We start from the raw sequence: 122,450 nt of genomic DNA on the forward strand, positions 1-122,450 counted from the left end.
TTCTATTCCTGAAGTTCTCTTGGATTGTACTAATTACTTCAGTAATTAGTGTCTGATTAATTCCTGAAGTGTCTCTTGGATTGTACTAATTACTTCAGTAATTCACCAATAAATCCACGCTTTTGATTTTTAAGCTAGTTTGAGTTGGGCTTTGATTCTTCATACCAGAATAATAAAAGTCCTAACTAATGTTCATTTATTCAATAAATTTTTATTTATTTAATATTTAACATATAAATTATTTCTATCTTAACCCATTGTATCTCTTAAAAACACAAGTTTCATAAGCTTTTAACTCATTTCATCTACAGAACATATCTTTCAAGTGTCAAAAAATGCCTTCTAATCTGAGATGTGATTTTAATTTTGTGTTCCCCATATGTTTAATTATTTAAGAACCTTGCTCATATCCTCCAAAGCCTTAGTCTATTTAGTTCAGTTCAGTTCACATATTTTTGATCTACTTTGTACCAGACAATGATGTGGTGATGTAAACTCAAAGATGAAAGAAGATATCTCACAATCTAGTGGAAGAAAAATATTTATAAATGAATAATTAAGATGTATGTGCTAAGAAGTAACACAGAGGTGCAGTCAAGGTATTAACAAGGGAATTTTTAACATCCTGGCTAGCAAAAGACACCTATTTTTTCCCCAACACTCATCCAATTTTTCTAGAAATTTCTCCTGTATCTTCCCTATCTTTACCATAGTATCCCTTTTCTTCACCCAAGAGAGATGAATGTCATGTGATCTATTCTGCCTCTGCTCTGGCTACAAAGACTAGGAAATTAATGCAAGCTGTGCAAATTAGAGTGCTTTGATATCTAGCCCCCAAAATTAACCCAAAGATTCTCACCTCCTGTTATTCATTATGTAGTCCCTTCATACACTGAATGGGTCTGCCCTATGTAACTACCAGTATATTAAGAAAAAAACAGAGTATGATTTTAATGTCTAAGTCATACAAGATGCTATAGTTTCCACCTTGTTCCTTTGGGTAATTCACTCTGGGGAAAGTCAGATGCCACATCATGAGAGTCCTCAAGCAAGCATATGGAAGTATCCACATGGCATGGAACTGAGGCCTCTTGGCAATAACCCTCATAAACTTACCAGCATTGTGAGTGTGTACAGTTGGAAATGGATCCTGCAGCCTAGTTAATCCTTTAGATGACTGCAGCTCCAGCTGACATCTGAACTACAACTTCATTTGAGAGCCCCCAACTTCAAGACAGAACCATCCAGCTAAGCTGTTCCTAAGTTTATTTTGCACAAAAACTGTGTGATATAACAAATGTTTATTGTTTTTTAAAGCTGCTAAGTTTGGGCATAACTTATTGCACAGGAACAGGTAATTAATACCATAGCCCTTTGGCACTAATTTTTTTCAGGAATGGGCAGCTAACCCAAGTTAGGGCAATGAGTAATTTCCCCCAAATTTTCTGATGGACTATCACAGAGAATATAAAGATAGTTTCTCTGATAGTTAAATATATAACTTGTAAAACTTAAATGCTTCCAGTGACCATGTTTCCGCCAGGTGGAGAAAGCCAGTTTAAAGTGAAAGAGAATAAAGTTGACACAGAGAAACAGAATGGCAGAGAGAAAGCCATGAGGGTGTTGGGGTCCTTAGTTTTAACTATTCCTGAGACTGCTGGATCTTGCTTTTTCTTTGGGTATTTGACCCTTATTCAGAGTCCTCCATCCAGATGCCATTGCCTAAAGACCTTTGTATGTCCTAATCATCTCATGTTTTTCTCTTGGCCCAATCCTTCACTTTAGTTGCTGTGCAAATGTCATCTCACTGGCCAGGGCAGTGGTTCACACCTGTAATCCCAGCACTTTCAGAGGCTAAGGCAAGAAGATCACTTGACTCCTAGAAGTCTAGGCTGTAATGAGCTATGACCACGCCACTGCACTTCAGCCTGGGTAACAGAGACTCTGTCTCAAAAAAAAAGAAAGTCATATCACCAATGAGATCTGACCACCCCGTCCAAAATAGATTATCCAATGTGTGGTAGCTTTGTAATGTGTCAACTTGGCTAGGTGAAACACTTCCTAGAATTCATTTTCTGGTATGCTTCTAGTTAGAGAGGGTCACAAGGAAGGTTATTGAGAAATTTGGAAGGTGGTAGGGAAACAGTGGCCATTTTGTAGCTCATACCTACATTGTTGCTGATCTGCTGACTCACTTCATTGGTGTGAAGCTGTAGCTAGGCCTGCAGTTGCTCTAACTTCCCCTGGATTTTCCCTCAGTTCCTCCCACTCTCACCAGGTCGCTGTGCTGAGGAGCCCTCACTTCTATAGGATATCCTCATCACAAAGGCTAGAGGCAATAAGAATGAACATGGGGCTGGGCACAGTGGCTCATGCCTGTAATCTCAGCACTTTGGGAGGCTGAGGCAGGCAGATCACCTCGGGAGTTCGAGACCAGCCTGACCAACATGGAGAAACCCTGTCTCTACTAAAAATACAAAATTAGCTGGGTATGGTGGTGCGTGCCTCTAATCCTAGCTACTTGGGAGGCTGAGGCAGGAGAATCGCTTGAACCTGGGAGGCAGAGGTTGTGGTGAGCCAAGATTATGCCATTGTACTCCAGCCTGGGCAACAAGAGTGAAATTCCATAACAAAAAAAAAAAAAAAAAATTAACATGGGTTTCCATCTGTCCTTGTCCACTTGTCCTTTATATATAAGAAATTCTAACAAGATTTTGAAAGATAAATAGGTTTTCACCAGGTGGAAGAGAGTTGGGGGAGAAAAATGCATCAAGCTAAGAAACAAGCAAATTCAAAGACAAAGAAGTGTGAAATGATTCATGAGAAAACATGCTTTTCCTAGAACAAAAATTGCAGGGGTAGTGGTAAGATGAAAAAGTAAAGAGGTAATATAAACCAAATACTGAAACGTGTTGTATACCCTAAAAAGGAGTTTCAGCTTAATCTTACAAGTAAATATTTACAAAAATTTTTATGCATAAAAATTCTTTTCTAGAAATAAAAGTTAAAAATGCAGGCTCCAGGGTCCCATCTCTATAGATTTTGATTCATTAAATCTGTGATATGGACTAGAAAATTAAGTTTTTAATATATCATCCAAATTATTCTAGTCAAAGACAATCTAAGATCACACTTCGATAAACATAGAACAATGGGGAGCCCCTGGAGAGTTTTAAACAGGAGTGTCACCTGATGAGATCTGAATTTCCAAAAGATAACTTTAGATGCAATTTAACAAAATGGATTTGAGGAAGGTAAATCTGGATACAGAGAGATTTATTAGGAGACTGTTGTAATAATCCAAATGAGAGGTAATGGCAGCCTCATCTAAGGCAGTAAAAATAGTAAGAAGATTATGGAGATAAGTAATATTTAGGAAGGGTGAAGAGAGGAGGAAAATCCAAGATGAATTCTCAAATTTTTGAGTAATTAAGTAAATAATAAAATAGAAAATGTAGACAGAAACACAGATTCTGAGGTTGGAACATATTTTTTAAGTGATCAGTTCAGTATGATAGATTTTAAGTTCAATATGCCTGTATGACATTTCAGTGGAGATGCATAGTAGATACACATACGTTACATATGGATTGTTATTCAAGAACATTTTTTCCTCTACCTTTGATATTTTCATGTTGTGAGACCTCTATTAGAACAAAACTTCAGTTCTCCTCTTTCCTCCTCATTTACTACTTTCCACAGAGGAGAAAGGCACCTGATTGATAGGTGAACTTTCCACAGAGGAGACAGGCACCTGATAGGTGAATTTGGAGGAAATGATTGAGGTATGTGTGGCTTAACTCATTTCTTTTCCTTCCTTTGAGATCTGCCTAATCATAGATTCAAGTCTGTATGGGCAATTATGTGCAGAAAATAAAATATTGAAAGAACATGGAGGGCTGGGGACAAAACAGAAGTTATAAGGCTGTGCAGGCAGCTGCCATCCAACAGAAGTGACGTCTTTCTGGTGGGGGTGTCAGGAATAGAGACTGGACAAGGTCCTTAGCACCAGAAAGTAGGTATGAGGGCAGGGTGACTCTGAGAAGTTCCCAGAGGAAATCTCACTCACCATCTCTAAGGCAGAGGCCATCCCTTGGCCGAATTCAACCACGGAGACAGGACCAGACAGAATCAGAGAGAGACCAGACCCATAAGCCAATACCTGCCTTCCCTCCTAGTGACCTTTAAGCTAGTGAACCAGAAAAGGGAGGGGAGGAAGAGTGAAAGAGCTGACTTTGAAGGTGCTTGGACCATGAGTCAAGCCTCAGATGGAGAAGTAGAGATGTGACTGGAGTCTTCATTGAACTCTCTGGCTTTTTTGCTAACTACAAGGGTAAGCAAGCTGTGGGATCTGCTTGACATATCACGGAGGACCTATCGAGCAAAAGAGAGCTGATATAGAACAGCTGAGGACAGAGATGGGGAAAAATAAAATCCTAAGGGTTTAAACCCCCTCGGGTTCATTCTCTTTAATAAGTTGGTGATGGTCAGCTAGGCATTTTTCTGGGTTTGAAGGTCATTATATTTTCAGAGTTACATGACCCAGTAAAGGTAAAGAATACCTTGTGAGAAGAAATGAAGACTTTGGACTGAAACCGGGAACATACCAACATTAAAGGGTCAAGAGTGGGAAGAAGAGCCAGGAAAGAAGACTAACAAACCAGAGGAGTCAAGACAAGGGAGGGGTTCAAGAAGGAAACAGTTCTACAGTGAGTTATGCTGTATAAATGCCACCTGATGATCATAAGCTCCATCAGCCTGTGGATACAAATCGGACTACATTAATCTCCAACTTCACAGGTTCAATCATCCATCTGTACAATTGCTGTCACTCTTCTCCCCTAAAGTCTCCTTTTCTGGGAGCCCTTCAAGATAATATTCTTTCTTTGGTGCCTTTTAATGCCCAATTGTCCCAAAGCACAAAATTTTGAATGACCTAAAAGGGCTGCATTTCATTTATTCTTCCATGTGGTGAATCCACATTCTCTTTCTTATACAAATGGGGGAGTATAATAGCAGAGACTGCTAGTTGTACTTCAGTATTCTTTTTGTTTGTTTGCTGGTCCCAAGCCAACAAGAATAAAGACTGTATAACCTAGCTTTCCTTGAAGTTAGGTATGGCAATGTGATTAGACTCTTGCAATAGACCGTGAGCAAAAGTAGTGCATACAACTACCAGGATAGTTCCTTTTCCTTCTTCCAGCTGGCTGGAATGTCAATGCTGAAGTTACGGTAGCCATTTTAGACCACAGGTAAACTTGAAAATGAGGAGGCTGAACATATTGACACTGATATGTACCTCCCAGCTCTCTCTTCAGTGAAGGCTGTCAGGAGTGAGGTCAGTAGACATTCCACAGCTTTCTTTCCCTTTAGCTGCAGAGGGCCACCTTGCTCAAGGTCACACTCCTTCCAGGGTGGCTGATATCTAATGACAAATCAATGCTTGGCCTAACTCAAGACAACTCTGAGAGACCTTTTTAGTTCCAGCATCCCATGGGGTTGGCCATGGTGATCATAGGCCTGCATCATAGCTTGGCTGTCTTCTGCCTGCCTCAGCTGTTCCTCAAACCAGCCAGACAGACTTTGAGTGGCTGCAGCTTCAGGTTGCGATGCTCATTGTCCAGACAGTCAGGCAGACTGTCTTCCTCATAACACTCTTGATGTCTTCATCCTCTTCAGTTGTTTCTTTTTTTCCCCATAAACGTACCATCTTCTAATATGCTCTCTAATGTAGTTAGTTGTTTATTATGCTTTGATTTACTTTCTCTCCCAATAACATATAAGGCCCATGAGGAGAGGAATCTTTTTTTTGTGCCCTGATATACCCCACACACCTATTGTAATGACTGGCACAGAGCAGGCATTCAATAAGAGTGTGTGTGTGTGTGTGTGTGTGTGTGTGTGTGTGTGTGTGTGTGTTTAACACAAAGTCTTGCTCTGTTCCCCAGGCTGGAGTGCATTAGCATGATCTCAGCTCACTGCAACTTCTACCTCCCAGGTTGAAGTGATTCTCCTGCCTCAGCCTCCCGAGTAGCTGGGATTACAGGCATGCACCACCATGTCTGGCTAATTTTTTATATTTTTAGTAGCGACGGGGTTTCGCCATGTTGTCCGTGCTGTTGTCAAACTGCTGATCTTAGGTGATACACCCACCTCGGCCTCCCAAAGTGCTGGAATTACAGGCTTACACCACCACACCCAGCCTCAATAAGTATTTGTTGAATTAATGAATAAGTGAATAATTCTCTGAGGATAATTTTGTAAATATTCACTAATTAGGGCCCTGAATTTGAGAGAGAAATTTTTGGCAGCAGATTCACTGAGTATTATACTTTCTATATCCTCCAATAACAAAAGATTGACCATGTACTTTTATGGAGTGCTCTAAATCTCTCCCATTATAATCTAAACTTATTAACGTTTTCATACATATACTTCTAGATACTAGAGGTACCTTATTTCACATGTGAGGCCTGTGATTTCTGTTCCAATGAGATATCCATTGAAAACAGTGATTTTCCCCCACAATATTAACAGGAACGTTAGAAAAAGCAACCCTGAAAATCTCAAGTGTGGTGATCCATGACAGCTTGCTGGCTTACATTATAGGGTACAGTTACTTCTAACAAGAACTATCTGTTCTCAAGCACAATTCATTGCAACTGAGTTGTTGGAAACTTTTTTTGCTTCATATTACTTGTTTCTCAAAGAGGTCAATATTTGTGAGGTTTCAGGAAGATTCCTCTGAAGTCAGCATTCCAATAAAAACATGAACTAGATCAACTAAGCACCCATGGAGTTGGACTGATGATTTATTTTTGTAGGTCCAAATTCTCCAGGGGCTTTCCTCTCCCAGGAAGGTTCTGTAGCTCTGCATTCTCAGGGGGCTTTCCTCTCCTGGGCAAGTTCTTTTTTTTATCATTTGTCTTAAGAGTTAGTAAAGGTTACATAAATGTCATTATGTCCTTCTAATTCAAATGAATTAGAAAGGTAGTCATGATATGATTGAGTGTAATTCAAACCAAACTTTTTATGTAAGACAAAGAAAATAATTCCAAAATATTTATAAATAAAATAGAACAGTGGACTGCCTAGAATAAAATCTTTATCACTATTTATTAACTAATTATTAGTTATGAATATGGGATGGTAAGAGTACATGTGTTAACTGTGTTATTCCTTTGACTTTTTTGATATATTAATAACTTAAAGGAAAAAAGGTACATAAACCATCACGGAAGTTCCTTTCTTACTCCTAGAGCAATGTTGCTTCCAATCAATCTACCGATCACTCATTCATGCTCCAGAAAGCATGCAGGGCTCAGAATGTAATTTTAAGGCCAGGCTCATGCCTGTAATCCCAGCACTTTGGGAGACGAAGCAGGGAGAATCACTTGAGGCCAGGAGTTCAAGACCAGCCTGGCCAACATCGTAAAACCCTGTCTCTACTAAAAATACAAATATTAGCCAGATGTGGTGGTGCATGCCTGTAATTCCAGCTGTTTGGGAGGCTGAGGCACAAGAATTGGTTTAACCCTGAAGGTGGAGGTTGCAGTGAGCTGAGATCACGCCACTGCACTCCAGCCTGGGTGACAGAGCAAGACTCTGTCTCAACAAAAAGTAATTTTAAAACATTAGATTTAAACTCCAATTGGAATTTATTTTTGGGCAGCTTTTTTGTCCTTTCAAAATTGTGTTCTGCAGCAAATAATAAAGATTAGCAAGATAAAGATTATCTTTTAAAATGTGTTAATAAGAATCAAGTTTTTAAAGCCTTAGGGAACCCATTTTTATCATGTAGCTTATTATTGACATCCAACTGGTTTTCAACAAAATGTGTTCATTATCATCAAATGGATAATCACAATGTCACTGAAAGGTAACACTTGGAAACTGTATTTTATTTCATGCAATTATCTTTAGACAGATCTCTCCTGCAGTTAAAACCTCAGGAAAGATTCTCTTGCTTCTTCCATCTACCATATCCTGGTGTCTGGATAGTAACTATTTTCTCAAACGCCTTGGCATACAATACAGACTTCGCTTATTCCTTGGCCTCAGTAGACAGTCTTCTTTCATGAACAATAAATAGCTGTTTGGCCTATTCACTAAAAGCATATCACCCCTTACAAATCAGCTTCTGGAATATTTTTGAAGTGGATGTGTGTTGCACTGCCCAGATCTACTTTTAAGACCAAGGCACGCATTTTCCTAGTTGTTGGAATGTTGGCTACTGAGAGCTCACAGCTGAGTTCCCCTTCAGGAATTGCCCACCTCATCCAAGATCCACTCCCCTCTCCTAGGGCTAGTCATATCCAAAAAGTGGCCCATATGCAGGTGTACAATTGCACACTCATACTAACTTAAAACAACTTGGAATAAATATCCTAGTTCTAAAGCTACACATGGAACAGATGAAGGCCTTGGCTATCACTGAGTCACAGTTCAACTTCTCCTTCTGCCCAGTCCTACTGCTTTTACTCTTCCACAAGTGTTGATCTCAAAGCTATTTTCCAGTAATTTTCCTACATGCTGATCTCCATTTCAGAATCTGCTTCCTAGAAAACCTGACCTATGAGAATTATTTTGGTCATGATCAAACCACCACCTTGAGTTATCATTTAAAAACCTAAAATTTTGATGGTGACTTGTATACCAGCCATGGCAGACTAGCTTCTATAACAAATACTACTAAGATGTTAGTGGCTTAACCCAATACAAATTTGCTTTCTTGTAATCCCAGCACTTTGCGAGGCTGAGGCAGGCAGATCACTTGAGACCAGGAGTTTGAGACCAACCTGGCCAACATGGTGAGACACCATCTCCAGTAAAAATATAAAACTTAGCCAAGCATGGTGGTACACGTCTATAATCTCCACTACTTGGAGGGCTGAGGCATGAGAATTGCTTGAACTCTGGAGGCAGTGGTTGCAGTGAGTCCAGATCATGCCACTACACTCCAGCCTGGGCAACAGAGTATGACTGTCTCAAAAAAAAAAAAATTGCTCTTACTCATCCCATAGTATACTGCAATTCAGTGGGGAGGCTTGGCTCCACACAGTCATTCAGGAATCCAGACTCTTTCCAGCTTGGGCTCCACCCTTTTCTAGGAGTCTTGTCCTTTAGTTGACAGATAAAAAGCATGAGAAAAGTGCATGGGAGGTTAGATAGCTTAAAAGGCCACACATAATTCTTCATTGGCCAGAACTCAGTCATCTGGCCACACTAAAGCAAGCTGATAAGCATTAGCAGTCTCTGCTACACATTTATAAAGTATTTGTGATTTTCAAATTTTCCATTATCCATGACCTGTGTGACACTCTAGTCCCATTCTTCAATTTGTAAGAACCAAATAATCATCTTTATTAATGATTCAAAGAGTCATGGCTGCTCCACTTTAATAAAAGTCTTTGTAGGGTTTGGGGTTTTTTGTTTTGTTTTACTTGCTGTCACTGTTGTTTTGTTTCTATTCAGTTTTATGTCTTTTAAAAATAAGGGCTTTAGGCTGGGCACAGTGCTCATGCCTGTAATCCCAGCACTTTAGGAGGCCGAGGCCAGTGGATCACCTGAGGTCAGGAGTTTTGAGACCAGCCTGACCAACGTGGAGAAATCCTGTATCTACTAAAAATATAAAAAATTAGTCAGGCGTGGTGGTGCATCCCTGTAATTCCAGCTACTTGGGAGGCTGAGGCAGGAGAATCGCTTGAAACTGGGAGGCAGAAGTTGCAGTGAGCTCAGATTGTGCCATTGCACTCCAGTTTGGGCAACAAGAGCAAATCCATCCAAGTCATTTTCTTTAAATGACTTTAAAGAGAAACAGAATGCCAAGTGCAGTGGCACATGCCTGTAATCCCAGCCACTTGGGAGGCTGAAGTGGGAAGATCACTTGAACCCAGGAGTTCAAGACCAATCTAGGCAACATAGTGAGACCCCATCTCAAAAACAAGATAAAAAAATTAATTAGTTAAAAAAGAAAACAGAACCGTAGTATCAGTATCATACATAAGAAAACTAATTTCTTAATATATCTACTACTCAGTATGCATACAAATTTCCCTGATTGTTCTTCAAAATTATTTTAATAGTTCTTTTAATTTCCAGACAGTTATTAGTAGTTATGTCATACACAGTTTCAGCAACTGGCCATGCCACTGCTCCATCTTCCCAAAACCTCCACAGGATCTATTACTTCTTTTTGGGTTGATCCAACTGAATTTGTCATAACTACAGCCATACAACTTTAAAACCATAAACTAAACCTTCATGGGTTCGCTGAGACCAGCTGGTGGTTGTTCTGTTTTCTTTTCTTTTCTTCATGTAGTCTTCATCCATTGTCTAAGCTACTACTCTTAACCACAGCACTGGCTAGCACTTCAAAGGCAACTCCCACAAATGCCTCAATACCTGGGGCTACTCTTGCAACATTCTCTTCAGGGATAATATGATGTAAAGGTAAATGCTTCTACACCCTCAGAAAAATGACTCCTTCAAGTTTTCCGAAATCCTTATGTTCAATCATAAGGACATATATTTGCTCATTGGCTTATGTTTCAAATAGCATCTCATCTTCAGATTGTTGTTGGGATATTAGAGAAAACTGAATGTGTTTATTTCAAAGTGAAAATTTAAATACTACATTTTTTACATCTTTAAATATAGCAGAAATACTTCTCATCAAGAGGTTAGAAAATAAACTGAAATCATTCACCTAAGCTGCTTTATATGTTTAGCACCATCTCTCCTAGTACTCACTTAAACAGTAAAATGAAGCTTGATAGAATTCAGAAAATAGTCCTAGAAGCTGACTTGTAACATGTCTGCTAACAAGACAATCTTAAATTCTTCTAAGGATTATCCCACCCTACAGAAATTTGCATCTCAGTGATTTCAGCTTCTGCCGTAAACTTTGCCAAAGCACAGACAAATTAAAATCCTAACCCAGGATCCATTTATTGTGCACAACACATCACATGGACAATATCCTGCAGAGCTCAGGACAGTACTGACACCCATAAATGACTTGGCACTTGTATTAGTTGAGATTTTTAGTAGCAGGTAGCAGCAAATCTAGCTTAAACTAGCTGAAACGTTGAAGAGAATGTGTAGATTATGCTGCAGAAAAATTAAAAGATAGATCTGATTTCAGGTAAGTTTTCATTCAGCCCAGGAGCTCAAGAATTAGGACAGGTATGCAGTTTCTTTTGGCTCTACTCCTTCAATGTTGACTCCCTTCCATCAGGCCCTCTTCCTGTGACCACACGATGGCTGCCAACAACTTTGGAGCTACTTTCTTCCAGAAAAGTGGGAGTTAGCTTCGCTGAGAATTGAGACTCATTGCACCCTGTTGGTCTGGAGTGGGCAATGTTTTCATCTATGAACCAATCATTGGCGAGAAGGATGGGAGAAATGACCTACGCTGATCAACTAATCAGAGTACACATGGATGAAGAATCAGTCCTATCCAAACCATATGATTAAGAAATTCATAGTACTGCTAGGAAGAGGGAAGTGGTTATGGAGAAGGCAATGACAAATGTTCACTATAATACTAAATCCAAAGTGAGCTGACTTGGGCTTTCTGTCAGGATAAAATATAAAGCAAAATGCAGCTTCAAATAATTTGGTTTTTGCTTTGTATTCTATGAATTTAAACCCTGAAAGACGTTTTAGGTAAAGATAGTTTATTTAACTTTTGTTACTGGTAGGTAATTTCTTCTTTGAAGTATTCAATGTGATTGTAAAATTTTCATGTTAACACCACTTGGTATTAGTAAACCAGAATAATAGTTTCCAACAAAATCTTGTCACCTGAAGTTGTATCTTTAATATATTTCTCTAAATTATCAGTTATCTATACACTCTTTGACTCCCATCTTGCTTCTTGCTTCTCAAACTACATTTTATAGTGATGCCAATATAGACTACTTCCTACTTTGCATAATTGTATACCAGAAAAATACCAACATCTGAAAATAACAATGTTCTCAATTTTTAAGAATCAGAGGACTGCGTATGTCATTCTCCTTTATCCTCTTATGTTTCATATGTAATCAATTTCCATTCCTGACATCTCGTGTCTGTTGGTTTTACTCTTGTTCCCTGCCATCCCACTAATTCAAACTTGAATAATTTCATTCCTGGATTTCTCATGAGTCTCCTCACCGACCATCCTGATGCAAAACTCTCCTTTCTCCAATTTATTTGGCAAAATACTTCCATACTAACATTCCTTAAATAATTATAGCAACTAGTTATCAAGGGCCTACTTTGTGCCAAGTGCCTTATAGCTCTTACCTCATTTTATTTAATTATTACAAAAACTCTATGACATAAGGTATTATCTCCATTTTATAAATAAGGAAATTAGACTCAGAACTAAGTCAGGAATTTGCCCAAGGCTACACACATAATAAGCAGAAAAACTGGTATTGGAAACCAGGTCAGTCACACGTCAAAGCCTGTGCTTCTTCCACCACATCACACTGCTGTTTTATGACTTCATGTCACATCTGTTGTCAAAGAAGTTCCCTACTGCTGCCCCTACCAAGGGTAAACGTCTCAGCATGGCTTTCAAGGCCTGCCATAATTATATCCCACCTAAAGACTTTTCTAGTTACTTTCAATGTGTACATCTCTCATCTGATATGTCTTTTCCATCTCCCTTCTGTAAACTGGCCCACATTAATTATCCTACATTGACAAGAAAGAAAAAATCTCAATAATAATAATACATACTAACTTAAAGGTTAAGCAATATAAAAGTAACTAAAGTAGAAAACGGAAGTCCACCATATTTGGAGTGAACATTAGAGATGGAATAGAGGGCATAAATGTCTGGTTGCATACATTTCTTTAGTTAAAAAAGACATGGAAACTTTTATACTTTAACTAGCTAGCATCAAAATGGCCACATTAAAGTGGCCACATAAAAATATTCTGTTTCTGGAATGGGAAAAATTTTTTGCAATCTACCCATCTGAGAAAGAGCTAATATCCAGAATCTACAAAGAAGTAAAACAGATTTACAAGAAACAAACAAACAAACCCATTCAAAAGTGGGCAAAGGACATGAACAGACACTTTTCAAAAGAAGACATATATGAGGCCAACAAACATATGAAAAAATGCTCATCATCACTGGTCATTAGAGAAATGCAATCAAAACCACATTGAGATACCATCTCATGCCAGTTAGAATGGTAATCATTAAAAAATCTGGAGACAACAGATACTGGAAAGGATGTGGAGAAATAGGAACACTTTTACACTGTTGGTGGGAGTGTAAATTGGTTCAACCATTGTGAAGACGGTGTGGTGATTCCCCAAGGACCTAGAAACAGAAATTCCATTTGACTCAGCAATCCCATTACTGAGTATATACCAAAGGATTATAAATTGTTCTATTATAAAGACACATGCACACGTATGTTCATTGAGGCACTGTTTACAATAGCAAAGACTTGGAACCAACCCAAATGCCCATCGATGATAGACTGGACAAGGAAAATGTGGCACATATACACCATGGAATACTATGCAGCCATAAAAAAGAATGAGTTCGTGTCCTTTGTAGGGACATGGATGAATCTGGAAACCATCATTCTCAGCAAACTGACACAAGAACAGAAAATCAAACACCCCACGTTCTCACTCATAGGCGGGTGTTGAACAATGAGAACACATGGACACAGGGAGGGAAGTATCACACACTGGGGTCTTTTGAGGGGGACCAGGGGAGGGACAGTAGGGGGTAGGGAGGTTGGGGAGGGATAACATGGGGAGAAATGCCAGATATAGGTGACAGGGGGATGGAGGCAACAAACCACGTTGCCATGTATGTACCTAAGCAACAATCCTGCATGATCTGCACATGTACCCCAGAACCTAAAGTACAATAAAAATAAATAAATAAAAATTTAAAAAAATATTCTGTTTCTGGTTTTTCTTGCCTTGTTTGCTTCCTTTTCTACTGTCTGCCTGTTAAAATCCCAGTCATCTTTCAGGGCCTACCTGAAGGGGTCACACCTCTTGACCCCTACTCCCTGCCTTTTTCTTTATTCCCCCAAACCTCAGCAACCACCAGAGGATATTCCTCTTTCCCCACCCCTTTTTTTTTTAAGATGGAATCTCACTCTGTCACCCAGGCTGGAGTGCAGGAGTGCAGTAATGTGATCTTGGCTCACTGCAACCTCCACCTCCCAGATTCAAGCAATTCTCCTGCCTCAGCCTCCAGAGTAGCTAGGATAACAGGCACGCGCCACCATGCCCGGCTAATTTTTTATATTTTTAGTAGGGACGGGGTTTCACCATGTTGGCCAGACTGGTCTTGAACTCCTGACCTCATGATCTGCCCACCTCAGCCTCCCAAAGTATTATAATTACAGGCATGAGCCACTGCTCCCGCCCTCCCTTTTTAAACTGAACTTCTTCACGGCTTATAATAAAACACAAAAGCAAGAGAAGCAAAAAAATTAGCAGCAGGAAATCTTTCCTGACTGCTCTAGTTCTCATTGAATTTCTTATACTGTCTACTTAGAACTTGTACCACACAACTAGCATTTAATTACATATTGTTTGTATTGTTTGTTCCATATATGTTAGAGCAAGTAATAAGGCTGTGGGTGAAATTAGATTATGGGGAACGGGCCAGGGCGTGGACTTACAGGGTTGATGAGTCCTCTATAAGGCAGGCATGGAAACAGCTAGCCCTGCGGAATGACAGAAAGTTGAGTTGTGAATTTATAGCAGGGGTCTGGAGCAAGCCATGAGCTAGGGCTTGTACACAAGCTTGAAGTCAGAACATGCAGTACATCCAACACGAGAATTTGGCTAAAAATCTAGAAATCTACAAAAATGAGCAGGGTATGGCAGGGTGTGGATTAGTAATAAAAAAAATAATGATGATATAGTATCCTTAGTTCAAACACTGTAAAATATAATCATATACAATTATAATATGTAATTATATAAAAATATAATTATAATGTATAACATCAGAATAACATCAGAATGACATTTTCAAAAATCCCCCAATTTCACCAAAATTATACACGTTTATCGTTTGGCTCAGCAATTCCACTTCTAGGAAATTATCCTAAAGAAATATTCATATAACTGTACATAATGTTTATATTTAACATTGTTGATAAAAGCAAAAGGTAAAATGGAAACAACCCAAATATCCATCTATGTGTTTCTTTGCTTACATATTCCCCTGTTATCCACACATACAGTAGAATAATAGTCAGATATTAAAACAGAGACACATCTATGAACACTGGCATGAAAAGAGGTTCCAAATATATTTTAGGCTGGGTTCAGGGGCTCCCACCTGTAATCCCAACACTTTAGGAGGCTGAAGTTGGAGCATCACTTGAGACTAGGAGTTTGAAACCAGCTTGGGCAATATGGCAAAACCACATCTCTACAAAAAATACAAAAATTAGCCAGGTGTGGTGGCATATACCTATAATCCTAGCTACTTAGGAGGCTGAGAAGAGGGAGGATCACTTGAGTCCCAGAGGTGGAGACTGCAGTGAGGCATGATTGCACCACTGCACTCCAGCCCAGGTGTCAGAGTGAGATCCTGTCTCAAAAAAAAATAAATGAATATATATATATATATTTTTTTCTTTAAAAAGAAAGTTTCAGAACAGTATATACAGCATTATTTCCTTAAAATATCAATCACACAGGTAAAATCATAAATATAATAAAATTTATTTTATTTTATTTTTAGAGATAGGGTCCCACTCTGTCAGGCTGGAGTGCAGTGGTGCAATCATAACTGACTATAGCCTTGAATTCCTGGATTCGAGCCATTCTCCTGCCTCAGATTCTGGAATAGCTGTAACTAGGGGCACCCACCACCTTGCCCTGCTAATTTTCAAATTTTTTTGGAGAAACAAGGTTTTACTGTGTTGTCCAGGCTTAAAACTTTTTGTAAAACATATTTTTCAAAGCATCATCACCTGACCATTTGTATCAAAATCACCTGGAGTGAATGTTAAAAAAAACTACATATTCCACTGGGTGCAGTGGCTCATGCCTGTAATCCCAGCACTTTGGGAGGCTGAGGTAGGTCGATCACGAGGTCAAGAGATAGATAGAGACCATCCTGGCCAACATGAAGAAACCCTGTCTCTACTGAAATTACAAAAATTAGTTGGGCATGGTGGCATGCGCCTGTAGTCCCAGCTACTGTGAGGCTGAGGCAGGAGAACTGTTTGAACCTGAGAGGCAGAGGTTGCCATGAGCCGAGATTGCACCACTGCACTCCACCCAGTAAACAGAGCAAGACTCCATCTCAAAAAAAAAAAAAAAGAAAAAAAAAATACACATTCCTACACTTCAAACTAGATCTACTGAATCACAATCTCTGATGATAGGACCCAAGACTCTATATAACAATCATCCCATATGGCTTTTGTGACCAATAAAGTTTAAGAATTATTGGATTAATATGACACTTAACAGTGACTACTTCAAGAAAATGGGACTTGAAGGGCAACAAGGACTTTACCTTTCATTCTACTTTATACTCTTTGTTTTAAAATTGTTTTATTTTTTGAGACAGGTTTTCACTCTATCACCCAGGCTGGAGTGTAACGGTAGGAGCATAGCTCACTGCAGCCTTGAACTCCTGGGTTCAAAAAACTCCCACCTCAGCCTCCAAAAGCACTAGGATTAGAGGCATGAGCCACTGCACCAGTCTAAACTTTTTATAAATATTTACTATGTATACACTAATCTATAACTACTAGAGATTTCTGAGGTTTAAAAGACTGAAATATTAAATATTGATTGTCAGAGTCATATAAATAAGAAAATCTATCACCAATTGAGTTCATTCAGAAAGAAAGATGGGCCAGGTGCAGTGGCTCATGCCTCTAATCCCAGCACTTTGAGAGGCCAAGATGGGCAGATCACTTGAGGTCAGGAGTTCAAGACCAGCTTGGCCAACATAGTAAAACCCCATCCTCTACTAAAAATACAAAACTTAGCCCAGCACGGTGGCACATGCCTGTAATCCTAGCTACTTGGTTGGCTGAGGAATGAGAATCTCTTGATTCTCATGAATCGCTTGAACCTAGGAGGCAGAGGCTGGCAGAGATTGAAGTGAGCTGAGATCATGCCACTGCACTCCAGTCTGGGCAACAGTGAGACTCCGTCTCAAAAAAGAAAGAAAAGGGGGCAGAGGGAGACTAAGACTATAAATTTGGTAATATATAATAAATTGTCAAACTTTTCCTTCATTCATTCAACAAATACTTGCTGAGCATCTGTGTTCCAGGTACTCCTTTATGTGGCAAAGACAGAAGAATTTTAGGCACGATTTCTGCCCTCGAAGAGGTTACTTTAGAGTCAGGGAAGAGACACACAGATTGAGAATAACCTAGTAAGGTAACAGCAGGTTGTGGTGATATGATCAGGATGATGACAGGGAGAAAAGTGGGGGTAAGGTGAGGGACAAGGAAAGGCTTTTTTCAGAAGTGATTTTTGACTGAGATCTGGAAGATGAATCAGTCACATGAAAAGTTGAGCAAGAGCAGCCATCCCGATCAGAGATCTTGACTGATTTAAGGGACAGAAAGGAGTTCTGTGAAAATGGAGCAGAATGAGAGGAGAGCAGTGCCAGATAAGGCTGCCAAGGAGGCCAGAGCTAGATCGCGTAGAGTTTTGTAAAGAATTTAGATTTTATTCTGGGTAGCCAATGATAGGTTTTAAGAAAAAAAAAGATATTATCTCTTTTGCATTACCTAAGTGATCACTTCAACAGCCTTTCACCTGGTATTTTCACTTAGCAGAATGTGTCTACAGCAAAAAAATTTTACAAACATGTTTATCATGGGGATTTCACTTTGGTAAAAACTTGAAGACAACTCAACAATATGAATTTTTATGACTATTAAAAATTATGTGTGTGGATTTTAAAACACACTGAAATAGTCCTAAGAAATGAAGTCAATAAATGGAGAGATATTAATCAAAGGGTACAAACTTTCGGTTACAAAATAAACAAGTTCTAGGCCAGGTGCAATGGCTCATACCTGTAATCCCGGCACTTTGGGAGGCTGAGGTGGGTGAATCACCTGAGGTCAGGAGTTCAAGACCAACCTGGCCAACATGGTGAAAACCAATTCTACTAAATATACAAAAATTATTCAGGAATCACAGCAGGCTTCTGCAGTCCTAGCTACTCAGGAGCCTGAGGCAGGAGAACCGCTTGAACCCGGGAGGCAGAGGTTGAGTGAGCTGAGATCACACCACTGCACTCCAGCCTGGGCAACATAGCGAGACTCCATCTCAAAAAAACAAAAAAAGAAGAAGTTCTGGAGATCTAATGTGCAGCTTGGGTGGTAATGGATATATTAATTAATTTGATTATAAAATTATCATAAAACGTGTATCAACTCATTACATTGTATACCTTATGTATAATACTATACAATATGTGTCAATTTATTTATTTATTTATTGAAACACCCTGGATCTGTTGCCCAGGCTGGAGTGCAGTGGCATGATTTTGGCTTACTGCAACCTTTGCCTCCTGGGTTCAAGCAATTCTTGTGCCTCAACCTCCCAAGTAGCTGGGACTACAGGTGCCCACCAACGAGCCCAGCTAATTTTTGTATTTTTAGTAGAGACAGTATTTCACCATGTTGGCCAGTCTGGTCTCAAACTTCTGACCTCAAGTAATCTACCTTCATAGGCCTCCCAAAGTGCTCAGATTACAGGTGTAAGCCACTTCGCCCAGACAATTAATTATTTTAAAAGAGAAAAAAGAGAACTCCACAAGCTAAATATCCTGGCTTTTTCAACAGAAGGAAAAAAAGGTAAGGAAAAAAATCAATAAAGGGGGAAATCTATGGATTTAAGCAGATCTTTCAAAAACAGACCAGGCTGGGAGTGGTGGTGGGTGCCTGTAATCTCAGCACTTTGGAAGTCCTAGGCAGGTGGATCATCTGAGGTCAGGAGTTCGAGACCAGCCTAGCTAACATGGTGAAACCCAGTCTCTACTAAAAATACAAAAAATTAGCCGGGTGTGGTGGTGGGTGCCTGTAATCCCAGCTACTTGGGAGGCTGAGGCAGAAGAATCACTTGAACCCAGGAGGCGGACGTTGCAGTGAACCGAAATTGTGCCATTGCACTCCATCCTGGGCAACAAGAGCAAAACTCTGTCTCAAAAAGAAAAGAAAAGGTAGACTAGAAAAATAAGCAATGTTATTCAGTGCCTAGTCCCTAAGTTGCAAATGTACAGAAAACATTGAATTATAGCAATTCAGGGATAATTAATAGTTCTCAAGTAGGTATACATAATTTTCTGAGTTTTTTCTTTTTTTTTAATGGACCACGCTAAGCCCTACCCAAGAGATTCTAAACCCACTGGCCCAAGATAGAGTTTGTACCTCTGTATTTGTTTTAAAAACTTTCTTAGAAGATTCTGATAATCATGGCTGTGTGAGAATTACCCACATAGGACAGTCATTATAAATGGGATAAGGGTGGAGAAAGTTCCATAAAGAAGGGAGACTTCAGGTGATCCACCCGTCTTGGCCTCCCAAAGTGCTAAGATTACAGGCATGTGCCACCACACTCTACCTAAAATTCTAATTTCTAATTAATAATTTGAGGACTATAGTAGAGTACTGTTTTGGGAGGTTTGTTTTCGTTTTTTGAGATAGGGTCTTGTTATGTTGCCCAGACTGCAGTGCAGTGCTGCGCTGTAATCATAGCTCACTGCAGCCTTGATCTCCTGGGCTCAAGTGATCCTTCTGCTTCAGCCTTCGGAGTAGTCAGGACTACAGGCATAGGTCACCACACCTGGCTAATTTTTCTTTTTAGCAGAGATGAGTTCTCTATATGTTGTCCAATGGTCTAAAACTCCTGAATTCAAGGGATCTTGCTGTCTAGGCCTCCCAAAGTGCCAAGATTATAGGCAATGAGCCACCGAACATGGTGTGGGTTATTTTTTATAGGATGGTTTACTTTTTTTTTTTTTTAGATGGAGTCTCTGTCGCCCAGGCTGGAGTGCAGTGGTGCCATCCTGACTCACTGTAACCTCCGCCTCCTGGGTATAAGCAATTCTTCTGCCTCAGCCTCCGGAGTAGCTGGGACTATAGGAATGCACCACCACGCCCAGCTAATTTTTTTTTTTTTTGGTATTTTTAGTACACCATATTGGCCAGGCTGGTCCCTAACTCCTGACCTTGTGATCTGCCCGCCTTGGCCTCCCAAAGTGCTGGGCTTACAGGCGTGAGCCACCACACCCGGCCTAGGATGGTTTACTTTTATTTAAAAAAAAAAGTGATAAATATCAAGGCACTATCACATTTTATTTCATTTGTCCTCACAAAAACTTTCTGTGATTGAGAGAATGTAAGTTATGATTTCAGATTGATCAAAGAGATAAGTGATATACTGAGCACTTTAAGAAGTTAACTCATTGAACAAATATCTGAGTGCCTACTATGTAATCCTAATGAGAACAGTAGTTCTTAGGGTGTATATCTTAGTAATCAATCAGTAGTTACTCGTTCAGGATCTTAGTAGTAGTAGTAGTAGTTCTAGTTAGGGTTATACATCTTGCTAATGTCTGAGCCAGAGTTAGAATCTTTGATCCAGGATGTTGATGGAAACAGCCACATTGCATGTATTTATGGCTGCTCTTCAGGAAGCCACTAACATACAAGGCCCATAATGCAAGTCTTGGTAAATACATATGCTAATGTGTACCAAAAAAAAACATAGGCCTTTTGGGTATGTCTTATAAAGGTTTTGTGTTTATTAGGTGTTATACATTTTTATGGCACAAAATAATGTGCATATTTTTAAAATACCTTTTATATGGATTAAAGGTTAAGACTAACTATATAAACCAAAGAGTGTAAGGTATGTGTCAGCAACTACGCTAAAAAATATTTGATGAAGCATAGCTGGGCGTGGTGGCGTGCGCCTGTAGTCCCAGCTACTCGGGAGGCTGAGGCAGGAGAATTGCTTGAACCTGGGAGGCGGAGGTTGCAGTGAGCCGAGAACACGCCACTGCACTCCAGCCTGGTGCCTAGCAACCGGGCGAGACTCTGTCTCAAAAAAAGAAAAGAAAAGAAAAAAAATTTGATGAAGCAATGTTAACTTTGAGCTGTACACCCTGATTTCTTTGCATTCTAGTATAAGTAAAATATAAATATTTTATATTTTAATATAAATATAAGTAAAATATAAATATTAAAGATGTTTAATACCTCAGTTGCAGAGACATCAGAAAATGAATTCTAGACAAGAGATCAAAAAGTTTAGAAAAACTCCCAAAATTAAAGAAAAAATAAAAACTAAACCCTGATTTTGGTCAAATTTCATCTGAAACAGGGGTTCTCAAGCATGGTGTCATTTCTGGAATGTAAAAGAAGTTATTTTCTACATTGTCTATCCGGTGGGTTTTTTTGTTTTCATAGAAATTATACCCACTTTAGAATGGATTCAACAGAGTTGTTCTTTCCACAAGCATACCTTCAATACGTTCAACCTACAGATGAAGCCAGTCTTTCAACAGTTTTTTTTTTAGGATCTATTTGATTACTTATATCAGGTTGAAAACTCTAGGCAGACACATATATGCACATAAGCATTGATGTATATATACAGTTTCCAATTTTTAAATTTTAAATTGTGTATTTGTAGTTATTGTTACAGGGAGATTAACAACGACTAGGGAAGGCCGGCGGTGGCTCACGCCTGTAATCCCAGCACTCTGGGAGGCTGAGGCAGGTGGATCACCTGAGGCCAGCAGTTTAAGACCAGCCTGGCCAACATGGTGAAACCCTCGTCTCTACCAAAAATACAAAAATTAGCTGGGCATGTTGGCGCGGGCCTGTAATCCCAGCTACTCGGGAGACTGAGGCATGAGAATCGCTTGAGCCCAGGAGGCGGAGATCACAATGAGCCGAGATCGTGCCACTGTACTCCATCCAACCTGAGTGACAGACTCCCTCTCAAAAACCAAAAAAAAAACAATGACTAGGCAAAGTGTTGTTTCCTACATATCAAGCTCCACTACTACAAGCAAGAGTTAGACATTTGGAAGTTTTTACACGGTGCTATAGTTTCCAGAGCCCTGTCCACATGGCCTTCCTGCTCTTCTAGGATGGAGAGTCTCACTCTCCACATTGCTGATGTGGTCAGACTAGTCAAATGACTGCAAAGAGACACATTCCCTAGTCAACTTTATGTGCCTACCTTCTGCCCTTGAGTCACAGTTATTGGCCATTACAGGTCAAGGCAAGTAAGTCTTGAACCCTCAGCAGAAACAGGACACCAGCATCTGATGCCTCATAACCTGAACAGTTAAGGACGCCCCACCACAGAGTTTCTTTTTGAATGTGATGAACTATAACGCAAGACTATAAAGGGGCGGATCTTCACTTCGATTTAGGGTAGGTGACGCCTCAAGAGTGTTTCTTCCCTTCCGGCGTAACTGGATGGGAAACCTGAACCAAGTGTGCTTGGGAGGGCTGCTTGGGTCACCTACCTGTAAGTGGAAATAGGGGGTGCCAATGAAAACACCGAGCCCGTTCTGTCTACCAAAGAGGACCCTTGAATTCGCATCCCTCAGCCCGCTGGAAAGCCCTGAAACCACGGGGCCCTTAACCCATTCCAGCAACAGCGCCAATTCACGGGAGCCAGAAGGCAAAAAGGCTCAGCGCGACGCTTCCCGCGTCTTCTAGGCCGCGCGCTGAAATTAAACGCGACGCCGGCTAGTTGGCGGCCGGGCGGGACCGAGCGCTCACCGCTCCCGCGGTCCCAGCAGCCTTGGCCGCCGCCCGCCCCGCTGGGGAGCTGGGCGGGGCCGCCTGGAGGCAGCCAGCTAAGGCCAGCCGAAGAGGAAGAGACGCCAGAGGCGCGCTCTGCGCAAGCGCGCGGCGCCCCGCCTCCCCAGCGTCGGCTCCCGGGCGGGCGGCGCGGGCCCTCCCACTCTACCCCGCGCCTTCTCACGGCCCCGGCTCTCGCTTCACCCTGACGCCCCGGCGTGCGCGTCCTCCTGCCAGCCTGCAGGCTCGGGGCCTCCGCCTGCTTCCCCACAGCTGCTCCTCGCTGTCCCGCTCCCGTTCACGCTGTCGCCCGGGCCGGCGCGGCCGCGGGCAACCGCTCCCCCTCCCACACCTACCCCGCCCCCTCCCCGCCTTTTCCGCCCTCCCGTCCCCCTCCCTCGGCCCGCTGCCGCTGCTCCAGATGAGGTGATGGCAACGGCCAACTTCGGCAAGATCCAGATCGGGATTTACGTGGAGATCAAGCGCAGCGATGGTGAGCTGCCCCGCTGGCCCGCTCGGCCCAGTGTTCGGTGTGCACAGAGAGGACGCTGGCGCCGGCCGCCTCATTGATTGCTTCGCCGGGCTGTGGGGGCGGGAAGGCGGCGGCCGCGGCGCTTTTGTGTGTGGCGTGTGTGCCAGTGAGGCCAGCGTGGGGTCCACCGGGCGCCGCTGCAGTGCTGGGGGCCGGGCCGTGGGGGAGGGAAGCCGGATGGGGAAAGGGCCCGGGTGTCCAGGGTCGCGCCTCTGGGGGTCCCAGGGTGGGGGCCTTTCGCTCCTCCCCCCGCAATCTCCAGCTCCCCCGGGGACACCAGCCCGGGAGGGAGCGGGCTTCGTTAGAGATCGCCCTGCCTCGCGCTTCCCCCCGGTCTTCGGATATTACCGGCCTGGCCTCTGACGGGGATGGGGGTGGGGGAGCGGGAAGACCAGCGTTTTCACATTTAAAGAACTGACTGCTAGTCGGAGGCCGAGATGGGGGAAAAGAGCCAATCCTGTCGCCTTAAACTGCTGTCTGGTTGTCAGGCCTCCCCGACTTTCGTCCTCGACCATGCTGCTTTTTTTGCCACTTCCTTAGGAGAAAGATGTGGAGAATATCGCGTTGAGCCAAGAATAAGGGTGGGGGAGCCATGGGAAGAAATATTACATGGGCTTCTCCAAGGTGATGAGACTATTAAGGGAAGGATAGGGGATGGGCAGAGTCAATGCGAGGCACTGCTGAGAGGGTGGGGGTGGGCGACCGGATGTTGATATTTTCACACCCTCGGGAGAGGTAACTGAGAAAAGTGTAAGGCGAGGTGAAGACACATGCTTTTTTTTTTTTTTTTTTAAGAGCCTTAGGCTTATGTATCTTTCTGTAGGTTTCTCTTGGTGACACAGTGTTTTATGTCACTAGCTTGGGGTGTGGAGTGAGATACACCAGCCAGACTGGAAATAATATTGTAAAGGAATAAATATACGGAGGAAGATATAGTAAAATCATTATTTTGGTACCAATATTGAAAGAACTAGAGATGTGTGATAAACTCGAGTTGAGCAGTGTTCCTGACCCCATCTCTCTTATACTGATTACGTTTTTTTTTTTTTTGAGACGGAGTTTCACTCTTTGCCCAGGCTGGAGTGCGATGGTGCAATCTCGGCTCACGGCAACCTCTGCCTCCCGGGTTCAAGCAACTCTCCTGCCTCGGCCTCCCAAGTAGCCAGGATTATAGGCGCCGACCACCACACCCGGCTAAATTTTTGTATTTTTAGTAGAGATGGGGTTTCACCATGTTGACCAGGCTGGTCTCGAACTCCTGACCTCAGGTGATCCACCCGTCTCAGTCTCTGAAAGTGCTGAGGTTACAGGCATGAGTCACCGCGCCTGACCTGGATTCCTTTTAGTGTGGCTTATTTATTAGCCTTTAGCCTAGGGTAGTCAGTAGTAACTTGGCTCTCATGTCCACATCCCCCCGCCTTGGATTCTTCCAGGTTTAACCAAGTTACCTGAAGGTAGGTTGACTTTCATGTTGTCTGTATGTATTGGAAGACCCTATATAGCTAATGATTTTTTTCCTCGATTAAATTTGAGGTAATTTGTGGTAACAACTGGAATCATCATTATCCTGTATATGAAAAGATAAATTATACTGCTTAGAGCTTTAGAAGTTACCGATAACAATGATGGGAAAGAGATATCTTCTTTACTTGGGTTGAAGTTTCTTTTATATTTTCTCTTCAAATTACTTTATTGAAAGAGTACTATTAATGTCATTTTATTAAGGTAAACATGGGTTCACAGTATACCAGCAAAAGTAGGATTTACATATTATTTTGAAGATTCTGGGTACACAGCAACCCCTCTTCGGGGTATACACCCAAAGGAGAGGAAATCACCACGTTGTGGAGATTACCTGCGCTCTCACATTCATTGTGGCGTTATTCACAACAGCCAAGATAGGAAAACAACCTAAATGTCCATCGATGGGTGACGAATGGCTAAAGAAATTGTTGTGTATGTGTGCATATGTTTGTGTTTGTATAGACAACATACAATGGAACATTATTTGGCTTTAAAAAAGGAGATCCTGCTATTTACCACAACGTAGAAGACCTGAAGGACATTATGTTAAATGAGATAAGCCAGACATACCGCATAATCTCACGCGTATGTAGAATTTTTTTTTTTTTGAGACAGAGTCTTGTTCTGTTGCCCAACTGGAGTGCAATGGCAACCTTTGCTCACTGCAACCTTCACTGCCCAGGTTCAAGCAAGCGAATTCCCCTGCCTCAGCCTCCCCAGTAGCTGGGACTACAGGTGCATGCCACCATGCCCGGCTAATTTTTTGTGTTTTAATAGGGACAGGGTTTCATCATGTTGACCAGGATGGTCTCAATCTCCTGACCTCCGGATCCGCCCACCTCAGCCTCCGAAGAGTATTTTTTTAAGCAGCTAAAATACACAGAATGAAACAATGTTTACCACTGTTGGTGGGGGGAAGAAGAGGAAAAGGGGGGATGTAGGTCAAGGATACAAAATAGCAGATATATAGGATGAACAAGTTTAGAGATACAGGGGGACCAAAGTTAGTAAAATGGTATTAGATATTTTTGTTAAGTAGATTTTAGCAGCTCTTGTTAAAAAATAATTGTGTGAAATGATAGCTATGTTAATCTGCTTCACTGTTTTGCTATCTATATTCCATAGCATCATGTAAACCTCAAATATGCACAATGAAATTTAGTTTTAAAAAAATTAGAGTGCAATAAAATGTGTAAATTCTTTACACTCACGTCTTTATGAGTATAGGTGTTAACTTTGAAATCTTACCAGAAAAAGTATATGATATTTGATAGATTATACATTTCAATTTTTACGGAGCATATTTTATTTAAATTTATTGAATTTGAAGCAGTTTGGGTTCTTTTCAGCCTTCACCTTCAGCCTATACCAAAAATTCCCAGACATAAAAGAGCTTTGTGTTCTTACATAAATTCTACTAATCTAAAACCACGTTTAAAAAGCGGTTTGCCTGTAAGAAATTATGGCAGTCATTACAGTGTGTTACTGTCCTAAACCTGTGGTCATGTACCTTTTTACGTGCCTCAGATGCATGTTGGAGTTGGTGGAAGGCAGAAGATTAGTAGAGAACTTGGAAAGAAGGGAAGGATCATTTGCATTGGACAGTAGTGTTCCACAGTAGAAATTGATGTCTGGGAGAATGCCCCTCAAGCTTTCCCTTTTTCACTTTGAAGAAGCTTTGCTTCCTCTCACTTTCATAACAGATCTATATTAGATAAAACATTAGTGGTTATTATAACAAAAATAAACTTTGCAGTTGGATGAACACTAATATCTGAGACAGTAGAAATGACATGAGTGAAGAAAGGCTGCTTCAGACCATTATTAACTGGTAACTTGATGTTTTTCTTTTTGCTTGCTTATGATAATCCTTGTCCCTATTTCAGACCATGCTTCTCCCATCAGTGATGCTCTTATACTAATAAACATATTCCAAGGGCAGACAGGTACACTAAAATGGGCTTATTCTTATCTTTCAAGACCGTGATTAAAACTATCCTGAGTATTCACTAATTACTAAAACCAGATGGCCAGTCAGCATCTGAATTTCTAAATCATTCTGTATTATTCATGAGACAGCACATTCCCTTAAATATTAATGTTTGGGTCTGTAACTCTTTTTCACTCCTCTTACCTCATACCTATGGGTACATACTCTTAATATTATGCTTTTAAACTGCACTGGGTAATGGGTGGTGTGGAGGATGCAATGGAGGGACATCGGGCCACCCAGACCCGCTTAAAGCAGAGCCAGCATGTTACAGGATTAAAATACTTTAATAACTGTTTTTTTTTTTTTTTTTTGACATGGGGTCTCACTCTGTCACCCACCCAGACTGGAGTGCAGTAGTGCGATCTCCGCTCAGTGCAACCTCTGCCTCCTGGGTTCAAGCAATTCTTGTGCCTCGGCCTCCCAAGTAACTGGGATTGCAGGTGTGTGCTACCATGCCTGGCTAATTTTTGTATTTTTAGAAGTGACAGGCTTTTGCCATGTTGGTCACACTGGTCTCAAACTCCTGACCTCAAGTGATCCCCCACCCTCACCTCCCAGAGTACTGGGATTACAGGTGTGAGCTACTGTGCCCAGCCTTTAATGACTCTTAAATTCCCTGAATGCATCTGTTTATTGTTACCCCACCACCACCCCTGGGACGCCTAGCAAAGTTCCTTGCTCATCGTTTTTGAAAATATCATACATTATTGGATTTTTTGTTTTCAAACATTTTAATTAATCATTCACATGACTTCTTAGCTGGAAGTGAAACCTTCCATCTATGCTCCTCTGTACTGCTACCTTCCTACTCTGGCCCTCTACTTTCCACTGGCCTCTTAGTCAGGATCTACAGAGTTAATTGAAATTGAGTGATCTGCTAAGGTTAATCTGACTTTTCTGGTATTCTAAGGTTATAAATGACAGGCTTTAGGCTTGGACTCCTAAGATTGTTCCCTGCCACAGGAGATAACCTGGTATGAAATTGGACTGGTATATTTTCTTGCATGTGTATTCCTGTTTTTCTGATTCAATTCTTTTCTCTTTTTAGAACCCACTGACTCTTTAAAAAACCTACAATCTTTCTGTTGTGTAGCTAGTTTTTTCTTTCTTTTTTTTTTTTTTTAAGCTGCCCTATTAGCAGTTCTATAGTAGCTGTGACTACCCTTTGAGGACTGGGGGAGAAATGAAAAATGTTGAATATTTAGAAGCTGCAGCTAATACGGGATTGTTCTTTGAGGGGTCTCTTAGTCACAGTACTGTGACTGTATTAATATATGTGATCTGAAGAGAATCTTAGAATATTTCCTCCAGAAAGGTTCTTGGAGATAAACTAGTTCTCTTTATAAATGTGGAGTCCCAGGTCACCATAAGTGACTTGTCTAGATTCATACAACTTGTCAGTGGCAGCCAGGAACCTGTCATGCTCAGCATAGAAATCAGACTGTCAAGAACTATGACAGTTAAGGAGGAATTCTCTGTTATTTTGGAACCATATACAGCTTTCTACAGCCCAGTCAAGATGTAGGAAATTACTTCTTACTTGGGAGAAAGGCACCAGTGAGCAGTGTTACAGAGCATAATTGGAATGATTCTTGGTAAGAAGTGATGTGTTACTTGTAGAGTACACAAAACCTAAAATTACAGGAGGAAAATCTTGTTTCTTAGTTAAGTGTAGGTGCAAAGAGTACCTTTTAACATCAGAACTCAAAAGGAAATTGAAGATTTCAGAGGAGCATTGGGACTTTTGGAGTTCAGGGCAGGCAAAGAAAATCTTTAGAAAAGATTTTAAGCAGCCTAATTTTTAGGTGCCTTGCCACATTTTTCTTCTGCTAGTTCATCTTTACACGTCATTAGATAGGCTTCTGGAGAATAGAGTGCGTAAATTTAAGTAATAAAGATGAACCATTTAGCAATACCGTTGCTCTTTAAGTACAATTATGTGATGGATTATGGGGGTGGGATGGAATAGGGGAATTTGAGGCCTAATAGTTCCCTTTTGCATGGGGACTGGGACAATAATGTTTCTGCATATGTATTAGGCCTTAATAGTTTTCCAAGTGCTTCAAGACAGGTTAGCTAATTGGGTCTTCACAGAAACTGTATGAGGTAAGCAGGGTAGGAAGAAGGCAGATTATCGGTTTATAGGTGAAGAATCTGAGGTCGGATTATTTGCCAAGATCACATGGTTAATAAGGGGCATATCCTGGGCCAGAGCCTAAATCCCTTCACTCCCAGCTTTCTGAGTACTGATAGATGTTTGCTGATGATGGTGTGATGTTGTATAATTTAGTGTTTTTTTGAGACATACAAACCCCTGTAGTAAAATTCTTTCCACTGCTACCAAAGAAGCTCAAAAAGCTTCAAATAGTCACCTACTTATTGCTTCCAAAAGTACCACAGAAAGTCAGGAATCTGTATTCATTGCCTAGCCACTTGATTCTATGACAAAGATTTTGAAACTCTGGGGAAAAGCTTTGTGTCAACTTGTTTTATGTGTCATGATTGTTAAAATGCTAGAGAAAATAGCAAAAGGCCAGTTAAAGCTGTGTCTGCTCAAATAAGACATGGGGCAAGAGTGTGGAAAATCCAGAACAAGATTCCTTGAGAGATCATCTAGACCCCGTTCTTTGTAGTCACAAGTATAGTTGTGATTAATATGACATTAATCTTTTACACAATTTCATTCTTGGATTCAGCCATCTGCTTTAATTTTAACACCTCTGTTTTGTAACCTATAATAATTTTATGATGTTTGTTTTGAGGTTTTGATTCTTAGCTTAAGAATAGATATAATTTTTAAACCTTGGATAAAATTAATTTTCATTCTTCTGGTTCAGTTGTGGAACAAATACAGGTTAAGTTGCCTTCCAGCTCTTTTAGCTAAAGTAGTATTAGTAGTATTACAGTGCTAAGTGAAAATAGACATTAGAATTTCACCATATTAAACTATCTCCCAAGAGTAATAGGAGGGAAGAAAGTATTCCTTTTAAAAATCATGCTTCTAGGCTGAGCGTGGTAGTTCATGCCTGTAATCTCAGCACGTTGGAAGGCCAAAGCAGAACAATTGCTTGAGCCCATGAGTTTGAGGTTACAGTGAGCTGTGATCTCATTACCTGCTACAGTACTCCAAGTTCAGATGGTCATTCACTGGAGCATGTGATATTCTGGAGTATAGACCTTAAGTGATTATGGCATATCAAAATAATGTGATCTTATATTTCTTTATTTTCTTATTGCAAATTTCATTAAATACACTTCTGTTAACAGTCTGCTATATATATCAGGCATTCTAATAGGTGTTGGAAGTACAAAAAAAGAATAAAGCAAAAATAGTTCTGCCCTCACAAACAAGTAAATAAATGATTCATCTCTAGTGTGATTAGTACGGATAGAAGTATGCCATTTTGTATGTACATCATTACTACTTTCCTTTTTAAGATTAGGCTCTTGAAGTTATAGACCTTCTAGATGGAAAATACATGTCATATATGCCATCTCTCCTCCTTTATGGCCAATATCCATGATCCCTCATAACATGATTTCCTGATTAATTTAGCCTCAGAGAGCTTATCAGTCCAGATAGCTCCTGTCAGACAATTGAAATTGGCATTGTTATTATTAGCGTATTTTCTATCCTCTGGTACCTATTTGGGTTATAAGTTTATAACTTTTAAATTGTTTTGATATCAAAAGGAGTATTTTTTGGGTGGTTTTGCTCTGTCACCCAGGCTGGAGTGCAGTGACATGATCTTAGCTCACTGCAGCCTCTAACTCCTGGACTCAAGCAATTCTCCCACTTTAACTTCCCAGGTAGCTAGGACTACAGGTAAGCACAACCATGCTTGGCTAATTTTTGTGTTATTAGTAGAGATGGGGTCTTGCTATGTTGACTAGGCTGGTCTTGAACTCTTGGCCTCAAGCAGTTCTCCCTCCTTGGCTTCCCAAAGTAATGGGATTACAGGTGTGAGCCACCATACCTGGCCAGGTTTATTCAGTTTTAAGTTGTTGGCAGACCAGTGCCTGACAGCAGGTTTTTCTCTAGATATCCTGGGTTGGGGTACTGTAAACAGAGACTGGCTGGGGTGTGGTGTCTCATGCCTCTAATCCCAGAACTTTGGGAGGCTTAGGTGGGAGGATTGCTTGAAGCCGGGAGTTGGAGACCAGCCTGGGCAACATGACAAGGTTCTATTTCTACAAAAAATAAAATTAGCCAGGCCTAGTAGCATGTGACTGTAGCCCCAGCTACTCAGGAAGATGAGGTGGGAGGATTGGTTGAGCCCAGGAGTTGGAGGCTGTGGTGAGCTATGATCACACCACTGCACTCCAGCCTGCGTGACAGAACAAGTCACTGTCTTAAAACAAACAGAGACCAAGGAAGCAGAACATAAAAACAGCAGTAGATCCAGCTACTGGTGGTTATATGTAATTTGGTTATAACCTCCTTACACATTATGGCCAAGGAACTGTAAGTATCAGGTTCCTCCCAAAAGTATATTTTATTTACTTTTGAAGACTTTTTCTCCAGGTTTTGGCATTAATTTTGACCAAATTTTACCTAAAAGAAAGACAGGATCAGTAGAGAACAAACTTGTAAAATTTGCTGAGTGTCTTCACTGTGCTAAGAATGAACTTTTTTTTTTTTGAGACGGAGTTCTTACTCTATCGCCTAGGCTGGAGTGCAGTGGCAATATCTTGTCTCACTGCAACCTTCGCCTCCCAGGTTCAAGTGATTATCCTGCCTCAGCCTCCCAAGTAGCTGGGATTACAGGTGCATGCCACCATGCCCAGCCTAATTTTTACATTTTTAGTAGAGACAGGGTTTCACCATGTTGGCCAGGCTGATCTCAAACTCCTGACCTCAAAGTGATCCACCCACCTCACCCTTCCAAAGTGCTGGTATTATAGGTGTGAGCCATTGCACCCGGCATTATGCCTCCATTTTGACCACAACCCATCACAAGGTCATGTGTGGAATTTTCCACTGTGGAGTCATGTTGGTGCTCAAAAAGTTTCAGATTTTGGAGCATTTTGGATTAAAGAATGCTCAGCCTGTGGTGGTTTATAACTCTGGCTGCTCATTGGATCACCTGTGAGGCTTTGGAAAAAAACAGACCAAAACAAACAAACAAACAAAAACCCTACCACCAATATCTAGTTCCTTTGCCTAGAGAGTCTGTCTGAGTATGTATTCTAGGTATCCGTATTTTACTTTAAGAGACCTCGCATACTGGTGAAACTTAACTTGTCACACATTAGTGATTCCAGAGTATAGCCAGGATTGTGATCCATTATTTTAGTAAAGGCAGCATCTCCTAACAGAGTATCTGACAAGACTTCATGGAGAGTGATGTTTAAATGGTGAGAGGAAGATGACCAGTAGATTGCCCTGAGGGGAAGGAGGCATTCTAGCCATGTAGGACAGCATGGAAGAAGTCCCTGAGCTGGAAACAAAGCTGTCAGGTGAAGGGCATTTAAAGCAGACAGAGGGAGGGTGATGAGGAAGATATGCAAAGAGAGGTAATCTGGGGCACCCTATTAAAGACCTGGACACAGAGGTAAGGTAAGGATCTTTCTAGGACACTTGGAAACTACTATAGGACTTAATCTCCTAAGAGCAGTAATAGGAGTTAGTAAGTGATTAGTGATAGATTAGAATGAGAGTAGTATTGAAAATGAGAGGTAGCATGGATAAGATTGCATCAGTCTAGAAGCTTGAGCAGTAATTAAGGAACAGATGATATTCAGAACACAGCGCAAGAAGAGTTGATGTTGTATTGCAATATATCACTTGTGCTGAATAAAGGGCAGATGAGTTGAAAGGAAAGGACTTAACATTTAGAAAGTCTTAATGTAGGTTTTAAAACCTCTTCAGTTTTATTTAATCAACCCGACCCTAATTCAAGAATACAGTGTAGAGGACTGAGAGCCTATGAAGGTAATATCAAAGAGAGCATCCAACTCAGGCTGCATATAGTTTTTGCCACTAATATCCTAAAAGTAAGTGAGTTTAAGGTATAAATCACTTCCATTAAATGTTTACCTGCAGTGGGAATTTACTTAAGCTATAACTAAATACTTTGCCTTCTTTTTTTTTTTTTTTTTTTTTTTTTTGAGACGGAGTTTCGCTCTTGATACCCAGTCTGGAGTGCAATGGCGCGATCTCGGCTCACCGCAACCTCCGCCTCCTGGGTTCAGGCAATTCTCCTGCCTCAGCCTCCTGAGTAGCTGGGATTACAGGCACGCGCCACCGTGCCCAGCTAATTTTTTGTATTAGTAGAGACGGGGTTTCACCATGTTGACCAGGATGGTCTCGATCTCTTGACCTCGTGATCCACCCGCCTCGGCCTCCCAAAGTGCTGGGATTACAGGCGTGAGCCACCGCGCCCGGCCTACTTTGCCTTCTTAATACTGAGCTGTAGTGTGTTACCCAAGACTTTCTCTGAATTCTTGGAATGGAATGAGAAGGAAAAGCAGTACACAAAGAATATGGCTTCAGCTTTTTAAGGGATGGAGGACTTTATTTCTTTAAATGCAGCTGCTCTTTTTCACTTTTTCTTTGCTCTTACTTTTAGCCTATTTTTTTCTGTCCTGGCATTTGCCCTCTCTTTTTCATCCTTAGGATTCTAAGCACCATTTCAGTATTCAGAATCTCTTAACTGCGGTTTGCAATTTAGGACTTAAAAAGAGGTAAGCAAGGGATAAATAGGCACAGCACAGAGGCAGTGAAATTATTCTTTATGATACTATAAAGGTGGATACATGTCATGATACATATGCCAAAATTCATAGAAGGTACAATACCAAGAGTCAACTCTAATGTAAACTAAGGACTTTGGATGGTAATGGTGTGTCAAGATAGGTTCACTGATTGCAACAAGTGTACCTGGTGTGGGGCATTGATAGTGGGGGAGGCTGTGTATATGTGGGGTTTAGGATTATATGGGAAATCTCTGTACCTTCCACTCAATTTTTCTGTGAACCTAAAAAAGATTGGGAGAGAGTATGCAAACTTTAGGAGTTAAAAGTCAAAACCACTCTTGAAATAATGGACCAATTAATGACAAAAAAATTATATTTTATGAATGAGGATCAATTATATAGGTGTACAATTAAGATAAAATTTTGCTATTCATTTTTGTCATGCATAGTCGATTGGCCAATGTAAGAAGAAAAAAAATTTAATGAGCTATAGTATAGTAAAAAGGATTCACATATGTATGGCAACTTTAGCCCTTCCCTTTTTGTTTTACATGGATATATTTAAGTTTATAGTTCAAATGCTGTGACAGATGGTCAAGCAATGTGTCTAGCAGTCTCAGCCTTGAGATCAGCTGTCGATTTTAACTACAGGTTTACCTGTCTAGTTGGGAGGATTACTAGGTGGCCAGGAATTTGAGATCAGCTTGGTCAACATAGCAGCACCCCATCTCTTTAAAAAAGAAAACTGTGTTGGGGGTGGAAACAGCATTAAACTTTTTTTTTCCCCTTGGTAGTATGTTTAATCGTGTAATTTACTGTGGACTTCTAAACAGAAATGGATATAGTGATTTACCTATAAGATTTTTACGAAATGAGAACAAATTAGGGGCCCTAATTAGTAAGGTAAATCTTAGAATTTAACCACATAAAGCTTTTTGATGAAATACTACTGTTGGTCAAAACTGCTTATATTGCTATAATGAGGAAGTTGACTTGTCCAAGGTCATACATAAAATAAGTAACAAATCTGAGATTAGAACATAGATTGTCTGCCTCCAAAATCCTCTACACACTAATTCATTGTAGGTTTTTTTGTAGACTATTAATGTTCCTGGCATTGGAAGTCAAATAATTAATTACATAATGCTTTTCCTTTCTAGGGTATAGTTTTTATTAATCAGGTGTTTTTATTAATCCAGCTAGTATTTGCTGTATGGCCATGATGTGTCCCTTCATCTGATTTCTTTGAAGAATTAGATGAAGGACTTTTCTCTAGAAGAAGTTAGTCAGTTAAAACAAAATGATAAGTAGTTATTGCACTCAATACAAATGCTCTTTGGCTCTATAATTTCTTTTGAGAAAGACATTCTAGTTTTTTCCAGTCTCCTGCTGTTGCCTAATCCTAGCCTCCCACAGTGCTGGGATTACAGGCGTGAGCCACTGTGCCCGGCCATAAATTTATTTTGTAAGCCTATTGCTTGAAATTGTGTTGGGATTATATGTGGATTGTGTGTTTATTTTTTAAATTATAGCTGATACTGAGAGTTGACTATAACTTGGCTCTGAGTATATAGCAAGTGCTTTCTTTATATGCTCTTTGGTTGCAGTTTTATTGAGAGTGATAACATTGCTTTTAATGTTAACATGCTCTCTTGGGTTTTTATTAAGAACAATTCCTTAATTAAAAATAAGAAGAGCTGCTTTTCCTTCTGTTCCTCAGGTTTTTCCTTTTTAATCTTTACGGGTGCTTTTTTCTCCATTCCCTTTAAGTGTTGATGTTCCTCAGGGCTTGATCCTACTCCTGCAGTATTTCTCACATAGTATTCTCTTTCTGGTAAACTAAATGCTTCTCTTTAGCCCATGTTGGCTACAGATATCTACTGCTTGTATGTGTCATGGATTACTGAATATCTCCTCTTGGATGTCTTATAAATACTCAAATTCAGCATGATCATAGCTCACTGCAGCCTTACCTCCCAGGCCCAAGTGATTCTCCTACCTCAGATTCCTGAGTAGCTAGGACCACAGGCACATGCCACCTTCCCTGGCTACTTTTTTTTTAGGGGGATTTGGGGTTGGGGAGAAACAAGATCTCACTATGTTATCCAGGTTGGTGAAACTCCTGGGCTCAAGTGATCCTCCCGCCTCAGCCTCTCAAAGTGCTCGGATGACAGTGATGACCCACCGTGCTCAGTCAATATTTATCTTTTTATTGTTGAGGTATAAAAGTTATGGGGCTGGACACGGTGGCTCACACTTGTAATCCCAGCACTTTGGGAGGTGAAGGCGGGTGGATTAAGAGGTCCGGAGTTCAAGACCAGCCTAGCCAACATGGTGAAACTCGGTCTCTACCCGTACAAAAAATTATTTGGGCGTGGTGGCAGGCGCCTATAATCCCATCTACTTGGGAGACAGAGCCAGGAGAATTGCTTGAACCTGGGAGGTAGAGGTTGCAGTGAGCTGCACTGTACTCCAGCCTGGGCAACAGAGTGAGACTCTTGTCTCAAAAAAAAAAAAAAAAAAAAGTTATGGATACTACAGCCTTATCTAATACATGCTTTACAGAATTTTTTTTCTCATTCTGGAGGTTATATTTTCTCTTTCTTGATAGTATCCTTTGAAGCACAAAAATTTTTAATTTTGATTAAGTCTAGTTACCTATTTTTTCTTTTGTTGCTTTTGCTTTTGTTACATCTAAGAAAACATTGTCTAATCCAAGATGAGACCTACCTTTATGTCCTACTACTCACGTAGGGACCTAAAATGTTTATGTTTGACCTTTTAACAGAAAATAAGTAAGCATTTGTCAGCAAATACGCTGCAATTCTTTGGTGAAGAATGAATAAGACCTTGAAATACCTTGCAACTCTAGTCTTGAAGTCATCTCTTTATTACCAGAGTTGAAGGGTGGAAGAAGGTTGCCTGTTATCTGTGTAACTACACAGATATGTGCATATGTGGTATAATGTATCAGTATTTAGAGAGACCATAGTAAGCACAGCACAAAACCAGGCATAAAGAGATACATGGGAAATAGAGTTTAAATTTGAATATGGTAAAGATTGTTGTATGATTTTGGGTTTTTTTTTCCATATTCATATATTTAATGTTACTTTAAAATAGATGAGTGGAATGTGATTCAATTTAGTAAAAAAAACCAGCTTTATTAAAACATCTGACAAAGATAGAAAAATAAATGTATTAGAAAAGGTTTTTAAAAAGGAGAATGTTAAAAACATATAAAATTGGCCAGACGCGATGGCTCACACCTGTAATCCCAGCACTTTGAAAGCCTGAGGTGGGCAGATCACGAGGTCAGGAGTTTGAGACCAGCCTGACAAACATGGTGAAACCCCATCTCTACTAAAAATATAAAAATTAGCTGAGTGTGGTGGCAGGAGCCTGTAAGCCCAGCTACTTGGGAGGCTTAGGCAAGAGAATTGATTGAGCCTGGGAGGTGGAGGTTGCAGTGAGTGGAGATTGTGCCACTGCACTCTAGCCTGGGTGACAGAGCAAGATTCCATCTCAAAAAAAAAAAAAAAAAATTTTAGCTTTATACATACTGAAATAAATATTGATGAGTTGATATGCTAGCTAGAGTTTGTTTCAGAATAATCCAGTTGTGGTGATAGAAGTGGCAGTAGGATTGACCATCTGTTGAAAATTAGTGAAGTTGAATGTAGGGGTTTATCATCTATTGTGCAAGTTTGCAATTTTTCCTAATGCTTTAAATTTTTTTGCTGGGTACAGTGGCTAGTGCCTATAATCCCATCACTTTGGGAGGTCAAGGTGGGTGGATCGCCTGAGCCCAGGAGTTTGAGACCAGCCTGGGCAACACGGCAAAACCTCGTCTCTACAAAAAAATACTTTGCAAAAATTAGCCAAGCATGGTGTTATGTACCTGTGGTCCCAGCTACCCTGGTGGCTAAGGTGGGAGGATCACTTGAGCCCCAGATGTTGAGGCTGCAGTGAGCTGTGTTTATGCAGTGCGCTCCAGCCTGGGTGATAGAGGGAGACCCTGTCTCAAATAAATAAATAAATATTTGTAAATGAAAATTCTTCTTCAGAATGCCTCTGCACACAATCCCATTTACAATAGCCACATAAAGAATAAAATACCTAGGAATATAGCTAACCAAGGAGGCGAAAGAGCTCTACAATGAGAATTACAAAACATTGCTGAAATAAATCAGAGATGATACAAACAAATGGAAAACATTGCCAGGCACGGTGGTGCGTGCCTATAGTCCCAACTACTCGGGAGACTGAGGAGGGAGGACCGCTTGAGCCCAGGAGTTCTGGGCTGTAGTGTGCTGTGCCAGTCGGATGTCCGCACTAAGTTGAGCATCAATATGGTGACCTTCCAGGAGCAAGGAACCACCAGGTTGCCTAAGGAGGGGTGAACCGGCCCAGGTCGGAAACAGACCAGGTAAAAACTCCTGTGCTGATGAGTAGTGGGATGGCACCTGTGAATAGCCACTGCACTCCAGCCTGGGCAACATAGGGAGACCCCGTCTTAAAAAAAAAGGAAAATATTCCATGACCATGGATAGGAAGAATCAGTGTTGTTAAAATGGCCATACTGCCCAAAGCAATTTACAGATTCAGTGCTATTCCTATCAAACTACCAATGATGTTCTTCACAGAATCAGAAAAATCTATTCTAAAATGCATATGAACCAAAAAACAGCCTAATAGCCAAAACAATCCTAAGCAAAAAAACAAGGTATCATATTACCCCATTTCAAATGGTACTGCAAAGCTGCATTACAAAACAACACGGTACTGATATAAAAACAGACACATAGACCAATGAAACAGAATCAAGAACCCAGAAATAAAGCTATACACCTACAACCATCTGATCTTCAGCAAAGTCAATAATAACAAGCAATGGGCAAAGGACTCCTTATTCAGTAAATGGTGCTGGCTGCATTCAATAATAAGCCACATGTAGAAGATTGAAATGGACTCCTTCCTTTCAGCATACACAAAAACTAACCCAAAATGGATTAAAGACTTAATCTAAGACCTCAAACTATAAAACCCCTGGAAGAAAACCTAGGAAGTAGCAATCTGAGCATCAGCCTTATCAAAGAATGTATGACCAAAAACTAACCCAAAATGGATTAAAGACTTAAATCTAAGACCTCAAACTATAAAACCCCTGGAAGAAAACCTAGGAAGTAGCAATCTGAGCATCAGCCTTATCAAAGAATGTATGACCAAGTCCCCAGAACAAAACAAAAAACGACAAATAGGAGCTAATTAAAGAGCTTCTGCACAGCAAAAGAAATTGTCAACAGAGTAAACAGACAACCTATAGAATGGGAGAAAATATTCACAAACTGTGCATATGACAAAGATCTCATTTTCAGAATCTATAAGAAACAATTCAAGCAAAAAGCAAACAGTTCCATTAAAAAGGGGGCACACTTAGTTTCTTAAGTTGCCTGCTTGTTCCTCTTCCAAGTTGTATTTTCCTTTCTTTACTGTTGTAAAGCTTTTCTTTCTTCTTTTTTTTTTTTTTTTTTTTGAGACCGAGTCTTGCTCTGTCACCCAGCCTCGAGTGCAGTGGCATGATCTCAGCTCACTGCAACCTCACCTCCTGGGTTCAAGTGATTCTTCTGCTTTGGCCTCTCCTGAGTAGCTGGGATCACAGATGCCTGCCACTATGCCTGGCTAATTTTTGTACTTATAGTAGAGATGGGGTTTTTGCTGTGTGGCCAGGCTGGTCTCAAACTCCTGATCTCAGGTGAACCACCTACCTCGGCCTCCCAAAGTGCTGAAATTACAGGCGTGAGCCACCATGACCAGCCATAAAGCTTTTAAACTTTAATTCTTGCTCCAAAAAAAAAAAAAAAAAAAATGGGTAAAGTACATGAACAGATACTTCTCAAAAGAAGACATACATGTGGCCAACAAATATATGAAAAAATGTTCAACATCACTAATCATTTGAGAAATGTAAGTCAAAACTACAACAAGATACCATCTCACACCAGTCATGGCTGTTATTAAAAAGTCAAAAAAATAACTGATGTTGGTAAGGTTGCAGAGAAAAGGGAACACTTACACACTGTTGGTGGAAATGTAAATTAGTTCAGCCACTGTGGAAAACAGTGTGGAGATTTCTCAAATAATGTAGAACTATTCGACCCAGCAATTCCACTACTGGGTATATACACAGTGGAAAATAAATTATTCTACAGAAAAGACACATATACTTATATGTCCATTGCAGTACAATTTATAATAGCAAAGACGTGTAATCAAGCTGGGTGTCCATCAACAGTGAACTGGTTAAGCAGGAGATAAACATTGGGTAAATACTGGACATAAAGATAGTAACAATAGACCCTGGGGATTACTAGAGGAGGGAAGGTGGGAAGGTTGAAAAATTACCTATCGGGCACTCTGCTCACTACCTGGGTGATGGGATCATTTGTATACCAAACCTCAATGACATGCAGTTTACCCATGTAACAAACCTGCATATGAACCCCCAAACCTTAAATAAAAGTTTAAAAAAATGCCTCTGCAGACCAAATCTTTCTCTTGGTTTCTGATCTACCTTCTTGATGTTATCACATGGATTTCCCGCCAGTATCTTAAACTTACCAAAAATGGAATCCATTGCCTTTATCCCCATATTCTGTATTTGTTTTCTGTATATTGGTTAGTGGAAACACCATATATCTGGTTTCTCAAATAGAAATCTTATTGATATTGCCATCTTCTCTCATTCCTTGAAGATGTTTGCTCCTGGCTCACCCACACTTTCAGCAAATGACCTTGCGTGTCATTTCACCACCAAGAAATGCAAGCAACCAGAAAAGACCTACAAGTCTACCATGTCTACCAGCACTTCGGGAGGCTAAGGCGGGCAGATTAGTTGAGCTCAGGAGTTTGAGACCAGCCTGGGCAACATGGTGAAACCCCCTCTCTACAAAATATGCCAAAAATTACCAGGGCATGGTGGCACATGCCTGTGCTTCTAGCTACTCAGTAGGCTGAGGTAGGAGGATTGCTGAGCCAGGGAGACAGAGATTGCAGTGAGCCAAGATCTAGACACTGCCTCAAAGAAAAGAAACCAAAAACTGCTTGACCACTCTCACTTTTAGGCATTGCTTCTATTTTACTTGATCCGTTAGCAGGATTTGACACAGTTAATTCACTCCCTTTTGTTTGAAATACCTTAATACCTTCACTTAGCTTATATGACTACTCCTCTGATTTTTCTTCTTTTTCTCTGTTAACTTCTTGATCTCCTTTGCTGGTAACTCATTTCCCTGACCTCTGTACAGAATTTTAAAGATCAGGACTTCTACTCTCATTGTCTTGGTGGTCACATCCACTTTGATCATCTTTAAAATGCTGTCTATATTGGTGTTTTACAAACCTTTTTTTAAATTATTGCTCTGCGCCTTTTGACTTCTTTATTGCCTAATCACCCCATCCCAATAAAAATGTCTGTGCATCTATTTATAGGTTGTGGACCTTTGGAGGGCCATAAACCATTATAATATCTAAGATCTCCCCTCCCAAAGAGCCAGTTTTTACCACCTTGGGGATATCACCCCCTGAGAATGCATGATTTGTATTGACAATCCCCAAGCTTTTTTCTTCAACTTTGACCATCTCCAGTGTATTAGACAGCCTACTTTGTATCTCAAATTTCATATGTACAAAACCAAACGCAATCTGACTTTAGCCTTTCTTGCCACGCAGAGCTTCAATGATCTCATTATTCTTTACGTACCTTTTGCTCTAGCAGCACTGAATTTGAAATACACATTTTACCCTACTGGTAAAAGGGCTTAGAAGAGTGATCATTTAGTTTCCTAACCCAAATTGGCCAGGCTTTGAAAGTAGAAATTTCCATGACTCTGGGCCACTACCATCATAGGCTTCCCGTAAGTAGAGTGGAGCAGAAGTTGGGATGACAGAGTCCTGGGGGGAATAGTAACATTGCACTGACAGTTGAAAAACATTCCACAAGATGATCCCTGTGTCTCTTTAGGATGTATGCATAAGAGAAGGTGGTATTTACATGTAGCTGTGAAAAGTTCACAGAATAGCACTGCTATATTGGTATGGAATTCCCTTTTGGGTAAATAAAAATTTAAGCCAGGGAGCAATTAGATAGCATTGCTCGGTATATTCAGGAGAACATCTGGGAAAGACAGTTCTTCAGAATATTGAACTATTAGCAACATGTTGCTGCAACAGCATCACTGTAAAAGTCTTTGGTATTCTAAACAGGAAATCTTTTATTCTTTAACACATGAGTAAAGATACATTTGGTATATTCTGTCACCCATGGGAATGTAGATATGAAGAATAGCCTATTAAGGCTCATAGGTTTTGAGATTGTTAGTCTACTTGTTAATAAACTTCATGAAGTGTTATTTCTAGTACTGTGGGGTTTTTTTGTTACAGTTTTACTGTTTCAGCTAGAATCAGGATCCTATTACATCGTGAATTTAGAATTTTGGTTTTTATGTTCTCTTTACAAGTGGTTTTGGGGGGTGGTTTAACCCTCCCTTCCCCCAACCCCAAATATGCTGAATAACATCAGGAAACTACAGTGATTTAATACTTTTTAATACTATCATAGATCCTTTATGGCATTTTTCTTATTACTGTTACAAAATTCAGAATGAAACTTTTCTAAAAAGTTGTACAATAGGCCTTTCTAAATAATAATGCTACCTTAATTGTTAGTGTGCAGCTCAACAAATCTGAAATTTCCCCATCTCCCAGAGGAACTGAATACTACTAAGTTTTCACATCCCTTTTCAAAACAATAGATGAGGTAAGAATTTGAAAATTCATAGTTTGTGGCCGGGCGCATTGGCTCACGCCTATAATCCCAGCACTTTGGGAGGCTGAGGTGGGCGGATCACAAGGTCAAGAGATCAAGACCATCCTGGCCAACATGGTGAAACCCTGTCTCTACAAAAAAAAAAAAAAAAATTAGCTGGGCGTGGTGGCGCGCACCTGTAGTCCCAGCTACTTAGGAGGCTGAGGCAGGAGCATTACTTGAACCCGGGAGGTGGAGGTTGCAGTGAGCCAAGCTCGTGCCACAGCACTCCATCCTGGCGCCTGGTGACAGAACAAGACTCTGTGTCAAAAAGAAAAAAAAAAAGAAAGAAAGAAAATTGATAGTTTGTTTTCAATATGAATAAAATTTGTCCCATTTTAAAGTTGTATTTTTTTAATGAAAATCTTAGCTACATCATTTCCTTTTTTCTCTCCTCATGTCAAACTTTTAATGTCTAAGAAAGGAAATACTAGAACTTTTAATTTGGTTAAAAAACAGTAACATCTTAAGTGTGATAAGCCAAAGAGAAAGGTCTCTATGTTTGGCAAAATCACATTCCCCGGAGATTTACTAAACAGTAACAGCACTGTTAACCAGTGTCAGCTGAGACATTATTTATGTCCTTCTTGTTCCACTAAAGCTATTGAAGAAGGTGTAATGCTACATAGTCCTCATAAAGGATTCTTTTCCTCACTGCTTAGATTAGCTAACACAACCTGAATATCAAGAGTTTGAGACTTTGACTTCTGCTGGATCTGTTGCTGCTCTGCTGTATGATCTCCAACAAATCAGATTTCTTTCTGTCCTCATTTACTGGTCAGTGGCACCTAGGAATAAATTGACATTTACTGTTAGATTATAAATAAACTACTTTGAGGTAGTTGGCAAAACCAAGATACAATGTATGACTACTAGTATAGTTAACATTACTGTGTAGTTAACTTCCATTTTCTAAATAATGCTTTTTTGTAGCATCCTTGTCCTTTTAGTCTGTTTTAAAGCAGCATTTGACAGTCTTTGTTTTTCCAATTTTTCTCCATTTTGCTGTTATAAGATCATAATATTATAAGCTTATTAAAGAGGGGAATTGTTGTCATATTCTTGAAACATCCTTTTAGAATTCTTTTAATAAACTGAAGAAAGGAATTGTGTGTTTTAAAAGACCAACCTTAAAACAAACGTCTTTAGAGAATGAAAGCTAATTAACATGTTTTACTATGACTTAACTTGGAAAGATGGCAGTAAAATTTTTGAATTTGCATTCTACACTGGCAATTGGTTCTAATAACTAAATATACAATTGATTGGAACCACTATTTATGTATTTAATTATTATTTAATTAAAATGGGTCCAGGGACAGTGGCTCATGCCTGTAGACCCAGCATTCTGGGAGGTCAAGGTGAGCAGATCACGTGAGCCCAGGAGTTTGAGAGCAGCCTGGGCAACATGGCAAAAACCCATGTCTACAAAAAATACAAAAATTAGCCCGGTGTGGTGGCAGGCATGTCTGGTCCCAGCTACTCAGAAAGCTGAGGTGAGAGGATTACTTAAGCCCAGGAGGCAGAGGTTTCAGTGAACTGAGATCACACCATTGCACTCCAGCCTGGGCGAGAGTGAGACCCTGTCTCAAAAAAGAAAATTGAGAAACTTACTATTTAAGACAGGTTTTAATCAATCACCTCATATGAAGTGGCAAAGGTTTTACCATCAGTGTATTCTAAGATAATTTATCTGGTGCGAAATGACTTGGAAGAAAGTACTTCTTTCAGGTATCTGTTTACCAACCACTTTGAGTAAGCTTTTGTATTTTACTCATCTTCTGGAAGCAACATTGTACTGCCAGACATTTGGTCTGAATGTGTGATTTTATAATTCAGAGTAATATTTATTTCTTTGTTCTCCTGAGAATGGATATTATTATGCATGTTTCCCTCTTAGTCTCTGCTTGAAAGGTACAGGAGTTAACTAGATTTTATTAGCATATTTTTACAAGTCTATTTAAAATGCTTTCAAATTATTTGGTGGTATTCTGATTGAAAATGGAAGGGGTTGATAGAGGTTTTATCAAGAATAGATACACTGGTGGCTCACGCCCAGAATCCCAGCACTTTGGGAGGCCAAGGTGAGCATATCACATGAGGTCAGGAGTTTGACCAGCCTGGCTGGTGTGGCGAAACCCCGTCTCTGCTAAAAATACAAAAATTAACCAGGTGTGGTGGTTCATGCCTGTAATCCCAGCTACTCGAGAGGCTGAGGCACGAGAATCATTTGAACCCGGGAGGCGGAGATTGCAGTGAGCCAGGATCATACCACTGCACTACTCCAGCCTGGGTGACAGAATGAGACTGTGTCTCAAAAAAAAAAAAAGAATAGATACACTATATATTTTAATTTATTGGCATGTAAGCTAGATTTTCCTATTTTCATTTCATTACATGGCTGTATGCATATGAATCACCAGTGACTAACTTTTTCAATATATATGTAAAATGTTTTAAATTATATCTTTTGTAGTAATATTTTATAAAGCATTGATTTTGTTATATTTTAAAATTTCTCATACTTTAAACAAAACAGATTTAAACAACTTCAAAGAGTTTGGAAATAGCCATTATAAACAGTCTTTTAACTGAAGTTTTATTTTTACTAATCATTTAAGTTGTGTTGTTCTTATACATATTTAGGTTTTGAAATTTTTACAAAGGTCTAGGCTGGGCGCAGTGGCTCACGCCTGTAATCCCAGCACTTTGGGAGGCCAAGGTGGGTGGATTACCTGAAGTCAGGAGTTTGAGACCAGCCTAGCCAACATGGTGAAACCTCATCTCTATTAAAAATACAAAAATTAGCCAGGCATGGTGCCATATGCCTATAATCCCAGCCACTTGGGAGGCTGAAGCAGGAGAATCAACTTGTTGAACCTGGGAGGCGGAGGTTGTGGTGAGCTGAGATCGTGCCATTGCACTCCATCCTGGGTAACAGAGCGAGACTCTGTCTCAAGAAAAAAAAAAAAAAAAGAATTTTATATATATATATATATATCTTAATATCTTAAAAATATGAAGAGAAATTTTCATAGAAACATCTCAAGGGGAACTGATAAAAATAATGTTCACTTTGGGAGAAGACTTGCCATGTGTATGATCATATACCACAATCCTATGATTAGGGTAGAGAAAAAAAAACTCCATAGAGTTTGTAATCCTAGGTATGTCAGAAACAGCTGCAGCCTTTTAAAAAAACTACTTGGGTCTGAAAAGAATTGATTGTTGCTTTTTCATATTTTTCCTAACGTTCTACTATATCCTCTTAGTAAAATACATATTTTTGTTAGATTTTAAATATTCTGACTTTTAATGCTTGTAATGAAATTTTATTAGTATTCTTGGCTGACTTGTTTTGGCTCTTGTCTCCTACATTTACAACCAAATTATACTTTATATGCTAGACAAGGTTTATGCCAGCCTAATTGGTTGCTGGCATTTCTTATCCTCACAGCTGCTGTGAACTCAGCTGTGAACTAGAAAACATATAATAGGATCCTGTTTTCAGAGACCAAAAGGCAATTGTCAACATGTAAAACTTGTTTTTGACAGCTCAATGAATATATGAGCTTTTATGACAAAATTAAATAGCACTAATATCAGATCTTAAGTAATTATCTTAAAGATTAGAAAGTCTTGAAATATGAATTATTCACTGAAGCAAAGATGGCTTAGATTTGCATGTATGTTCTGTTCAGTCATTTGTGGCTTTTTTTCTTTTTAAAAATCATGTGTCTTGATATTTACCAACAGATATTAAAAAGTTGAGATCTGAACTGTTTGCCCTGTAATTTCACCCTAACAAAAAATTGAGCCTTAAGTGAGGTAAAGATATTTCTTAAAATGAACTAAACATAAAATGACTCTGATTAAAGATTATATTTCAAAATATTTATTATGTTTATATTCTTTGATGTAGCAGATTTTATTTTTATAAATTTTTAACATCTAAATTTGGGGTGAACATTACTTTTGTATTACATTGAACCATATGAAATTGTCATTTTTTTAGGTCAAATGGTTGAATGTAGACTAATGGGAAAAAATGGCAGTATATCAACATGAACTCCCTAACCAAATTCAGAAATGTAACCACTGTAATTTACCTTTGTATAAGTAAAATATCATCATGTGTGATCAATAAATAATGAGATTAACAAATCATATTTATATATAGTAAATTTTTTTCTTCCATTATAATTGCTTTTTGCCCATTTCCATTATAAATGTTTAGCGACTCTCAGCACTAAGCCAAACAAGGACTAAACAAATATATGAGAGGCTATAGAAATACATTAAGGACAAGCAAACTGTGTTAGTAAATGGCTTATACTGAATATAATAAAAGCATCATCTTTTGCCTACATTTTGTATTACTTTGATACTTGGCATGATTTTTTTATGTCTACTGTGATTCTAACAGTCTATTGATTATATTTGGAATGTAACTCCAAACTTTTCTTGCATCCTCTTTTATTTAAAATGCTAATTGAGTTTTGTCACATACAAATATAAATCTTTCCTTACATAAATATTGGCCAGAAATATCTTGCATTGTGAGAAAAGTACGTTTTAGGAAGTTTTGGTATTAAAAACCAAGAGGCGTTCTATTGGGAAAATAATGATTGGGGAGCTATTCTGCAGGGTTTGCCTGTACTTTCCAAAACTCTTTGTGAGGCTGAGGTGGCAGTGGCTACCACTGGAGTAGGATGCTGGGAGGTGTTGAGGAAGGAACAGTGGCTTGTACAGGGAGGGGGAGGAGGGTGTCAGGAAGGAACAGAGGAGGAAGATGGCGACATCAGGGGCAGGGACAAATGAGCCTTGTTTGGCCACAGCCTTGGCTTCCAATCTTTGCAAGTTTAGTGAGATCATGCTGCAGAAGCAGCGTCAGGCTAAGGACACAGCAGCCCTCGAGGAGATGATAATGGACATCGGCTTCACCCAGTTACACACCCAAAAATTGCAACTGCCATACACGAGGGGCTCCCATTATGGTTGTTCTTTGCTTAATATTAACCAGATTCGTTTCAGCCTGGCCTAGTTCCAGAGCCCCCTCCACTCACCTTTTAATTCATCTCAGGGCACTCGGCACCATAGGCTGGTAGAATGGGTACCACCCTGCCAATACCCTACCATATTGACAGCTCTCCCTATAGTCCTGCCTACTTATCTCCCCTCCAAGTGTCCAGCTGGTGAAGGACTATGCCCTGGGACAATTACCCTGCAGAGAAGAGGTACCTGTTTTACCCAGCATCTGCATTTAACAAGACAAGCTCTGACTCTGCCTTTCACATAAGTGTGATGAACCCCAGTCCTCAGGATACTTATCCAGGCCCCATACCTCCCAGCAACCTGCCCAGTCAACATTTCTGGGTGGTAAAATGGACTCTAAAGTACCTGCTATTGAGAAGTTCTCCTAGGTGACAAGCATTTGCTGAAGCCGTGGGATACTTAGAACAGAAGAAGCTGTCATCATCTTCCTCCTGACCCCGGTCCTTGTGAAGTCCCTGGAATTAACATCCTTCCATCTCCTGGCCAGCCTGCCAATGTGCCTGTCTTCCCACCTGCCATGAATACTGGATGTGAGAGGAGGTTCCTACCTGATCTCACCACTTTGTACTTTCTACCAACACTGCCCAACCCCCTGCACCCTGAGGAGACAGCCTACCCTAGCCTTAATAGGGGCAACAGTACCTCCAGTTTGACCCACATTGTGACTCACCTGGGCATTAGCAAGGGCCTGGTCATGGACTTGGGCCCAGGTTATGATGCCCCAGGACTTCATTCACCTCTCAACCACCCATCCCTGCAGTCTTCCCTAAGCAATCCCGATCTCTAGGCTTCCTGAGCAGTCCTCAGCCCCATCTTCAGGGCTCCCATAGCCACCCCTCACTACCTGCCTTCTCCTTGGCCCACCACGCACTGCCCACCACCTTCCTGGGCCACCTTTCACTCAGTGCTGCCCTGACTCTCCTCCTCTTGTCCTCCACTTCATTTTCCATCTGCCCCTACCTCGCTCAACCTCTACTCCTGGGGCCTCCCCTCACTATTTCCAGGTACCCCTTAGCCCCCTAAGTTGGCTCGTGGGTCCTGCCAATGCCAGAAGGTCCCAATAGCAGCTGCCCAAACAGTTTTTGCCAATGTCACGTACTCTGTCTTTCATCACTCAGGGTGTCCCCCCGGAGACCAGTAATCTGCATACCCAGCCACATACTCCAAAGTCTCTACAGCAGTGAGAGCTGCCCTCTCAGGTCTGCTCAGTGCAGCCCTCAGGTGGGCAGCCTCTGGGCAGGCAATTGCATTATGGGACACTACCCACCTCGGCCCCCTGGGCTAGGGAAAGTCTTCATTGGCCAATGAGTGACTTCACCCTAGGGAACTGGAGCAGTTCAGCATGGAGAGCCCATAAACCAGTCTGGCGATGGATCCCCCTGGCTTTTCTGAAGGGCTTGGATTTTTAGAAGGCGAGGGGCCAGTGGCTGGCCCTCAGGATCCTTACACCCTCAACCACCAGAACTTGACCCATCACTGCTCCTGCTATGGCTCAAGGCCTAACATCATCCTCATAGAAACTCTCCAGGTTTCTCTAAGGAGATTGCAGCAACCCTGGCTGGAGTGCCTGGTTTTGAGGTGTCAGTAGCAGTTTGGAGTTGGGGCTAGGGCTATAAGATGAGCTGTGCATGGAGCTACTGATTCTGGAAGGGCTAAACATGCTGAGTGACCCAATGCCCTGCTACCTTATCGTGCTCTGGAATATTCATCACCATCCCTCTTCTTGGCCCTGTCCCCCATTACTGTCCATTTCCTCCCTTACCCCAGCTAGTAGAGACTCCACTCTGCCCCTGGATTCTCTTTGTAGCATGAACAAAGGATCCCAAGAATGAGAAAAAGCAAGGGGTTTTTCCAGGTGGCCCCTGAATTCCATACAGGAGTGTGCCTGGAGAAGCTCAAGGGAGGGCCAAAAGCACTTGTAACTTTGACCCAACTGCCTGGAGGTCAGAGCCTGTTGGAAAGCTGGGGATATAGAGGGTAACCTGGGAGGGTAACCTAGGACTCCTGGCTTGTCTGGATTCCTAGAGGTGGACATTGCCAGCCCCTTCTCACCGCCTTTTTCCCTCTCAATGGAGGAGAGAGTCACAGTGGATATTATTTTTAATTAAATGTATGTTAATAAAAATCATCCAAAAAACTCTTTGCAAATTTTTTTTTTAACTTTACCCCCAACAGATGACATTTTCTACACTAATTTATCTTTACAACTAGATTAAAATGAAATGGAAAACTTTTAAATATGTCTCTGGGTTTTAAGTGTTAAAAAGCTGGCCAGGCACGGTGACTCATGCCTGTAATCCCAGCACTTTGGGAGGCCGAGGTGGGTGGATCACGAGGTCAGGAGTTTGAGACCAGCCTGGCCAACATGGTGAAACTCCATCTCTACTAAGGATACAAAAAATTAGCTGGGCATGGTGGTGCGTGCCTGTAATCCCAGCTACTTGGGAGCCTGAGTCAGGAGAATTGCTTGAACTGGGAGGCAGAGGTTGCAGTGAGCCGAGATTGCGCCATTGCACTCTAGCCTGGGCAACAGGGTGAGACTCTGTCTCAGAAAAAACAAAGCCATAGAGTTTTTAAACTATAAATTACTTTTTTATGGTAGTATTGATTTTATATAACAATGTAAACTTAGAATTTTCAAATCTGACCTCATTTTCTATGACTATGACCTATGACTTAAAGAAAGTTCATGTAAGGGCACCCTCCTATCCCAAACACGTAAGAGGAAACCAAAAAGGCATACATAGCTGAGCTCAAAAACAAGATCATGGATTGTAATGGAACAGGAATTCTAAGAGATGGGTAGGACTGGAGCAGGCATAGATGGCAAAAGTTTGATTCCTGTAGGATGATGCGGGAGAAAGAGACTTTAAAAAAGGAGAATTGGAGTCAGGTTCACTGTTTGAAGTCAAGGACTTGTGTGACTTCTCTTAAATGCTGTTTTTAAAATTGCTACTGATTTGCTGCTGGAGCTAGATTTATAAGAAACTTTTTCATCAAGGCAGGCAGTCCAGTAGAAATACAGGGGTATTCAGCCACTGTGCACTGGGAAAGTGGTACCAATTATTGTGGCTCTGTCTGTTCTGCTTGGTCAGATGTCTCACCTTTAGAAATCATTAACAGGATACCCAGAAAACTTCCATATCTGGAATTCGAGAAACATTTCTAAATAACTCATGAGACAAAGAATCATGAAAATAGAAAAATAGGTGGAACTGAGCAATAACAAAAATACTACATGTGAAAACTTGTAAGATGCTGCTAAAGCAATTCTGGGAAATAAATGTGTAGCTTTAGCTGCTATGAAGAAAAAAGAATAAGGATGGCGAATAACTTAAACATTCATCTGAAAAATTTAAAAGGAAAAAACAGTAAAATATGCCCAAAGTAAGTTGAAAGAAAGAAGTAATAGTAGCAGACATTAAGTACATAATGACACCTAATAAAAAGGCTCAACAAAACACACACACAAAAAAAGGCTCGAAAAAGCCAGGTTTATTCTTGGAAAAGACAAATAAAATGGACAAATCCCAGGTGAAATTAATTAAGAGAAAAAAGTTTACCAAAAAATTAGGAATGAAAATGTGGACATCATATCAGATGCCAGAGCCATTAAACGGATACTATGAACTTGATGCCAAAAATGTGGAAACTTTATCTAAAACACCTAGAAAAATATAATTATGAAAACAAGAATAAAAAATAATTCTATAATTATTAAGAAAATTGGATCTTTCTATAATAACGCAAACCAAGATGGTTTAACAAGTTTTTACCTACCAAATACTCGAGTCAAATAATTTAATTTCACACCAACTATTCTAGAGTACAGAAAGGGAAAACTTTGCCATAGAAAATCATTTTATAAGATTAATATAACCAGCTGGGCATGGTGGTTCATGCCTATAATCCCAGCACATTGGGAGGCTGAGGTGGGTGGATCATCTAAGGTCAGGAGTTCCAGACCAGTCTGATCAACATGGCGAAACCCCATCTCTATTAAAAATACAAAAATTAGCCAGGTGTGGTGGCGTGTGCCTGTAATCCTAGCTACTCGGGAGGCTGAGGCAGGAGAATTGCTAGAACCTGGGAGGTGGAGGTTGCAGTGAGCTGAGATCTTGCCATTGCACTCCAGCCTCAGTGACAGAAGGAGACTGTCTCAAAAAAAAAAAAGATTAGTATAATAACCATGCTACGAAAATCTAATAAGGTTGTTGAGAGGCTGGGCACAGTGGCTTACACCTGTAATTCGAGGACTTTGAGAGGCTGATGCACGGTGATAACTTGAGACCGGAAGTTCAGGACAAGCCTGGTCAACATAGCAAGACCCTGTCTCTACAAAAAATTAGCCAGGCATGGTAGTGCATGCTGATAATCCTTGCTACTCAGCAGGCTGAAGCAGGAGGATCACATGAGGCTGCAGTGAGCCATGATCACACCACCATACTTAAGCCTGGGCACAGAGTGAGATCCCCGAACTCTTAAAAAAGTGGTTTTGAGAAAGGAATACCACTGGCCAGTATCATTCTTGATTAATAATATGAAAATCCAGAACATCATAGCTGGAAGGTATAAAGAAAAAAACAATCCAGAACAAAACAGACAATGCAGTTCCAATCAGAATCCCAACAGGTAGTTTTGTGATTGTTGGTTTATATGACTTTTTGGAACTTCACAAGCTGATTCTAAAGTTTATACTTTAAAATTCCTTAAGAATACTCTTAAGGAACAGTAAAGCAGGAGGGCTTATTCTGCTATATGGCAAGACTTAATAATAAGCAAAGCTATAATACTAAGTAATTTTAGTTCAGGGATAAAGAAATAAACACCTGCACGTAGGCTTGAATTGTGACACAGGTAGTATTGCAGATGAGTAGAGGGAAAGGGGATTTTCAGGAAATGGTTCTAGAAAGGAAATTGTGTTATCATATAAAAATATCAAGATGCCAATGGATTAAGGTCCCAAATGTGAAAGGTTTTGTAAAATTTTATGTATTTGAGATGGAGTCTCACTCTGTCACCCAGGCTTGAATGCAGTGGCATGATCTTGGCTCACTGCAACCTCTGCCTCTTAGGCTCAAGCAATTCTCCTGCCTCAGCCTCCCAAGTAGCTGGGATTACAGACACGCACCACCACACCCAACTAATTTTTTGAATTTTTATAGAGTTGGGATTTCACCATGTTGGCCAGGATAGTCTCAAACTCCTGATCTCAAGTGATCCGCCCACCTTGGCCTCCCAAAGTGCTGGGATTACAGGCCTGAGGCACCATACCCAGCTTGTAAAACTTAGAAAATGTAAGAGACTGTTAGGGATCTCAATCTTAGGAAAAATTTTATAACACACCAAAAAAAAAAAAAATCCATAATGGAAAAACACATATTGGACTACATTAAAATTAAGAATTTAGGCCGGGCATGGTGGCTCACACCTGTAATCCCAACACTTTGGGAGGCTGAGACGGCGGATCACCTGAGGTCGGGCATTGGAGACCAGCCTGGCCAATGTGGTGAAACCGTGTCTCTACTAAAAATGCAAAAATTAGCTGGGTGTGGTAGCAGGCGCCTGTAATCCCAGCTACTCCGGAGGCTGAGGTAGAAGAATTACTTGAACTCTGGAGACAGAGTTTTCAGTGAGCTGAGATGGCGCCACTGTATTCCAGCCTGGGCGACAGAATGAGACTCTGTCTCAAAAACAAACAAAAAAATTAAGAACCTGAATTCATCAAAAGGCACTATAAAGAACATGAAAAGATAAGCCACAACTTTGTAGAAAATATTTGCCATACATACAACAAAAGATTGATACCAAGAGTATAAAGAGAATTCCTATAGAGAAGTAGCCAAAAGAAAAAGACCCCAACACTCAAGTCAGTACTCAAAAGGCCTGAATGGCTAACAAGCACAAAAATAAGCAAAAACCTCATTCAATCAGAGAAATTAGAACCATAATATGACACGTTAAATCTGGCTAATATTAAGTGTTTTCATGAATATGGAGTAATTGTTAGGAGGATTACAAATCATTACAGATGCTGTGTGTTAGGCCCATCTTTCATTGCTATAAAGAAATACTTGAGTCTGAGTAATTTATGAAGAAAAGAGGTTTAATTGGCTTACAGGTCTGCAGGCTTTGCAGGAAGCATGATACTGGCATCTGCTCAGCTTCTGGAGAGGCCTCATGAAGGCTAAGTGTTGGGGGGCAGGCATGCTATGTTGCCAGAGCAGGAGCAAAAGAGAGGGAGGTGCCACACACTTCTAAACAGAACTCACTCTGAGGACAGCATTCATCACCAAGTGAATGGTGCCAAACCATTCCTGAGAAATCCACCCCCATGATCCAATCACCTCCATCAGGCCCCACCTCCAATATAGGGACTACAATTCCACATGAGATTTAGGCAGGGAGGAATATACAGACTATCACATAGCTACTATAGATAGGAAACATAGCACTGAAGAGAAAAGTTTTATATATGTGGACTCAGTTATTCTGTATTTTTTCTGTTATATATCCTAGAGAAATTATTGCACATTTACACCAGTAAACATATGCCCATAGCGTCATTGTTCCTAATAGCAGAAACATAACAAATCAAATGTCCGATAGTAGAATAGATAAAATGTGGTATATTCATGCAATAAAATGCTATACTGTAATGAAAATGAGTTATATACATTTTATATGTACGACTTAAGTGAATCTCGAAAAATAGTATTGAGCAAACAAAAAAAACCCTCAATTCTTAAAGTAGTGTTAATCCATGTATATGCAATTTAAAGAGAAGTAACCTGTTTAGATTTGTTTGTATGTGTTATATTTAAAGGTGGTAAAACTATAAAGAAAAGCCAAAGTATGATTATCTCAAATGTCATGGTGGTTGTTACTTTTTTTTTTGAGATGGAGTTTTGCTCTTGTCACCCAGGCTGAAGTGCAATGGTGCAATCTCAGCTCACTGCAGCCTCTGCCTCCTGGGTTCAAGCAATTCTTCAGCGTCAGCCTCCTGAGTAGCTGGGATTACAAGCGCACACCACCATGCCCGGCTAAGTTCTTGTACTTTTAGTAGAGATGGGGTTTCACCATGTTGGCCAGGCTGGTCTCAAACTCCTGACCTCAGGTGATTCACCTGGCTCAACCTCCCATAGTGTTTGTTGGGATTACAGGCGTGAGCCATCGCACCTGGCAGTTTTTTCCTTTAGGAGGGGAACATACAGCGTTTCAGAAGTGTTTTTTAATCTAGCTGGTGGTAGTTACACAGGTGTTTGCTCTATTTTTTTTTTAATGTGGAAGTATATGTGATATAATTCACAGTAAAGTAAATGATGAATCAAAGAGAGTCAAAGGGCAGTGAGTTAGTGAAGATGGAGTACAGTTTTCTCAGGTGGATCAGAGAAATGAGATGGTATTTGGAGGTCCACATGGAAAGACTGCAGTTTCTAGGGAAAGATATTTCTAGTCCTGCTTAGTCTCACTGACATCTGTGCATGATCTCTATTAACAAGCATCTCACTGTTTTCCCCCTAGTACCATCATTCTCCCAGTCATCCAGGCTTGACACCTTCTTTTTATGCCTATATGTTGTCACCGTATCGTAATTTTTTCCTTTGAAAAATTTTTTCATGTATCTTATTGTTTCTCTCATTACTTAACACCTTTGTTAACAGGTGGTTACTACTTGACTTTTGAAATAAATCACTGGATGTCTTTGTTTAAAAGAAAAATAAAAATTTTAAAAGAAAATCAAATTTGTATTACAGTTTAAGAAGAGGTATTTGAGTAGCTCAATGAAATGCCATATATAAGACAATTTAATAAATTATTAAATGCATTTTGGGAAAGGTTGGTTTTTAAAAAGAAAACATTTTTTATAGACATCTTTTGGTGCAAATAAAAGCCCCATGCTGCACTGGTATTGTAGGTAGTATAGATGGTTCTAGTTATCTGGTTAATTGGCAAAAAGCAAATGCTTAAGACTTTGTTTATTCATTTCTTATTGCTGGAATTTCATATTCTCTCCTTGTTGCTGGATGAGTAAACTGGATTATGGTAGAGATAGGGCAACAAATTTCTCAGTCCTGCCCTGCTCAATCTCTAGAATTTAGTCTTAAAGTTTAGTCTTAGATCAGATGCTTTTGACTCTGCAGACTTGTGATTTAAGGCTTTCTGGATGTGTGCATTAGTGTTTGAGGTCGTACATGTTCCAGTGTTGAGGAGACTGCTGATACTGGCTGTTCTGTCCTTGATTTTTTTTTTTTTTTTTTTTGAGACGGCATCTTGCTCTTGCCCAAGCTGGAGTGCAATGGCACAATCACGGCTCACTGCATCCTTGACCTCCTGGGCTCAAGCAATCCTTGTACCTTTCAGCCTCCCAAGTAGCTGGGGCTATAGGCATACAGCACCACGCCCTGTTGATTTTTAATTTTTTTTTATAGAGTTGAGGTCTCGCTCTGTTGCCGACCTGATCTCAAACTCCTGGGCTCAAGCCATCCTCCTACGTCTGCCCCGCAGAGTACTGGGATTACAGGTGTGAGGCAGTGTGCCCAGCCTCCTTGATTTCCTTTATCCTCTCATTGCCAATCTCTAAACTGTCTTTGGAGATTATGGTCCCTGTGAATTTGTGACCTGTAGTCCTGGTATTTTGCTCCACTGTCCCACCTTTTTTTTTGCACGCCTAGTTATGGTACAATAAATCACTCCTTGCCCAGAAGGGTAGGAATATCATGGTATATGCCCAACAATTAGAATGATTGTGTTGGTCTTGCCTTTTGGAATATGCACGCATTCTTCCCCATTATCATTATTGTGGTAACTCTACTGGTAATTGTATGTAGATCCACCTTGTTAACTCTTTTTTTTCCCAACTAGATTTGATAGCTCGGTGTCTTATTTCTTTAACCTCAACCACAGCCTCTTCATTTCCTGCTGAGGGTTATTCTTCACAGTAGTCTGATATTCAAATGCATCTTCCTTAGGCTCAAATATTTCCTTTCTGTTGATGAAACCAAATCAACGTTTTATTAAACCCTTTTACTTTCTCTAAAACCTTTGTTGCTGTAATCTTCTTGTCCCTACTAGTGGGTATCAGTGTTTGTGGGGCTGCCAGGGGCAATTGGGGAAAGGATGGCTGCCAGGTCTCAGCCTCACTGTTCATGTTGTAGAGAGGGTGATTGATGAGGGACTTGATGCAGCAGTGGTAGGCTCCTCCCAGATTGTGATGGTGACTGGGCTGCTTATGACTCTCTGGGGTCCACTCTTCATTTCTACTACCAGTTAAACTCATCCTCTTTTTCATATGCTATGGCAATCATGCAGGTACACTGCTTAGATGTCTCTCTAAGAAAGAATTTCAGTTTCAGGGAGTGTAGTCAGTTGACAACCTCCAGTTGTTAGTACCTTCAGGATCTTTAGATTTGGGATTGAGAACTTGACTTTCCTGGGATATACAAAGCCAATGATAGAGCATGGCCTGAGTAATAGGACATACCCATTTTGGCCCAGTGCAGGACTCCTCTAATGGACAGTCTTGCTCTGAAGCACCCTACTGGGTTGACCAAGACTTTGCTAGATCTTCATCAAGGTCTGAAGCTTTCTCTCTCAGTCCTGCTTCACAGCCACTTCCTTCATAGGTTTTAAATCTGCATCATGGTCTGAAAGTTTTCTTTTTTTAATTTTTATTTTTAATTTAATTTTTTTTTGAATCAGAGTCTCACTTTGTGGCCCAGGCCAGAGTGCAATGGAGTAATCTCTGTTCACTGCGACCTCTGCCTCCTGAGTTTAAGTGATTCTCCTGCTTCAGCCTCCAAAGTAGCTGGGATTACAGGTGCACACCACCACACTCAGATAATTTTTGTATTTTTAATAGAGATGGTGTTTCACCATGTTGGCCAGGCTGGTCTCAAACTCCTGACCTCAAGTGATCTGCCCGCCTTGGCCTCCTGAAGTGCTGGGATTACAGGCGTGAGCTACTGTGCCTGGCCTGGTCTGACAGTCCTCTTTCCTCCCTCTTTTATCTTGAGCAATAAACCTCTTGTACTCCTAACTCTCGTCTGCTTCTCAGAGGACCCCAAATGACACATATCGCTTCCACTGGTTATTTACCTAATTGATTTCTAAAATTGAAGTAAGGATTATCTAATTTCCCTTTTGTAACTCCTTTTGACTCCTCCCAGTATTTTTTAGATCATCATTTTCCTCCACCCCCAGCACCTGCATCTCCTCTAATGTCCATCTATATTAGTAAAAAGCACCACTATTTACTCAGTTGCTTTTACATCTTTCACATTTAAGTTTATGACCCATCTTTTATGGGTGCGGGGGGAATGGAGGTGGTATTTTGTGAGACAGGAATCAGACAATTATAAAGGAGTTACTCTAGTGAGGGATGAAGGAGGTCACAGGTAATTCAGGTCAGATCATGTAGGGCTTTGTTATAAGTCACTAATAGACCATTGAAAGGACTTTAGCTTCTACTCTGTGAGATGGGGGATGGGGAGTCATTGGAAGGTTTTGAGCAAAGGAGTAATATCTGACTTAGTTTTTACCGGGAACATTTTGGCTGCTCTGGAGAATAGACAGAGGGCAGATAAGTTGGAAGCAGGAAGACTAGTTGAGAAAGTATCACAGTAAACTAAGTACAAGGCATTGGTAGCTTGCACCAAGGTGATAGCAGTATAGTTGTTAAGAATTGGCTTATTATCTGGGGGCAATACTCAAGCAGTGTCATTTTATTTTGTAAAAGCTCCCTAGGAGTTTCTGGTAAACATGAGGGTTGAGAATTTGTGCTACATTTTATAAATTTTTATAGGAATGCCTGGACTTAAAGACATATAGACATCTTCATCAGCTTAATTGAAGTGGGTGGAGAAGCATAGTGATTAATAGCAAGTACTTTTAAATCTGAGCAAGGTTTAGATCCATGCTACTTATTCACTTTGTAACCTTGAGCTTTATTTTTCTCATCTTTAAATACAGATACCTACTTTGTAGGTATATTTGTTATGATTAAGTGAACTAATAAGAATTGAATAGATAGTATCTGACATATTCATGCTTAAAAAGTAGTAGCTTAGAGAAATCTGACACATGAGATGATAAAAATTTTAGGATTGATAATGTTCAGTGTTGATGAGGATATGGAGGAATAGGTCCCACTGTTGGTGAGAATGTATATGAAGGGCAGTTTAGGAATATTTATCAAAATTTCAACATTCATGACCCACGAATTCTCCTTCTAGAAATTTTATTTGTGGAAACATTCACACCTATGTTCAGATATTCAGTGTGGCATCTTTTAATGGCAAACAGTTGGAAATAATATTCCTAATAAAGGAATAAATTGTGATATATTGATATATGGAATGCTATATGGTTATGAAAAATAATAGGTAGGTCTATACATACTGTCATGGAAAGACCACTAGTATACAGTTTTGTTTTTTTTAAAACAAAAAGTAGCACCAATGTATCATTTGAGGGTATTTAACATCCTCACTATTTGAAATCTACAAGATTATGTTCATTTATCATTTATATGGAATTTTATATGAGCTCATATAACAAAGGTAGGCCACAAGACCAAGCGTGGTGACTCATGCCTGTAGTCCCAGTACTTTTGGAGACAGAGGTGGGCAGATCGCTTAAGGCCAGGAGTTTGAAACCAGCCTGGCCAACATGGACAAACCCTGTCCTCTACTAAAAATACAAAATTTAGCCAGGGCCGGGCATGGTGGCTCACACCTGCAATCCCAGCACTTTGGGAGGCAGAGGAGGGCAGATCACTTGAGGTCAAGAGTTGGAGACCAGCCTGATCAACATGGCAAAACCCTGTCTCTACCAAAAATACAAAAATTAGCTGGGTGTGGTGGCATGTGCCTGTAATTCCAGCTACTTGGGAAGCTGAAGCAGGAGAATTGCTTGAATGGGAGGCAGAGGTTGCGATAAGCTGAAATGGCTCCATTGCACTCCATTCTCAGTGACAGAGCAAGACTCTGTCTCAAAAAAAAAAAAAAAAAAAAACTTAGCCAGGCATGGTGGTGCACACCTGTAATACTAGCTGTTACTCGGGAAGCTGAGGCAAGAGCATTGCTTGGGACTCTGTCTCAGAAAAAAAAAGAGAAAAAAGATAAAGGTAGGCCAGGCACAGTGACTCAAGCCCGTAATCCCAGCACTTTGGCAGGCCAAGGCAAGTGGATTGCCTGAGCCCAGGAGTTTGAGACTAGCCTGGGCAACACAGCAAGACCCTGTCTCTATTATAAAATAAAATAAAATAAAATACTCTCAGTGAGAGTAGTTTCATAAACAATAATTACCAAATTATTATAGTGCCCATTTTCTTTAACAGTATCGTAAGCCTCATTATAATAACACTGTTTTATGTACTATATATCTGTTTTTAGATATTTAAAGAGCTGTACATTATCATAAGGTAAATCATAGATGCCCTCAAGGATTTCATTTAGGAGATACATACAAAAATTCCATAAGTTCAGCATTCTATTAGGAAATATTGAAGATGCAAATATATTGCATAGTTTCTGTCTCTACTTAACTAATAACCAAATGAATAGGTAAGATGAAACAGATGAAATAAATTTTTTAAAAAGTATTTTATATATGTATATATTCTGTTGGTGTGCTTCTAGGAATTTGTCCTAGGCAAATAATCCAACAAATACATAATGACAAATATACAATAGTATTCATTGCAGTGTTTATAATAATAATAAATTGCACATAACCTAAGTGACCATCAATAGGTATTAAATAACTTATGATAAACATAATGAAATATGTAGTAATTAAAAATAATTATTTAGAGCTATAGTTGTTAACAGATTAAAACCTACAGTCTACTAAGAGGGGAAAATAAATTTAATATATTATGTAAAATATCTCCTCTGTACAGATGGTAAGACTGGAATATGGAATAGTCAGAAAAAGTAAGGAATAGAATAGATTTGGATAGACAGCATATAGAAGAGGACATTTTAAATTAGCATTTCCTAACCTTTTTGGACTCAGGTTTCTTAATTTTAAAATTTTATCAATTTGCATCATATATGGTAAAAAGTGGTTTTTAAGAAGTATTTTATAATAACTTAAAATTGCTTTCCGAGCCAGGCGTAGTAGCCCCTGCCTGTAATCCCATCACATTGGGAGGCCAAAGTGGGTGGATAACTTGAGGCCAGGATGTTGATACCAGCCTGTGCGAAGTGGCAAAACGCTGTTTCTACTAAAAATACAAAAATTAGCTGGGTGTGGTGGCGCATGCTTGCAATCTCAGCTACTCAGGAGACTGAGGCACAAGAATCACTTAAACCCAGGAGGCGGAGCTTGCAGTGAGCCAAGATCGCATCACTGTACTGTCATCTGGGTGACAGAGCAAGACTGTCTCAGGGAAAAAAAAGAAAAAATTTGCTTTATAAATTGTTGTTCTTCGTTTTACAGAATCGTTTTTGGCTCATAGTAAGGAAACTTTCTAATAATTAGAACTATTTAACAGTTTAAGATTTCAGGCATTCTGTGTTACTGTGTGACCATTTATCATATGTGCTGAAAATAAACTTTAGTTCTCATCTAATTTACTGATTTCCTGGATTTGGCAAGTATCAAATTAATTTATGGCCCCATGGACAAAGTTCATTGCCTGTGCCTGAGGGTGTGTGAAAATCTCTCATAAGGAAAGGTAGTGTCATTTTTTTTTTAATTTGCAAGTTATAAAATTGCATTTCACAGTGTTTAGGAATGCCATAATTTGTGACATTTTTAACATGTATGCTTTATTCCCACTTAGGCCGAATACATCAAGCAATGGTAACATCTTTAAATGAAGATAATGAAAGTGTAACTGTTGAATGGATAGAAAATGGAGATACAAAAGGCAAAGAGGTAAGATCACTGGGTTAAATTGTATTCCTAGTCCTGCACCCAAGTTTCTGAATGTAAAACAAAACAGTAAAGTACATAATGTTATTGAGTGCATATATTTTTATTATTCCTTGAAAACTTTCAAATGGTTAAAAATTTTCACTTAAAGGTAGATTCCTCCTACATCTCTTATGTGATTGCACATATCAATCTTGTTAATTATTTGATAAACATATTCTTGGCCAGGCACGGTGGCTCAAACCTATAATCCCAGCACTTTGGGAGGCCAAGGCGGGTAGATTATAAGGTCAGGAGTTCAAGACCAGCCTGGCCAATATGGTGAAACCCCGTCTCTACTAAAAATACAAAAATTAGCTGGACGTGGTGATGTGCCCCTGTAGTCCCAGCTACTCAGGAAGCTGAGGCAGGAGAACTGCTTGAATTTGGGAGGTGGAGGTTGCAATGAGTTGAGATTGTGCCACTGCACTCCATCCTGGGCGACAGAGCGAGACTCCGTCTCAAAAAAAATAAATAAATAAAATTATTTTACCCTAGCTGACACAATCTGAAAGTGTGCTATAATAGTTAATTATGTGGTTTTATTGGTCACTGTGTCGTTAGCAGTTCATAGAGTCAAGACTGTAAAATGATATTTTAGGAGAGATTCTTTAAATTTGTGGATTATAATTCTAAATCTAGTTTATAAGGCTAAGGCACTGTTGTTACTGTTTTTTTTTGGTTTTTGTTTTTTTTAGTCAGAATCTTACTCTGTCACCCAGGCTGAAGTGCAGTGGCATGATCACGGCTTACTGCAGCCTTGACCTCCTGGGCTCAAATGATCCTCCCACCTGTCTCCAGAGTAGCTGAGACTACTACAGAGTAGCTGCACTACCACACCTGTCTATTTTTTGTATTTTTTATAGAGATAGGGTTTTGCAGTGTTGCCCAGGCTGTTCTCGGATTCCTGGGCTCAAGTGATCTGCCCACCTTGACCTCCCAAAGTGCTAAGATTACAGACATGAGCCACTACACCCAGCAGAGGTACTGTATTCATTAGGCTAAAATAATTTAAGTTATTTACTGTGTCAATTTATTTGAAAAATAAACTGTTAATTGTGAAAATATAGTCTCAAAAGACATACATGTGTCTGTTGTGAACAGATTGACCTGGAGAGCATCTTTTCACTTAACCCTGACCTTGTTCCTGATGAAGAAATTGAACCCAGTCCAGAAACACCTCCACCTCCAGCATCCTCAGCCAAAGTAAACAAAATTGTAAAGGTTAGTGATGAATATTCAGAGCGCAAAACAGTGGAGGACAGCGGTGGGTATAGATATGTGTGTGTTCTAGTTTGAAATTTGTGGACTGTGAAAAGTATATTTTAAGTATTGATTAATTTTCTTTTTCTGCCATCCATATTCATATATGTGCATACATGTTTTCAAGGATTGAGGTTGTCTAATTCACAATTATGACAATTATTGGATAAGGTCTTAGAAATTTCTCACCTAATTAGGATTTTCATGAGACTGAGTTTCTCAGGAGATACAGATCAAAACCATTTGCTTGTTGGTGTTTGTTGAATGAATATATATGACTTTGACAAAGGCATAATAGCTGTTTCTTATGAATAATAACTACCAACTCAGTCTTTTGAAATTATAATTCTGCTATTTGTTTATTAAAGAAAGATTGGAAATGATAGTGTAGTTTGATTATATATTATCTGTGGTGATATACCTTAAAACTGTGCTAAATCCTTCTAGCAGTTTCATCTTTATAAAAATTAAAAGCACATTATTCTTACTGGTTTTAAAGATAATACTCCTTTCTGTTTCTCAAGACCTTTCAGTATTAGAATTTTGTTTCAAAATATAACTCTTTTTCAAACAGGTTTATTGTAAAAGTTGTTGAATCTGCACTTCTTGGTGTCCATTTCAACAATCATTTATTGTTTGTTTTGTTTTTTTTTTTATATTGTGTCAGATACTTTGTGGGACAAAATACAAAGATGAATATGACATGGCTTTCAGCCTTTAAGAACTTGATATCTTTCAGGGAGGACATAGATAAGCATCTAAATATAGTATGATAGAAGCAACAAAACTTTGTTTTGTAAACTATGCAGATGAACATAAGGCATATTTTCAACTCATATAAGTTTAATCATATTGAGAGTCACCACTTAAAGATTATTAGCTACCACTTGTAAATGGGTTGTTTTTCATATTCAGCTTCAAAATGAAGGATCTTCATTGGAGGATCTCCTGGCATATCATTAGCAACCTTTACTATACATTAGAATTACCTGAAATAGAATAAATTAGTATATTTTAAAAATAAATAAGCATCTATTTTTTAAAATATTAAAAAATATAAATCAGTATTTTTTTTTTTTTTTTTTTTTAAGACAGGGTTTCACCATGTTGGTGAGGCTGGTCTTGAACTCCCGACCTCAGGTGATCTGCCCACCTTGGCCTCCAAAGTGCTTGGATTACAGGCGTGAGCCACCACTCCCGGCCTAAATCAGTATTTTTTAAAATACTCATTTATGGGCCCCACTCCCAGGGATTCAATTTTATTTTACCTAAAGGGAGGCCCTGGCATCAGTGTCCTCTTAATAGTACTAGTACTCATCTGATTTGAATGTGCAGCCAAGGTTAAGAACAACTACTTTGTTTGATATCTTTTTTTGATGTGAATAAAAGGAAGTCTTCATGAATAAATTAGAGGACCAAAGGTTTGCTGCTTTAATCTGTATAGTATCCAAGTCTTTGAAACTCTTATGAAACCTTTTTAGGATAACTGATAATGCACATTTTATATTATTCTGATATTTCAGTTTAACAAGGGGGTTCTAAGCTGTTTAGAACTTCTATTTTATGACTTACCCTCTATTATTCAGAAATGAAATTTATTACATGGTTTTACCAGCATAGTATGATGGTTAAAACGCATATTATTGTGAAGCTACTTAACCTCTCTTGTTTCAGTTTCCTCACCAATGAAATGGGAATAGCAGTAATAATGACCTCATAGGTTGTTGTAAACAAAGTCCTTAGAGTGGTGCCTGGCTCATATTAATTCCTGAATATTTTTGGAGGGTAGGGGAAAATATATAAAGGAACTTGGATATTGATAGCATGAGTAGTAATTCATTAAGATTATTGTTTTTCTTCATTTTGTTTTATATTATTGTATGTTTGCCTAGTTTTGTTTAATTGAAAGAAGCTCAGATCATGATATATATGAGGAGTAAAAACAGAAAATATAATAAACATTTTTTCCTATCATAGAATCGACGGACTGTGGCTTCTATTAAGAATGAGCCTCCTCCAAGAGATAATAGAGGTAAAATAAAAATGTATCTCTTAATTTTGGCTATTGATTTCTTAGTATGTTCCTGACAAGGTAAATCAAAAGTAAACATTACCCTCAATGTTGATATTTATGTATTTATTTAAATTTCCTCTGGCTAATTTTTAGAGGGTTTTTTTTTTTTAAGGCAGGGTCTTGCTCTGTCACCCAGACTGGAGTACAGTGGCATGAACACAGCTCACTACAGCCTTGACCTCCCAGGGTCAAATGATCCTCCTGTCTCAGCCTCACGTGTGGCTGGGACCACAGGCATGTGCCACCATGCCCACCTAATTTTTTGAATTTTTTGTAGAGACAGTCTCTCCATGTTGCCCAGGCTAGTCTTGAACTGCTGTGCTCTAGTGATGCTCCCGCCTTGGCCTTCCAGAGTGTTTACAGGGATTATTGGTGTGAGCCATCGTGCCCAGCGTGGTGTCTTCCTGAATTCCTAATACAGTATGTTAATACTGAAAAATATTTTGTCTGGTGCGGTGGCTCATGCCACTTTGGGAGGCTGAGGCGGGTGGATAACCTGAGGTCATAGTTCAAGACCATTCTTGTCAACATGATGATACCCCGTTTCTACTAAAAATACAGAAAATTAGCCAGGTGTGGTCGCAGTGCCTGTAATCCCAGCTACTCGGGAGGCTGAGGTAGGAGAAGTGCTTGAACCTGGAAAGCAGGGGTTGCAATAAGCCAAGATTGCACCACTGCACTCCAGCCTGGGTAGCAGAGTAAGACTCTGTCTCCAAGAAAAAAAAAAAAAGAAAGAAAAATGATTTTTAAAATGTATGGGATGATGGCCGGGCGCAGTGTTTCACACCTGTAGTCCCAGCACTTTGGGAGGCTGAGGCAGGCTGATCACCTGAGGTTAGGAGTTCAAGACCATCCTGGCCAACATGGTGAAATCCCGTCTCTGCTAAAAATACAAAATTAGCCGAGTGCAGTGGCACACACCTGTAGTCTCAGCTACCCAGGATGCTGAGGCAAAACGATCACTTGAACCCGGAAGGCGGAGGTTGCAGTGAAATGAGATTATATTACTGCACTCCAGCCTGGACAATAGAGTGAGACTCTGTCTCAAAAAAATAAATAAATAAAATAACAAAATAAAATAAAATGTATGGGATGAATATGAAACTATAAAATGCAATTTTTAATTCATCTTATTTACTAAATAATTTTGTAAATTCAAGAAGAATATCATGAGAAAGAAAGGAATGGGGAAAAATTAGTTGGCTGATTTTACTAGCTAAATAAAAGTTGAACAGACATAAAAATTGTGTAATTAACTGAAGTCTCCCATATATTTTTAGCCAGGACATGAAAAGCATAATGGATTTATTTTCTACTGTTTAGTAGTTCAGAATTTTCTGGTAGTATTGTTTTTCTCTGTGTGTGTGGATGGACAGAAGTATTAAAGGAGAGGTTAGAAGTAGAGGAACAGTCCTTCAGTTTAAACACTATCTTTAGAGTCTTGTGCAAATTTATATTTCTTTTAAAATTTGATATTTATATTTAATTTTATATTCTTTTTTCCTCTTTTATAATATTTACAGTGGGAAATTCTCTGCTGAAGATTTGCGTATTTGAGGAGCAAAAAATGGGATTTGGAATATAGGGAGGGTTGAATTCTAAGTTGTTACTCTCTGTATATATCTGATTAGTGTAAATTTTTACAAATGAGAATGCATGTTAAACATATTTTACACATATATTTTAGGAGGATTTCTTTGCAGTTTAAAGTTTAAGACATGGAGGGATTCACATATATATATTTTTTTTCTTCAAATTTATGTCTTAAAGGATTATTAAAAATCAAGCTTGGCTTGGGTTTTTAATGTAAATTATTTAGGTTGAGTTTTGTAGCTAAAATTACATTGGTGAAAGCTAAGTCTGCACTTATTACTTTGAAAGCCTCTTTTAGCTTATGTCAGTTTGTTGAACAGAATTGATTTATTATAAACTATATTGTATTTTACATATGTAAATTGAACACTTGGCAACTTACTAATGTAACTTTTAAGTATCAGGTTTTGGGGATATCTCTTCCTTTTACTAAAGTTAACTTTTACTAATCTTCTATCCTGAATTTAAATTTTTTTTTTTTTTTTTTTTACTTACAGTGGTTGGTTCTGCACGTGCACGGCCCAGTCAGTTTCCTGAACAGTCTTCCTCTGCACAACAGAATGGTAGTGTTTCAGATATATCTCCAGTTCAAGCTGCAAAAAAGGAATTTGGACCCCCTTGTATGTAAATTATGTATCAAGGATTTAGTCATTTTAGGCATACATGTATTCTCTCTTGGTCATCCTTTTAAGTCCTCAAATAGTAAACAATCTAAATACAAGTTTGATTGCAGATTTCATTTTACCACTGTGGAAAATTTTATTTTTATTTGTTTAGTCTATTAATTGAGTTTTTTAATGTATATTTTGGAGCAAATTTTTTTTGTGAAATTATAGCAATATTTCAAGTTTGAGTTTGAAATTCTGAGCAGATGATAATTTGTCAGATGTTATAGAAGAAAGTCTTCTGCCTCCTTGATTCTTTCAGTTCAAAGATCTGTATTTCTAAACCAAGAGATGACATGTATCAATATGTTTTAGTCATTTTTCTGGATTCCCATCTGTACGTTGTCCTATCTTAGTTTTGGTAAAGCAGCTCATTAAATAAGGCTCACATAGTTGTTATAGACATGCTTTGTCACTGTGTACCTGTTGTGTATGTGTGGTGAAGTTATACATAAAAAATTTTAATATATATACTCTAAAAAAGAAAACTATACTTCTACAGCTCATCTTTTCTTTTCAGCACGTAGAAAATCTAATTGTGTGAAAGAAGTAGAAAAATTGCAAGAAAAACGAGAAAAAAGGAGACTGCAACAGCAAGAACTTAGAGAAAAAAGAGCCCAGGTTCGTAACATAAACATATATTTTGTTTATGTACCAGCTAAAGATTAGATTATATCAGTGAAAATGATTTATCAGTGGAAAAAAATAATTAAGGCATATTTTGGAGAATTTTAAGAATTCTTTAAATTGATATTTAAGGAATAATATGAGCTCTTGTGAAAATAAGTTACCATAACAAATTTTTACTACATTGTCCTTTTCATGTTTTATGCGTATGTGTTAACCCTAAAATTTGTTCCATTAAGAAAAAGCCATTGTATTACAGAATTCTAATATGTATAATATAACCTTCAAGAATTTTTATTTTAAAAATACCTAAAATTACATTGGAAAAAATACCAGTTAAAGTGCTTAATTAAAGTGTACATTTTATTATTGTTTTTCTGGTTAATAAGTTCACATGTCATAGTGAAAGGGGGGAAATTCCTTGTGTTTTGATTTATGCCACATATGAAGAGTGGACCTGTATTGTATCCCTCTCGTGGTCCACTTCATATGGTAGCAAGACTGTTTAATGGCAGTGGGAAAACTGCATAGAGAAGTGGTCTTTTACCCTTCTACAGGTTTTTACATATTAGACATTTTGTTACTATACATGTAACTTCACCATTGTGCTTATATGGCATCTGTTACATTCTTAGAACTACTTTTCTATAATAAAACATCAGGATTATTCAGTAGTATGTTCAAATGCCCTTAATCATGTTAAACTACCAGTTCAGATGTTGTGTTGTGGAATTGTGGACTTAGTATTATATCCAAACTGAATGAATCAGCTTTTATCCGAAAGTGACCTTAGAATGACTAATTGGGTTTTGAAATAAAGAATAATACAGATTATCTACTAATACTTAGCATAGATGCCACCTGGTGTTTCCTGTGGGTACTTCATAATACTTAACACATCTCTCTGTGATCTCTTTAATTCTCACTTCACAGTCTGCTTCTCAGTTGACATAGGTGGTATTATTTCCTAGAAGAAGGTTAGTTGAAAGTAAGTTTCAGTAACAGTTTGCAATTTAGTTGCATTCAAAGCAAATCTGAATATGATGTATGAAAAAAATCTGACTTCTTAGAATGATTAATAATGTATTGTTGAAGGCTAGGAGAGGTTGTTGACTATTGCTATTTGTATATTAATCCAAATTTTCTGTTTTGTAGCCAAATAAATTGTAGTCAGCATTCAAAAAATTGAATTTTAAAGATTTTTAAAAAATGATCTTGGCTTCTGATTCCTTTAAGTTCTGTGTTGTCCATTTGGGGCAGCAATGTCATTACTTAGTATTTTTTAGAGGGTCAGCAGAAATAGAAAATGAAGATAAATGAATCCATATTTATACTTTGCTGAAACACTGGATTAAATTACAAGGTGAATCTGATTAAATGAATTTTCCTAGAATTTCAACTTTTCTAGAGTTATTTGCCAGTGGTTAACATGAGCATTATTTCTCTATTGCTCCTTTGTATAGGATAATTAAGGTATATGTATAACAGATGGATTTTTAAAATAGATAAACGGTAAATTCAGTGAAGATTCTTTACTTCGGAGTTAACAGAATGCATGCAGACTAAGAGAATTGCTTGTTGGTTTTAGAATTGTTTTTTAATATGAAAGTGATTCAGAGCTTATTATGAAATCACAACTATGAAACTATGTATTTTCAGTTTGAATTTGGGCTTGATTATGACAAATAGCACAATCTATTTTAATTTTAATTTTCAAACCATATATAACAAATGCAAAAAATACATTATTGTAACTATAATAAATGGTGAATTCTCTCTGTCTTCTAATAGGATGTTGATGCTACAAACCCAAATTATGAAATTATGTGTATGATCAGAGACTTTAGAGGAAGTTTGGATTATAGACCATTAACAACAGCAGATCCTGTAAGATTCTTTGTAAACCATTATTATAGAACTTTTTATGCCTCAATAAAAACATGCGTTTGACACTTGCTAAATTCATATTGTATTTAGCTATGTAGTTTTTCCTGTCCTTATGCTTGGTTATTCCCCATAATTTAAGGAGAAAATCAAGAAATAATTCACATTAATGTTCATTTCCCAAAATTTGATATATGAGATATGTTGCCTATAGAGATGTCCTTCTCAAAGCAAAGCCTCCCTGTCTTTGGAAGGGCAGAGTAACACTTAAAGGAATGATAGCAGAAGACTCACTTTCCTTTCTGACTGTCAGTTATACTTTGATCTCAATTCCAAGCTTATCTTTGGCTTGGGCTGTAGGTCCCACCAACATTTCTAATTTACTGTTAGTAATTTGTTAGTTTTCAACGTATTCTGGCTTTTAACAGTAAGTATTGGTTGTTGAGGACTGCAGTGGACTAGAAATCTAGAACTGGAAAAAATCCTCTGCTCTTATTACTCCTTTCCTATTGAGGAATGAGAATTCACTGGACAGGGAATGCTTTTTTTTTTTCTTTGAGATGAAGTGTCACTCCATTGCCCAGTCTGAAGTGCAGTGGCGCAATCTTGTCTCATCGCAACCTCCACCTCTTGGGTTCAAGTGATTCTTCTGTCTCAGCCTCTGGAGTAACTGGGACTACAGGTGCCTGCCACCACGCCCAGCTAATTTTTGTATTTTTAGTAGAGACAAGGTTTTATCTTGTTGGTCAGGCTGGTCTGGAACTCCTGACTTCAGGTGATCCACCCACCTCAGCCTCCCAAAGTGCTGGGATTACATGTGTGAGCCACTGCACCCGGCCAGGAATCCTTTTACAACTAAATGAAACTTACAAAAAATAATCCATCTGCCATAGCGTATACAGAATGTGTTAGTTACCAAAACAAAACAAAACATTTGTGTTAGATAGATGTATTATACAGAATTTAATAGAATTATTCATAATACTTGTATCCCACATATTTTAGGCCTCGCTATTCCTTCATGTGTTTCACTTACTACATTGGAGCTCACACTTTAGGACAGGAATTGGCAAACATTTTCTGCAAGGGTCTTTGGCTTTGGAGCTATATGGTCTTTGTCACAACTACTGAACTCTGCTATTATATTGTAAAAGCAATCATAGACAATACATAAATGATGGGTATAACATTTGTTTCAATCAATGTGTGTTGGTAAAACTTTGCAGAAGCAGGAAGTAGCTAAATTAGGCCCACAGGCCTAATTTGCCAATCCTTGCTTTGTGTTAATTATTATTAAAGGGAGGCATGTATTGGGAACAAGAATTTTGCATAAGAATTGGCGTATTTATAAAATAGTTCAAATTACTTGGCTTAGTAATCTTCTGATAATCCTGTTTTCTTTGCTAGCAACTTTCCCTATGATCAGCCTGAAAATATGTCACTTAGTAGGATAATACAGCTTTTTTTTTTTTTTTTTTTTGAGACAGAGTCTTCTCTGTTGCCCAGGCTGGAGCGTAGTGGCAGGATCTCGGCTCACTGCAACCTCTGCCTCCTGGGTTCAGGCAATTCTTGTGCCTGAGCCAGCCAAGTAGCTGGAATTACAGGCATGTACCACCATGCCCAGCTAGTTTTTGTATTTTATTAGAGACAGAATTTTACCATGTTGGCTGAGCTGGTCTCGAACTCATGACCTCAAGTGTTCCACGCACCTTAGCCTCCCATGGGATTATCCACCATGCCTGGCATCACAGCGTCTTTTTTTTTTTTTTTTTTTAAATCCTGAGACGGAGTTTCACTCTGTTTACCAGGCTGGTGGGCAGTGGCACAATCTCAGCCCACTGTAACCTCCGCCTCCCAGGTTCAAGCAGTTCTCCCACTTCAGCCTCCCGAGTAGCTGGGACTATAGGCATGCCTCACCACTCCTGGTTAATTTTTGTATTTTTAGTAGAGATGGAGTTTCTCCGTGTTGGCCAGGCTGTTCTTGAATTCCTAACCTCAGGTGATCTGCCCACCTCAGCCTCCCAAAGTGCTGGAATTACAGGAGTGAGCCACCACGCCTGGCCTCCTCATGGCTTCTTAATGTGAACGTAATGCTACTTACAACAGTAGTACCCTTTACACAAAATTATTTCCTAAGGCAGTGGTTTTCCAAATAACAAAATAAGCAAGTTTCCGTTACACTCAGAATTTTAGAAGTTATTATATCTGACAACCATTAAAATTTGTGCAAAGCTAATTTGTTTTTGTTTGTTTGTTTGTTTGTTTTTTGAGACTGAGTCTCGCTCTGTCACCATGCTGGAGTGCAGTGGCGCAATCTCGGCTCACTGCAACCTCTGCCTCCTGGGTTCAAGCAATTCTTCCGCCTCAGCCTCCCGAGTAGCTGGGACCACAGGCGTGCGCCACCACACCCGACAAATTTTTGTATTTTTAGTAGAGACGGGGTTTCACCTTGTTGGCCAGAATGGTCTCAATCTCTTGACCTCGTGATCCACCCACCTCAGCCTCCCAAAGTGCTGGGATTACAGGCATGAGCTACTGTGTCCAACAGCTAATTTGTTTTTTAAGCTTACCCATCATTTGCACTATGTATTCATTTCTAAAACCCTGGAGGAAATATTACATAATGACTTTTCTGTGTTTTACACGACACTGGTAATCACTGAAATAAAATACTTTTTATTTCTAGATTGATGAACATAGGATATGTGTGTGTGTAAGAAAACGACCACTCAATAAAAAAGGTATGGCACTTAATGAGCTCTAATAAAAGATTGCTTTTATCTGATTTGTAATGTATTTTTATAATAGCAAATCAAATTGGTTTGGAAAAATGTAAATTATTTCATTTGTATGTAACCATTATGCAGATTTCTATGGCTAAACTTGTTGGTTTGTTACTGCTCTGAATCATTCCAAGTCTTGCTTCACAGAAATCTTGATGTTGTTTTTACTTTGCTGTTGAAATATTTTGTCATAGTGAGTTGCATATTTATGGGATATTATCTTTATATGTACAGAACTTACTACTTGTATCTTAATTCTTACTACTTAAAATAATTTTTGTACATGAACTCAAATGCTGTGAAAATTATTGGGCATTGATTTTTTTTTTATTTTTTTAGAAACTCAAATGAAAGATCTCGATGTAATCACAATTCCTAGTAAAGATGTTGTGATGGTACATGAACCAAAACAAAAAGTAGATTTAACAAGGTACCTAGAAAACCAAACATTTCGTTTTGATTATGCCTTTGATGACTCAGCTCCTAATGAAATGGTTTACAGGTAAGTAAGTTCATTTTAAATCAGAATTTTGTGTTTATGCCATGTGGTCATCAACACTGTGAAATTTACATTGATTGTGGGATGTTTCTTCAGAAGTGCAATATGCTTTTTTATTCTGAGTTTAAACAAAGAGAATGTAATAAATGCTGTAATGAATATTAACATTTGATCTCTTTAATGCTTCCCAAAATCATAGTTTTCATTGCTACTTGCTATTTAGTTTATTACATATATATGTAATATATGTATATTTGTGTTATATATTTATATATAAATATATGTGATATTTGTTTAATTTGTGTGAGAGAGATATATATATACACATATATATACATGTGTGATAAAAATATATCACACAAATCATGTATATGGCTAAGAAATTTCTAAATGTTATAACATCTAGGAGTAGGATGTGATCAGAAGAAGAATTTTAATTTTTGCCTTTTAATCTCTGTACTAGTAAAGAACCTTGAAATGCTGTTTGAGGCACTATCTTGCTCTATTGCCCAGGCTGGAGTGCAGTGGCACAATCACAGCTCACTGCAGCCTGGACCTCCTAGACTCAGGCGATCCTCCCATCTCAGCCTTCTGAGTAGCTGGGACCACAGGCATGCACCACCATACCCAGCTAATTTTTGTACTTTTTATAGAGTTGAGGTTTCACCATATTGTCCAAGCTGACCTCAGACGCCCGAGCTCAAGCAATCTACCCGTCTTAGCTTCCAAAAGTGCTGGGATTACAGGCATGAGCCATTATTATGCCTGGCCAAAACATATGTTATCAGTAAATTATTCATTTGCCTAAATCTGTGTTTAGTATGTATTGTCACTTCTGGTAAAAAAGTTATATAAATCTACTTGCATTTAAATTTGTCATATTTAAGCTTGGAGATAGTTTTAGTACATTAGATTCTTCTGTGTTTTTTGTATTCAACTTACAAGGAATTCAATTTACAAATATACCAATTATACATTGGTATAAAAAAATCCCAAATTTTTATGCCAGATTTGGATTTTCATACATAAGTTTGCAAACATTCATTTGTAATAATTATAACATCAGTTTTTAGCAGAATTGTTATTTTGGTTTATCTAGGAATAGAACTGTCTTTGTAATTGCTTGAATGCTATGTCTGGTTGCCCTTTTTCATAAAAATGCCTTGAAGGGAGAAAATTAGAGTTAATAAGACTAAGAATTGAAGGTGTTACAAATGAAATACTTTTGAAATCAACTCCTTTGTCTTCCCCAAGTAAACTGCGTAGTCAGTTGTAATTTTAAAAAGGATAAAATTAACATATGAATGCTAGGTAGAGAGATTTGTGAAGAATGTGTTTAAAGGGGAGTCTTAATTGTTTATTGTAGAATTTTTTTTTAGCTTTCTGAAGAGTCCTCTCTTCCTCTTCATTCCCTCTTTCTACTCCTGCCTCATAAAATATGTTTGACTTTTATAACAGTTTTTAAGAAATAATCACAGATACAGGCTTGTTTCTGTGTGTATGATTTAGTAAACATTGTGTTTTCACCCTGTATTTATGCTGCTTAACTTTATCAGTATTTATCCTTCTCCTCTGTCTCTTATATTTAACTATTATGGATTGAGGAGTTACATGTTTTTTGTAGGGGAAGGTTGGGAGGTGGGGGTTTGATCTAACTACTTAGCAGGCTAATCTGTAGTTCTGTTTGGACAGAACTTTTTTCTATTCTTTTTATTCTATACTTTCTTCAGTTTTGCCTTTTAGAAAACAAAACAAAGACGACAGTTATATAAAATGTTCTACTTGTAGATCTGTTTTTCATCATACCTTTTTTTTTTTTTTTTGAGAGTTAAGTTCTTGTTGCCCAGGCTGGAGTTCAATAGCTTGATCTCCAATCACTGAAACTTCTGCCTCCCAGGTTCAAGTAACTCTCCTGCCTCAGCCTCCCGAGTAGCTGGGATTACAGGCATGTGCCACCACACTCAGAGCTAATTTTGTATTTCTAGTAGAGATGAGGTTTTACCATGTTGGTCAGGCAGGAACTCCTGACCTCAAGTGATCCACCCACCTCAGCCTCCCAAAGTGTTGGGATTACAAGTGTGAGCCACCGCACCCAGCCTTCATCATACTTTTTAGTGCTCTGCTCAGTGAGAAAGTACTTCTTACCCCTTCCCACCTTTTTATTTTAACTCTAGCAGTGGGTTATACCAATATGTTTGAAATATAATTCAAACCATAATATTTAGGTGTATCCTTTTCCTAAATTGAGACTGTCAGCTTATTAATAGAATTCAGTGTCCTATAAGCACAACTTAAATTCTTTTTCCTTAAATACAAATTAGTTGTCTACATTCAAGGTAGTCATCATTTTTCTACTTATTTAGATGGTCTAAAGATACTGTTTTTGTAGTTTTTTTCTCTATTAACTTTTTAAAACCACTCTTGTTTATTGTTTCTGTTGAAATTATAATACTTTTTGTTTGTTTTTATTGTATATGCCTTATTGTCACCATTGTTTGTTACGGAAATGTTGCTTAAAATATTTTGTGTTACTCCGTTACTTTTATTCACCTAAATATTGGTGACATATACTGACTGATGCATTTTATTTTTAAGGTTTACTGCTCGACCACTAGTGGAAACTATATTTGAAAGGGGAATGGCTACATGTTTTGCTTATGGGCAGACTGGAAGTGGAAAAACTCATGTAAGTAATTTATTAAAATTATATACTAATATGAAACTACAGTTTATTTTCCCTATTGCTTAATTCTGAGACCTAAATTCTTAAGAGTTATTCCTGAGTAATGTCTGTAATTTATTTTCTTTTTAAAATACAGACTATGGGTGGTGACTTTTCAGGAAAGAACCAAGATTGTTCAAAAGGAATTTATGCATTAGCAGGTAACTGTCTTTTTCCATATAATTTGGAATATTTTCTTAGGTAATATTCAGGTAGCTTTGAAATAAGGCTTTAAAATATTGCCCAGCAACTATAATGCTATATTGGCTATCAATTAAAGGTTATTAGATTGTTTGAAAAGAACTGTAAGACTATATTGACAGGATTTAAAAAAAAAAAAAAGAAGAACTGTAGGCTGCGCACAGTGGCTCACACCTGTAATTCCTGCACTTTGGAAGGCCAGCGTGGGTGGATCACTTGAGGTCAGGAGTTAAAGAACAGCCTGGCCAACATGGAGAAAATACAAAAAAAAAAAAATTAGCTGGGTGTGGTGGTGGGCGCTTATAATCCCAGCTACTCAGGAGGCTGAGGCAGAATAATCATTTGAACCCAGAAAGCAGAGGTTACAGTGAGCCAAGATCACACCACTGCACTCCAGCCTGGGCAAGAGTAAGACTCTGTCTCCAAAAAAAAAAAAAAAAACTGTTTGGGTGTGATGGCTCGCACCTGTAATCCCAGCATTTTGGGAGGCTAAGGTGGGTGGATCACAAGGTCCAGAGTTCAAGACCAGCCTGGCCAACATGGTGAAACCCCATCTCTACTAAAAATACAAAAATTAGCTGGGTGTAGCAGCACGCACCTGTATAGTCCCAGCTACTCGGGAAGCTGAGGCAGGAGAATTACTTGAACCCGGGAGGCAGAGGTTGCAGTGAGCTGAGATTGCGCCACTGCACTCCAGCCTGGGCGACAGAGCAAAACTGTCTCAAAAAAAAAAGAACTGTAAGATTGATTTTGAGGAGGCAGAAATCTTGATTATATTTATCAGTGTATTCTAGCACATTGTTGGAGATTAGTATGAATTGTTGAATTTCAGAATTTTAAAAAGCTACTAGGTATGGTATGAGAATAACCTCATTATGACCACCTGTAATTTTATGCTATTTATAAATATATAAAATTTTTTTATTTATATATATATATATATAAGTAGCACCCTTTTATGGAATGTGAGAGTAGCTTCTATTAATACTATTTTTTAAATTAATATTCACTTTAGTTCTCATTTTTATTATTGATACTATCATCCTAGGTAAAGATTAACTGATTCTTCTAGAAATAGAAAATTTGAGTTCCTTTTTAAAATATTTGTTGCATCTCAATTTTCTGTATATGAAATTCTTGACAGCTCGGGATGTCTTTTTAATGCTAAAGAAGCCAAACTATAAGAAGCTAGAACTTCAAGTATATGCAACCTTCTTTGAAATTTATAGTGGAAAGGTAAGTGGGAACTTTTTTAATTTTTCAAACTGTGGCGCTATGTATATATAAAATAAAATTTTCAATTTTAACCATTTTTAAGTTCAGTGGCATTAAATACACACATTATTGTGCAGCCTTTACCACCATAATTTATGTGTATTTAGAACTTTTTTTTTTTTTTTTTGAAACGGAGTCTCACTTTGTCATCCAGGCTGGAATGCAGTGGCACGATCTTGGCTCACTGCAACCTCCACCTCCTGGGTTCAAGTGATTCTCCTGCCTCCACCTCCCAAGTAGCTGGCACTACAGGCACCTGTCACCATGCCTGGCTAATTTCTTTTTTTTTTTTGTATTTTTAGTAGAGATGGGGTTTCACCATATTGGCTAGGCTGGTCTTGAACGCTTGACCTTGTGATCCACCAGCCTCAGCCTCTCAAAGTGCTGGGATTACAGGCGTGAGCCACTGCACCCGGCCAGAACTTTTATATTAGAATTTTTGTTATGAGATTGTTAAAAAATGTCCTTTGAAACTTTTCAACTTCAAGGTTGAGAATTCTTACTCTAATTATTATTTTAATCTCTGAAATAATTTTTAAACTCTGGGTGACTCATTTTTATAGAACTAATATTTTAATTGCCATAGGATCTTGTGCTGTCACCCATGCTGGAGCTCAGTCTCCTAAGCTCAAGTGAGCTTCCTTCCTCAGCTTCCTAGTACCTGCTACTATAGGCATGCACCATCATGCCCAGCTAATTTTTTTTTTTTTAACATAGACAAGGTTTCACTATGTTGTCTAGGCCAGTTTTGAACTCCTGAGCTCAAACCATCCTCCCGCCTCAGCCTCCGAAAATGCTGGGATTAGAGGCGTGAGCCACTGTGCCTAGCCTCTTTTTTACTTTAAAGCTAGTTTTCTAATTTGAATATTATTTTTCATAGGTGTTTGACTTATTAAATAGGAAAACAAAATTAAGAGTTCTAGAAGATGGAAAACAGCAGGTTCAAGTTGTGGGATTACAGGAACGGGAGGTCAAATGTGTTGAAGATGTGCTGAAACTCATTGACATAGGCAACAGTTGCAGGTAAATCTCATTTTGATTAAGAAAGGAAACTTCAGTTTTAGAAACTTTGGTTGTAGCTTAACAAACAAGGATGTTATCTGTCAATACATCTTAGAAGTAAAAATCATTGTTCATAAAAATTTTGTAACATGTAAATGTGAGTGACAATTATATTGATACTATATTACAAATATACTAAAAATATGCCAGATTAAATTGTATGAATCTGGTTCTATTTAAGTGTTACAACTCAGTGTCTCATCTGTATTTAAAAGATGAAAACTAGCTAAATAGGCGTTTGTTGATGCCGTTGTTTTAATGAACATAATGTGGCTTGAACATGTAAATTGAAGTTTTTTTGTATCAAGTTGTCCTTAATCACCTTGTAGAACATCCGGTCAAACATCTGCAAATGCACATTCATCTCGGAGCCATGCAGTGTTTCAGATTATTCTTAGAAGGAAAGGAAAACTACATGGCAAATTTTCTCTCATTGATTTGGCTGGAAATGAAAGAGGAGCTGATACTTCCAGTGCGGACAGGCAAACTAGGCTTGAAGGTGCTGAAATTAATAAAAGCCTTTTAGCACTCAAGGTAAATAAAATGTGTTTAATCATGAAAGGTCTTTTGCTTTTGATTTTAATTTTCTTTACAAAGTTGCCAAATAATAGTACTTGTTTTACCTAATAAAAAGAGAGGTTTTCAAAATTCAGATGCTTAGAACTTACAGTGTGATTCTATCATACCCAGAATTTTTCCTTGCACACGTTCTTTATTCTTTTTAGACAGGATAAAAGGATATGTGAGTTGGTAGGTCAGTTCTGAGGCTACATAGGTAGACTCCAAAGGGTCTTAATTAGTCATATTTTCTAGGAAGAGGGCAACGAACCACTGAATTAAGCTAAGAAATAGTTTCTCGGAAAAACATGGAATGGCTTTCAAAAAGTTAGACCAGGTTATTATATCTTTTCCTTGAGTAGAAAAGCAAAGGTTGGAAAGACTATAATAAAGCATCTGTATTTTTTTCTTTGGAGTGCCATGTTAAGAAATTAACTTTTTACAGTTATCCTACATAGTTTCTAGAAATATCTCTTGGAAGAATAAAGTAGGTTTTTTTGTTTGTCATTTTTTTTTTCTTGAATTAGCATTTATGGGAACATCTACACTATGCTTTAAAACTGTTGGCCAGGCTCGGTGGCTCACACCTATAATCCCAGCACTTTGGGAGGCCAAGGCAGGCGGATAGCCTGAGGTCAGGAGTTCGAAACCAGCCTGGCCAACATGGTGAAACCCCGTCTCTACTAATACAAAAAATTAGCTGGGCATGGTGGCGCATGCCTGTAATCCCAGCTACTCAGGAGGTTGAGGCAGGAGAATTGCCTGAACCCAGGAGGCGGAGGTTGCGGTGAGCCGAGATCGCGCCATTGCACTCCAGCCTGGGTAACAAGAGCAAAACTCCGTCTCAAAAAAAAATAAAAATACAAGCCAGGTATGGTAGTGGGCACCTGTAATCCCAGCTACTTGGGAGGCTGAGGTGGGAGAATCACTTGAACCCGGGAGGTGGAGGTTGCAGTGAGCTGAAATTGCACCACTGCACTGTAGCCTGGGTGACAGAGCGAGACTTCATCTCAAAAATAAAAACAAAAAAAACACAAAAACTGTTAGTAGAATGTTCACAGCTGATCAAACCTTAAATGTTAAAATCATAAGTGAGAGACCTTTTAAAATACATTAAGATTACCCTTTATAAGAAAGACTAATCTGTGAGACTTGGTTTCTTAATTTTCAGGAGTGCATCAGAGCCTTAGGTAGAAATAAACCTCATACTCCTTTCCGTGCAAGTAAACTCACTCAGGTGTTAAGAGATTCTTTCATAGGTGAAAACTCTCGTACCTGCATGGTAAGTTTATGCTTATTTTTTATTTATTTTAATCCTGAAGGAATAAATACATAATATTTATGGAAAATGTATATGTTAATGACAGTCATTTTAATCCTTCTAGTATGAGTGATACAGTGATATTTAAGATGTGGTCCCTGCCAGTCTGAGAGGATGTGTGTTATGAATGAATGTAGAGACTAGATTCTGTTATGTTCTTCTGAAGATTACCTAAACTCTGATCTCTCCTGGACAATAGCTGGAATTGAAAGCTTTGTTTTGTCCTTTTAGACTTAGCTATGTTGCCTATAGTGTGCCTTGTGTATGTCTAGGTCAGGAATCAGCTAGGGATTTGGGCAGTTTGTATGTAAAAGTTTGTCACGGAAGGGAGAGTACCACACTCTGTGTTGCACTTGCCCTTCTGGGAGAAACTTCACTTTTCAGCTGCTGTGATCTTCACTCCCACAGTATATCCTTTAATTTTTTAACCAGAGAGACTGCAAGTTTTCAATCAAGTTTTATTTGCCCTGTGTGACAGCAGCAGAGCTTGCCCTCTGTCAAAAAGCTGTTAAAAAAAAAAAGTTGAGTGGAGTGGGTTCAGTCAGTACTACTCCCTTCTAGGTATTAACCTCCTCCATTTCTGCTCAGAGTTTGTATTTTAACTAGACTTTATTATCTGATTATAGATATAAGCAAATTATCTTGGAGTTGAGATATTATTAATAAGTCTTTATTTTTAAATAACAATGGTAAGATTAGACCTAAATGAGCTGTATGTCAGTATTATTGTCTTGGTCATTTATAAAATTTTTTTTACCTTTATGTTTTTTTTTTCCCCTGTAGATTGCCACAATCTCTCCAGGAATGGCATCCTGTGAAAATACTCTTAATACATTAAGATATGCAAATAGGTATGAGAGATGGTTCTCCATTTTGAAATTTGAGGGGAGTAAAGCAGTATGTAGTATAATTTAATATCTGATAGGGCAAATCTTACATTGTTCTTTCAATTTTCAAAAAAAAATGTTTTGCATATTATTCCTTAAGATGATATGTAGAATCATTTTGTCAAATTCTAAAAATAAGTGGAAATATGTAATTTGGGAAGAGATTGATATCTTTAGTAAAATTGGTCTTTTTATCCTAGAGCAAGGTTTCCATTTCACTGTTTTATTTTCTAATACTTTACTGCATTTAAATCATGCAGATTCTTCCTACTACATTAAGACTCTGAAGTGAGTTAATATCAAGGGACCAGTTTGTATTTCTTGAATTGTTTTGGTATATGTTGCAGATAATTCCTGATAATATTAAATGCTATGTATGGAGAATCTAGGATTTGAGTAAGAAGTGATATCACAGTTCTTTCTGGTGTTCCTTTCTTTTTATTTATTTCATTTTATTATTTGAGACAGAGTCTCGTTCTGTTACCCAGTCTGGAGCGAAGGGGCACGATCTTGGCTCACTGCAACATCTGCTTCCCAGGTTCAAGCAATTGTTTTGCCTCAGCCTCCTGGGTGGCTGCGACCACAGGCATGCACCACCACTCATGGCTAATTTTTGTATTTTTAGTAGGGGCGGGATTTCATCATGTTGGCCAGGCTGGTCTTGAATTCCTGATTTCAGGTGATCCACCTGCCTCAGCCTCCCAAAGTGCTAGGATTATAGGTGTGAGCCACCTCGCCTAGCCCTTTCTGGTATTCTATATGGGTTGCATTTTGCTACTCATATTAATAGTCTTATAAACATAAATGGATAACTGAGTTATTACAGATAGAAGGACAGAATGCATTATAGACTACTAAAGCAGTTTATTCTGTGTAGCCATGAAATGCCTTTGGAACTTTGAATCATAATGGGTATATTTATATTTGATCCATAGATTTTTTTTAACACTGCTCTTGAGTAACTTTATTTACCACTGCTCTTATTTTGAATGACTGTTTAGTGTTAAATTTCTCTTCTCAAATGTTATATTTGTGATTTTAACCTAGAGACAAAAGTCATTTTTGTAATCCATGTCTAGTATAACAGTTCTCTTAATTTTGCTGGACAAAAGTATCTGTCCTATTTCTTTGTTTTAATCACTGTGGAAATGTTATTTTCTTAATCCTTTATTAAAATGTAAAATACATATGCATATAGAAAATACCTAAAATATAAGTGAATAATTAAATGGATAATGCATACTTATAAAGTGAAAACTCCTGTCATTGGTTTGGGAAAGAGACTATTATTGGCCCCCAAAAGGTTCCCCATGTGCTCCTTCCTGATCACAATCCTTAATAACATGCCTTATTCATTTATCTCTATCCTGACGTAACCCATGTCCTAACTTCTGTGGAATACTTTTCTCGTTTTTTTTTTTTTTTTTTTTTTAAAGTAATTTTACACTGGGTGCAGTGGCACGTGCCTGTAGTCCTAGCTACTTGCGAAGCTGAGGTGGGAGGATTGCTTGAGCCCAGGAGTTCTGGGCTGTAGTGTGCCATGCCGATCAGGTGTCTACACTAAGTTGGGCATCAGTATGGTGACCTCTCAGGAGCAGGGGACCACCAGGTTGCCTAAGGAGGGGTGAACCGGCCCAGGTCAGAAACAGAGCAGGTCAAAACTCCTGTGCTGATCAGTAGTGGGATTGCACCTGTGAATAGCCACTGCACTCCAGCCTGGGGAACGTAGCAAGACCCCGTCTCTAAAAAAAAATAATAATAATTTTACTACCTATGAATGTATCTCTGAATAACATAGATAACTGTATTTGAACATTACACAAATGCTATAACATCCCATTTTTTTTGGCATCTTGTTTCTCTTGTTTTAACCAAAGAGATTTTTTTAATGGTAGTAAACACTGTTGGACGGTATAAACCTATTGAGCTTTTGTAAAAAGGTATTAAAATATAATAACTTCTTTAAAAATGTAATAGGGTCAGGCATGGTGGCTTATGCCTTTAATCTCGGTGCTTTTGGTGGCCCAGGCAGGCGGATTGCTTGGGCCCAGAAATTTTAGACCAGCATGGGCAACATGGTGAAACCCCGTCTCTACAGGAAATTTAAAAATTAGCCTGGTGTGGTGGCACGCATCTGTAGTCCCCAGCCACTCAGGGGGCTAAGGCAAGAGGATTGCTTGAACCAGGGATGTTGAGGCTACAGTGAGTTGTGATTATACCACTGCACTCCAGCCTGGGCAACAGAGCAGACCTTGTCTTTAAAAAAAAAAAAAAAAAGTAATACAACATTTCTAAATATGAAATATTGTATTTTCTAAATTTAATCTCTTTTAAAGTTTGAATTATGAGCTCCTAGCTGCAAATTCCTATTGTGTTAGTTTTAATTGATATTGGTAATCAACATTTTTTATATGTGGGATTTTTATCATTAAAATTCTTCTTATTTCAAAATTATTCATGAGAAAGGTGAGGAACAGCAGAGTGTAGTAGATTCTTGCCATGTTGTAGAATTAAAACCCCTCTATTTCTTAAGATTTGCGATTGCAAAAGATTCCTCCCTAATATTGTGAAAATGCTATATCTAGCTGTTCCTGTAGTTCACTTAGGTCCAAGTAAAATGTTTTAACCTACTATTATATGATGTAACTCACTTGCAACATGACTAACCATTTGGGACACTGTATTAATCCATTCTCACACTGCTACGAAGGAATACCTGAGACTGGGTAATTATGAAGGTTTAATTAACTCACAGTTCAGCATGGCTGCGTAGGCCTCAGGAAACTTAGAGTCATGGTGGAAGGTGAAGGGGAAGCAAGGCACTTTCACAAGGTGGCAGGAAGGAGAAGAGCCAAGCAAAGTGGAGAAGAGCCTTCTATAAAACAATCAGATCTTGTGAGAACTCACTATCACGAGAACAGCATGGAAGAAATTGCCCCCCATGATTCAGTTGCCTCTACCTGGTCTCTCCCTTGACACATGGAGATTATGGAAATTATAATTCAAGATGAGATTTGGGTGGAGACACAAAGCCTAACCATATCAGACACGTAATCTTTTCAATTTTATTCCAAATCTCTTGGAATAAAGATTTTCAACCTCCCTTGATACCAGTGTTTTATGACTTTAAGAGTCAATAACTTCTTTTTTTTTTTACAGCAAAGAGAATTTCTTTCTTTTATACTAAATCTGCCTCACTTTATTTAGACCAATACTTTGAGGTGGTGGGTAGGTGGCATTACATTAAAATTTCCATTTTTTTAAAAAAAGCAAATGATGAATGATTTTGCTGTAAAAATTTCCATATTTTTAGGAAACTATTTCTCTTAAGTGTTTAAATTTTTTTATATTTAAGTCATAGCTCAGTAATTGAAGTGTTATTTCTTGGGATGAAATAGATTTAACACCTTTCTCACTACTTGATGGTAGCAAAGCCTCAGGAAAGTTACTAACCTCTCTCTGTCCATATTTCCTCATCTTTAGAATGGAGAGTTAATGATCATGTCCATCTTAAAGGATTGTTTTTGAGGAGGTACCTATGTCAAATGTTCAGCACAGCGCCTGAAATATATTAAGTGTATGAATTGTTATTGCTATGGCTACTTTTGAGCAGTTCTGTCTTTAAAATTCAGTTAGACAGATGTCAAAGCAGCGTTTTTTTTTTTAATATCCTTATATTAGTCAAAATAATATACTTTGAAAGTTTTTTATGGGGATTGTGGGATAGTTTGTTAACAGTACACATTACTGGTAGTAATTAAGTTGACAAGTCCAGTTGCAATCAGATGACAATTAGAAATATTTATTTATTTACTTATTTACTTATGACAGAGTCTTGCTGCATCACCCAGGCTGGAGTGCAGTGGCGTGATCTCAGCTCACTGTAGCCTCTGACTCCATGGTTCAGGTGATTCTCCTGACTCAGCCTCCCGAGTAGCTGGGATTACAGGCACCTGTCACCATGCCCAGCTAATTTTTTTGTATTTTTAGTAGACACGGAGTTTTGCCATGTTGGCCAGGCTGGTCTCGAACTCCTGACCTTAAGTGATCTGCCTGCCTTGGCCACCCAAAGTGCTGGGATTACAGGTGTGACCCACTGCACCCAGCCAGACAATTGAAGATATTTTAGAGGAGCATACAGGGGAAAACTTTCAGAGTAGAAGGAATGGTTGTCCCAAGGAAAAAAAAATTTATAGGATATATGAGAAACAGACAGTGGTCTCTATCCTGTAGCAGAAGATAATTAATCTTTGGGTAATGAAAGACGTTACAGTGATTAGGTCTTGGGTAGAAGAGTGATTAAAGTGATTAGGAGCTTTTAGTAACATATTTGAAGAATATGATTCTTGTACGTAGTATAGTTTGGCTTGGGCAAGAGAGCTTTGGATAGAGGAAAAAATGTGTAGATGAAGCTAATAGGGTGTCTAAATTAAAATACTTAGATAAGAAATGGGGTGGGAGTGAAAATAGTTGTTAGTATTAGAAATTTGGATTTTTCAGGCCACACATAGTAGTTCTGCCTGTAATTCCAGTACTTTGGGAGGCTAAGGCAGGAGGATCATTTGAGTCCAGGAGTTTGAGACCAAGCCTGGGCAACATAATAAGACCCCATCTCTACAAAAAATAAAAAAATAGCTGGGGGTGGTGGCATGCCACTAGTAGTTCCAGCTGAGGTTAAGGTAAAGGCTGAGGTAGGAGGATCACTTGACCCCAGGAGGTCAAGGCTGTAGTGAGCCGTGATTGAGCCACTGCAGTATAACCTAGGTGATACAGTGAGACCTTAGCTCAAAAAGAAAGGCCGGGCGCAGTGTCTCATGCCTGTAATCCTAGCACTTTAGGAGGCTGAGGCGGGTGGATCACAAGGTCAAGAGATCAAGACCATCCTGGCCAACATGGTGAAACCCCATCTCTACTAAAAATACAAAAATTAGCCGGGCATGGTGGTGTACGCCTGTAGTCCTGGCTACTCAGGAGGCTGAGGCAGGAGAGTAGCTTGAACCCAGGAGGTGGAGGTTGCAGTGAGCCGAGATTGTGCCATTGAACTCTAGCCTGGTGACAGAGGGAGACTGCGTCTCAAAAAAACCCAGAAAAAAACATAAAAAAGATATTTGGATTTTTCAGCATGTATGGTAAATAAACTTTGAAGGATAAAGGGCAGATGAATCCAATATTGAACCTTTGACAGTAGCTATTACCAATAGCTTAGAGAAAGACTGTTAGTAGAGGAAATACATTAGTTTGATTTATATGAAGATACTGATATTTGTTTTTGAACTATAAAGAAGGGAGTTTCATTTAGTTCAACCTAAGAGAAGTCACAAGAAAATAAAAGAATATGGTTATTATATTGAAGTGTTTAAATAACACAGAATTTGTACTCAGGGCTAGGTTTTAACCTCAGTTATGCCACATTCTCAGTGAATGACCTTAGCTAGGATACCTTATTTTTGAGAATAAAAAATGTTTCTCATCTATAAAATCAAAGATTGTTGAAGGATGAAATAATATAATGCCTAAAAATTACTAATCCTAATACCTGACATACAGGAAGTACTTAATAAATATTTTATATTGGTATGTAATAGGGTTGGCCCAAAGGGGACATGAATTACATAGATGGGGTGAGAAAAGTCATAATTTGGTTAAATATAACTATTAAAGATGTTAGCAAAAGCAATTTTAAATTTCATTGCTAAAGGCTGTTTTCAACCAGAGTTCTTCATCTGAATCACCAACCACTGAAAGTAGAGTGAATATTTTCTCATTTACACCAAGAATATTTCATAGCCAGTGCCATTCTGGATGCATAGGAAAGAAGTTATTTCATTATAAACAATGGATGGCTTAAGGCAGGATAGGACTTAATTCCCTTGTGTCCTGTTTGAAAAAGACTGCAAAAATGTCAAAGACTCGTGAATGCTAATAAACAAATAGTCATGGTACTGACCACATGAGAAAATTAGATTGAGCAGTCATGTAGTTAAAGGGGCATTTCAGATTTAGGTGATTTAGTTAAATGTCTAGGAAGGATTATGAGAAAAGAGGAAAATAGACCAGAAAGGAAAGATTAAGGACTATAGAGCAGGGGATCAATAGAACAAAGATTCAAACATGTCTTAAAATATGTTATTTGTAAAATAATACTGTAAATACATTGTTACAACAATATCGATATTCTTTTCTAAAGAAAAGTGAATACTAAATGAAAATGTGCAATGTGCATTGCTGCCTTTACAAGAGCATTTTCTTTTAATTTGTTGCTGTTTTGGTGCTGCAGAGTAAAGGAGTTTGGAATTAGTCCATCAGACATTCCCTTCTCACAGGGTAGTGGCAGTCGCCCTGATCTCTCTCCTTCTTATGAATATGACGACTTTTCTCCTTCAATTACCAGGTCTACTTCTTTCTATAAATAAAATGTTTATTTTAATAGTTTCTTTTGAATTGTGCTTTGTATAAACATTTCATTTGCTGTTTTTGTCCTGAGCCATTTTAGTTTTCATTTTCATTTCATTTGGCAGGTGGTGGTTGTACTGCATGATCTGCATTCTTATGTCTTTTATTAATCTATTTGCTTTAAAATGTTGATTTAGAATTCAGGCTTCCTATTTCTCCCTCATATTTTTAAGGATGATGTCACTTTTGCATACTTACCACTAAAAGATAAATTGTTAAAAGATAAATTATCTTGCTTAAAATGAAGACTTTGCCTTTATTCTGTATGATCTTACAAGTTTCCTTGTCTGCAAGGAGCCTCTTGACATAGGAAGTTTACCCTCTCTTGGTCAGGCATATGGTTCATGCCTGTAATCCCGGCACTTTGGGAGGCAGAGGCTGGTGGATCACCCAAGGTTGAGAATTTGAGACCAGGCTGGCCAATGTGGTGAAAACCTGTCTCTACTTAAAAAAAAAAAAAAATTGTTTTTTTTTTTTTTTTTTTAAAGAAAAGAAAGTTTACACTCTCCCAAATGTGTAAGTTTAAGTATAATGAGTAAATACTTTGAAAATGATAAAACTTAAAATCTTATAATCTTTATACATTACAAATAAAATTATTTTACATGTAGCTATTTTAATTGAGCATGATAACTACCAGAAATCTGCAGGTTTTTTGTTTTGTTTCAGCAGTGATCCATTTATTGGTCTAATTGCTATTGTTTACATTTTTCTGTTTATATAATTTAATTGCAATAACATCAACTTTCATGAGCCAGTAGTAAAAAAATTGAAAATTAAAAAAGCTTTTAATTGCAACAAGTTTTTTCTTTGAATACTGAATCTACATACTTTGTTAATTCTCATTTAGTTTGCACAATAATTATATTTGATATAATTAATATAATATGAATTATATAAAGTTGCCTAAGCAGATTTCCTAAAATTAAACAACCATTTATGTGTTTCTACAGATTTCAGATAAATTTTACCTATAAAGGTGACATCATCAATCTTAGTATGTTGAACTGAATTGCGTGTATATTGAATAGGTTGGTATTTTCTTGTTCCTCTGCATGAGTGTTTTTAACTTTGATACCTCTTATGTATTTATAGGGTGAAAGAACTGACTGTAGATCCAACTGCTGCTGGTGATGTTCGTCCAATAATGCACCATCCACCAAACCAGATTGATGACTTAGAGACACAGTGGGGTGTGGGGAGTTCCCCTCAGAGAGATGATCTAAAACTTCTTTGTGAACAAAATGTGAGTGACTTACTATAATTGTAAATGATATAATCTTAGTTCATTTCATCAGTAGCAGAACTTAACTGAAAACTATCATTTAAATGAGGAGTCAGGCTGTGGGTGTGGTGGCTCAGGCCTATAATCCCACCAATTTGGGAGGCTAAGGTGGGAGGACTGCTTGAGGCCAGGAGTTCAAGACCAGCCTAGACATTTTAATGAGACCCTTTCTCTACAAAAAATTTAAAAATGAGCCAGGTATGGTGGTATGCACCTGTAGTTGTAGCTACTAGGCAGGCTAAGGCAGGAGGATTGCCTTAACAGAGGAATTCTGGGCTGCAGTGGGCTGTCATAGCATCACTGCACTCTAGATTAGGTGACAGAGCAAGACCTCGTCTCTTAAAATAAATGAATAAATAAGTCAGGGGTCAGCAAACTACAGCCTGTGGGCCAGCTGTCTGTTTTTACAAATAAATTTTATTGGAACATATCCATGCTTACTCTCTTTTTTTTTTTTCTTTTTCTTTGAAAGAAAGAAAGAAAAAAAATGAAGAAGAGGAAGAAAAAGGAAGAGAAAGAGAGAGAGAGAATGGGGGTATTGCTTTCTTGCCCAGGCTAGAATGCAGTTTAGTAATGGGTATTGAAAACCTCTTTTATACCAATAATTATACTTGATGTAGACAGGAAGGAATAAGGGAAGAAAATAACAAACAAGCAGCCAACCAATATTTCATTTAAACCTATGAAATGCTATGCGATTACTGAGGAGTGATTTACTTCCAATTATGTAGTCACTTTTGGAATAGGTGTGAGGTGGTAATGTATGTTTTGTGTATTTGAAGTGGAGAGTTCTGTAAATGTTTATTAAGTTTACTTGTTCCGGGTCTGGGTTCAAGTCCTGAATGTCCTTGTTAATTTTGTCTCGTTGACCTATAAAATCGTTAGCTCTTCTTGTTACATTGATCCTTTTGCCATTATATAGTGTCCTTCTTTGCCTCTTTTGCTCTTTGTTGCTTTAAAGTCTACTTTATCAGAGGCGAGAATTGCATCTCCTGCTTTTTGTTTATTTGTTTATTTTTACTCTCTGATTTGTTGATAAATCTTCCTCCTTCTCTTTGTTTTGAGTCTTTGTGTATCGTTGCATGTGAGATGGGTCTGGATGCAGCATACCGATGGGTTTTGGCTTTATATCCAATTAGAATATATATATAGGTTTAATACTGGTATTTGATGCTAGCTGGCTGTTTTGCCCATTAGTTAGTGTAAATTTTTCATTGTGTTAATGCTCTTTGCTTATTGATATATTTTTGGAAAGGCTGATATTGGTTGTTCCTTTATATGTATAGTGCTTCTTTCAGAAGCTCTTGTAAAGCAGCCCTGGTGGTGGTGAAGTCTCTAAGTACTTGTTTGTTCGCAAAAGATTTAATTTTTCCTTCGATTATAAAGCTTAGTTTGGCTGGATATGAAATTCTGGGTTGAAAGTTCTTTTCTTTAAGGATGTTAAATATTGGTCCCCACTCTTTTCTGGCTTGTAGGGTTTCTGCTGAGAGATCTGCTGTAAGTCTGATAGGTTTCCCTTTATGGGTAACCTGACCTTTCTCTCTGGCTGCCCTTAGTATTTTCTCCTTCATTTCAACCCTAATAAATCTGGCAATTATGTGCCTTGGGGTTGGTCTTCTTGAAGAATATCTTTGTGGTGTTCTCTGTATTACCTGGAGTTGAATATTACCCTGCCTTGCCAGGTTGGGAAAGTTTTCCTGAATGATATCCCGAAGAGTATTTTCCAACTTGGATTCATTCTCTTCGTCACATTCAGGTACACCTATCAAACGTAAATTAGGTCTTGTCACGTAGTTCCATATTTCGTAGAGACTTTGCTCATTCCTTTTCATCCTTTTTTCTCCATTCTTGTCTTCTCGTTTCATTTCACTGAGCTGGTCCTCGACTTCTGATATCCTTTCTTCTGCTTGATCAATTCAACTGTTTAAACTTGTGCATGCTTCGCGAAGTTCTCCTGTTGTGTTTTTCAGCTCCATCAATTCACTTATATTCTTCTCTAAATTGTCCATTCTCATTAACGTTTCGTCAAACCTTTTTTCAAGGTTCTTAGTTTCTTTGCATTGGGTTAGAACAAGTTCTTTTAATTCACAGAAGTTTCTTATCACCCACGTTTTGAAACTTGCTTCTGTTATTGGAACACACTCGTAATCCATTAAGCCTTGTTCCGTTACTGATGAGGAATTGCGATCCCCTGTAGAGGGAGAGGCACTCTGATTTTGAGTATTCTCTGCCTTTTTACGCTGGTTTCTTCCCTTCATTATATATTTATCCGTCTGTCGTCTTTGTAATTACCGACTTTCTAACTAGGTCTCTGAGCTGACGTCCAACTTGTTGATTCCCAGCGCCGAAATCTGAGCAATGCACTGCGCCGGCCAAAATAGCGGTGTTAAGATTGATGGTGCTTTTCTGCCCGGGAATCTCCGGACTCTGCACCAAGAACTGGTGCACTAAGGTGCCAGCAAAACCGCCACGCCGGCCACAAGAGTCGCCCTGGCGACCTGTGGTGCTCCTCTGCTGGGAATCTCCTAGTCCGTGAGCAACAAATATTCGTCTGAAAGTGTGGCGTCCTCTCGTTCTCTGCGCTTTCACTGGGAATTACGAGCCCGAGCTGTTAGTGATCAGCCATCTTGGATCCCCTGCCATGCTTACTCTCTTAAGGGTTGTCTGGCTGCTTTCTTACCGTAACAGCAGTACAGAGACTGTGGCTTACAAGCCCAAAACATACATTACCTGGCCCTTTAAGGAAGTTTCCAGCCCCCAGTCTAAACTATTTATTTTTTTTCCCCCTCAGATTTTTGTCTGATACTACAATTTGGGAAAATTTTAAAGTAATATAGGTAAAAACAACATTTAAAATTATACATATAATAAATATCTTATTAAAAAGCTTAAAAACAGGCTGGGCATGGTGGCTCATGCCTGTAATCCCAGCACTTTGGGAGGCCAAGGTGGGCAGATCACTTGAGGTCAGGAGTTCAAGACCAGTCTGGCCAACGTGGTGAAACCCTGGCTCTGCTAACAATACAAAAATTAGCCTACTGTGGTGGCATGTGCCTGTAGTCCCAGCTACTCAGGAGGCTGAGGCACAAGAATCGTTTGAACCTGGGAGGCACAAGTTGCAATGAGCCAAGATATTGCCACTGCACTCCAGTCTGGGCAGCAGAGTGAGACTCCATCCCCCCGCTCCTCCCCCCAAAAAAAGGCTTAAAAACAAAAGAACTGTGGACATATGCATCTTTTTTTTTTGAGATGGAGTCTCACTCTGTCGCCCAGGCTGGAGTGGAGTGGTGTAATCTCAGCTCACTGCAACCTCCACTTCCACCTCTCAGGTTCAAGCAATTCTCCTGCTTAAGCCTTCCAAGTAGCTGGGATTACAGGCGCATGCCATCATGCCTGGCCAATTTTTGTATTTTTGGTAGAGACGAGATTTCACCATGTTGGCCAAGATCGTCTCAATCTCTTGACCTCATGATCCACCTGCCTTGGCCTCCCAAAGTGCTAGGATTACAAGCGTGAGCCACCATGCCCAGCCATGTATCTGTATTGAAAGGATGCATGCACTGTATTAAAATCAAACAGCAAAATGCTAACATTTGTTAAATCTGGTTGCTTTTCTATATGATTGAAATTTTTAATAATACTTTATAATTTAAATTTTTGATTCCCCAGTTACTAAAAAGAATAAAATACATGCCCATTGTATAAGGACAGAAAGAATAAAGAAATAAAAAGGTATATATAATACATTGTCACATAATTGCTTTTAATGTACTGAGAGTGTTCTGTGTGTGAGATGTAAAGGTGTGTTTTTAAAATGCATATTCTATGCAGTTTTGTTTCTTTCTGTTCCCACTAAGTCTTATCATGGCATTTTCTCATGTTAATAAGTTAGCATTGATGAGTTGCTTACTACATGACATGCATTGCTAAGCATTTTATTTATTATCTGATCTCATCACAACTCCGTGTAGTAGGTACTATAATTATCCCTACTTTATAACTGATATTCTAAGGTTTAAATAATTTGACCAAGATTTTATAAGTAGTAAGTACTGAAGCCAGGATTGAAACTTAGATCTTTCTTATTCCAACACCAAACCTTGTATAAATTAAACTGATTGCTACCTGCAATACAGTATTCTTTGAAAACAACATACCTTTAGTTAGTTCTAATACTTTGTAGCAGATATTTAGTCCAAAATATTCTAGAGTAACAAATACACATACTAGCTTTTTTTACCGTGTTCCAAATCACTATTACTAAAGCAGAACTTAAAGCAGTGTTTCTTAACTAGGAATAGTTTGGCCCCCCAAGGCAAAATGTATGGACATTTTTGGTTGTCACCAGTGAAGTGAGGCTGCTAGCATACAGTGGGTAGAGCCAGGAATGCTGCTGAACATCATACAGTGCACAGTACTGTCCTTCTCACGTTACCCACACAATGTCAGTAGTTCCAAGACTACTGGGAAAACCTAGTTCAGAGTAATAGTTCTAAACTTTGAACCATAGAAACTAAAAATGAGATCCTGGTCTCAGTCCATCACTTGTGTCCAGAATTTTTAAGAGAGACTGTAGTTGCTTTTAGATTCTTTAAAGCAAACCGTGCATTGCATCTAGATATGTTACTTATCCCAAAGATGTGGAAAACCAGAGCAAGATAAGCACTCCCTATAGGATATCTTTCTATCTTATTCTTGCATCTGTTGGGCCTCTGTAGAGCCTTAATTTGGAGAGGTTAGTTAGGCGACCAGAACTAATCCAGGGGAGTATGGCATCATGAGTTTTTACAGCCTCCATGTTTGAGAGAGTGTGCATTTCTATCACCTTTGCCACCTCTGGGGCATTATCTTGTGATGACTCATCATTAGCCTTTAGTTAGGTATTGGTGCATATGTACATATTCTTATGGCTATATTGTCTTAACAAAGTAAATGAAAATGGAACAGCATCTAAGACATGCTCTAGAGATCAGAGTTTTTTTTTGTTTGTTTTATTTTGAGATGGTGTCTCACTCTGTCCGCCAGGCTGGAGTGTGTGGTGACACAATCTTGACTCACTGCAACACCCCCTCGAGGGTTCAAATGATTCTCCTGCCTCAGCCTCCCAAGTACCTGGGATTACAGGCGCACACCACCATGCCCAGCTAATTTTTTGTATTTTTAGTAGAGATGGGGTTTCACCATGATGGCCCAGCTCGTTTCAAAGTCCTGACCTCAAGTGATCCACCTGCCTCGGCCTCCCAATATGTTAGGATTACAGGCGTGGGCCACCACACCCAGCCAGAGTTTTTTGTTTTGTTTTGTTTTGTTTTTTTAAAATCATCATCTGAACATGGCGTGGGATCAGAGAAGTTTTGACTTGCTGTAGGACAAAAATATGAACATATTGTATGTATTTGTTCCTCAGTTATACGTAGAGAATTGGTTCCAGGACCACCTGACTGCCTGAATATACCCAAATTACACATACTCAGGTTCCACTGTTGGCCCCGTGGAACCTGCAAACATGAAAAGTTGGGCCTCTGAATATAAAGATTTCACATATCTCAAATACTGTCTTTTCAATCTGCATCGGTTGAAAGCCAGATATAAGTGGACCAGCACTGTTCAAACCTGTATTGTTTTAGAGTCAACTATATCTGTTTTTTGTTGATGAAGTAAAATTGTGAATTGTCCATTGAAATTTCTGTAAAAACTGGTAAATATACATCATCTAAAGATGTTATCTTCATATCTCTTTTAAAAAAGGAAACTTAAGATACACATGTAAATTGTTAGTGAAAAGTAGACAATACGAAGGAAATATTTCAGTACATTTACAGCCTGCAATAAAAGTATTTTTGAAAAGTTAGGCTGTTCCAAAAGAGAGCACTCTTTTAGGGTAGTTCAGCAATAAACCTTGGGCTAAGTAAAAATTATTCCCTACTCATCTGATTGAGTTGTCTTGTTGAGAATTGCATATTTTTACCCAAAGAAAGAAATTGTGGGTTTTGCCTTTCATATATATTTTAGTAGCCTTCACCATTCAAGTCTCTTCAATTTCTAAATGACATTTTTGTAAATGATATTGAAAAACTACTTTTATAACTTTTAAAGTACACACTGTATCATAATTTCTTAACTATTTTTATTTTAAGGAAGAAGAAGTTTCTCCACAACTGTTTACTTTCCATGAAGCTGTCTCACAAATGGTAGAAATGGAAGAACAAGTTGTAGAAGATCACAGGGCAGTGTTCCAGGTAAAGTAAGACAGGACTTTTCATCAAAATATTTCTTGAGATAAATGAAGAATTTTCGTAATTTCTTAAATATCACACTATTCTTCAAAAAAATATGTATTTATATATGTATATGTGTATTTATAAGGCATATGGCATGACAAATTTTGAATACAGTGAATGATGGCTACAAATAACATTTCTTTGCACTATGGTGAAAGATTCTACTTTATTTACTCCCATCCTCCTTATTGGTTTTTGTCGTTTGTCCATTTTTAGAGAAGAGTTGCACTTCTGCCCACCAGTACTTCTTTCTAAATGTTAGGCCAATTTATTTGATAGCAGTTACGAAACACTCTTATGAAGGGTTTTGGAGAAGTTAAGGAAGTATCAGTTGTTGCAGAAAAGATAGACTATTTCAGGAGATGGAGAGTTACTGCTCTGGGCTGTCAGTGGCAAGTTGAGTGAAGGGTGTTATGTCACTACCCTTAGGCAGTAACTCCTTAGGCATTCATCCTATTATGCATTCAACCTGTTAAAAGTACTTAGTATATGATACTCTGCTCCTCTTTTTTTAAACAAGAAAATGTCCTGTCATGGTGATATTTGAGGAAGTGAAGATATCATTTGTACATCTTTATGAAGACTATACAGTTGACTTGCTTTGCACTCTGCTGCCCCCACCCTCCTGAAGTACTATGAACACTTCTTGAGAAAAAAGCAATAACTGTCTCCCTTACTGACCTGTATTTTTTCTTTGACATTGAAGAAATCTTTGTCACTAACCAAAGGAACTTCAGCTCTAGATCATTCAAGAACCTGGATAAAGGGCTCAAAAATGACAGAGAACACTTTATGTCAGATTAGGATACACCTTCATTAAAACTATTAAGAGTTTGGCCAGGCGCAGTGGCTCATGCCTGTAATCCCAGCACTTTGGGAGGCTGAGGCTGGTGGATCATTTGAGCCCAGGAATTTAATACCAGCCTGGGCAACATGCTGAAACCCTGTCTCTACAAAAAATACAAAAATTATCTGGCCATGATAGAGCACACCTGTAGTCCCAGCTACTTAGGAGGCTGAGGTAGGAGGATTCCTTGAATCCAGAAGGCAGAAGTGGCAGTGAGCTGAGATCGTACCACTGCACTCCAACCTGGGCAGCAGAGTGAGACCCTGTCTCAAAAACCAAAAACTCTAGAGTTTTAGTCAAATTCTTATGATGAGAATTTCTCTAGAAGCCCAGGTGTTTAAGTAGAGAAAGGACGCTAATAATTTAAGAAAATTACAGACATGTAATCCCAGCACTTTAGGAGGCCAGGGTGGGTGGATTGCTTGAGCCCAGGAGTTCAAGACCAGCCTAGGCAACATGGTAAAACCCCATGTCTATTTAAAAAAAAAAAAGACAATTGTCATCTGTGCCCTTTTGGAACAAGGTGTCATATAAAGACCATCATTTCCCACTCTGCCATTTTTTAAATAAAGTCTGACAGCTATTTATTGGTAAAATTGGGTGTTCTTTCAACCCAGTATTCTTTTTACAATTCCCTATATCATTCTTCTGTATTATGATCTGCCATTTCACAAAATAAGGTTTTGTTAAACCAAAATTAAGTGTATAGCTGAAGGAAAAGTAAGAAAAATTGGAGTATATGGCTGGGCGCGGTGGCTCACACCGGTAATCCCAGCACTTTGGGAGACCAAGGCGGGCGGATTACCTGAGGTCAGAAGTTTGAGACCAGCCTGACCAACATGGAGAAACCCCGTCTCTACTAAAAATATAAAATTAGCTGGGCGTGGTGGCACTAATCCCAGCTACTCAGGAGGCTGAGGCAGGAAAATTGCTTGAACCCGGAGGTGGAGGTTGCAGTGATCCGAGATCACACTATTGCACTCCAGCCTGGTTAAGGAGAGTGAAACTCCATCTCAAAAACAAGAAAGAAAAATTGGAGTATATTTGTATTTTCTTTTTTTTTTTTTTTTTCTTTTTGTTATATTTGTGTTTTCTAATTAATATATGTTTCCTAATCAAGATACATACCTAGGTTAACCAGTTCTGTCTGGTGCTAGTCTAGTTATAATTAGTCATTAAAGTCAATTGATGTTTGAAAAATTGAGATCGTATGCATCCTAAAAGCAAATCCACATATAAGAGCTTCTATGTCCAAAAAGCTCCTTAATTCAGAATGATCTAGTCTTGTTTTGGTTTTTGTTTTGAGACAGAGTCTCGCTCTGTTGCCCAGGCTAGAGTGCAGTGGCATGATCTCGGCTCACTGCAACCTCCATCTCCCGGGTTCAAGCTATTTTCCTGCCTCAACCTCCCGGTAACTGGGATTACAGGCGTGTGTCACCATGCGTGGCTAATTATTTGTATTTTTAGAAGGGACAGGGTTTTACCATGTTAATCAGGCTGGTCTTGAACTTGTGACCTCAAGTGATCCACCTGCCTCAGCCTTCTAAAGTGCTGGGATTACAGGTGTGAGCCACCATGCCCAGCCAGAATTTATTATTTACCTCTTGGCCCAACCACTGTAAGTCCCTAATTGGATATGTTAATTTGTCAGGTTCTAGGCTTCCTCCATAGCCCCTATCAAATTGCTCAGTAGCTTTATTGGGCATATTCTTCCTGTTTTAGGAACAGCTGTTGAGGTTTTGAGACTTACTCTGCTCTTTGATATTGATGTATTTGATGCATTCCCTCCACAAAATTACCATCCAAAGTAGAGTAAAAGTAGAGAAATGAAATGATCTTGCTCAGCCCATCTTTCATGCGTTTGTGTTAAATTTTAAGGACATACACTTGACCCTTGAAAAACTTAGGGTGTTAAGGACACTGACCCCCAGCACAGTTGGAAATATATATAACTTTTGAACCCCCCCAAACTTAACTATTAATAGCCTATTGACCAAAAGCCTTACCAAAAACATAAATGTCTATGAATACATATTTTGTATTACATATATGTTATATAATGTATTCTTAACACAAAGTAAGCTAGAGAAAAGAAAATGGTATGAAGAAAATCATAAGAAAGGGAACTGTATTTACTATTCATTAAGTAAAAGTGCATCATCATAAAGGTCTTCATCCTCATCATCTTCACATTGATTAGGCTGAGGCAGAAGAGGTGGGCTGGACCCACTTTCTCAGGGGTGGCTGAAATGGAGGAAGTAGAAGGGGTGGCAGGAGAGGCAGGCACATTCAGTGTAACTTTCATTGAAAAAAATCCAAATATAAGTGGACTTACACAGTTTAAACCCATGTTGTTCTAGAGTCAACTGTATTTCTTAATTGTACTGTGAATAAAGATGTTTTATGTCTATTGACATTTTAGAGAATACTCTCTTAAGTATGTTTGATTATATTTAACAATTGTAATTTGGTTTCTGTTTTACAAAGAGGCTTGTTGGATTATCGAATTTTTGTCCTTGCAGGAATCTATTCGATGGTTAGAAGATGAAAAGGCTCTCTTAGAGATGACTGAAGAAGTAGACTATGATGTCGATTCATATGCCACACAACTTGAAGCTATTCTTGAGCAAAAAATAGACATTTTAACTGAGCTGCGGGGTAATTCTTTTTCCATTTTAATATTTGAAATCTGATTGGTATTGGTATGTATATTAGTGAGAGGGTTTCTTATTGCAAAAGGACATATGAAGTGAAAATTATGGGCACTGTTTAGCACCTACTTTCCAGAGGTATAAAGACAGCTAACCATTCTGGTTTTTCTAAAAGTCATGGCATATCATTTCAAGTTTTCTCTAGTCATCTTTCTTTTCATATTTTAAGACAGACATCTTAATTAAAGAGAGAAAATGTGTTTTTAACAAATTTATAGATTTTATATACCTATTCAGATCTTTAGTTTGATAGGCTGATGCTTATTAGAATTATCTTCTTTCTTTCTTTTTTTTGGGTCTCACTCTTAGGCTGGAGCACAGGGGTGTGATCATGGCTCACTACAGCCTCAACCTCCTGTACTCAAGCGGTCCTCCCACCTCAGTCTCCTGAGTAGCTGGGACTACAGGCACGAGCCACCACACCCAGCTAATTTTTAATTTTTTGTAGGGATGGGGTGTTGCTATGTTGCCCACACTGGTCTCAAACTCCTGGGCTCAAGCAATTCCCCTGCCTTGGCCTCCCATAGTGCTGGGATTATAGGCATGAGCCACCACACTTGGCCTCTGTGCCACTTTTTTTAAATGAAGTGTCAAGATGACTACTCTCTATACCTTACTCATGAAGGGAAGCATGTGCCTTACCTACTAAACCGTGTCCTTTTGTTTTTTTAGTTAGCTTATCTGTGTAGCTTCAGCTATGCATTACTTTATGTATTAATTTTTTAGGCATTTGTACACTGTTGGCTCTGTTTATGTGTAAGTGAGCATCTCAGTATGTGTTGTGTACATGCAATCCAACATAAGCCAGAATTAAATTCCTAGTTTGGGGCAGTTAAATAAGCTGCTTAATTTTTTTAAGGAGACCCTTTGTGAAGTTGGTTAGTAGTTTTGAAGGGTTATTTTTCTTTCAAATTTATTTATTTATAGAGATCCTGTCTCTAAAAAATAATTTAAAAATTTAAAAAATTAGCCAGGCATGGTGGCACTTGCCTGTAGTCCCAGCAACTCAGGAGGCTGAAGAAGTAGGATCACTTGATCCTAGGAGTTTGAGGCTGCAGTGAGCTAGGATCATGTCACTGCACTCTAGTTTGAGCAATACAGTGAGAGCCTGTCTCAAAAAATTAAAAATTGACAGTTAAAAGTGTATGTATTAGGTACAGCATGATGTTTTGAAGTATATACAAGTTGAGTATCCCTTATCTGAAAACTTGAAACAAGAGTGTTTTGGATTTCAGATTTTTGAATATTTGCATTATACCAAAAGTTTGGGATTTCAGGTTTCAGAGTTTTTTTGTTTTGTTTTGTTTTTGAGACGGTGTCTCACTTTGTCACCAAGGCTGGAGTGCAGTGGTAATCTTAGCTCCCTGCAACCTCCACCTCCCACCATAACTTTTAAGAAATTACTATCTAGACATATGGTATTATTCATGCAATTCTCCTGCCTCAGACTCCCGAGTAGCTGGAATTACAGATGTGTACCACTGTACCTGGCTAATTTTTGTATTTTTAGTAGAGACAGCGTTTCACCATATTGGCCTGGCTGGTCTTGAACTCCTGACCTCAGGTGATCCGCCCATCTCAAAGTGCTGCGATTATAGGTGTGAGCCACCACGCCCTGCCACATTTTTGGATTTGAGATGTTCAACACATACATGTTGCTGACTGGTTATGAAGTTAGTTATTTGAAATCATATTCTGTAAAGTCTGCAGTGACTATTGAACTAAAATTTTCATTTATTTCTCATATTTTTCATATTCAAGCCTTTATTTATAATTGTTTTTTTTTTTCATTTTTTCTAATCTGCAGTAATTTACTGTCCGCTTCTGTATCCATTCAGAAGACAGGTCATAATACACTCTAGTATTTTTTCTTTGTAGCATTCAACTTAATTGACTTCCTTTCCTTTTCTCAAATTTCATGTATATCAAGCATATCCATAACTTATAAAAAATTACTATCCAGCTATATTGGCATTATTCAGTCCTTAGAATTTTTTTTAACCACCCAGAGATAAATTTGAGAGATAAATTTGAGAACAATTTGGGCCAGGTGCCTGTAATCCCAGCTCTTTGGGAGGCCGAGGCAGGTAGATCACCTGAGGTCAGTTCAAGACCAGCCTGGTTAACATGGTGAAATCCCATCTCTACTAAAAATACAAAAATTAGCCAGGCATGGTGGCATGCACCTGTAGGCCTAGCTACTCGGGAGGCTGAGGCAGGAGGATCACTTGAACCCGGGGGGAGGAGGTTGCAGTGAGCCAAGATCGCACCATTGCACTTTAGCCTGGGCTAATGAGCAAGACTCTGTCTCAAAAAAAAAAAAAAAAGGTAACAGTTTGAGAGCACCAAATCCAGAATTCCTTAAATTTATTTCTAAATTTCAAAAGTTAACTTTTTAAACATCACTGTACTTCCAAAAAAGGGGAGGAAAATTGAGATTGCAACTTTCTTTTCTTCTGAAATCTATGGAGTAGGGTTTTGTAACCTTGGCACTATTAACATTTGGGGCTAGGCAGTTTTTTGTTGAGGAGTGTTATCCTGTATCTTATACAATATTTACCAGCACCACACCAGTTGAAATAACCAAAAACGCCTCTAGATATTTACCAAATGCCCACTGGGGGCCAAAAATCACATTCAGTTGAGAGCCACTGTTATTGAAAGATGACTTATCTTCATAGCTGCATATAATTTGTCTGACAATTTACTAACCTATTTCTAGTTCTTATATGACTCTAGATCAGTACATGACGGAAAAGAATGTGTAAAAGCAAGAAGTATATCATTTTGTCATCCCCACTTCATAATTCCCCTTCCTCACAATGAGGAAAAAATGTAAATTTCTAAAAATTCAAATACATTTTAATCTTTATAGCCTAAGGTGAAATTGGGGGGCTGGGTGTGGTGGCTGACGCCTGTAATCCCAGCACTTTGGGAGGCTGAGACAGGCGGATCACGAGGTCAGGAATTTGAGACCAGCCTAGCCAACATGGTGAAACCCTGTCTCTACTAAAAATATAAAACTTAGTTGGGTGTGGTGGCATGCTGTGTTGTAATCCCAGCTACTCGGGAGGCTGAGGCAGGAGAATCACTTGAACCTGGGAGGCAAAGGTTGCAGTGAGCTGAGATTGTTGCACTCCAGCCTAGGCAACAGAGAGAGACTCCATCTCAAAAAAAAAAATAAGTATTTCTGGAAATCTGTAACAAAACTTTTGCAATAGTTGAGCATTGTATTTAGTTCTGAGTTTCTAGACAACAAAGAACAAAAGGAAAAATACTGAGTTACTGTTGTAAACTCTTATTACATGTAACACAATACTTACTCCCTGTTTCTTTTCTTTTTCCAAGATAAAGTGAAATCTTTCCGTGCAGCTCTACAAGAAGAGGAACAAGCCAGCAAGCAAATCAACCCGAAGAGACCCCGTGCCCTTTAAACCAGCATTTGCTGCTAAAGGATCCCCAGAACCCTCACTACTGTAACATACAACGGTTCAGCTGTAAGGGCCATTTGAAAGTTTGAAATTTTAAAGTGTCTGTGGAAAATGTTTTGTCCTTCACCTGAAATTACATTTCAATTTTGTGAAACACTCTTTTGTCTACAAAATGCTTCTAGTCCAGGAGGCACAACCAAGAATTGGGATTAATGAAGCATTTTGTTTCATTTATGCAAATAGTGATTTACTTATGGAGATCCTTGTCAATTTTATTTTCTATATGATGAAGTAAGACTGTGGACTCAATCCAGAGCCAGATAGTAGGGGGAAGCCACAGCATTTCCTTTTAACTCAGTTCAATTTTTGTAGTGAGACTGAGCAGTTTTAAATCCTTTGCGTGCATGCATACCTCATCAGTGACTGTACATACCTTGCCCACTCCTAGAGACAGCTGTGCTCACCTTTTCCTGCTTTGTGCCTTGACTAAGGCTACTGACCCTAAATTTCTGAAGCACAGCCAAGAAAAATTACATTCCTTGTCATTGTAAATTACCTTTGTGTGTACATTTTTACTGTATTTGAGACATTTTTTGTGTGTGACTAGTTAATTTTGCAGGATGTGCCATATCATTGAACGGAACTAAAGTCTGTGACAGTGGATATAGCTGCTGGACCATTCCATCTTATATGTAAAGAAATCTGGAATTATGATTTAAAACCATATAACATGTGATTATAATTTTTCTTAGCATTTTCTTTGTAAAGAACTAAAATATAAACTAGTTGGTGTATAATAAAAAGTAATGAAATTCTGAGAAGAGTTTTATCTTAGGAAAATACATATATATGCAGTGTGTGTGCCAGTGTGGTATTAACAAGACTAATAATAGTGCAATTTGATCCTTACCAATATGATTACTTAATTTGAAGTGTTCATTAGCACCCTAAAATATACCTTTTCTATGTACTGTTAAAGGAAATTGGCTTCTGATGCATGAACATTTACATGTACATTGAAAGTAGTCCATAATAGAAGTTAGTTTAAGCCAAGTGTAGACAGTACATTACTCCCTTGAAAAAGAATTAAGCTGCAAAAGAGTTGACTTTGCCTTAAAAGGCAGATCTAAACCAAGCTCCATCCAGTACCAAATGTGAAACTTCATCATTATTATTTGGTGAGAATCACCAAATTCTCACTACTAATACATTGGTGTAGGGCATGCTACTTTTTAAACGGCAGCACTTATTTTTACAGATTGCTACTCTAAGAAAGAAAACTGGCCACTTTTCATGTAAATATTTTGTTAAAAGATTTTATATATCTCTCTAGGAGTTTTTCCTCAGTTCCCAGGATAGGGTCTGGGAGTAGATTAAAAACTAAAAATCTCCCAAGGATATCTCGTTTTGATTTATTTACTCCAGGGAACTACCAGCTCATTCATAGGAGCCAAAGGGAAGCTATGAATAGAGAGTCATATGAGCCAGATTCTTTACTGTTCATAAAACCCAGAGAGTAGTTGTGAAAGATCCTAATACAATTGTGAAAAGCTCTGTAAACATGAAATCTAAAACAAATGTAGATTTTCACAATATGCTTATTAATAAATGAAGTCTATGGAATGAGTTTTAGAGATAATTTACTTCAATACAATCACCTTTGTTTTGGAAGGGACTCAGGTTTTCTTGCAGCTGTAAGATATATTCTATTTGTGTTTATTTCAAAGGGAAGAGGAAGAATGGAGAACTGTTACAATTGACCTTGCAGAGGCTGTTTAAAAAAGGTAGTTTTTGAGATTAACCAAACTTCAAAGGGCAATAAAGACGTGTGAATTTGCTCATTTTAAAGCACAACAGATTAGCTTCAAATTTATTATTTGCATTGGATGGGTACTATGTTTGGAAAGTCTCCTTATAGACAAATATGCTGCCTTACTCTATGATGGCTTCATTCTGATCCGGTATTTTAAAAATTAGTACCAGAAAAGATCTTGGAGGTAGTATAATACAGTCCTTCAGCTTTACAGATAGTTAAAACTGAAGGCCAGAAAAGGAACTAAGACTCAGCAGTTTATAGGGGTAGAGGGAAATAACCTGAGAAAGCCGAGTTAAATGTTAAATTTTTTTCTATAAGGATAGAGATGATACAAGTAAACTTTGCAAAATAGTTTTCTGAGATTAAACAAAAAATCTACCCTTATGTATATTTCATATTTGTTTAAAAAAAGCAGCTCGATGCTTTTGTTCTGGATTAAACGTTAAGAACAAGCATTGTTTTAATTATATAGTAACATTTACTATATGACTTTGAAGCTAGATTTCAAAATCTGGCTTTGTTAAATTAATTGGAAACACTCCTTCTATTAATATTAAGTTAGTTATTTTTAAAAAAGCCAAATATCAATAAAGATTTTTATTAATTTTTTATAGAAATAAAATAGCTACTATAATTCTTTATTATAGTATATTAACAGCAGTTAGTATTATATTGATTTAAACATAAGTAGCTAATAAAACTTGTTTATGACATCTATTGAAATTCTCAATCTGACAGTTTTAAAATAGTTTAAAACTAAGCACCAGGTATATGGAAAAAAGTACTGGAAATTTTAGTTATCCAGAAATCATAGGAATACTGGGAACCTGTAGTTATGGGAAATGGCTGTTTTTCTGAAGTTGAAAGCAAACATAAAACCAGTTTCAATTTACAAAACCCTTTGAGATCTTGCTAAGTTATCTCCCTAAGAACTAAAAAGATAAAGGTAATTTTATATTAATTTCATTCCAGTTTAGCTTCTCAATATGCCTGGTACTGCATGGTGGCAGTAGCAGACTCGGGCTTACCCAGAACCCTAAGTCTCTGATGCTACAGGATAGTGAAAGAGGTAGGCAATCATAACAGACACTGTATAGGATAAATAGGGAAGAAAATGAGAGAAGCAAAATAAGAAACAATTGTTTTACTGTACATGTGAATAACAAGAAATGGTATGGGGAATGTGAATAACATGAAATGGTATGGGGAATGTGTGACTAGTGAAGCGTATTTTAACTTTTTTACTACTGGAGGAACAGACCTACAGACCTAAAGAAGGCCTCACAGTATATTACACAGTAAATAGAAGAGTAACATCTTTATACAATAACTGTTAGAAATGATAAGTTTAAGTATAAAGTTGTGCGTCTCTGCGGCTCCTGAATGTGAAGATTATTATTAATAGATTGGACCTGCTCTATGTTATATATTAAAAACAAACCAAAACCAAAAAAAACTTGCATACTTAGAACTTTCCAACTTAAAAATTCAGAATAATAAATGGTGACAGCAGTAGTAGTATTAAACCAAAAATAGTCAAGTAAGGAATATCTCAGTAAAGCAAAAGCATTATCTTCTCAAATATAAAAAATGTAGATTTCTTTTCTTGACCTTGAAAAATTCTGTTTTCCAAATGCCTAGGAAAAATGAATACCTTCTGTGTTGAATCCATGTAGCAATCTGAAAAAAGAAATCAAAATGGAACGGTACTGAAAAGCTAATTTGTAGCACCTAATGGTATATAGTTCTATACAACTAATTCTGAAAAACATGAACACAGCATGCTTACAGAGCCCACCCACTCCTAATGCTAAAGAAATGGTACTGGCTGGGCGCAATGGCTCACCCCTGTAATCCCAGCACTCTGGGAGGCTGAGATGGGTGGATCACCTGAAGTCAGGAGTTTGAGACCAGCTTGGCCAACATGGTGAAACCCCATCTCTACTAAAAATATAAAAGTTAGCCAGGTGTGGTGGCACATGCCTGTAATCACAGCTACTCGGGAGGCTGAAGCATGAGAATCTCTTGAACCTGGGAGGCAGAGGTTGCAGTGAGCTGAGATTGTGCCATTGCACTCCAGCCTAGGCAACAGAGCAAGACTCTGTCTCAAAAAAAGAAAGAAAGAAACACTACTGTCTGACTAAATTTATAAGATAGATACATATTGGTTAAAACAATGCCATGTTGGTGCTTCTTTCATTATAGCCTATATGTTATAATGAGTTTGACTAAAATTGTCTTGGACTTTTGTTATCCCGGGCTAAGAACTCATTGGCACTTGTTTCATTTCAACATGGTAACTGAACAAGAAGCTGTTTGGAATTGGCAGAAGTCAGATGAATGACCAATCTTACATGCCCATTCTTCCTCTCTTGAGCTGTTATTTATATTCAAATTAAATACACATTGTTTCTCTCTGTAGATACCTATGCACTTATTAGATTCTAGTTAGTAAACTGCACATGCTCAGTAACTTTGAGGAAATTTAGTGAAAATGAAGGAAAAAATAAAACATTTCACTTTAGACCTGAGGTTATTTTGAGGCAGACCCATAGAACAGGTCCAGATAAATTGTCTAAAAAAGCAAAGTAGGTACTTATGAATAGTATTCAATGCCTAGAATTAACATCAAAAAGACTCAGTAGTACTGCTAGCCACCCAATAAAATATAAACTCCATTTGTATTAGTTACATAGAACTGTGTTTCCAGCTTAGAAAAAGTCAAACTAATGACTTTTATAACAATCTACCCTCATTGTTTATTCAGCCTCTAGAACATGGAAGCTTTAAAATTGAACTGGCTAAATAGGCAAGAGCTTCTGAAAGTTAACGTGTTAATGACTAAAAACAGTAAGGAGAGGTTAGTAATTACCTGAGTAATTAATTGAAGCCTTATTTTATTTTTGTGAGACTTACTTGCTTAATTCAAGCAAAACAAATTTTTGTCTAAATTACCTAGATATTTACGACATCTTTTCACCTTAGAAGTGTAGAACTTGCCTCAGGCTACAAAAGTAACTATGTATTATTACTAAACAGATAACCAGGTAGGATTGTGACTGACATTGTATGCTTAACACTGATTTAACAACAGCTATTCCCAGTAAGGAAATTTTAAAAATCAGATCCAGTTACATGTATTATGATTTTTCTACCTTTGGACTATTTTGGAGGGATAAGTTATTAAGCCTAAGACTATGAATGAGAGTTGAGGAGGGAGTGGGAAGGGAAGAACATGCACACCATATTAACACAAAGGCAATCTTCTGGCTCGGACTGTTCTTTACTACTGTTCTTAAAGAAAATGTTCATTCTGCTGCAGCTAACTAGCCTCCATCTTTTACACCAAATACTATTCCATGCCATGGAAGTGCTATGCAATAACTCTCCCCGGTAGCACCTTATACCGCTTAAAAGCCTTTAAAATCTCTAATCTGAAGGTGTCACAGTAAAGAAATGTAAACACTTAGGAAAACAAAAATGTAATTACCTGATGAAGTCATCTATGTCCATGGAACGGGCCCGTTTGTCACTAAAGCCTGTGCTGGTTAGGATTTGCTGTATTTTATCTGCTATGCTGAAATCTTCTGGTATTATCTATCAATATAAGATTCAGAATAAATGAACGACATATCTTTAATGAGGTCACTTTGACTCTTTTTTTTAGTTCAGTAAGTCATAAAATAGTCACCGTTAATGTATTTGTTAAAGTTTGGAAAGCCTGATTGTTTACATAAGACTTGGATCTCAAATTAGTTAAGTGGCTGATCTTTATTTACAAAACCTTGGAATACCTTGAATTAGTAATCATGTATATATTAGCCTTTTTCTTCTTTAAAATTCTGAAATAGTTATTAGTTTCAGACTTCACAAATAAAGCAACTGTTACTCCTTTCAAAATAATGCATTTTCTTGCTACAGATTTCACCTAACCACTTCGTTTTTCTCAAAGAGGTGACCTCTTCAAGCCTTGGGAGTTTTAAGGATTTTACCCTTAATTCACATATTTTATTCAAAGATTTTTCTTAATCCAGCTTACTATTTTTCTGTTACACTTAGGCAGATTATCCAATGACCTTTTGCCTATAAAAGAGAAAATGGAGCTAGTATTTTGATACATTAAACCATATAGGTTCTCAGTCATTAAAAATACAAAGAAAATTGGCCTTTATCTGTGTTTTCTGTTTAAACTGGAAGCTAAAAAGCTAGCAAACATCACATTACAGACATTGTTACGCAAATGATAAGCATGAGGCTCACAATCAGAAATCTGTATTGAGCATGTGAACTTTAATTATTTCAATTTCTAGGTATTTAAAATACTACAAAGAAAATAATAACTTTATATTTGTAACTGCTATGTGAGCAAAAAACAAGGGATAGTCACAATTCAGAGGACAGAAAATTGTATACAATTAAGAATCTTAAGTTTTTCAAGCTACACATATCTACAGCTTTGAGGAAACTGTAACTGCTGAATCCTGTTATGGCTAAAAGCAACTGTCAGTAGTTAGAGGACAGGGTAGAGTAATCAAAGTTGCTCATATCTGTTCCACAGAATACACAGCAGCACTGACCTGTCAGAGTTCAAGTCAAAATTGTGCTACTTATGCATTATATCTCTTTTAAGGATCCTATGGAATGTACAAAATAATCTCATGCTAGATCAACAAGAATAAAAATGGACATTCAAAAACAAATCAGTGAAACTGCAGGAACATTTTCTACTTACAATATTATGGACTGAACAGTGAATTCTATAGTTTTTTTCCAAGAGTTGTTGCACGGCACTTGATCTATAGCATAAAGAAGTGATGCCACTGTTATTATTTCAAAGTCAGAGCTATTACACCTAATTTCATACTTTTTAAAACTTTTTTTTACTAATATATAAACTAGTTTAATAATTTCAGTTTAGATTACATTAAATCTGTTCCATATGGTGAAATTAAGGAATTTTTAAAGTTGTTGAATATTTAAACTTATGAAGCAAACACTAAATTATACTTAAAGTGCAAAATCCTGATAAATACCTCTTAAATTCTTAGAGAAGTTCTAGACCCTCCACAAAACACTTCCTAAAAAAAAAAAAAAAAAAACTCCAAGCCCTCTAAAACTGTCTCACACCTCTCTTTCACCCTTGAACCCCAAATTGATGTGTTGCATTTTCCCAGGTTAATAAGATGACACATATCCTTCATTAAGTGTGGAAGGGGTCCATCATCACCTCGTTTTTCCAACAAAAAACTAGAGCTGATGTATGGTCAGAGTTTGAGAGTGTTTTCCTGTTTTACCAGAAAACCTTATCTGACTGTCAACTCCAGCAAACTTCATTAAGTTCTCCTGCCTCCCAAGGTCCAAAGACAGTTAAAAAGGTAAAGTTTGTCTCGGACCCATAATGTTTACACTTGGACCAAATTCTAGCACAGTATATGGAGCACTGGTCCTTTATACATTAGAAATTAGTGAAATACTTACTTAAATGCAGCAGAGAGTGTCTTGTTTTTCCTAACAAAGGTTATCCTTACTAGACCATCCCATTCCTGAAATAGAAGATAGATATTTTCTTCAAATTACAAACTTCTCGTTCTTGTCTATGCCTGCTAGGTATTATTATTTTTTTTAATATATAAAATTGAAGGGAAATTTCTAAAATGAACAAAATGTTCTGTATCTTCATCTGACTGGCACACATATGTAAAAGTAAGACATACACTTGATTTTTGCAGTTTGGTGCATTTAACTGAATATGTCTTTTCCTCAGAATTTTTTTTGACAAGCGTCAAAGCATGACAATATTTTTCTTTAATTGGAAAAAATAAAGGCAGGCAAAGTGGTGCATGCCTTTAGTACCAGCTACTCAGGAGGCTGAGGTGGGAGGATCACTGGAGACCAAAAGTTCAAGGTAAGCCTAGGCAACATAGTGAAACCCCATCTTAAAAAATGAAGGTGGGAGAAAAACAAAATTGTCCCACATCTGAACAAAGAATATGGCACTATTTATTTAAATCTAAGAATCATTTTCAAAAATTAGATTCAAAACAGACATGACTTCAGATAAGGCTTGTGTAACACACCTAAACCTCCTTGAAGGAGTTATTGATGAACCACTCCATTTATCACCAGATGACCACACACACAATCGTATTTTTCTCTAATATGACTAGTAAGGTTTTACCTGAAGTGGTCTTTCTTGTTTTTAAATCTCAGAAACAATTATGATTAAAACATGTTACCCATAATATTACTTTAAAACAACCATTTTTATTTAACCTTGTTTTCCAAGTTTTAGTCAATCTTTTTTTTTTTCGAGACTGGGTCTCACTTCATAACTACTTTGTATCAAATTATTCCATCTCCTTCAGCACAGGGATGTGTGTTAATTAACATTTCCCTATGTTTGGATATTTAGGTTGACTTAATATTTTTTCTGCTGCTATAGACACACATCTTCCAGCCTGGACTTCTTTTTTTTCCTTTAGTGAATGAGCTAGTATTTTAACCTCACCTGAAAATTGATGGGTGGTGGTGGATTCTTAGGTTCTATCCTTACAACACTGGATTCCACCTTGGGTGGTGGTCTGAAGTTATTCTTTCCAACCTGTTAATGAAAAAGTATTTCATAGTACTCTCAAAGGCAACTTTTATTTAGTAACCAAAGATGCTATCCTCACAGAAGATACAACTAGATGTTCAAGGATGAGTTAAGCTAGATTATTTCAATAATAATCACTGGCCAGGTGCTGTGGCTCACATCTATAATCCCAGCATTTTGGGAGGCCAAGTCAGATGGATCATTGAGCCCAGGAGTTCAAGAACAACCTGGGCAACATAGTGAAACCCTATGTCTATTAAAAAATACCAAAAACTGGGCTAATGCCCTTTTCGGCCTTACCCTCACCTGCACCCAGGTGAATAAAAAAACAAAAATTAGCCAGGCGTAGTGATGCACACCTCTAGTCCCAGCTACTTAGGAACTGAGGTGAGAGGACTGCTTGAGTCTGGGAGGCAGAGAGTGCAGTGAGCCACTACACTGCAGCCTAGGTGACAAAGCAAGACTGTGTCTCAGAAAAAAGAGAAAGAAACAAAATTCACTTACTTTCATTAGATGGTCCACACGTGCCAACAGCTGTGTATTAATTGAGAGTCTGCAGTATAACTTATCTCCAGGTTTTGCAACCAGTCGGAGGGCAAATTCTCTTTGAAACATAAGTATAGCACATCTGAAAAGAAAGCAGAAAAGAATAAAGAAAATGGTCATTGTCAACTATAAATGAATTTTCACTGCAATGAATTTTCTTAGTAGAGAAATACCAAAGCACTGGCAGCTGATTATACGGTAGGAGAACACTTTCAACCTTTGTTTTATTGCCACAGAATGAGACCACAGGCTTTGTTTTTATAATGGCTGTACTGCTCACCCCAACATAGCTTGCAAATGTAAGCTCTCAATAAATAAGAAGGTATTTCAAACCAGCACTAGTCCATCACCTCTTCTATGAAAACAAAAAGTGAAACAAAATTGTTTCAGTAGAAATATATCAGGTAGCAAACACCTTTAAGGAAGAAGTAATGCTGAAGAGGCAGATTGTGATGTTCAATGTCTCCTTGATTTGACAGGTTAAAAGATGTAGACTTTTTTTTTTTGAGACGGAGTTTCGCTCTTGTGGCCCAGGCTGGAGTGCAATGGTGTGATCTCGGTCACTGCTACCTCTGCCTCCTAGGGTCAAGCAATTCTCGTGCCTCAGCCTCCCGAGTAGCTGGGATTACAGGCGCATGCCACCATGCCTGGCTATTTTTTGTATTTTTAGTAGAGACGGGGTTTTACCACGTTAGCCAGGCTGGTCTCAAACTCCTGACCTCAAGTGTTCTGTCCACCTCAGCCTCCCAAAGTGCTGGGATTACAGGCATGAGCCATCACACCTAGCCAAAAGATGTAGACTTTTTTAATCAGCAGGCAACGGGGAGACTTTCTAAGGGTTAACAAACAGAAGAACATCTTCAAAGCTGTACTTGACATTCAAACTTTTGACGAGTCATACTAAAAAATACATTTGGCACTGTAACCCAAGCCACAAATGCCTGTGTGTGTGTGTATTTAATTATTTTGAGACAGAGTCTTGCTCTGTTGTCTAGGCTGGAGTGCAGTGGCACGATCTCGGCTCACTGCAACCTCTGCCTCCCAGCTCAAGCGATCCTCCTGCCTCAGTCCCACTAGTGGCTGGGATTACAGGCATGTGCCACCATGCCCGGCTAATTTTTGTATTTTTAGTAGAGACAGGGTTTTGCCATGCTGGCCAGGCTGTTGAACTCCTGACCTCAGGTGATCTACCCACCTCGGCCTCCCAAAGTGCTGGAATTACAGGCGTGAGCCACGGCGCCTGGCCCTACCCTCTGATATATTCTATTCCATGTTATTTAAAAAAAGGAAAAAAAAGACTGGGTGTGATGGCTCACACTTGTAATCCAAGCACTTTGGAGGCCAAGGCGGGCGGATCACCTGAGGTCAAGAGTTCAAGATCAGCCTGACCAACATGGTGAAACCCCGTCTTTATTTTTTTTAATTTTTAAAAATTAAAAAAAAAAGAAAAGAAAAAGGATGCTCATGACTCATTAATTTTATAACCACTAAACAGTTTTTGACTTGCAGTTTGAAAGCCACTAGTATACAATGTAGAAAGTGACTTCAAAGTTCATGGAAATATTGAGTTAAAAGATAAAAATAAGCCTAGGCGTGGTAGCACGTAAGTATAATCACAGCACTTTAGGAGGCCAAGGCTGGCAGATCACTTGAGCTCAGGAGTTCAAGACCAGCCTGGGCAACATGGTGAGACCCTGTCTCTAAAAAATATACAAAAATTAGCAAGGCATGCTGGTACACCCCTGTAATCCCAGCTACTCAGAAAGAAGGCTGAGGTAGGAGAATCACATGAGCCCAGCCCAGGGGGGCTGAGGCTGCAGTCAGCTGACATCTCACCACGGCACTCCAGCCTGTCTCAAAAAAAAAAAAAAAACATAAACTTTATTAATCAACATAAGCTCCATCAAGTTCAAGACACTTTTGTAAGTGATGATTCCAGTCTTTTAGTCTATAACAAAAAAACCGAGGCTCTGGGGAATTTAGCCATGTCAATGCAGTCTTTATTTTACATTATTAACTGAAGAAAAAAGGGTGCCCTTTCAAGATTTTTTAAGATTAGGAAATGAAAATAAATCAGTAGGGCCAGGTACGGTGGTTCATGCCTGTAATAATCCCAGGATTTGAGGAGGCTGAGGCGGACAGAGAGCTTGAGCTCAGGAGTGCGAGACCAGCCTGGGCAACATGGCGAGATCCGTCTCTAAAAAAATACAAAAATTAGCTGGGTGTGGTGGCACATGCCTGTAATCTCAGCTACTTGGGAGGCTGAGGTGGGAGGAATGCTTCAGCCCAGGAAGTCGAGGCTGTAGTCAGTGCAGATCACATCACTGCTCTCCAGCCTGGGTGCCAGAGCAAGACTGTCTCAAAAAATAAAAAGAAAAGAGGCCAGAAGAAGCCAAATCAGGACTGTAAGGTGGACGGCTAACCATTTCCCATTGAAACTCAAAAAACTGCCCTCATTTGATGAGAGGAAGGAGTGGAAGTATTATAGTGGGGGAATCTCTGGGGAAGCTTTCCAGGGAGTTATTCTGCTACATCTTTAGCTAACTTTCTCAAAACACTCTTGTAATAAGCAGATGTTATCATTCTTTGGTCCTAAAGAAAGTCAGCAAGCAAAACGCCTGGAGCATTCCAAAAAAAATTTGCTGTGACCTTTGCTCTTGACTGGTCTACGTTTGCTTTGACTGGACCCCTTCTGCCTCTGGGTAGGCATTACTTTGTGCTTTGTCTTTAGGATCACGCTGGTAAAGCCATAATTCACCTCTGTTATAATTCTTTGAATAAATGTTTCAGGATCTTGTTTTTTTGTTTTTGTTTTTATTTTGACAGTCTCACTCTGTTGCCCAGGCTGGAGTATGGAGTGCAGTGGCGCAATCTCAGCTCACTGCAACCTCTACCTCCTGGGTTCAAGTGATTCCCCTGCCTCAGCCTCCCAAGTAGCTGGGATTACAGGCGCCCATCACAATGCCCAGCTAATTTTTATATTTTTAGTAGAGACAAGGTTTCACCATGCTAGACAGACTGGTCTCCTGACCTCAAGTGATGTGCCTGCTTTGGCTCCCAAAGTGCTACTATTAGAGGCGTGAGTCATTGCGCCCGACTATATTTCAGGATTTTGATCCCAGTTATATAAAATTTTCACTAGAAGCTCTGCTTTTATCTGCAGCTGATTTGAGTATGTTTTTTGTTTTGTTTTTTCATAAGATCTTTCAGAAGAGAGGGTATGATGGTTTTCGCATCCATCAAGTAGAAAGTTTGTTTAACTTTAATTTTGCAGTCAGAATTGTGTAAGCTGAACCAACTGAGATGTTTATGGTGTTGGCTATTGTTTGTGCTGTTAAATGTTGTTCTTCATCACTTAGGGAACAAACGAGATGAATGGTTCCCACAAATTGATGTGGATGGTCTGCCACTGCAGGCTGCTTCTTCAACACTGTCTCATCCCTTCTTAAAATGAGTTATCCATTTATAAACCACGAATTCTTTGGGACAATGTCCCTATAAACTTTTTGTAGAGCATCAGTGATTTCACTATTCTTCCAACCAAGCTTCACTATAAATTGGATATTTATTCTTCACTTTAAGCAGAATTCATGTTGCTCTGATAGGGGCTCTTTTCAAACTGATGCCTTCTCCTTATCAGTGCCTCACACTAACTAGATTCTGTTTGGTTAGTACAGAGTTTATTTTGGTGTAAAAAAAAAAAATTGAAATCCATGAATAGTTTTTTCATAATACACACTTTCCATGAACTTTTTGAAGACCTCTCATACTAGAGACCAGTTAGGAAACCACTGCAATTGTCTAGACATAAGGTAATAACAAATCTAACCTAGGCTTAATGGCAGGAAGATTCAAAAATAGGGAAAGGCTGTCTGGTATCAGAAGCAGGACTTCCGGCACACTGCCCCCAAATAACCTCTCAATTAAAAAGAGAGAAAGACCTCCATATAAATCAACATTTTCTACAAAACTTCTTCAGTAGTTTTTCAACTGACCTGACTTTCATTTTTGGCTATGTTCACCACCTGAATTCTAAGACCTTCTAAAATTTGGCAGTAACTCTAGTCTTTTGTCACAAACCTGAAAAAAGGTCGATGTAGCAACAGCTTGAAGACAAAAGGTGAAGAGATCTGTAAGAGAATTAACTAGTTATTTCTGGGAAAGACACATCAGAGAAACACTTAGTATGATGTTCCTGAAAATGTGAGGACATACCTGATAAGGCAAATTTGCCACACAAGCATCAAAGAATGGCAAATCTGTTTTCAACACATCACCCACCAGTACTTGAAGTTTGCTGGCCACAGGCCTAACGAAAAAAAAAGAGATGTAAAAAGAATATTGTTTCATAAGATCGAAATGCACTTTAATTCTATTAGGTATACTCACATGCCCTGAACTCTTTTGTGAAGTTCAGCTACTAGCCTTGGGTCAAGTTCATAAGCAACAACCTAATTAAAAAAAAATTATTTAGGTTAATTGGAATATAAATCTCTTATTGTTATCCCAATAGGAACTCTTACATGATTTATGTGACAAACTTTATTTTCCCTTTTTTTTTTTTTTTTTTTTTTTGAGACAGAGTCTTGCTCTTGTTGCCCAGGCTGGAGTGCTGTGGTGGGATCTCAGCTCACCGTAAACTCCACCTCCCAGGTTCAAGTGATTCTCATGCCTCAGCCTCCTGAGTGGCTAGGATTACAAGCATGCACCACCACGCCTGGCTAGTTTTGTATTTTTAGTAGAGACGGGTTTCTCTACGTTGGTCAGGCTGGTCTCAAACTCTTGACATCAGGTGATGCACCCGCCTTGGCATGCACCCGCCAACATGTCCGTCTTCTTTTCGCATTTCAACCATCAATATTCCTTCAATTGTACTCTCCTACTTCAAATAACAAATACCGGCCTGGTGCAGTGGCTCACACCTATAATGCCAGCACTTTGGGAGGCCAAGGCAGGCAAATCATGAGGTCAGGAGTTCGAGACCAGCTTGGCCAACATGATAAAACCCCATCTCTACTAAAAATACAAAAAATTAGCTGGGCGTAGTGGTGGGTGCCTGTAATCCCAGCTATTTGGGAGGCTGAGGCAGGAGAATCACTTAAAACCGGGAGGTGGAGGGTGCAGTGAGCTGAGATTGCATCACTGCACTCCAGCCCAGGCAACAGTGGCACTCCATCTCAAAAAAGCAAACAAAAACCACCACCCAGAAAAGTAGACAACCAGATTATGTGAGAGTTCTACCCATATAATCAATAGAATCATGTTTCATCTGTCTCTATGCTTTGTAATCGAACAGATGATGGTAAAAATACACCATATGGCCATGCAGTCAGTGTTGTCAGAGAGGGGTGTACAATGCAATCACTCTTACTATTAGTATGTTACATCTACTGAGATACAGAATACATGACATAGATAACTTTTCAAGTAAGTGAAAGTGGATGTCAAATAAGGCTGAAATTGAAATTTTATTGCAATTTCAGCTGAGGTTTCACTGACTTCTTTTATTTTTATTTAAACAAAATTTTTTTTAAGAGATGGGGTCTCACTCTGTTACCCAGACTGGAGTGCAGCAGCACTATCATAGGTCACTACTGCTGCCTAGAAGTCTTGGGCTCAAGCAATCCTCCCACCCCACCTTCCTGAGCAACAGGGACCACAGGTGTGTACCACCACACCAGGACAATTTTTTGTAGAGATGGGGTTTCACCATGTTGCCCAGGCTGGTCTCGAACTCCTGGGCTCAAGCCATCCACCCACCTCAGCCTCCCAAAATGCTGGGATTGCAGGTGTGAGCCATTGAGAAAGGCTCCCTCCCAGGTCTATTATTGACTTTTCTCTGCATTCTGTAGATAATGCAGTCCAGCTCCCTTACCTTTCAACGTCTGGTTCGAATTGGCCAGTGAAAGGCACCAGGGTACAAGGGAGAGGGCTTGGGTATTTCCTTCCTAAATTCCCTGTTGAGACTGGGCATAGTGCTTCATGCCTATAATCCCAGCAATTTATTGTTGTTGTTTTTTGAGTCAGAGTCTTGCTCTGTTGCCCAGACTAGAGTGCAATGGTTCTGTCTCAGCTCACTGCAACCTCTGCCTCCTGCGTTCAAGTGATTCTCCTGCCTCAGCCTCTCAAGTAGCTGGGATTACAGACTCATGCTACCACACCCAGCTAATTTTTTTTTTTTTTGTATTTTTAGTAGAGATGGCGTTTCACCATGTTGGTCAGGCTGGTCTTGAATTCCTGACTTTGTGATCTGCCTGCCTTAGCCTCCCAAAGTGCTGGGATTACAGGCATAAGCCACTGCACTCAGCCCCAATCCCAGAACTTTGGGATACTGAGATGGGTGGATCACTTGAGGCCAGAAGTTTGAGACCACTCTGGCCAATATGGTGAAACCCCATCTCTACTAAAAATACAAAAATTAGCCAGGTGTGGTGGCAGGTGCCTGTAATCTCAGCTACTCAGGAGGCTGAGGCAGGAGAATCTCTTGAACCCAGGAGGCAAAGGTTGCTGTGAGCTGGGATTGCATCACTGCGCTTCAGCCTGGGCAGAATGAAACTCCCTCTCAAAAAAAAAAAAAAAAAAAAAAAAAATTCCCTGTTGAAATACCTAACCTGGTTTCTGTTTTCCTGACTGAAATATCTCACGTTTTCTAAGACAAAATTTCTAACAAGGGATCAGGAGTTACTGTAAGGCCGGTTGCCGGGAGCTTGGACGCACACCCCCCTCACCTTTTGTCCGAAAGCTCGGACATGCTCTGGCATGTTCCCTTCTCCCTTTCTCACACAGCCTGGCTTTCCCTTAAAGAACCCACTATGCAAGAGGGGTCTTGTGATTCTAGCCAATAGTAGCCAAGTCTTTCTAGCCAATAGCAGCCGAGTCTTTCTAGCCAATAGCAGCCAAGTCTTTCTAGCCAATAGCAGCTGAGTAATTCTAACCAATAGCAGCCAAGTTCTGTATGCAAACAAAGGCTTGTAACCTTATCCAATAGTAGTTCTGCTCTCCCACAACCAATCGAGCTCCTTCACTCCCTATAAAACTCCACGTCTGAGAGGAGTCCACGTGACTTCTCCGGCCCCTCCTGTCGGACCGCAGAACCTCGCCCGGGAGCCTGAATAAACCCTTCATATTGGATCTTCTTGTGTTGGCCTCAGTTTCTTCCTTTTAAATTCGGCAAGAACAAACCTTACAGTTACTACTAAAATAACTGCAATTAGTTAAAACAGATTGTAAACCAGCTGAGCTTGCTAACGTAGTCATTTGTGATACCAAACATTAAATCCCCTTTTTACCTTTTTTGCCTTTTCTAACAACTTTACAGTCATGTTGCCAGTTCCAGGTCCAACTTCTAGCACCACATCAGTTGGTCTTAAGGCAGCCTAAAAGTAAGCACAGCCATTTTAGCTATTCTGGCACATCAGAACACAGAAGCTAATTTACACCTGAGCATCTTTACTTATATGTGCTCCAATAAAAGCTTTTACTCTGACTCCATTTTTAGATTTCTTTATGATCTATGTGGTTAACAAAATTACTTTAATAACATTTGGTGTAAATGAAAATCTAAGACCTCTCCTAACCTGAAGGAATACTGCTCAACTTTAGAAGTCAGAAAAGCAGGAACAGCATTTCTGGGATTGGCATTCTGCTTTCTATCTAGAAATATTCCAATAGCCTCTTGTTACCTTCTCTGTTCATATTAACAAGTTCAAACGGGAAAGGATTGTACGTGTTGGATGAGGATTTTTCAATTCTCAACCCATGTGTGGTTTCAAGGACACAGAAGAGCAGAAACTGTACATAAAACTGAATGTTTGCACACAGCTATAATATTCTAGGGCCACAGCTTTCATTAGATGCTCAAAGGAAACTATAAGCTAAAAAGGTTAAAATGGAACACCAACCTTCATTTTTTTTTCTCATTTTTCAAATGACATGAAGCCTGACAAGATCTTTAACTACGTAATGCTCTTTCTGTGTAAAGCTCCAGGCTGCTTTCTTTGCTTGTAACCACAAGTGTACTCTGCACCATGTATATTTCATTTCCTAGCACCCAATCATCCATAACCATAAGAGAACATCAATAACCCAGACAGGAGTAATACTTCAAGTAATTTATATGTGGCACTGGAATACACCAAATAATTTATACATGATACTACATATTTTTCTGGGAAACAAACTTTCTAATGTGTGGCTTAGACATAAATAGATGAAGTACATAAAAACTAAAAGTCTATTTTGGCTTTTGTTGCCAATGCTTTTGGTGTTTTGGTCATGAAGTCCTTGCCTATGCCTATGTCCTGAATGGTTCTGCCTAGATTTTCTTCTATGGTTTTTATGGTGTTAGGTCTTATGTTTAAGTCTTTAATCCATCTGGAGTTAATTTTAGTGTAAGGTGTCAGGAAGGGGTCCAGTTTCTGTTTTCTCCATATAGCTAGCCAGTTTTCCCAACACCATTTATTAAACAGGGAATCCTTTCCCCATTGCTTGTTTTTGTCAGGTTTGTCAAAGATCGGATGGTTGTAGATATGTTGTACTGCCTCCAAGGCCTCTGTTCTGTTGCATTGGTCTATATCTCTGTTTTGGTAGTAGTACCAAGCTGTTTTGATTACTGTAGCCTTGTAGTATAGTTTGATGTCTGGTAGTGTGATGCCTCCCGCTTTGTTCTTTTTGCTTAGAATTGACTTGGCTATGCAGGCTCTCTTTTGGTTCCATATGAAGTTTAGTTTACAATAGCAAAGATCTGGAACCAACCCAAATGCCCATTGACTGGACAGGGAAAATGTGGCACATATACACCATGGAATATTATGCAGCCATCAAAAACGATGAGTTCGCGTCCTTTGTAGGGACATGGATGAACCTGGAAACCATCATTCTCAGCAAACTGACACAAGAACACAAAATAAAACACCGCATGTTCTCACTCATAGGCGGGTGTTGAACAATGAGAACACATGGACACAGGGAGGGGAGCACTACACACTGGGGTCTGTTGGGGGGAAATAGGGGACGGACAGCGGGGGGTAGGGAGTTGGGGAGAGATAGCATGGGGAGAAATGCCAGATATAGGTGAAGGGGAGGAAGGCAGCAAATCACACTGCCACGTATGCACCTATGCAACAATCTTGCATGTTCTTCACATATACCCCAAAACCTAAAATGCAATTAAAAAAAAAAAAAAACTAAAAGTGATCAAAAAGGGTATTAGAAATAGAAGAATAGGGCAGGTGCAGTGGCTTATGCCTGTAATCCCAGCATTGTGGGATGCCGAGGTGGGCAGATCACCTGAGGTCCAGAGTTCGAGACCAGCCTGACCAACACGGAGAAACCCTGTCTCTGCTAAAAATACAAAAAATTAGCCGGGCATGGTGGCACATGGCTGTAATCCCCCCTACTGGGGAGGCTGAGGCAGGAGAATCGCCTGAACCCAGAGGTGGAGGTTGCAGTGAGCTGAGATTTCACCACTGCACTCCAGCCTGGGCAACAAGAGCAAAACTCGATCAAAAAAAAAAAGAAAAGAAAAAGAAAAAGAATTATCTTGAACAAATACAAAAGTCCAGCTATAAAGTAAATAATCCATAAAAAGACACAGAATTGGGAACCAGGAGAAACTCAGACCCACAGAATGAAGCTTATCATACGGAAGACAGCCGGTGAATTCTAGACAATTATTTGATTCATTCAACAAATATTTACAGAGCATCTATTTTATGGCAGGCAGACTTTCTGCGCTTATGTATTCATAGGAATAAAATTAATAAACCAACAACTCTCTCCCTTTCCTCTTCCACACCCACCTTATCGATAATGCTGTTAATAATGAGAGGATTTTTCAAAATGTGCTGCCCAATTCCCGTGTTGAACATAAGTCCTGTAAGAAAACACGAAACAGCCTTAATTTTCCTACTGAGATGAGATATTAGACTGTCGCAGAGAAGAAAGCTGGATGGGTAGGGGGAAGATTTCTGCGCCAACCAGGGCCATGAAACGTCCCTGCGCCAGGACTGACAAACTCTTATAAAGTTCATCCTCCAGCCGGAAAGGAGGCCAGCGGCGACGTGCAGGGCCTGCGGCCGGCTCAGTGACCCACCCGGTCTTCCGCCCTCACGGGAGCGGGTACTGACCGGCCTCCGAGGATCAGGTCTCGGTCCGCACCCCAGGCTTGGTCCTGCCAGAAGACCTGATCGGACGCCAGCTTCCTCGAGGGGATCCTCACCTCCAGCGCTCTTGAGCTTCCGGTGCTGCTCCTGCCGCCCGCGGCGGCCGATAGCCCCTGATTTGACCTTCGGCATCTCGACAGGAAGCGAGCCCACAGGCCCAGGACGTCAAGGAGGACCAAAGTGGGCTAGCGTGAGAAAGCCACCACGTGGTAACCGTAGTCCAGCGCCGCCCGCAACATTCCGGCCCACGCCACGGAAAAGCAAGGGTCCGCCCCTTCTCGTGAGGGTTCCTCCCCCAGAAAGAAGGCGGACCTTGGACCCCAGTGGCTGCCGGGAATTGGAGTCACCGAGCAAGGAAAGCCGAACCGCGGGAGCCTACAGATCCCAGAAGACACCGCCCTACGGAGCACCTCAGTCTGGGGCTGAAGTCCTTGTCCCAACCAGAGCTGGATGAGGTTTTGGTGTGGTTCTCTCGGTGTTGCGAAGGCGGTTTAAGTTATATAATGAGGTTAAGACTATGGATGCTTTAGAAGGCCGGGTTCTGGTATCGCCGAGGTCCAAAGAAGTATTCACGTGCCTCGCTCCTTTTTCCCCCTGCAGCTTGTGGGGGTAGGAAACCCGGGGTTTGAGATTCGCTTGCTATTTTATGGGAATGCATTTTTCGCTACTTGCCCTGGGGAAAAGAACTGGGGAAAGATTTGACGTCTGGTTTCGCTAGGGTTGCTTCTATTAGGAATAGAAGAATATCTTGAACAAATGCAAAAGTCTAGCTACAGAGTAGATAATCCACAAAAAGACACATAATTGGGAACCAGGAGAAACTCAGACCCACAGAATGAAGTTTATCGTGCAGAAGACAGCCCGTGAATCCTAGACACTTATTTGATTCATTCAACCAATAATTCAACAAATTCCTTTTGTCCCTCGTCATTCACTCACTCCATATACATTTACTGAGCTCCAACTGTGTATCAGACACTGCTGGGGATTCTAAGTTAAATAAGAAACTTACCTCAAAATTTATTCTATTGAGAGAGATGGACAGAAATTCCAAAACGCTGTAAATACGATAATAAGAACATATTGGGCATTGTGATAGGACAGTGCACCTGATTATAAACTGCGTGAGTACCAGGGCCACGATATCCACATCTGTTTTGCCAGCTAGTGTAATGGCTCTCAGTTTTAAATTTATCTGTGTGTATTCTATTTCGTTGAAGAAATAACTTCTTCCTACCATTACTAAAGCCAACTCTCTTTTGAGCAATTCATTGGGTATATTCCCAAACCTTGGTCTTAGGCCCTTCTTTCTTTGATGTAGTTCTAAATCAGGAAAAAAATCTTGTATACCCTAATAGCATCTTCAACTATATGTTTAATTTCATTAATCATTGTTATTCCACAATTCTAAAAAGTCTTACACTGTGCTAGGCACCGCCAAATGTTAATAGGATGAACATGGCCTGACGAGGTGGCTCATGCCTGTAATCCCAGCACTTTGGGAGGCCAAG

At 38.9% G+C, this 122,450-nt stretch overlaps 2 protein-coding genes and 1 pseudogene across 8 annotated transcripts; 2 read left to right on the top strand and 1 right to left on the bottom strand.

The window, feature by feature from the left end:
• Positions 1 to 23,195: 23,195 nt before the first annotated feature.
• Positions 23,196 to 107,275, top strand: KIF2A (kinesin family member 2A). 4 transcript variants are annotated; one of them, XM_021673192.2, is made up of 21 exons: positions 23,196 to 23,298; positions 61,267 to 61,361; positions 62,502 to 62,621; positions 64,638 to 64,692; positions 66,825 to 66,947; positions 67,513 to 67,613; positions 69,411 to 69,506; positions 72,190 to 72,244; positions 72,626 to 72,788; positions 75,381 to 75,471; positions 75,605 to 75,668; positions 76,853 to 76,944; positions 77,864 to 78,006; positions 78,375 to 78,579; positions 79,775 to 79,885; positions 80,708 to 80,775; positions 87,089 to 87,202; positions 88,360 to 88,510; positions 94,687 to 94,788; positions 98,200 to 98,335; positions 101,737 to 107,275. In XM_021673192.2, exons 1-21 carry the CDS (start codon positions 23,235 to 23,237, stop codon positions 101,820 to 101,822), a joined length of 2,235 nt encoding a protein of 744 aa, XP_021528867.1. In that variant the 5' UTR covers positions 23,196 to 23,234; the 3' UTR covers positions 101,823 to 107,275. The 4 variants fall into 4 exon arrangements, with proteins under 4 accessions (XP_021528867.1, XP_021528868.1, XP_021528869.1 ...); XM_021673193.2 differs by having other exon boundaries at positions 66,825 to 66,890; XM_021673194.2 differs by lacking the exon at positions 87,089 to 87,202.
• LOC105723976 (CREB-regulated transcription coactivator 2-like) lies at positions 45,425 to 61,260 on the top strand (annotated as a pseudogene).
• On the bottom strand, positions 67,333 to 121,223 carry DIMT1 (DIM1 rRNA methyltransferase and ribosome maturation factor). 4 transcript variants are annotated; one of them, XR_010342593.1, is made up of 15 exons: positions 120,996 to 121,223; positions 120,577 to 120,650; positions 118,066 to 118,152; positions 115,166 to 115,227; positions 114,992 to 115,085; positions 114,857 to 114,906; positions 110,735 to 110,858; positions 110,144 to 110,236; positions 109,114 to 109,178; positions 108,368 to 108,431; positions 107,126 to 107,232; positions 95,512 to 105,315; positions 84,265 to 84,372; positions 83,565 to 83,686; positions 67,333 to 68,586 (listed from the first exon to the last, which is right to left on the bottom strand). XR_010342593.1 is itself a non-coding variant. In XM_012462297.3 (12 exons), exons 1-12 carry the CDS (start codon positions 121,069 to 121,071, stop codon positions 105,273 to 105,275), a joined length of 939 nt encoding a protein of 312 aa, XP_012317720.3. In that variant the 5' UTR covers positions 121,072 to 121,223; the 3' UTR covers positions 95,294 to 105,272. The 4 variants fall into 4 exon arrangements, 1 of the variants encoding a protein (XP_012317720.3); XR_010342595.1 differs by having other exon boundaries at positions 120,904 to 121,054; XR_010342594.1 differs by lacking the exons at positions 83,565 to 83,686; positions 84,265 to 84,372.
• Positions 121,224 to 122,450: the final 1,227 nt, after the last annotated feature.

This window comes from Aotus nancymaae, unplaced genomic scaffold (assembly GCF_030222135.1).
Source record: "Aotus nancymaae isolate 86718 unplaced genomic scaffold, 86718_ANA_hifiasm-v0.15.2.pri h1tg000014l, whole genome shotgun sequence".
NCBI classification, from domain to species: Eukaryota; Metazoa; Chordata; class Mammalia; order Primates; family Aotidae; genus Aotus; species Aotus nancymaae.

Excerpts from the sequence above, each read along its gene's own strand:
- DIMT1 (XM_012462297.3), bottom strand. The coding sequence starts at position 121,071 with ATGCCGAAGGTCAAATCAGGGGCTATCGGCCGCCGCGGGCGGCAGGAG. Across the intron at positions 114,907-114,991 it reads TGGCAAATTTGCCTTATCAG|ATCTCTTCACCTTTTGTCTT; the intron begins GTATGTCCTCAC and ends ATTCTCTTACAG. Across the intron at positions 105,316-107,125 it reads GACATAGATGACTTCATCAG|ATTGCTACATGGATTCAACA; the intron begins GTAATTACATTT and ends TTCTTTTTTCAG.
- KIF2A (XM_021673192.2), top strand. The coding sequence starts at position 23,235 with ATGGCAACGGCCAACTTCGGCAAGATCCAGATCGGGATTTACGTGGAG. Across the intron at positions 78,580-79,774 it reads AAAGCCTTTTAGCACTCAAG|GAGTGCATCAGAGCCTTAGG; the intron begins GTAAATAAAATG and ends CTTAATTTTCAG. Across the intron at positions 88,511-94,686 it reads AACTTCTTTGTGAACAAAAT|GAAGAAGAAGTTTCTCCACA; the intron begins GTGAGTGACTTA and ends TTTTATTTTAAG.